Source organism: Erpetoichthys calabaricus, chromosome 11 (assembly GCF_900747795.2).
Source record: "Erpetoichthys calabaricus chromosome 11, fErpCal1.3, whole genome shotgun sequence".
Lineage (NCBI taxonomy): Eukaryota > Metazoa > Chordata > Cladistia > Polypteriformes > Polypteridae > Erpetoichthys > Erpetoichthys calabaricus.
In genome coordinates this window covers 265,811-409,989 of record NC_041404.2, presented here as the reverse complement: position 1 = coordinate 409,989, position 144,179 = coordinate 265,811, and the positions used below count along the sequence as shown (strand labels likewise).

Below are 144,179 nucleotides of genomic sequence, written 5' to 3'. Positions count from 1 at the left end.
CACTCCGTGAGCCACTAAGGAGGGGTGTATCAGGAATAGGCTATAAAACACAGATGCCCATACACCCCCCAAACCTTCCAGCCCTTTTGGCCTTGTGAATGAACCCTTTGAGAAGGAAGGATGTTAAGAACTCCCAGGATTATTGAAGAAAAGCTGTGCTTTGCTGTAGAGCTTCGGGTTCCACTTGCCAGGAACACATTGATTAGGAAGATGAACAGTTTAAAGAAAAGCTCTGCATGCCGACAGCAGGGATTGAACTGAACTCAGCTGACTGAAAGAGCAGCACCTACAGTACCGGATGCACCACTGGTTGGCACAGCTACGAACGTCAGTCTGTGTTTAATTGGGCTTTTCCACAGGCTTCAAGCTAGAGGAAGTTAAGCACGGAGGAACAGAATTTCACAGTTGGATGGGGTGCTCGATTACAATACACATAAAGCCCATGTTATTTTTGACCCGCAAGAAATATTGGTGCAAGCACATCCACAAAACATTGCAGAAAAAGAAGGTTGCTCTAAGCAAAGCAACACCATGGCTTTGCACCGAAACACAACTGCTGGCAAAACTGCAGCCAGATAGACTAGAAAAAAGTGATCAATGCTTTTTTCAATAGCTGCAGTAAAAGAAATAAGGAACAAAGAAGGTATTAATTTCCTTTACACCACACATAACTCTCATTTCAAATTGAAAAAAAAAGATATCCTATATCCCGAGTAGCGACTTTACTATTTTTCATGAAGACATTCTGAAGAAGAATTAGAAAAATGAAAAAGGCACATAACAAAACATCCATCCATTATCCAACCCGCTATATCCTAACTACAGGGTCATGGGGGTCTGCTGGAGCCAATCCCATCCAACACAGAGCGCAAGGCAGGAAACAAACTCCAGGCAGGGCGCCAGCCCACTGCAGTAACAAAACATTCAAAAGGAATAAGAATACCATTGTTGGAATTCACAGAAAACACAAACCCATTTAAACAACAAAGTACGTTTACTGTCCGTGCAATCAGGAGCGATATTAGCTGTTTTGTGGGAGGGATGCTGCATGTGTTCTTGAGCCCCCGTTCCTGCATGCTTTTAAAAACAAAACATTTGTACATTTTTTTCTTTGTATATACTGTAGTTTCTGTTGAGGAAAATTCAAACATAAAGACATGCTATATATATGTAGACATTTTTAACATGTAATTTAAGAACATGGTCTTGATATTGACTGGTGCACGTCTAGTGCTTTCTCTCAGTGATTCTGGGATTGGCTCAGACTCCCCATGACCCTGCATTGAGTTACATTTTTAAGAATGTCATTTTATATTTTATAATAATTCATTTCCTACCTAATCAACAACAATGTAGCAGCTCTTTTAAATATTCCAGTGACTACCTATAAACTGAGGGCACGTAACTCAAAATTACAAAGTTGAGGATATATAATATCTGTTGTGTGTAACCATAACATGATCAATGAAAAATGATTGATGATGTTAGGCCATATTTAATGAGAAAAGTGAATGTGAATGAGAAATGCTTGTCTCCTCCTATAGGACTATCAGACAAGCAACAAGTGAAGCCCGGCATAGGGTTGTGGGACTGGAAGCTTTCTCCTTTGAATGCACAATGCAAGTTTATATCTTCTCTGTGTTTTTTTTGTTGGCAAATATTTAATAGATAAATGGAGAATGCAATAAAATTACCAATGAAGGCTGTCTATGTTATTTAAATAACAAGAAAAATGCAACACGCCAATGAATCACAGATATTCGATTTAATCTGTGTTTCCCACTGACAGTTTCCAAGAAAAAGCACCAAGATAATGTGGATGAATGGTTTTTAAATGTCTGCATTTAGAAGAAAATAAAAATTCAAAGTGTTTTCAATCAGAATAATACTGAGTTTGCATTTAATGAAATATCCTTTCCGAGAAAGCTGAAGGTGGTGTAATTTGGGAGCTGGTAAATTGTGTAATGCAATTTCATCATCTGCTTGAGACATATAGCATTTAAATCCAACCAGCTCAAACCTGAACAGATTGCTTGTTCCCTTTCTTTTCAGTCAATGTTAAAATGTTAGTTGACCGAATAATGGAGTACATCACAAAAAGAGGTGCTCACATTACTCACTGACATTAAATAAATTAACAATAAGTTATGCTTTTTTTCTGCCTGGCCTGTTGCCAGTCATTGTCAGCTAACAGTTTGACCTTCCACCATTTCTCACATTTTGTCTGCAGTGCTTGTTTATATCAGAGCGTTTTACAGACTGCAAATTTCAGCTCTATCATTTCTTGGTGAATTGAGTAAATTAAAAACCTATTATAACTCTTATTCAGAAGTGAAGCTGAACCTGATCTGGCCATCTTGATTCTTTGAAAAATAAATTGAGAGGGCAGTTTTTGAAATTACATTAACATAAATTGTATTTATCGTCTACTGAGAGGCCGCCAGTGTTTTATTAATAGTGACATAGATGTTTAATTTTGTGGAACTTAACATTTATAACCCATTCAAATGTTCACATCTTTGCTAAACTCCTGAGGATGATAGTGTGAAAAAAAATTCATCTTAAGGGACTAAGAGAATATTTCATGAGAGTGGCTTGTATAACAAAGCTTTTGGAAGTAAATTTGTTAACCCTCATTACAGTGAATATTTGTTGTAATTAATTAATTAGTGTTTATCTAACATACCGTATCATGCAAATAACCATTGTGAAAGATGCCCGGAACACAGACAGAGATGGACTCAGAATGTCCCAAAACACACACGTTTTTATTTACAGTTTTTCCTGCACACAGCACAGTGCACCAAACAGTCCAAACTTACAGTCCATTTCTTCCTTTCCTTTGCCGACTCCACTCCTCTCGTGCAAGCCCTGTCCTCTGCCACTGGACTCCAGCTCCTTGAATGGAGTGAGGCGGCCCCTTTTATAATGCACCCGGATGTGATCCAGGTGCACCCTGATGATTTTCCTGTTGTACTTCCTGGTGTAGAGGAAGTGCTGCAGTCCAAGGCTCCGGGATCGTCCAAGAGCCCCCTGGCAGTGCCACGGCCCCCAACAGGACTGAGCTTCCAAGCTCCAGTCCCGTGGCCCCGATGCAAACCAGGGGGGCTGCCCTCTCGTGTCCCGGGGAAGGTATTGCCTTTCTCCTGGTCCTTCCGCTCTCCAGGCAGATCAAGGTCCCCGGTTGCCTGTCACACCATGCAGTATATACCTGTACAAGTTAACGTCTTTCTTTTTTATTTCACATCATTGCCTCTCAAAGTATTCAGAAACAATGAGAAGGGTAGCATTAAGCACACTGGTAAAAAGGACACTTTAACATTATGTTAAATGATTTAAAACATGCTGTAGTTCATTTTATCAATATACAGGTCCAATTCCATTGGACTTAAATAATAATTCTTTACAATAGGAATTTCATTATAATGGAATTTTAACATAGCACAGCCTTTTGGCACGTACAGTTATCAAAGCTGACTGCAGAATACTGAACTAATGGAAATGTCTATTTTCTTCTTGCTAGCACCAATGGCAGTGAGAAGTTCCAACTTGTTCTGAAAATTGCTTTAGTCACATAAACGACACTTAAACTGATCTCACTGAGTCTCCTATTCAATTATTCAGCAAGCTAAACACCGTCAGAACCACAGGGTGATGTTGAGAATGTTTAATCACATGACATACTGTAGTGTGTAACTGTAAATAAAAATACATACAAAAACTAATGAGTACTAGTATAAACATCAGGTAAATACAGTAGCATTTTAAATACAGCATGCTTCTATCACTAAGAGGTCAACTTACATATTACAAATATAACATTGGCTTTAACATTTCTTTGACTAAAGGTTACTCAAATAAAAAGCAACCATCTGTTCACAGGTTATAAATTAATCAAAACAGGTTTTGTGGTATGTGCTTAGGTAAATAAAGTAATTGTAATGAAGATGACTGGAACAAATGTATACAATACAAAAAACGTCCTGTAAAATTGAGCAAAATTATTAAAACTTAATATAAACAATTTGCAATTGAAGATGATTTTCCACACTAGAACACTCCCCCACCACAATAGAAAAACTAAATACCCCAAAATAAATATTGTGTAGCACTATCGATCGATATGACGGACCAAGGGTGTATAACAGTCAGTCAGTCATTCTCCAACCCGCTATATCCTAACACAGGGTCACGTGGGTCTGCTGGAGCCAATCCCAGCCAACACGGGGTGCAAGGCAGGAACAAATCCCGGGCAGGCCGCCAGCCCACCGCAGGGTGTATAACATGTGACAATAAATCTAAAGTAAACTGATTACAAAACACTTTTTATCGGTGCATAGTCTTGCTTTTTTGAGGAAAACAACACTGTTGTCTACCTACATATTATAGTTAAATTTGCAATATAATCAACAATTAACCTGAAGAGATTTCTGAAGTTTAAAAAAAAAAAAGAAGAAATCAAAAAAATTAAAAGACGCAAATTAACCAATGGGGCCAAGCCACAATTGAACTGAATGAAGTGGAGCTTCTTCTATAGCTGATGGTAATGTTGCTTTTCAGGTTGTGATAAGATGACAACAGGACAGTACTTTTGAGTGAGTAAAAGTAATTAGTAACTTTTTCTTTTTGTTGGTAGGCATTTATTTAACCCCACTGTATAATGAGACAGTGCTAATTTTAAGCTTTCATGCTAATGGAGAGTCAAGATTTTTAGCAGTTTTTAGCTCTGAATAATTCAGCTGTAAAATCATCTTTATATCATTACCAAATCCCCTAATTTGGTGATGTCTTTTAATTCGGAGTTCTGTGGCAGTCACCTTCAAGGACTGTATGTAACATAAACATTCAACAGTAAACAGCTCAAGTGAGCTAATATTAGCCCCTTTTATGAAAAAAAAATGAAATATTGTATCCTACAGGAAAGTACAGGTCACATAGTACTTCTGATATAACCATTAACCAATGGCATTGTCATTGAGCCCCTCTGACTTAGAAAATTTCTCAGGCAAAACTACTGTTAAATAAAAATGCCACAACACAGGTTCACATGTCATTTTGTGGTGGACTACATAAAATGATGGAAAAATTGCACACACATAATGCAGCTGGCCAGTTGGCACTTCCATTTCTTGTTGTATAATTGAATTAAATTCACTGTATTATATTTTCATGGTGAATAATAATGTTTGTTTTAACTTCAGCAAGTGATCACACAGTAAGAAAAAAATCTAGATGCAATGAGAGTCTCTAATCATATCATGGCACCCTAAATTATAATTACATCAAATTGTGAGGTGCCTAGTGATTCCTACCACTACCTAATACTTTATCATTGTCAGAGCACACAGAAGTAGTTTCCTCTGGACTCACAATAGGTTTTTGAAAGAGTAAAAAGGAATTCTCATTTACCACACTACATTGATTTAAGTTGATCCCAAAATCAATAGGCTTGGATTCAATTGCTGCATTTTGATCCCCAAGCCTCAATTCATACAAAAAAACAACTCAGAATCTAACTCTAAGATGAAATGGTTCGAGACCATGTTGTGCTTTCTGATCATTTTGCTAGTCATTTCTATTGGTCTGTTTTTATTGTATACGCTTGTTGAATTCAGAAGCACAAATTAGGATTTAGGAATAATTGAGACCGATATGTATTCTGAGCAGATAGCATCTTAATTCTGCATTGTTGCCTGGTTTGATCTTTAAAGCAAGTCAAGAGTTCTCTTTCTTCATTGAGGTTCCTCACATTTTATCTTAAGCATATGCTGTTTTGTGATGAGATTTGATTAGAAAAGATAAACTTTATTAATCCCATGGGGAAATTCCGATACATACAGCAACAGAAAGATAAAAAAAACAAGGATACAGACTCACAGGACAGATAATACAGCCAATCAATAAATCAATAAGTTAATAAATCTCTCTATTATAAAAAAAAATCTTGAAAGGCTTGGATTCGTGATTTTCTTGGAGACACTTTAACATCCTGTGAGACAAGGCAGCTGCTGTACAGGCTTTAAAATGATCAACGCATAGTGCGACAAGCAGAGCACACAGCTCAGCAGCAGCAAGCCAGCAGCTGATCCGACCGCATCTCCTTAGCATGCGTTCAGCCCCCCCCCCTTAACAACATGAGCGTATTGCGTGCCACTGAGGGGGTTGGGGGGGGCGGGTGGTGTTGTTGGCAAGTGAAGCTCATCAGGTGGAAGCATTGAATTTCCTCTGAGCAGAAAAGACTCTCACAGGCGCTTCTTAGCACACCATGGTGGAATGAGCCTGTGTCTAAAAGAGTTCCAAGAGAATGCCTCCTGGAGGGGTTGGAGGGTATTTTTCATAATGGCATCCAATTCTGCCACCATCCTCTTTTCCAGGGCTCACCCTGTAATGGTGCTGGCTTTCCTGATAAGTTTATTCAGGTTTTGTGCTTCTTTTGAGCTCAAGTTGCTTCCCCTGGAGACCGCAGCATAGAACGCCACACTGGCTACTATGGACTGGTAGAACATTTCAAGCAGTTTGCAGCAGACATCATGTCTGCCTCCTGAATGATGCCTGGTCTCAAAGACTTCTTAGCAGGCTGGATGTCCACCACCAGATCTTTTGTCTTGCTGATTTTCAGTTTCAGGTTGTTCTCCCTGCACCACAAGACAAAGTCCTCTGACTCATCTACATTATTAATGCAGCCTATGATGGACAAGTCATCTGAAACATTTTATAGGTGGCAAGCTCTGGTATTGTGGAGGGTAAACAGGAAGGGAGACAGGACATTTCCCTGAGGTGATCCAGTATTATACACAACCATTTTTGACACACAGTCCATGAGCCTCACAAACTGCTGTCTGTTGGTCAGGAAATACAATTAGTCACAAGCCAGACATTATTTTTTTTCCACTGCGTTTATTCCAATAATTAATGTAATCACTCATTATGCTTTCCTCTCTTGGTTTCTGTTTGGCATGTGGAGCTCACAGTGATGAAAATGTGTTGACCAGGACCATAGGTTCTATCATAGTATCTAACACTTTTCAGACATTTTGATTCAATTTATGTATTTATTCTTTTTTTTGCTTGCGGGCTGTTTAAATTTGGCCAACAGGAGATAAAGTTCTTGCTATGACTTTATGTTTCCTGAGATTTAAGGTGCTCAGGTGGCAACAGAATAACATTGACCATATGTGTTATTACTAGAACAGAGAGGAAGATGTCTTAGGCAGTGACTGGACTAAGTAGGAAAAGAAAAGCAGTAGCACAAGAGAAACAAAAATAGGGAAAATAAGGGCAGGCTGAAGATGAGTGAAGAGAAGAGAAGCCAAAGGCTGGATTGGCATGAAATCGGGAAGCAGAGTACTGTGTTAGTTGTTTTTACATTGTTTATTAGATTTTGGCATCACTTTTGCTGCCCTATTATGCAGTCCTTCTACAGTGACATGGTAAATGTGGGAGCTGGCAGGCACTCCTATCAATCATAAATCTGCTGCAATATGCTGGCATAGAGATATTAATTGATTTAAGCAGCACAATCCAAACCTCAGAGAAAATTATTATATTGTTTAAAGCAAAAAAAGCTATAAATAAACATCCTATTAACCTTCTTTCTTAAAGTCTTCATTCTTTTGGTGTGGAAAAGGTTGTAGTACCCGCAATTTAACGGATTCTAAAGACACTGTTTAACAAACACTGAGAGAAAAAGATACCTAACATTTTTCTGATAGCTTTCAGCATAAATCAAGGGCACACCATGTGGACATTTGTGATATTGCTGTGATTCTACATTCCAAAAGTAGTATTTAACACAGATTTAAGGTCTGCTGTCTTACCAGATGAAATTATAATTTTTGTATGAACTTACCTTCTTCTATTAAAAACGTGATATTGCAAACTGTTTTTTTTTTTTTGAAAAGGAATAAAAAGTCTAATTAGGCTAAACAGTAAGAGATCGCAAAAGGGCCTGGAGAATTGTTTAGTGGTTCCTTATCTAATTTATTTCTGTAACTCTTCTGTTTGCTGGCATGAATAACCGGTAATAGCAATTTAAAGTAGAAGTTTCATTGTATTATATTGTTTTTCAGGAGCTTATTTTGTGACATTCCATCACTCAGCTTTAGAATGTAAGTGTGAAAAGGGGATTTTAACGCTAAATTGTGTTACTTCTTTGATAAGATTTAAAAAAGACAGAAACACAGAATTATACAAAAATACCAGCTGACTGAGTTTGTATAATACGAGGGATGTTCAAAAAGTTTCTGCACTTTTCATTGGAAACGGTGAAGGCGGGAAGGAGTAGTAATTGGGCATTAAAAAGTTGGTACGACGCTGGGAAAATTGCATCATAAAAGAAAGTGACTATGTAGAAAAGTGATGTATTTGTTTTTGAAATTCTTAATAAATAGAGTTTAAAAAAGTGTTGAAACCTTTTGAACGCCCTCCATATCTAATCAATTATGGTGCAGAAATGTGTATTTGCTCAAACTGTGGATCAGTATTACAACAGATTATTAACTTTTGCTTCTTCACTGTGATTATATTTAGAATTAATATTTTAACATGGTGGTTTGCTTTAATGAAATTTATCTTAAAGGGTCCTGGATTTTATAATGGCTGCTGTCTTCACTTGATTGGAGTGTTGTGCATGCTTCCTGCTTAGCTTCTTGTTCAAAGAGCCTTTACGTTTACCAGTTTCTACATTTGATAATACGAATGACAACACAGGAACAGAGATAAGTGCTCCTACAGCAACCCTCTACAGCCTATTGATGCAATGGAGGCTAGAATATGTAAAATAGTTTGTTTATTGACTAGAATAAGCACAAGGGGGGGATGAACACAGGGAGAATACAGAACTAATAAATAAAGTACAAAATAACAAGCTTGTAGGGTCTCTAGGACTGCCTTCTGAAGTGTTAACTTCAGGTGTTGTGGTAGAATGGATTTTCCATTTTCCTACCTAAAAGCAGCACAAAACACCCCTTCTATCCACTTTTATCCCCTTCTGTCTCTCTGGCTGTCTTCTTCACCGTTGTCCATGGCATTAAGCCCTTTCCTTAACTCACCTTTTGATGACATTGCAAGTCATGAGATTTCGGCCTCATGATCCAAAACAACAGGTTGAGCCACAACCAAAATGGCCACTACATCAAGATCATGACACCAAAATGGTGACATGAAGTGAAACAGAAATAACAATAAAGTTTTGTAACAAACTGAGAGAATATTTGGAGGAAATGAAGTCTCAAAATATGGGATCCATATTTTATTATTTCTGCTTTTGATATTGAGAGATTTTTAAAGCATCTAGTATATACAAAATCATTTTAAATTGTACTTCAAATTTCTGCATCATTATAATTTTACCTTTTTGTTGCTGAAAGTTCAATAGTGGTATGTGGAGCAGATAATCCTTTCTAGTGGCTTTCTGAACTTTTGACCCACAATAGGCAGTTTAAAAAAATGGTTTGATGCGCTGTGATGTGATATCTTGCAGTTACGATGGAACTGAATGGGAAAAAATGTAAATGCTGTTTCACCTTTTTAAGATTTATTTTATTAGAAAAATAGAGTATATGCACAGTAGAGGGTGTATAGTGTCTTTTCTGATAATCTAACATAATCCACAATCACAGACAAATATTTTTAGCCAAGGCTGTGCATGTAACAATGTCCCTGAAGTTACATCCAAACTAACCATGAAATTTAAAAACACAGAAATAGTGGTGGGCACTTATTAATATCCAATATTAAAATGTAACAAATGCTGTCCCATAAACTGACCCTACTTCCATTTTGATCTGCTGTCCATCAAATGTCTGTGCATGTCACTGCCTTGAGTATGTGTGAAAAAAATCTCCTAGTGTCGGCCATTGCTGGATACCTAAATTACTATAGAAGACTAAGATGCCTATTTTGAAACATATCTTTATGTGATACAATTGAAGTCACTTGACCATATATGTGTATGAATGAACATGTAGGGGAGTGAACGAAACAGATAAACATAACCCCACTGTTGCCTAGCTTAGTCAGGAACAGCTGAGCCCCAGGCAGTTTCCAAGTACAATTACCTAGCAGCCTCTGGGATCAGCAATCATTTGATGCTATTGAAAGAAGTGACTTACACATCAGTATTCCAGCTCCGCTAGATCTACAGTGGAATTTAAAATAGAACATCTGTCCCACTCATTCTTTCTCCAGTTTGAAGGAGGGTCTCCTGCAGAAAAGAAATGACTGCCTTAAGATTATTGACATGAGTAAGCACTTTATTTCATTTACTTAGCATTCCCAGGTGAACTTCAATGAAGAATAGATATTTTCTGCCATACAATTTGAGGCTTTGTAAGTACCTTTTTATGTAATTAGGAAAAGGAATGGTAAAAAATATTATGTTATCAAAGCCAGTGTTCTTCAAAGTAGGAATGATGAAATGAAAGAAAAAAAATTAGTATTAAATTAAAATAATGATGAATTCACACACCTCATACTACTTTCCTGCCACCACGGAGAAGATGGAGAAAAAAATAAAATAAGTCAATTTATTATAATTAACTTTCCCTAGAATTCTAATTCAGATCTTCTCATTTATAACATGTTCATCATTATGTCACAGGTCACGAAGCATCACAGGTCACGAAACATCTAGGATCACAGTGAGCAAATGTGCAAAACTGTGTCATGGAAACTAGAAACACAAAATGGTAGCATTTTCAAAATGCTCCCATAGGCTCATCTGATCAACACTGGGCACAAGGCAGGATTTAGCTCTGAATGCTGTGCCAGTCCATTACAGTGCATAGGCACCCACATTCAAATACACTGAACAAAACAAGCTGTCGCAGGTGGCTGGGTGCGGCCCGCAATCAGCCACCTATTTAAGGAGCCGCCGCCCTGCAATCAAGGCTGGAGTCGGGTAGGAGGTGGACAAGGCCGGTGCAGAGGGGGCGAGGAGAGGCCCTGTGTGGAGAGGAAGAGAAGGCTGAAGGGGCCAGGATTGTGAAGAGACTGTGGGGGGATTTGGTGTGGTGCACTTAAGGACTTTGTATATAGTAGGGAAGTGTAAAATAAACGTGTGGTGATGGACTGGAACGTGTCTGCCTGTCTGTGTCTGGGGAGCACCCTTTCACAGTGGCGTAGTCGGCAGGATGCTGCACCTGGTTCAAGGTGCGGACCTGCATATCCGAAAATGTTTGTGAAAGGCCCGGCACAGCAGACAACCTCACCCACGTGCCGCAGGGGCGGCGTGCACCCAACCCCGCAGGGAAACACGGTATCACAGACTAGTGGAGGTCCGTGCTTGGACTTTGTGTTTCAGGGGCAGCTCACCGACGCTGTGGCCAAGAAGGAGGCTGCCGAGAAGGAGAGGTTGCAGCTGGGGAAGCCGCAGCAGCAGTGGAGCTGCCTGGAGAGTCGCTCTCCGGTGAGAGAGGGGAGCGAGATGGCCGGCCAGAAGTCCCTCCTCGTAACAGGCACGGGATTGGATAGAGTGTACTGTCCTCTTGCCAGCGATTGGTCGGAGGCGAGAGCAGTGAATGTCCGTCCCGTGCTCCAAAGAAACCCGAGTGGGCCGCAGGGAAGGGCCCATAGAGAGCAGTCGGTAAGCGGAACTACTGGCAAGGTAAGCCCACCGCCGGCTGCTTCTCTCTCCTTGGCAGTGATTTTGCAGGAGCTGAAAAAACAGCTGCGCCTTGTGCTGTTGCCGCCGGCTGAGCGATGTGCCCTCTGGGCGGAGATGCTGGAGTCAGGAGGGATGGCAGTGGCGTCGGATCGAGAGCCGCAGGCAAGAGAGGATCGGCGCGCTGCAGGAGCTCCTGGACGGAGAGGCACAGCGGGGAAGGTAAGGGAGACCGACCCCATGAAGCTCCGGACGCCAGCGGGGCTGGGTCTGCCCTCTTACAATGGGCAGATCCGAACCGTCGCGGCGTCCCAAAGTAAACGGAGGAAGCAGCTTGGGGAAGCCAGTTCCTCCGATATGGGAGGACGTGCTGCGGAGTGCGCACGTACTTCAAAGGGCCGTCCTCTGCAGATGCAGAGGAGAAACCCGCAGCTGGAGAGGTGGAAACGGAGCGTGATCCCACTGGTGGTCCCGTGGCGGGGAGCACGGACTTCTCGGGCTGGGAGGCTGAAAAAGAGAGCATCGGGGTGCCGATCGGAGCGGAGAGTGTTGGCCCAACTGAGAAGATGAGCCGAGGGGCTGCGTCAGGGCAACGTCCCCGCCCCTTGTTTTTCTGTTTTCTTTGGAGGATCGGGCCCTAGGCTACAGTGTGTCGGCTTGCCGCCGAGGGGTTCTCGTCCTCGCGGAACGGTCCGCTGGTCCCTGGAGGTCTCAGCTAGCGTGGGAGTCATGTCGCAGGTGGCTGGGTGCGGCCCGCAATCAGCCACCTATTTAAGGAGCCACCGCCCTGCAATCAAGGCTGGAGTCGGGTAGGAGGTGGACAAGGCCGGTGCAGAGGGGGCGAGGAGAGGCCCTGTGTGGAGAGGAAGAGAAGGCTGAAGGAGCCAGGATTGTGAAGAGACTGTGGGGGGGATTTGGTGTGGTGCACTTAAGGACTTTGTATATAGTAGGGAAGTGTAAAATAAACGTGTGGTGATGGACTGGAACGTGTCTGCCTGTCTGTGTCCGGGGAGCACCCTTTCACAAAGCATAACAGGTAAATTCCACATAGATAGTCAATTAGATGTTAATCAAGTCTGAATTCCTTTGGTTGACAGACAGAAGCACTAAACACTATGCCACTGCATAACCTCATTTTAAGACATTATTTTTTAAGATATAACACAGATATATGGATTTCTGAATAAAGGGTGCACTCTACGCAACACCTGTTACTTTTTTGTTCATGCAATACTACTTGTTTCATGAACGCATTCATACAAATACATATGCAAAATAACAATGCATTTTGGGGAGAAAAAACAATACAGTAACATCTCCGTTAATGAGGTAGATGTGTTCTGGTATTTTAGCTCATTATAGGACACTTTGATATCCTAGTTACTAATTTAACTTAGAAGGAATATGGATATAATTTGTAACCATCCCAGCTGGACAGGGTAGGGTGATTTGTGCAGTTGTCCTATGGCTCATTCTCTCTGCTGTCTCCTTACTCGACTGCCCTACAATGTCACTTCTGGGCATGGCCACTGACAACATCCTCCATGCAGCTTCATGGGATTTGTTCACAGCCTAGACATTCACATCACTGTTTCCACCTCGCACTTCAGTTAGGTGCAGATGCATCACCATCTACCTCACTTTCCCTAAATCTGTGAGTTGATCAAAGCCATGATACTTAAGAAGCCTCTGTAGTGGCCATAAACCCAGACTATTTGGCTTTAGCAGCAGAGAGGCATTGGAGAAATGTTTAGAGATAAGTACCCCTTATCTGTGCCCTCTCATCCACACTCTGCACAGGCTCTTTTCAGGACTGGGTGCTGACCTCAATGATTCTGCTACGTGAATTATTATTCCACTTGTACCCTCTTTACTATCTGCATTTTAGTTTCTAAAGATGTTACTTTCCATTTTTAAATGTGCAAATTATATTTAATACTTAATAAAATAATAATAATTCTTAGTATTAAAATAATAAAAAAATCAGTATTCATGAAATAACTAAGAACTCACATACAATATATACAGTCTACAGCACAACATTATCAATGATAGACAACAACTAGCACAGTGCTCTAGCAGGCTGCTTCTTGAATTTGCTGATGCTCCTCAGAATTTTTTTAGCAGAGTTCCTTACAATGGAGCTTCATTCTCAGGGGATTTGTTAACCAAGGTATTACTGCATTTGCACATTACACAACTGAATGAATTATTATCTTTCTGAAACAAAGTACATCACATGAAACATAGCCACGTCTGTGAAATCATTTAAAAAAATGAACTATGAATTAATTTGAAAATTTTGTAAAATTAATAATTTTTTAAGCAGAACATAGTAAGTCTGGATAGTTTAACTTTTTCAGTGAGGGTATAAAAGTATATCTAGAAAGGCAGTAAATGTCAGAAAATTATTGCACACATTTCAATACACAGACAACTTTACATGGAGTACATGTAATCATTTAACGCTTTGATCATCAGCATCCAACTTCACATTGAGACAGAGACACTTTCACGTCCCGTGAGACGGTCAAGTCACGTCATACTTACAACCTCTGTAAGCAAGTCCCGTGATACACATGCAGAGCAGGTTAGAGATAATGAAAGTAAGAAAATTCAAAAGTCTCAAAAAAAGGAGAGTAAAGATCAAATTACCGCAAACCAACGGAAAATATTACTTGGTGAAAAAACAGAACAGCGAAAAGAGATAGAAAAGTGTTTGAGGATGTCCTGAGGGAGAAGAGAGATGAAATGAAGATCACGTGGTACGGCAGCAGCAACAATCCAGCAGCTGATCGAGCAAAGAGGAGGTAAAAAAAAAACTGTGCTTTTAAGAGGGGTTTCAGAGGAGTGGCCGCGTCTCCTTGGGGTCGTTCAGCCACCCCCTTCACAACGGCGCGTAGCGGTGGCAGGGGGGGAAGGGGTTGGCGAGCAAAGCGAGCAGGGGCACGAAGCCCCCTAGTTTTTACAAAATGTTAAAAGAAATGGAAATTGATGAGCTGCTTTGGGATGAATGGACTGTCCTTGACTAAAAGGAGGTTTCTTGTGTTTTATGTGATTATTTTATCATCCTTTTGCAAGATGTTACAGGATTATTTTGTGAAGCTTATTGTGACCTCAATAGAAAATGGTCAATTTTAAAGGAGGAAAACTCCAGAAAATAAGTAATAATTTTATGAGGCAAATCAATAAACAGCTTGGGGTCAGATAAAAAATGTACATGTTAGAGGAAAGCAAATAAAATACATTATAAAATTTTGTAAAATTTAAATAATAACTTGAAAAAAATAATGATATGGAAATAATCATCAAGGTTTTAAAACATGTTTGTGACAGAACATCACTATTTCAGACTAAATTTTCTGGCAAAACACAAGAAAAAATCAAGACTTAATTATTTACTTTCATCATTTAGTTTTTATTGCTAATAATGGACAAACAGACATGTTAGAGACAAATTCCATGGAAAAGGCATTTTTATGCAACCTTACATACTTAATAAATAAAATCATCAATTGTACCCTAATGGTAAAGCGGCCTTCTTACAACAATGATTTTTTTAGGGTGACAGCTGCTTAATTAGTTCATTAGTTCATGTCAGACAAAATGTAGATCACTTCATATTGACCTGAGAGAAATGCAAGTGCATTGATTCTAAGACGTCCTTTGGTTTTATGTTAAAAGACTGCTCTCTTTATCTCACCATTGTTTGTGTTTTTGTGAAAAATGTATCAAACTGTTTGTCCGCTTTGTCTCAAAGCTCAATTTTTCCCCAATAGCCAAAAATACAATAGAATTATTTTTTAAGTAAACAATCTTGTTCATTCTTCTGTATTTAAAGTATTTAACTTCTGAATGATTGAGTTTAAAGTAGGAGAAATTGACAGGATCAGAGACTAACTATACTTTTAACCTTTTTGTCTTTCACTTATTTTAGATGTTAATTTTTTTGACCTCATGACCCCAAACTGGACAAAAGGGTTTGAAAAATGTTAGATAGATGGGCTACTTCATTGAGTACTGTTTAAAACTGGAGTTATTGTTTACATATTGTTCATAATACTTACAATTTATAGATATTAGAAAAGAAATAAGTTGAATGCCTGATTTAATTAGAGCACATATACTAGACAAAAACCGGTATTCTTTCCACAAGGTAAATTTCTTTTCATAGTTCCTCCCTGCATAAGACTACATTTATGAACAAGCTGGTTTAGTGTAAAATCCATTCCAATGAAATACTTTCTGAACACGGAGAACTCTGGACATGTGGAACAGGTTTGCAAATTGTGTATTTAAAATTATAATCTGGGTAACTTCAAATCCAGATTATTTTAAATTTAAGCAAATGGGCTGAGCTACAGGCATATTTTAAAATAAACAGTAATATCCATAATAGGGTATTGAACTGCCAATTGTCAGAACTGTTCCAACACCCCTTGGCATAATTTCTTCTTCAAGTGTCTAGAATTCTATTGAAGAAGGTGACTCAACTTGTTAGAACATTCATCATTTGCTGTTTTGATGATGGTTTCAAAAAAGGCTTTTAGATGTTCATCCAGAATCTCCTGCAAATCATTCAGTTTAGATATTTTGACTGGGGAGGCCATGATACTGAATAAGGTCTATTTTATAGGCATGTTCTTCAGATCCTTCAGTATTAATGATGAGTGAAATGATTTGCATAACTTGAATTAGCGATGAAAGACTTTTGCTTTATACAAAAATTGGAAAATCAGAAAAATTCATGCCATTGAAACAGGAAAATGAAATTTATTCCCTGTCTAGAAGCATTTTACTGTGCTAATTCTGCATGTATCTGCCAATCATTTAACATTTAAATAAAGTTTTATAGTGAAATAAAATCATCAGAATCATTTCCTGTCATATGTAGGTACGTTGTTAGTCATAAAATGTGTGTTGTGGTTGTTCAGGTAGTACAATGCCCAATTTTCCAATATAATGATTGTGTTTCATTAACACTAGAATTACCAAAGCCTACGAAAAAACTAGTAAACCCGGCCCACCTTAAATCCGTTCGCACCTCTCCATTGAGCCTCTTTTGTGTTGTAAATCTGTTGACCAACACAAGCAGCAAGCAGCCTGCTATACCATCCCTCCCACTGCCACAGAAAGGCCAAGAAGTTCTCCCAGTTCCAGCCCTGATTATCAGGGAGTGAGGTAGTACCTAGAGCTGTATATAGTTAAAAAATATATCATTATTTGGAACACATGCATATCATGTGTGTTCTGTATCTACAAAGATCTATGTAAGTGTAGGATGACAGGAAAGGCAAGAAGTGTTGAACACATACCTAAAAGACAAACTTTTTTCATGTTATATTATGTATAATGTGTGAAGACTGAAGTCCAAATATCAAATAAGCACTTTCACAAAAGGTACAAATATAACAGAACAAGCGCGCTTTTATTCAAGACTATAACCGAAGAAAAAGAAATTGAGTTAGTGTGGTACATTGTCGTGACTTCTTTGGTAGTACAGTTATAGGAACTGCTGTCTCCTATTCAAAAGGTCGCGGGTTCAAGCCTTCCCGCGTTGGAAAATAAATGTTTGGAGTAATGAGCTGCTCTTATTGTTACTATTATACAATAAAAACATAATTTGATTTGAGTCTGTAACAGACGGTGTAAATGTCAAAAAGAGAACAGAAGTCCTCCCCACAAGAACTGTCCACTCACATATAAGAACAATGCAGCTGCACCAGGTGTAAAGGTGAAAGATGGCTCCGTTTGGATGCAGGAAGAGGTCTGGCATTTCTTGTGGGGAGGACTTCTGTTCTCTTTCTCTGATGTAGAAACCTCATCCTCATCTGAGTTCACCTCTGTTATAGCACGTCTTTATTTGAAAACAGCAGTGTCAGATCGGGGTGAGTGTGCATGCGACTGAGAGAATAAAACTGAATAAAAAAAAAAACGCTAACCTTTACAAGCACCATACATTTACACCAGCTGTTACAGACTCAAATCAAATGTATGTTTTTATTGAATAATAGCAACAATAAGAGCAGCTCACTATTCAAAATGTTTATTTTGGGACACGGGACGGCTCGAACCTGATACTTTTTGAACAGGAGCTAGAAGTTCTTATCGCTGTACTACCAAAGAAGTCATGACAACAAGCCACACTAACCCGATTTCTTTTTCATTGGTTATAGTCTTGAATAAAAGCACATTTGTTCTGTTATATTTGTACCTTTTGTGCAAAGTGTTTATTTGATATTTGGACTTCAGTCTTCACACATTATACACTTCATGTCTACATTTTGTCGTTAGTACTAAAACATGTCTTTTAGATATGTGTTCAACATTTCTTGCATTTCCAGTCATCCTACACTTACGTAGATCTTTGTTGACACAGAACACACATGAAGTGCATGTGTTCCAAATAATACATTTTTTAGGCTATACAGCTCTAGGTACTACCTCACTCCCTGATAAACAAGCCTTGAGCTGGTAGAGATTTTTGCCATTTCTGTGGCAGTGGGAGGATGGGATAGCAGGCTGCTTGGGCTTATCGATACATTTACAACATAAAAGATGCTGACGGAAAGGTGCAAAGGGATTTAAGGTGGGCCGGATTTACAGGGTTTTTCGTAGGCTTTGGTAATTCTAGTGTTAAGGCGTATTCTTTATTTGGCTCAACAAGGAACATTTCAAGTTATTTCTTGAAATTGTTTTGTTTTTGAAGAAGTTTGTTTTGTTTAATATCTTATTTTATTATGTTTAGGAAACCATTGTCAAGACACAATGGATGGTTGTTATGGGCATGTCTTCTGACTCTACGTACCATGACAATAGTTATAAAACATTTGATAAGCTGGATGTGACAGCATCCAAGCTTGCAGATATTTACAAGCCTACTTGTTGGTGTGTGCTTTCTTTTTAATTTACCTCTTGCTTAAAGAACATTGTGCTTAGATACTTTAACAATAACTTTCAATTGCTGTTTTGGGTTTATAGGTACTGAACTTTGGCATACATTTGACTTTGTTTCTTGTGGTTATTTGCCTTAAAAATCTGCCTTGGTTTTTGAGAGGCATATTTTGGAAGGCATATCAGTCTTATTTCTTACTAGCTATATTACCCAGCTTTCGCCCAGGAAATTTCCTAAGGCAATGGGCATCAGTTGTAGTGTCAACAATTAATCAGGTTTATCAGATGTACTATCTAACTACTTAAGTGTTTTCTGTATGTGATGTTTGTAAGTTTTGTTACCACAGGCTAATATGATTAGCATGCAGTGTGTAGTAGCTACTTGGAGTAGACCCCCTCTAGCTTTGGTGTAAGAGCAGTATTGTCACAGAAGGGTTCTGAACTGATGATATTTACAAGGGCTTTTGCTTTTCCAGGAAGTTTTCTTTTGTGGACCAGAATTATAATGTAATTATAATGTGAATGTACATTGTTAGCCATCAAATTGGCTCTTAAAGAATGGAGACACTGGCTGGAGGGTGCTCAGTTTCCATGTATGATTTTTTCCTGACAATAAAAATCTCTGTTATCTGCAGTAAGCTAAATGCTTTATTGTTTGTTGAACACAATGAGCATTAAATTTTTCAGCAAATTTAATTTTGTGATCTCTTATTGACCAGAAAGCAACAATGAGAAAACTGAAGCTCTATCTTGAAAATATTGCCCAGGTGAACTTATAGAAATACCCAAAACAATTGTATCACTGGAACCGCTGCTTCTGCTATATCCATTAACCCATGTGAATTAATTTAACAAATTTCCCCATCTACAGCATCATCCCTCTGTAATTATTTGTACCGGTAGAATTATGTTCAGATGTGTTAATTTGGGGTCATTAAACATACTCTGGAACTTCCACAGAGATATTACTGGCGGTCTAATATGTATCACATAGATAGATAGATAGATAGATAGATAGATAGATAGATAGATAGATAGATAGATAGATAGATAGATAGATAGATAGATAGATAGATAGATAGATAGATAGATAGATAGATAGATAGATAGATAGATAGATAGATAGATAGATAGATACTTTATTAATCCCAAGGGGAAATTCACATACTCCAGCAGCAGCATACTGATAAAGAAAATATTAAATTAAAGAGTGATAACATTGCAGGTATACAGACAGTAACTTTGTATAATGTTAATGTTTACCCCCCCCCCCTCCCCCCGGGTGGAATTGAAGAGTCGCATAGTGTGGGGGAGGAACGATCTCCTCAGTCTGTCAGTGGAGCAGTAAAGTGACTGCAGTCTGTTGCTGAAGCTGCTCCTCTGTCTGGAGATGATACTGTTTAGTGGATGTAGTGGATTCTCCATGATTGACAGGAGCCTGCTGAGCTCCCCTGTCGCTCTGCCACAGATGTCAAACTGTCTAGCTCCATGCCTATAATAGAGCCTGCCTTCCTCACCAGTTTGTCCAGGCGTGAGGCGTCCTTCTTCTTTATGCTGCCTCCCCAGCACACCACCGCATAGAAGAAGCCGGCTATATTTCCTTAGAAGACTAGCATCCTTCAACATCTGCAATAAGATGCTGCAGATGTTCTATCAGACGGTTGTGGCGAGCGCCCTCTTCTACGCGATGGTGTGCTGGGGAGGCAGCATTAAGAAGAAGGACGCCTCACGCCTGGACAAACTAGTGAGGAAGGCAGGCTCTATTGTAGACATGGAGCTGGACAGTTTGACATCTGTGGTGGAGCGACAAGCGCTCAGCAGGCTCCTATTAATTATGAAGAATCCACTGCATCCACTAAACAGTATCATCTCCAGACAGAGGAGCAGTTTCAGCAACAGACTGCTCTCACTGTCCTGCTCCACTGACAGACTGAGGAGATCGTTCCTCCCCCAAACTATGCAATTCATCAATTCCACCCCTTTAGTAAACGTTAACATTAAACAAAGTTATTGTCTATTTTTACCTGCATTTTTATTACTCTTTAATTTAATATTGTTTTTTGTATCAGTCTGCTGCTGCTGGAGTATGTGAATTTCCCCTTGGGATTAATAAAGTATCTATCTATCTATCTAAGATGGCACTTGCCACAACCGTCTGGTAGAACATCTGCAGCATCTTATGGCAGATGTTGAAGGACGCCAGCCTTCTAAGGAAGTATAGTCGGCTCTGTCCTTTCTTACACAGAGCATCAGTATTGGCAGTCCAGTCCAATTTATCATCCAGCTGCACTCCCAGGTATTTATAGGTCTGCACCCTCTGCACACAGTCACCTCTGATGATCTCGGGGTCAATGAGGGGCCTGGGCCTCCTAAAATCCACCACCAGCTCCTTGGTTTTGCTGGTGTTCAGTTGTAGGTGGTTTGAGTCGCACCATTTAACAAAGTCCTTGATTAGGTTCCTGTACTCCTCCTCCTGCCCACTTCTGATGCAGCCCACAATAGCAGTGTCGTCAGTGAACTTTTGCACATGGCAGGACTCCGAGTTGTATTGGAAGTCCGATGTATATAGGCTGAACAGGACCGGAGAAAGTACAGTCCCCTGCGGTGCTCCTGTGTTGCTGACCTAAATGTCAGACCTGCAGTTCCCGAGACACACATACTGAGGTCTGTCTGTAAGATAGTCCACGATCCATGCTACCAGGTATGAATCTACTCCCATCTCCGTCAGCTTAACCGTAAGGAGCAGAGGTTGGATAGTGTTGAAGGCACTAGAGAAGTCTAGAAACATAATTCTTACAGCACCACTGCCTCTGTCCAAGTGGGAGAGGGATCAGTGTAGCATATAGATGATGGCATCCTCCCCTCCCACCTTCTCCTGGTATGCGAACTGCAGAGGGTTGAGGGCGTGGCGGAACTGTGGCCTCAGGTGGTGAAGCAGCAGCCTCTCCATGGTCTTTATCACATGTGACGTCAGAGCGACAGGCCGGAAGTCATTCAGCTCACCTGGACGTGATACCTAAATTAGACAAAAACATTGTCAGAAGCTACATACTGGCATGTGAGGTGGGTAGGAGATACACAGTAAATCTAATTCAGGAATTCAGATTAGATTGTTACATCCCATTGCCCCCACAAACAGACCATGAGTAGCAATAACCATGGATTTTGTTACTAATCTACCCTATTAGAACACTTTACCATTTACTTTAATAATAGTAGATCGATTCTCTAAAAGAGAGAGAATAATTTTTTGACCCATCTTAGATGGGTAGCAGAGCTAGTCAACATATAACTGCAATCATAAATGACACCAAAATCTGCTGCTACCATATCCCCATCCTACTCACCAGCCCCATGCTGTATCTTTAAGTTTATAGGGCCTCTCTACATACTGCCTTTCTTACATCACTGTTTCCTTCCTTACCAGCTATCATCACCTTCTAATCTTCTTTTCTCTTCATTCTTAATAGACCCAAATGTAGCTGGCCATAAGCAACACTAGTTGAGGGAGGTATACACCCATGTTTTCTAACATTTATCCCTGAGCCTTGCATCGGTATCCTCGGGTATCTCAATCTCTCTCTCGCTGTATGAGTACCCTCAGTGTTCCTGCCATGCCTCTTCTCAGTATCTTCAAGTGTCTCAACCCCTGTTGCCCTACTTATACCCTCAGTACTCCTCATATGCTTTTTCTTGGTATCCTAGTGTTACAACCTCTATTACCTGGCACTTGTTCAGTCGATCGCCTTCTGGAAAAGCCTACATCTTAGACTTTGTCATTTCAAGGTGCTTTGCTCAGCTCTTGTCTTTAATGACTACCACAAATGGTGGATGGGCCCCCATTACCCACTGTTAAAGCATCATTAGTATACCTCCCATTTTTGATGGTGACTTAGGTTGTGGCTGTTTATTATTTAGTGACCTAGTGTTGCTAAGTATATAATTATTTGCTTTTTAGTCATCAAAATGCTCTGATTTAACTTTTTGTAAAAAAAAAAAAATTGTCACAATTTGGAATTGAGCTTCACGCCCCTAAAGTATTGTGTCATCATCCGTACCACTGAGGCATTAAAGTCAAAATGACCAATCAGATTGCTTGGAGGGACCAGACACACATACAATAATATTTTATTGCATATAAGATACTTGACTCTGGTATGTAAACCAACTTAGAATTTTAAGGTAGTGACCACTCTTGAGATGTTTGATAGTTATAACTCTTTAAGTTTTGCCCCCTTGTTTTGGTCCTACCAGCGGCGTGTAAATTCTAGCCTTTCACTGCCATAGCTGTGTTTAGACATTTCAGACATTTTTTTTACTTTACTTTACCTCTGAGGAACACAATGAAACCATTGAGTGCAATACAATTATATGTACCTGTCTTAGCTACAGTATTTATGTGTTTAAGTTTATTGTAATAAGTTTTATTTGTGAAAGCTAACATTACAAAACCACTAGTACTATCCATATCAAACTAAAACTCCAGGTTCTGTCCTTTGTACTGAGAGTGAATGAATTTATTTGTTTCTGATTCTTGCCTACCAGTGGAACAGATGCTTGCTAGACATTTCTGTAAAAAAACAAAAATGAAATCTGAAAGTAAATGTAAATAACTGTCACATTATATATACTGTACTTCTATTGTTCTATAAAACATAGGTGAACCTCTTTTTTGTATGTGCAAGCAGAAACTATTAGCACCACTATTTTGTGTGACTAATATTGTCACAGGATAAATTACAGTGAGCCAATAAGAATATTAATAAAATAATGAATTAGTAAAGACAAGGTATATTTTATTATAAAACTCTTTGTTGTTCTGATACCTGTTATAAAACTACAATGGCTGATTTCATCACTGGAATTAATGTTCAGCTTCATGTGGAAGCATTAGATTTATGGCCTTTACAAGTAGGGCTGCATGGCTTTATTAAATGGCCACTACAGTCACCAGCTGCCTTGTCATTGGATTCAGGAGCTGAAATCCGTTTTAGTTACCCTTTTCACCCTCAATGGTTTAATAGAGAGCGCTTTCTTTAAAAGCTAGCTGTGAGCCACCATGCTATTAGCAAAAAGGGCTCCACCATGGGATTTTTACATTTTTTACAGAGTCGACACAACTGAAAAATAATTTTCGATTTTCTAGGAGTGAAAAAGGGCATGTTTGCTTTCTTTTATTATTTTGCCCACGTACTGTGCAAGTGTTACTCTTGCAAATACATTTTTCCCACCTATTCAGGCACCTTTTAAGGAATTTGATCACACTAAAAATTAACAAGGTAATCAAGTATCTTTAATTTGATCAAAAGGTTGAAAGCATAGGATGTAATTAAAACAACTGATGTTAATAAAAAATATTGTGAGCCTGGGAGGAGATTTTTTAAAACTTTTGAGCTAACCTGATCGCTTGGACTGGTAAGTATAATGCTTTTATTTTAATATACCTGTATACACTCAATTAGTTTGCTAAAGTGGAATTTACAATCTCTTGTATAGAGATTTCAGAATATAGCACAATGGAAATCATAGGTAAAGCTAGTATGGTGGCAACGTAGGCAGCACTGCTGACTCACAACTCCAAGAGAATGGGGTCAAATCTTGGCTTGGTCACTGTGTGGCTACCTGGGCTTGCTTCCCACATGTCAAAATTAGTGGTGGCTTTAAATTGGCTCAAGTTAAATGTGCATGCTTTTTAATAAGATGCCACCTAATCTGGAGTGATTTATACTGTATATCTTGTGCCCAATTTTACCAGCATGGGTGCTGGCCCACATGATGCAGACCAAGACTTATTGTATGCACATACTGTAAAAGGGCACATGGTCAACTTCTTCTCCATTCAAGGGCAAACAGAAATTGTGTTAAAGGTTTGTGTCATATCCAAATCCTTCATTGTAAATACCTTAGTCAGACCCAAAATTGTGCAACTTGCCAGATGTTCCCATGCTTGACACTTTCCATTTATTTTCTTCACCCAGTTTTTCAAATACAAAGTCAAAGGAAGAATTTTGAACCAGCTTACAATTTCCTCAGATACACAATGGATGATAATTAGGGTTGTGGCTCTCTCTGCATCTAAAGAGGTCCTCAAAATGTCGTTTTGGTGTTCAACACACCACATCAGTATCTCAAGTCTTCAGTCACCTTCATGTATGAAGTCTTGTACTGTTGAACGGATACATCAGTACAACTGCAAGATGTTTCACAAACAAAAGGGCACAGTTTGATCTGTCAAACTCCTTTGGTTAGCCAATAGCTAGGTTGTGGTAATATCCCAAGTATAGACAGCAGTGGAATTCAATCAATATTCAATAGTCACAGTGGATAACTTGATTCTGAATTATTATTCTTTCATTTACAATATACAGTATTGTGGAAAAGTCTTGTGCATCATAGATGCCTTAGATGTTATCACAAAAACCAGACACAACAGCCATAAAAAAGGTTTGGGGCAGCCACCCGTATAATATTCCCTGGCTGCAAAAAGGTAAATTTATAGCACTGATGTACTCAGAACGGAGTCCAAAACAGAACAGATGTGGTTAGCAGAATATGGCGGCTTTAAAGGCCAGAAAGGGAAGTGAAGTCATTAAGGGCAGAAGCGGAATTGTCCTGTTCCATCGGCTCTACACTGGAAGTGACGTCATCAGGGCCAGGCTTAATTTCCCAAGAACGGTCTGCAGGAAAAGCAAGATAAAAGGTCAGTGAACTCCGTCACCTCCTGGTCTGGCGTGGAATTACTCTCTTTTTAGACCCTTTAGCTGCCTCCCATGCGCACATGTGTCACAATATTTATGTTTTGTCTTCTTCATTAGTGTACAAGTAGAAAAGAACAAACTTCAGATTTCCAATCATTATTTTCCGAAGATTTAAATGTTATAAAATGTTTTTGTATTTCATTAAAGAAAGTAACACTTAAGCCATACACCACAATTCATATAATAACTTGGTTACTTTGTGTTTATACGGTCTTGTGCATGTTTAACAAAAGATAGCAAACGGTCGCTAATCATCAATGACATAATAAGATGATCAATTCCTTCTACTTTACTTCCAGTTTCAGTTATTCAGTTTGGTTCCCCACATTTAAAGGTGATGGTGTCAAAGGTGAAAGTTTAACTTTCCTCTCATTAATTCTTACATCCTTGGCAAGAGGGAGAATAGCAACAAGTTAAGTCATCTTGCATCAACAAGGTCTCCCACAAATAGACATTTCCAAGCAGACAGGAGTTTTGAAATGCACAGTCCAGGCTCTTCTGAAGAAGCACGAGGAAATAGGCAAGTTTGAGGACCAGAAATTTAGCACTGAGTGCTGGAAAACAAATGCAGCTGATTAGTGATACAACAAACTGACACCCCTTAGAAATTGGGAGAAGTCCTGCATTGCTCTCAGTGCTGAACTTACAGAAACTGTTAGAACCTAAGTACATCTCTTTACAGTCCAGAGATATCTAATCAGAAGTGGTCTTCATGGAAAAGGTTCTGCTAAAAAGCCATTCCTTCAAGTTGGAAACAAAGCCAAAACACAAAAAAAAAAACACAGACTGGGATGCTGAATGATTGCTGCCTATGCTTTGGATTGATGTGTCAAAAGTTTAAATTTTTGTCTCAAACAAGATGCAATTTACTCAAAGAAAAGCTGGAGAGCACAACATTGATGAGTGTCTGCAATCACTACCAGTGCACGACAGAGGTTACCTTGAGGTTTGGGGTTGCATTTCTTCAAATAGAGCTGGTGATCATGTCAGAATTAATGAAATTATTGATACTGAGAAGTACAAGCAGATTGTTATCCATCAAGCAATACAATCAGGAAGGAGCCTGATCGGTTCTAACTTCATTCTGTAATGACTCCAAACACACAGCCAAGGTTGTAAAGAACTATCTTCAGCAAAAAGAAGAAAAAGGAGCTCCACAACAGATGGTGTGGTCTCCACAGAGCTCTGATCTCAGCATTATCAAGGCCACCTGGAGAAACAAGTGAGACAGCCTAAGTGTGCAGAAGAACTGAGGCAAGTTCTCCAAGATGCTTACAACTCATGTTCTTAAAAAAATGCAATTGAACAAGGAAAGGCATGAGAGGTAAGCAGTTTGACGTGAGATTCTCCTGTTTGGTATTCTTGCTATTTTGATCATTGTCACTGCATCATCCAGGTCTTATAATTTATCACTTTTCAGCAGAAGGGAAGGAAATGAACCCTGGCCAAGCCGAAGAAAAACAGAGTTATGGCATTCAGGGCATTTACAGGTTTACTCATACTTAGCTGTCCTCCTCTGCTATTATCTGCACTTGAATATCCAAGTGGGTTAGTTCAAATATTAATTGGGATTTGCTTTTGCATACGTACAGTATTTACATCTTTTTAATTGTTTATTGTCTTCATGGTGTTGTACACAGTATTCAGTTAAGGGGTGGAGTGTTTGGGAAGGTATTCTGCAGCTAGGCGCTTGTAATTATCACTGAAAAGTTGTCTTGCGTTTCTCTATGTAATACAAATTGCTTTGATTAAGTGACACTATGACTGGATTTGTTTGTGTGTGGGTCAAAGTAAGGGATATGGGCTGTATGACCTAAACATAAATAAAGTGTTTGACTTAATAAGTCGATTGCACAATCTGTACTGTGAGCTGGGGGCTTGTTACACATATTTATGGAGATTCCAGTCTTAATTCTATTGATCAAAGCAAAATCATAAAAAGCACCTCTGTTAGTTAGTTAGTAGAAAAATTACTCAACTAGTCCTAATTCTCTTTCTGATTTCCTTTTAGAGTTTAATTTTGCCCTTTTCATATTTTGATGATCAATGCTTTGCTTTTGACCTTTCTTGTTTTAATGGTTTGCTTTGTTGAGGTCTGCAAATATTCTTAATCATCTCCCATTCAAAAACCTCACAATAATTCAGGGCTGCCACATCTCATGCTTAACATGTATATATTATTGTTAAGCTCATCTATAATTGAGGTGGCCTTGGTTGCAATTTCAATTGTTTTGGCTTTATTGTTGGCTGTCAACACAAAAAATATGACTTCACTCTCTCAGTTTCCTTTCTGTGTGGCAGAGTTCTGAAGGTCATGCTCAGACTTTTTATTTTCTACACTTCGCCATCACCTTAAAGAAATGCAGTCTGATTCCAGATATGATGCTGTACTTTTCAATTCAATCTAGGGATTTTGATTTCGATACAAATAAATCTTCCTTGTATGCAAAGAGTATTTAAAACAGTACTAATGTTAATAACTGATCCAGCATACTCTCCAGATGTCTCTCAATATATTCAGTTGATTCGAAGCAGCCTGCTAATTTTGGCATGATATCCTTAGTCCAAGGTAGTGGCTTTTGTTTAAAAACAGAATGCGGAAGAACAGAATCATCTTCATACTTACCGAAGTGATAACATACCAAGGAGCACCACACACTTTGGATTAATTGTAGAAGTGTAGCATGCTATTTCCTGTGGTTGTATTGAACGCACTTTTGTAGAAATTACAACAGTTGAGGTCTATCACTAGGGACAAGGGACCCACAGGATGCATGTTTTCAACTTTACAGTGGAGCACAGTAGTTAAAAACAATGAGTCAGACTGCACAAATAAGTCACTTAACCTGCTTGTGGTGCAGTAAGAAACAAGTGCTTTGTAACTGTGAACGTGTAAAGTGCTCTTTTATAATGATCACAAATGGGAAGGCAGTATGTACTTCAAAATAAACATTTTTGTTGAACATTGTAGCTGTGTATACACCACCATTATAATGACAGAGGCAAATTCCTATAACTGATATTTAACCAAAAGCAGCTAACTGGAAATTTAGGTTTAGAACAGGCTTTTCAGTTTGTGCAACAAAGACTGTAGATCATATATTGTAAACCTTGTTATTATTAGCTGTGTGAATCATTATTATAATAATATAAATATTTAAATAAATATTAAATATTTAGTTTTAGTAAATTTTGTGTGAAGCACATGACAGAATTCATAAAGATGATGCATTCATGTGCTTTGGGACAGACAGGAAATATGAGTTTCTATTGTGAATTCCTGCTACAATAAGGCTAAGGCTTGTTTAAAGTTCAAAGTGTCCTGTGTCACACATGTTCGAATAGGAGGAAGCTGAGTGGACCAAAAGATGGTAATTCCATGCCAGGCCAGGGGGTGGCGGGGTGCGCCAAATTTTCTTCTGTTTCCTCTGCAGACCAGATACGGAAAAAACTGCCTAATTTCTCTTCAAAGATGTCACTTCCGGTTCTGGCGCCTCGAAAGATGTCACTTTTGGTTCCATTGCCATCTTGAAACATCACTTCCGGGACCTGGTCTATAAAGACACCATTTTGCCTTGACAAATCAGTTCAGACTGAGAACTCGAACTGTGCACTTCAGTGCGACAACTAAAACCTTTTGCTGCCAGGTACAATATATGGGTGGCTGCCCCAAACCTTTCCGTGTGTCTGAGGCGGATTTATTTTACACTTGATATGTAGAGAGGGAAAAAATGTAAGTTCCACTAATCAAAGTGAATTAAAACAAATATTCCTTATATTTAAAGATTTACTTACAAGAATTTAAAAATATAACAAGAAAAACCGAGGCAGAAACAAAAATGAGCAAAAATAGGTTTAGACTAAAATGCAAACATATAAGAAAACAAATCCCATAAATCACAAGCCAGAAAACAGTGCCTTTAAATGAGAGCAGGGGATAAAATCCAGAAGCCAAAATAAAGAAGCACTGATGAAACTGTTGATCCCTTTTTTGCTTTGGTTTAAATACTGCTGGGGCCGATACTCCAGCTACCAAATTAGGTGGCCCTGCCTCTTGAGGTACCACAAACAGTAGGCAGGGCAGTTAACAAAAACCCCTATGCATATTCTTAAGTAGTGTTGATTGATGAAGTTCACCATTGCATGATTTCACAGTGAATATGCTGTGTTCACCAGTGTACTTGTTTGGTAAAGAATGTTCCAGAAATTTGCAATGTCGCCAGCTTAGATGAACATTTTTCCCAACACCCCACTAGGTTTTGCAAGGTCAGACTGATATAACAGAGCAGTAGAAGCCATGCACAGAACTTTTACACATGCATACTGTAAGATTGTTGATCAATCTGTGAGTTCACAACCTGATCAGGGCAGATTTGCACCCCACATGAGTTAAAGCATAATAAAACTTGCAGTGTTTTAATTTGAGAAATACATTAGGTAACTATAATGAAAATATTATGAGTACTGCCATTGGATATATATCACTGGCTGCACAGGACAACATGGGTAATTATGCATGCATAATTAGCCATGTGCCACAGCTATGAGTCATAACAAACCTTAAAAGCAGTCCTCTTCTTCCCCCACCTTGAGTCAGAAAACACAGGAGACTCTGTGAAATAATAATAATAATCATAATAATTAAAGATTCATTACTGTTTACAAGGCATTCCATTTTATTAATGGAAGACAAAAGTGCAAATATCTGCACAGATAGACCAGAAACAAAAAGACATTGCAGCTACTCCTGCAATATACAGCTGGGAAAATAAGTATTGAACGTGTCAACATTTTTCTCAGTAAATACAGGGCGAGTCAAAATTATGTTAACATTTGAATGGCGGAAACAATTTATTCACAAAACATACTTCATATGTGCAAGGTGATTTACAGGAATGTCTAAACCTGATCGCCATCATGTTCAACACATGTACCATATGTGGCACATAAATTGTCCACAAAAATTGTATATACAGTAAGTATATACATAGCAGTACCATTAGTGTTAACAAAATTTTGAGTCACCCTGTATATTTCTAATGGGGCTATTGACATGAAATTTTCACCAGTAACTACCCAAGTAGCCCACACATACCAAGAAATCAAAACAAATAAGTCCATAAATTATGTTACGTGTAATAAAGTGTAATAACAGGGAATAAGTTTGAACACGCTTACTGAAATGTAATATTTAGTTAATATTAATGTTAATATTTAGTAGAAAAGCTTTTGTTGGTAATGACAGCTTCAAGATGCTTCCTGTATGGAGAAACTAGTCGCATGCATTGCTCAGGTGTGATTTTGGCCCATTCTTCCACACAAACTGTCTTGAAATCTTATTGGTTCTGGAGGTGTCTTCTATGAACTCTGATTTTCAGTTCTTCATAGATTTTCAATTGGATTCAAGTTGGGTGATTGACTGGGCCATTCTAGCAGCTTTATTTTCTTTCTCTGAAACCAATTGAGGGTTTCCTTGGTTGTGTGTTTGGGATCATTGTCTTGCTAAAATGTGCATCCTCATTTCATTTTTAGCATCCTGGTACTGTAGATGGCAGCAGATTCTTATCAAGAATGTCCTGGTACATTTCTCCATTCATCCTTCCTTTAATTATATGAAGTCTGCCAGTATTTTGGGGTGATGTGCAGTGTCATTTCTCCTCCAAACATGGTGTGTGCAATGACATCCATAGAGTTCAATTTTGGTCTCATCTGACCAGACTATACTCTCCCATTATTTCATTGGCTTGTCCAATTGTTGTGCAGCAAACTTTAAATGAGCTTCAACATGCCTTTTCTTCAGCCGTGGAGTCTTGCGTGGTGAGTGTGCATAGAGGCCATGGCGATTGAGTACATTACTTACTGTTGTCTTTGAGACAAATGTACCTGCTAATTCCAGGTCTTTCTGAAGCTCTCCGCGAGTAGTCTTTGGCTCTTGGACAACTCTGATTATTATTCTTTTGACTCCTCTGTCAGGAATCTTGCAAGGAGCACCTGGTCGTGGCCGGTTTATGGTGAAATGATGTTCTTTCCACTTCTGAATTATGGCACAACAGTGCTCACTGGAACATTCAGAAGTTTAGAAATGAGTCTGTAAACAATGCCATCAGTATGTTTTGCAACAATAAGGCTGCGAAGGTCTTGAGAGAGCTCTTTGCTTTTACCCATCATGAGATGCTTCTTGTGTGACACCTTGGTAATGACAAACCTTTTTATAGGCCATCAATTAGAATTAAACCAACTGATAATTTGTACTGATGGGCGACAGGATTGCTTTCTAAATACTGTCAGATTTCAGCTGGTTTCTTGGCTTTCCATGCCTTTTTGCACCTCATTTTCCATCACTTATTCAATACTTTTTCCCTGTGTCATTCCACTATATTACACAACTTAATTTATGGACTTTTTTGTTTTTGATTTCTTTGTATGTGTGGACTGAGTTGTTACTGACATCTAGTGAAAATTTCATGTCAATAGCCCCATTACAAATATACAGTGCATCCGGAAAGTATTCACAGCGCATCACTTTTTCCACATTTTGTTATGTTACAGCCTTATTCCAAAATGGATTAAATTCATTTTTTTCCTCAGAATTCTACACATAACACCCCATAATGACAACGTGAAAAAAGTTTACTTGAGGTTCTTGCAAATTCATTAAAAATAAAAAAAAACTGAGAAATCAAATGTACATAAGTATTCACAGCCTTTGCTCAATACTTTGTCGATGCACCTTTGGCAGCAATTCCAGCCTCAAGTCTTTTTTGAATATGATGCCACAAGCTTGGCACACCTATCCTTGGCCAGTTTCGCCCATTCCTCTTTGCAGCACTTCTCAAGCTACATCAGGTTGGATGGGAAGCGTCGGTGCACAGCCATTTTAAGATCTCTCCAGAAATGTTCAATCGGATACAAGTCTGGGCTCTGACTGGGCCACTCAAAGACATTCACAGAGTTGTCCTGAAGCCTTTGATATCTTGGCTGTGTGCTTAGGGTCGTTGTCCTGCTGAGAGATGAACCATCGCCCCAGTCTGAGGTCAAGAGCGCTCTGGAGCAAGTTTTCATCCAGGATGTCTCTGTACATTGCTGCAGTCATCTTTCCCTTTATCCTGACTAGTCTCCCAGTCCCTGCCGCTGAAAAACATCCCCACAGCATGATGCGGCCACCACCATGCTTCACTGTAGGGATGGTATTGGCCTGGTGATGAGCGGTGCCAGGTTTCCTCCAAACGTGACACCTGGCATTCACACCAAAGAGTTCAATCTTTGTCTCATCAGACCAGAGAATTTTCTTTCTCATGGTCTGGGAGTCCTTCAGGTGCCTTTTGGCAAACTCCAGGCGGGCTGCCATGTGCCTTTTACTAAGGAGTGGCTTCCGTCTGGCCACTCTACCATACAGGCCTGATTGGTGGATTGCTGCAGAGATGGTTGTCCTTCTGGAAGGTTCTCCTCTCTCCACAGAGGACCTCTGGAGCTCTGACAGAGTGACCATTGGGTTCTTGGTCACCTCCCTGACTAAGGCCCTTCTCCCCCAAACACTCAGTTTAGATGGCCGGCCAGCTCTAGGAACAGTCCTGGTGGTTTCGAACTTCTTCCACTTACAGATGATGGAGACCACTCTGCTCATTGGGACCTTCACAGCAGCAGAAATTTTTCTGTAACCTTCCCCAGATTTGTGCCTTGAGACAATTCCTTTGACTTCATGCTTGGTTTGTGCTCTGACATGAACTGTCAACTGTATAGACAGGTGTGTGCCTTTCCAAATCATGTCCAATCAACTGAATTTACCACAGGTGGACTCCAATTAAGCTGCAGAAACATCTCAAGGATGATCAGGGGAAACAGGATGCACCTGAGCTCAATTTTGAGCTTCATGGCAAAGGCTGTGAATACTTATGTAAATGTGCTTTCTCAATTTTTTTATTTTTAATAAATTTGCAAAAATCTCAAGTAAACTTTTTTCACGTTGTCATTATGGGGTGTTGTGTGAAGAATTCTGAGGAAAAAAATAAATTTAATCCATTTTGGAATAAGGCTGTAACATAACAAAATGTGGAAAAAGTGATGCGCTGTGAATACTTTCCGGATGCACTGTATTTACTGAGAAAAACGTCACGTTCAACACGCTGTATACTGTACAAATATATGTGTGTGTGTATATATATTGTGAGAGCTAGCCCGAACACCATCAGAGAGACACCAGCACTACTAAAAAACACACATTTATTTAACACAATGTCCCCAACACAGTCCCGCACAGCACACAGTGCTCCCGCACCACTTACCCCAAATCACAGGCCTTCTAACATCTGCGGGCCGCTTTTCTTCTTCACGCTGGAGCTTCGTCCTCCTCCAGCACCCGACTCTCGCTTCCCGACTGTGGGAAGGCGGCCCCTTTTATAATCACCCAGATGTGCTCCAGGTGCTCGCTGATGTCATTCCAGCGGCACTTCCTGGTGTGGCAGAAGTGCCACATGAGCACCCGGAAGCACTCCGGGTGTCCCTGGAAGGTTCTCCATCCACCTTCCCAGGTGTGGCGGAAGTGCAGATCTCCCGGGCTCTATGAGGCTCGGGGCACGCTGTGGCGGTGGCCACGGGCCCCAATGGGTTTGAGCCTCCATGCTCCATCCCTATGGTCCCCACACTATCCAGGCGGTTGCCCCCTCGTGGCCCAGGGGACATATAGACTGCCTCCCGGTCCTTCCAGGCTGGGTCTGACCCCCAGCCTCCTGCCACAATATACACACACACATACATGCACACATATGTATACATACACACATAGAGGGGTGGGCAAAAGTATGTTTACAGTTGTTCATATGGAAAAAGACATGCAGGTTAAGATTGCTACATTCAACCACACTTTAATAGTAAGACAACAACAAATAACACAAATAAATACATTAATAAATAACAGTACAACAATAAACTCTTCTTTACATACTCACATATACCAGAATGTGATGAAGCCAGGGAAAATGGACTCGGGTGGAGCTTCCCCAAGACGTCTGAGGTAGCAGCAGAGTGTACCTGAATAGTTTAAATATGTTGTGCCTACTATAGTTCATCTCTCACTCATGCTTGTACAAATGTCTGGAGAGAACAAACCTTCAAGAGACAAAGTGCTTCTCTATAAATAAATACCCAATGTGGGTCCACAGAAACAGAATTATATTTCTGTTTTGCGTTAATTGCTGAAAGTGGCATACAAATGCCATGTACTGAAAAAGTGTCACATAATTACAAAACAAAAAAAAGAAAATGCAAAGCAAGCAGACAGAAATTTTTTAGATATCACAATGATTTGGAGCATGTCCACAATTCACAGTAGTCTATACCCATCCTCTAAAACATTCCCAACACGTCCAACTTATGCTAATCAATTATGTGTCCAAGCTATCCATTAATGTATATCAATATATAAACCAACAGAGAAACTAAATTTATTATCACTCCAAGCTTCAGTCTATTGCCCATATTTAACAAGAGTTTCAGAGTAGAAAAATAGTCTTAACCTACTCAAAAATCTCAGGTGATGCAAATTATTAATGACATTCTATCAATTTTCCCAATTTAGTAAACTACTCCATAATTTCACCAGGATTTATAAGATCTCTTCAGCTGTCCTCACTCAATAGGAGCTGCTAGATGATTGAGGCCAGGGAAAATATTTTGAATACATGAGACAACTATGAACTCTTTTTAAGATATTGATTTGAGAGATGGAATAATATCTGTAATAAACTTGGTTGTCGTGTGATCTCTCCACCCACAAGAAGCAGACAGCCACTGTGAAGACGAAATTAAAATATTGGTAATGTTTCTTTTTTGGCGACACAGAAAAGGCAGGATTGCAATAGTGACGATTTGGGTGTCACAACCAACCAGTTCTCAAATTGTGCACTCAGCATTACACACCCTTATAATGTGCAAGGCAATAATGCACATTTACACAAATTTTCCATGCACTTCATGCGAGGTAATGTTAAAGCATGCTTCTTTCATGTAAACTTGGTTTTTCATAGAATTGTTGACAGCACGCACAAAAACACTATTGCCCCACGTGTGGATGAGCAAGTACAGTATATGTGAATTACAAGCAACACCACACAGGTGGCCATGGATGTATACTATATTGTAACAACTGCCAAGACAGAAAGACCAAGTCACACACCATACCGCAGTAAAGCCAGTCAATGGACACATTTTAAAATTATGATCCACAGTCTTATGTTCAGAAGAATCAAGTTCCAGGTGTTACAACCACCGCAAATACCTTGTCAAGTAACAGACTAGGCATGGGTATTCTGATGCTGTTTGTAAAGTCTGTTCACTCCCCCAATGTTCTAGATCATCTTGCAGTCATGTGCTGTGTCATTATTCACCCAGCCCCCCCAGCGATCCCCCCCCCCCCCCCAAAAAAAATCTTCTAAAACACTTCATTTATCCATAGAGTTGGGAGTCTCCTCATGTTTTCCTGGGCTTGTTAAGTGTAACGAGAATGTTCTAGGGGATTGCGGAATGCAGAGCTTAGCATAGTTGTGACATTTTGCTGCCTATCACCCATCCAGTCCTGCCTACCTTCAGGGTATTATGCGGACTATCACAGTATTTGTTGTAAACAGTCAACAATGGTGTGCAGATTATACCACCTTCTGTTTACCTTCTCCTACTACTTTGATCATTTTAATTACATCTTTGTGATGATACCTTAGCATTAGTATCAGAAAACTAGCAAAACATCATGATGTCCAAGGAAACTTGAGGTGCTATAAAAATTATTAATTCTCAAACATAAAACTGCTACAGCTCACTGAGAGGTGGGTGGTCTAGGACACTATATTCTTTGCTACTTCTCATGTCCTACTCTGGGTTCAGACAAACACTTATCCCAGTCAGACATTTAGTGAAGTTTAAAGGAGCAATTCTAAAACGCTCGAGAAAGACAGGCACATGTCTCCTGTTAGAAGCCATACATCTCCAAAGAACCACCTGACACTGTTGAGATGATCAACCTTAAAGTGCTGGCAGGAATACTTTGGAAATGCATATGCAATGTACATTTTTATGTGCTGAACCGGTGTGTTTTGCAGGAAAATTAATAGTTTAAAAACTAGATCCAAGTGCTCACCAGTAAGATTATCCAGTATAGGTAATGAATATCAGACTTTGACACATACAAACAAAATGCACAGGAAGATTGGTATTTTAATAATACTCCAATGAGAGGAAGGCATCCTGACCATTTCTAGCCAACTACAGGACCTCTCATAGGTTTGGAACCATAGGGGAAACAAAAGGTTTCCCAAACTCCCATCTTTCTTCTTGGCAGCCTCAAGATGTCCACATAACAAAAGAACAAGCCCGGATAACTTTTCCCAGAGGATTTCCAATAACGGGTTCTTTTAGGATACTTTAGTGACTTGGTATCACAAATCTAACAGCTTTATAAAGCTATTCAAAATAGACACATTTGAAGATCTTTAACTTTACAATTTGAGGTGGTTAGGCCCATCACTGTTATCCCAGATTAGAGGTTTACAAAATTACCTACGTACACTATAAGCAAGTTTGGAAGTGGCCTTCACAGTCTTCATGCTTAAAACACCGTTATCCATGTTGGACATATAAAATAGTACATGCATGCCAAGACAACCCAAGTATACTTCTGAGCTGGCATAATTCTGCACAGAAAAGTGGCAACAACTCCTAAAGCAAGAAAACAATGAGTCATGTGTAGAAGTGGGTTTTGTTCAGGTTTGTACATCAAAGCTTTATATTAACATGCATAAACAATAACATTCTCCTGACAATTAGTAAAATGCAACTTGATCAGGTGTGGCCAAATAACTGCATGGAGAAAAATGTAATTGTAACATGGTTTCACTGGTGCATTACGTTGTTTAAGATTGTTAATATACTAGATCTAAATTCGGTTAGAAAATTAAACCAATGCTCCTATTCTTACTGCAAGGAATGATAACAGGAATTTGTACAGGGAACTACCTTGAATAACTGGAGCAAATACAAATATATCTATTATGCAAGTTCAAGCCTGATACACAGGATATGATTAACAAGATAAATTTTGTTATTTAGAAGAAAACATGCATGGTTCTTTACATATAAAATTTACAAATGTTTACGTCTCAGCTTTATAAGCAGAGATTGTTCTACTTACTTTAAAGCTAACACACAAAAACTGTATTGGTTACTGAACCTGGTTTTATGTAGAAATGTTTGAGCTGTGCAGTTTTACACTAACATTGCAAAGTTTGAATGTTTGTGGTAAAAGAAGGTTGATCACAAGTACAGACAGTTAATACCACAGCAGACGTTGTGTGTAAAATTTGGATATTGACGCTAAACAATTTCTGCTACTGCCATAAATGTGTTTTAAACATTTCTAAGTTTTAATAAAGAAATGATCATACATAGACAAAATAAAAGTGAGCTCCTTGATCTTGCCTTTGGGCAGCACAGATTATGTGCCAACCATACCCAGTAGCATAAAAGTTATCAACTGACAAAAACAGAAAAACCAGTTGCATTCTTTTGTACCAACTTAAAGCTAAGATCAGAACAAGATCTTTGTCAGACGCTTAAAATAAATACATTTAATCTTAATACTGATAAAGCAAATCTACACTTTATTTGTACAACTTTGCCAAGATTGGAATGGAGATAAATAGAAGGCACAACGATCTGTTTTTACAATATTAAAAAAAAATAAAAAATAAAAGCAAAGAACACATCTCCCCTAGTAAACCTCAGTACAGTCAGGACATGTTTGTTTTTCTCCCCCCCCCCCCTCAAAATAAATCCAGAATAAAATTTAGCTTGTATACAACTTTAAATACATGATTTTCTTTTAATTTTTTTTTACATTAAAACTCTTGTTGTGCAGTGCAGAACCAACCATTAAAGTTCCAATGGAGTTGAGGGTTGGGTGTATTACAGGAATTGGAAGAATCACTTCTTGCGCCTTCACACCTCAGATTGGAATACCATGATTAGACCCAGGGTCCGATCCAAAAAGGCGTTTATTAGTACAGTGGCTCCTCAAAAGTAAACAATTTAGAAAGTTACATTTTTTTCAGTATGCACAAAAAAAAAAGGAAAAAAAAAAACAAAAAAAAAACCACAAACACGTTCCTTTAAGAAACAGGGAGAGAATGTTAAAACCAGTCTTGATTTTTCAAGTAGCACTTAGTTACACAAAAAAAAAAAAAAAAAAAAATTCCAAACTTGACAAAAAAGGGGGAAAAAAGAAAAAACAACAATTAGGAGACATGGAAAGTGAAATCAATTTCAAAACCAAGTCCAGAATAAACAGGGAGATCACATTCCAAAACCCCAAAGCTGAAATGGGGAGAAAAATTAAGGGGTGTGGGGGATTAACACAAGTACTGGAAGCCAGCATGTGGGCAATTTGAGGCCTGCAAAACTGGTCATAACAGCTTATTGGCGAGAGCCCATGAAACGGTTCTCACTGGCTCCGGTGCCTCGTCCTGAACCAAAACTGGGCTTCTGCGACATTCCACCTCTAGGAGGTGGACCTCGAACACCACCCAATCTGTCACGAGGGCCTCCAGGTCCTCTAGGACGAATATCCCTGCGATCTCCTTCACGCGCAGCACGGGTCTTCTTTTCTTCCACGTTTAGACGCACATCACCTCTGAACTTGATTGGCTATGAATAAAAGCCATAAGTGAATACACCAAAATTAAATAAAACCACCACACATACAAAATGTTTGAAAAATTAAACATCTTTGAAATAATGTTAAACAGTGACTTATTCATGAATATATACAATACCAAAAAAAGATTTAAAGAATGCTATCAATATTCTATCAATAATAAAACAGAGTCAGATGAAAATTTCATATCTAATAAACTCCAATTTTCCTTAAGGTTTTTAAGTAAAAAGCCTTAAATGACTTTTCCAAACGTAATTTAGACTACCAAAGGTTGGGAATGAGACCTAGCCCATTGCCACTTCATTGCCATACATACACATACACACCCATTCTCTGAATTCACCCAACAAGCAAATCAATGGCTAGAAAACTGGAAGCTCTGCACATGCACGGATATGAACCCATGACTCTGCAACTGTGAGGGAGTAGTAGTAAGCACTGAGAACTGTTCTTCATAAAATTCAGCAGTTATTAAACCATAATATAAAGGACAAATGACTGCTCCTCTCCCAGAACTAGCACTACCTGTCTCTGACAGATGACTGGGGGGAAAAAGTCTTTGTCTTCAAGTCTTTATGTTCCTCTCCTTGGGAAGCAGGAGGAACTCATAAGCAAATTTTCTCTTACAACTTAAGAAAACAAATTTTGAATGCATGTGCTTGCATGGTTGGTGTTTCTGAGAAGAGACTTTTGTAAGTCTGAAAGAACTTCTTTGGATAAAATGGACAGTGAATTACCTAACCTCCATTCTTACACCCAAGGTCAAGTGGAGGCCTTGATCTGCTAGGATAAAGGCTCCAATATTACTAAATGTGCAGGCTTGTTTCTACTAATAGTTTTGTGGAAGCAAGGTATCTCGCCAGAGATTTCAACTGATCTTTTAATTGTCTCTCTATTATATATAAAAAAAAAAAAAGTCTTGGGATGAGGCGAGACATTTTCATAGAGATAATTTCACTTCCTGCAAGACGAGCCATTGTGCCAAGAGATGAATTGAAAATGTAATTGAAAATCTAACAGGTCCAAGTGGGGGCGGAAATAAAAGACAAACAGTAGAAGAAGAAAAAAGTGAAGACAAAGTAGAACGTTGCAAAGAAGTTCAAAAACATTAGCGCGATACACACGCAGAGCAGGTTAGAGATTGTGAAAAGTACTAAAATTCGAAAGTGTCAAAAAAAAAAAACGATAGTAAAGATTGAATTAGTGCTAACAAACAAATTATTACTAGGTGTAATAACGGAACAGCGAAGAGAGATAGAATATATGGACATGGGTGATATGACAGAGCTATTACAAGAAACCACAATTCGGTCAGGTTTATATTTATGATCACGGAGAAGCAAACATAGAATCAAAAGAGTTAAATGATCAGACGTAATAGAAATTCTACAGCCAATAATGGATACAAATCCATACATCCAGAATTATCACAATTCACACGAAATTTATCTGAAAAACATGGACAAAGAAGAAGTTTTCTTGCATTTCTATATGAATCCAAAAGATCACGCTCACATATATAAATAAACCAACATGTGACGAATTGTCAGCGATAATAGTTTCGAAAGACGGAGATATCAGAGTGGATATTCATGTTTATCCAAAAGCACAGCATAATTCTTTGTAAGCGGCAGATCCAGGAAATGATTAGTGAGTAGGGCCCGCACGAGGGTTGGCGAGCGAAGTGAGCAGGGGCAGTACTTAACTCAGTATTTTACAGAAGCCCCTCTGGGAACAAATACAGATTTGAGTCTTTGTGGGACTCCTCAGGCTAGATTTACCATGATTTGGGAGGTGTATTCCATTCTTTCTGGCAGATCTTTTAAAACATCACAACAAGCATCTGTAAACTGCCATCTTCAGGTCTCTCAGATGTACTACGACATTCAAGTCGGGGCTTTGGCTGGGCCAGTCAAGGAAAGCCATGGATTTTTCCTTAAGCCACTACATAGTTATCTATGCTTGGGGTCACTGTCGCTCTAAAAGGTGAACTGTCAATGAAGAGATATTCTGTGAAAACGTGGAAGAAAACTTGTTCAAGGACCTTTCAGTATTTGGCCGTATTCATACTTCCCTCAGACCAGTCTGTTTGCCCATGCTGCTGATACTACCATCACCATGATTAACTTTAAAGATGGCATTAGGCAGGTGATGAGCAATGCTTGGGCCTCTCTAGACCTAGATCATGGAGGTCTGCTCAAACACCTACAATTTTCTCTTATCTGACCAGAGAATCTTATGAATATGGGAATTTGACCTCTGTGCCACCTCATATTTATATCCCCAGTGACACAGGAAATCATAGATTTTTGCTTGAAAGTTACTACACTCTGATCAACTTTATATATAAAAAAAAAAAAAGATAGATGGAAAAAATGCTTAATACTTTGTACAAAATAACTGGTTGCCAATAACTGATTTTATTATAAAATAATATCTTGACGAGGGATCTTTTTTTCCCTCTCATAAATACTTATGGTTGGATTTCTCTCATTTTTTCAGTACGAGATTAAGGTAATTCACCAAAAGGTACACTTTCAGAACCCTTTTCACTCATCTTTCCCAGGGTGCCAATAATTGTGGAGGGGAATGTATATACAAGTGTTTGAGTTGACTGGATATAGTTTAGAAGGGCAATTTGTCATAGGTAGAATCAAGTTCTAAACACAAAGATAATCAAACAGGATGCAACTAATCACTTGGAGTGCCATAGCAAAAAGGTCTGAATACTTTCTTTCAATTAGACATTACACTTATGATTTTCAGCAAAATTGCAAACTTTGTGCTTTCACTTTTGGTCAAAAATGGCAAATATATCCATTAAAAATTAAATTTCCAACACAATAGAGTGTGCAGAAAGCAATGGAGTCTGAACACTTTATGAACTGTAATCCATCATGTTTAACTCAAAATTAAAATTCCATGAAAAAAAAAAAATGTATCAAGATAAAAAGTGCAAATTTCAAAAGACATCTGTCAACTCTCTTCGTAATAAATTGGAGTTTCATTTGGCAAAGTTTAAAAGTAACTTAGTTTTCAAAAGTATTGCTGGTGACACTGTACCTTTTTATTTTAGGATTTTAATATATGAAATGTAACACTGCATTGCTGAAGGAAACAATTGTAACATTTTTACATAAGCTATACATCTTACAGCCAAATATGTTCTTCTAGATAACATACCTTATTATTTAGAATTTTCTGCACAGGCTCAGGATCGTCAAATACCACAAAACCAAAATTTGGCAATTTGCCACCACTATTGATTCGTAGTTCTACCACATTACCGAAGCCTGCAAAATAAAACATTTCAAAAATTGTAGGAGTAGAAAAGGCTACTAAAATCTAAAACATCAGCTCTTTCACATGACAGAACACTAACAATAGTCTAGAAATATAAATAAATTTGTTACATGTGAAAATATTTGACAAAGTTCAAACTGAAGGCATATGGCTATAAATTAGTCTCAAGCAACACTAATGAAGAGGTTCTACATAAACTGAATAAGAACCTGGCGATGGAAAATATAATGAGACAACTGAAATACTTTGTACTATTCATGTCTTTCTGTATGTTCAATGTACAATATATTACATTACAGAAGGAAAGAACATCTCAGATCAATAATAAAAGAATGAACAGAAGTTAACAGAACAACTGACAAGCACAGCTACAGATATGCCATGTTATTTGCCAACATCAGTCTCTGAGAAGGCAACAACAGAGAGCCCTTTTATATTTCATTAAACTCTTTTTTTTTTTAAATTTTGATATACCTTTTTAATCCTCAATGGGGAAATTATTTGCAGCTACTTTATAACTTCTAAGGGAGTAAAATTTGCATTCCCTGTTGGGTTTATATCAGTAGAGTGACTTGGCCAGCAAGTTGCTTTGGATAAAAGTCTGCTAAGCAAATAAATGTGTGTGTATATATATTTATTTTTTACTTTCCTTTCTGATGAATTCCTTGGTTAGGCAGACAGTATGTTTTGTTCCATTATCATGCTATATATTATGGACATCTGACTAATGAACTTGGAGACATGTTTGCATTTGAGAAGACAATGTGCTTCTGTAAACTTCTAAACTTATCATGATTATTACCATTTACATCATGAATAAAGACCAATGTTGCATCCTCCATGCTTTACAGATGTGTGGTTAGGATCACTGTATTCCCTCTCTTTCTACACACATTTCCCTTTCCATATCTTATAAATGTTAATCTTTACTAATTCTGTACATAAACATTTGGCAAGAACCTTTTGGCTCATCTTTGTACTTCTTTGCAAATTCCAATCTGGCCTTTTTGTTCATGACGCCTATGAGAGGTGTGCATCTTATATACCGACACCTTCACCACTGCACCCTGTAAATAGTAATTTTCTTTGAATGTTATTTTTGTGTTTTTCGTCACAGCTCTAACAATACTCCTGTCATAAGCAGCTATACAGACTTTTGGGACGACCTGCTCATTTGCAAATTGCTTACATGTCCCACTGGTTTTTGTCCCCCCACCCCCCAATATATCCCATGCTGTTGATTTGGGAATGTCCAATTGTTCACTAAAGGCTCCGATTAGTATTTTCTTTAATTTTTGAGTTTCATTTGGTTTTGCACCTTTTAGTCTTTGGAGTTTGCATTTGTGGTTCTTTTGTTGACATCAAACCCTATACCTTGGAGCTCTCTAGTGTGTTATAATTAAGGGAACAGCATCTCAACAATTATAATAACATCTATTAGAACAGAAAACAATTCTTCATTTTAAATCTGATGCTGCTATGAACCTGATGTGAACATGTTCATTAACAATATCACCATGGTCATTTTGTCAGGCTTATTAAATGTTTCTAGGGATTCAAACTACTACAATGGAAAAAGACTGCATAGAAATCTAGGTTAAGAATCAAGTCATACTGACTTTCAAAGAACTCCTTCAGCTCTGCTTTGTCCACATCATGAGGCAGGTTCCCAACAAACAGCTGATGACTGTCTGGATATCTCACGACCCTGCGAACTTCAGCATCACCCTGTTCACCTTCACGAGCTAATTTTCAAATGGATGGGGAAGAGGGGTTGGTTGGAGAACAGAACAACTTGATTAGTCAAAGGTATCACATAAAATGGAAATTAAGTCTACTGCAACAGAAAGTTATTTAACTCTTGAAACTGCTATGAACCTGACGTAAAGAGGGTTATTGTAGACCTGTGTTAGCAATTTTTTCAGAGACCTGTTTTTGTTTAATGCCTCCTGCAAGTAGTGTTCACTGGAGCTTGAGGAGACAATTATTTCCGAAAATTTGAGGCAAATTGTACAGCTGTCAGAAGTCCAATGAATGATGACTGTACCTCCAGAACAACTTCCACATTGCTATGGAGAGACTGTACTAATTTAATTCAGAAAATCACTCCTGCTTTAAATTAAACCAGGGCACAAAGGGTTATGTGGCAAAACACTACTACTACTACTACTACTACTACTGGAGAATACTATAGACCAGGCATGCGCAACCTTTCCGCTATTGACGGCCGCACTACAGACTTTTTACTTTAATAACGGCTGCACTACAGACTTTTTACTTTAATAACCGCCGCCAGTAAGTCCAAGTAAACTTAATAATGTTTTATGATTTATGTAAAAATTTACAGATTACACATTAAAACAGAGTATGATATATCTGACAATATTCAATTTACTGGTCTACATATGTAAAAAAATGTCTACAAAACGTCATATAGGACAAAAAACCTTTACAGCAATTGTTTCAGGAAGTTTGGAAAACATCGCCATTAATGGCTTCCTTGCTCTTGCATGTTTGCAGACAGACTTGCAAAGTCAGGGGACTCGCTGGAGACCATTAGCCGTATTCCAGACTCTAGATTGCTGTCTACCAATCGGGTTCGGTACTTGTTTTTCAGATATTTCATTCTGGAAAACGCTGCTTCGCACAAATAAGTGCTTCCGAAAAGAACGAGAATGTTCCTGGCCAGTTCTCGTAGTTGTGGGTATTCTACTGCTGATTTCCACGTATCCAGCAGGTCGCTTTCTTCCGTAAACTTTTTCACAAGAGTCCCTAGGCCTCGATGAATATATAAAGGGCAACATTTTGGTCAACATACCGACCCGGCTAAGGAAGGTTCTGCGGTGTTTGAGATTCTACACTTGCAGGAGTCTAGAGACCCCAGAATCCAAATCGGCTTTCGGCGTCACCATACCGACCCGGCCGACAAAGATTCCGCGGCGTTGAGACCCCTTACTCGCTGGAGTCCAGAGACCCTACACCTGCACGGCCGCCATTACGTACACTTTAATATACACGTCCACGGCCGCCAAAGTCCTTGCCCACGGCCGCAGGTTGCGCACAGCTGCTATAGACCATGTATAAAAATCATTGACATTTCTCCTTGATGTAACTGAAATGCAACGTGCAATTTAATCCCATCTGAATTGATTTGTTATTTTAAATTGTGGAGCAGAGGGTTAAAATCAAGGAAAACTGTTCTTGTCATAAACATTAGGATGACACTGTATCTACAGCGTTCCTGTAGCATTTCAAAACTATTGATCTTCTCATTCACCTGTTCCCTGAATTGATCCATTTCTCTCAGGTGAATCTACATCCAATCTATTAGCTTTCAGTATTCATTAGGGTGCTCAAAAGTCACCAGATAAGCACAATACAGCTGTACCATGTACCATTTAAAAAGAATGGTGACAAAGTAAGGGAGCTACTGCACCAGTATGTATAGGTAAAACATCTGAAGTACAGTTATGGATTCACATGAACAACATTGTATAGTGATGTATAATATTATTAGTGTAACCTGTATACATTTGCTATGGCTAAAGGACAAAAAGAAAACAAATGCAAAATGTATATTTGAAGCAACTGTATCTTATCCAAAATGTAAGTACACTTAATTCATAAAACTTTTTACAGATTTATTTTTGAGAGATAAACTAAGGATTTTGAGCAAGTTACGGACTTTTGCAGGTAATCCAGTGTGTGGTGTGGTTTGTACAAATTGTTTCAAGAAACCTAAACAAGCCTCCTTACTTGTTTTGCAAATGTTAAGATTTGAAAGGTTTAAGAAATGTACCAAAGTGACAGAGAAAAAATTATTAACTCTTGACACTGACAAACTGGTGAGAAAACCCAGATGTAGTAGTAGTATTGTGTCTTGTTTATCCGAATACTACACCACATATTCAGATCGCCCTGCTATTGGTATAATCTCCCAGAAGGGTACTGGTAATATAATACTAACATGAAAATAAAAATGGCACTGACAAATTTAACAGTAAAATTAAACAAATCCTACTTGAAATTTCACTGCCAAAAAAAAAAAAAAAATTGCATTATTTTCTAAACAAATACTCCATATTTCTGCATTATTTGAATGTTAATTTAGTAATAATTTATGAGGTCATAAAGTATTCAATTGAATTAAATCTATTTTTGTCTCCAGTAAAAAAGATAATGTACCCTCAATGCGTTTTACCTGGACGAGGGCCTCTGTGTATTGGAGCTCCTGGTCGCTGCTCTCTTACCCTCTGATCTCTCTGAGGTCTTTGTGTAGTTACTTGCGTTTCAGGCTTAGGCTCCACTCTGGGCTAAGAAAATATTGAAAATACCTGTTATACAAGACTTTTCAAAAGATATAAAACTTAACTACCAACGCTACATTTGTCCTGTGTGTCACCTGTGTTGGACTAGCACCATTTGAAAGACTGGCGTTCTCACCTTATGCCCAACATGGCTGTGATAGGTATAGGCTTTCCTCAAACCTGAGCTACATAAGCAGGATAAAAATATGTGGAAAAAGACTATAAACTTCAATGTAGAAAGACCACCATGAAAGTCAAACTTCATATGAATGTCAAGACAAAACATGCTTAGATTTTGTTTCATTACTTAACAGATACCCATGATGTGCAGGTTCTTTCATGCAAACATGTTATTTTTAGGAGCCTTCTACTTTTTTCGTCATCATAATAATACTAATAATGTAAACTTAACTATAATTGTTATCGAGATGAAAGGAGCATTGTTACTATAAGCTAAGTCCCTGAAATTATTATTTTTTTTTTTACCTGCACTGTTGGTGCTTTGACAACATGTGGTGGAATTCCAGAAACCGGTGCTACACCACTTGGAGGGAGATTCTTGCTAGTCACAGAGGCCCAAGATGACTGCTGCAAAAAATAAAACAACAAAAAAAACCATTCTTAAATCCACAGAGATTGATGGGCCCCCCTAATCTTGACTGTTTTTCCTCTAGGTAACTTACATATTACAATACATTCTCTACTTTTTTATGGAAGGATCAGGTTTAGAAGACAGACAGATAGATAATCAGACACACATCTATAATAGGTGTTCTTGGTCAAAGCCCTACATAGCTTAGCTGAAATGAAATTAGCTTTTTGAACACCTTTCTATCACTTCATTTAACCTCTTTAATTATCCTCAGGACCAAAAGCACACTGCACTCCTTAAATTAAAATTTCACAGAGTAGCCAGGAACTAGGGGTCTGCAATATTGGAAAAAAAAAATTCTCTCAATATTGTCTGGGATTTTGATGGCAACGATAATTAGACGATATTTTGCATCCTTTAAAACATTTTTTATGGAAGTTTTATTGCTCTAGCTTGGCCTAGATAGGATATTAATTGTAGCCTACTAATGAGGTTAAAGGAAACAGTTGAGGAAAACAGATCTTATTTTACTTTAGTTTTAAGTAAATAAATAACACAAAAACATTAAAATCACCAGTCAAAGTATTACTTAGATCAAACAGTGCAAGTATGAGTAAAACAAGAGCAACAAAACTATTATCATGAGACACCCTCAATCTAAACCAGATATGAATCCAAACGGAATAAAATACTAATCATAACTGAAATACAGGCCATGAAATTGTGGATAAACAAACTGCTCTGGCATAAGGTGAATGGTGCAGCATATAAAGCAGGAACAAAAATCTAACATACTTTATTACTGTATAAAAATCCAAAGTTCTGTCAAACACTTCACAGGAAAGAAAACTATAAAAAATTGATATTTAAAAAAAAAAAAAAAAAAAAAATTAAATGAACTTCAACTTCTCTCCACTATTACACAAAGATATCAGAAAAAATAATTGTAAAATTCTACTGAGGAAACTTCGGTTTGTGACAATTCACTAGTCTGTCCACAGCATATGGCTTCAGACTACCAAGGTTACTTATTTACTCTGGTGCTGAAAGCCCTCTCAGAAGGGCTGCACGGGCATTTTTCTTTTGCAAGTTTCCCCAATTTGGTGAAAATGTACATCTTGTGTTTTTCCACCACTCAAGTGGATTTACATTACTGTGCACCTCACCTCAGGTATCATCAAATAGTTCCTAATCTCATTTTCAATAGCAGTGTGCTTTGGAATCGAGGAGTCAACAGTTCTTACCGCTGTACTACCAAATAAGTAGCGACAATAAGCCACACTACCCTAATTTCTTTTTCCTTCGGTTATAGTCTTGAATAAAAGTGTACTTGTTCTGTTATATTTGTACCTTTTGTTAAAGTGTTTATTTGATATTTGGACTTCAGTCTTCACACATTATATACTTCATGTCAAAATGTCGTCGTTAGTTTTAAAACATGATAAGTTTGTCTTTTAGGTATGTGTTCAAAATTTCTTGCATTTCCTGTCATCCTACACTTACACAGGTCTTTGTAGACACAGAACACACATGAAATGCATGTGTTCCAAATAATATATTTTTTAGGCTATACTGCTCTATTTACTACCTCACTCCCTGATAAACAAGGCTTGAGCTGGGAGAGGTTTTTGCTGTTTCTGAGGTGGTGGGAGGATGGGATAGCAGACTGCTTGGGCTTATCAACACATTTACAAAACAGATGCTGAATGGAGAGGTGCGAATGGATTTAAGGGGGGCTGGGTTTACGAGTTTTTTCCATTGGATTTGGTAATTCTAGTGTTAAACCTTCTGAGCATAAGATTATAGATCTAAGAAATTGTTGCACCAAGGGCAAGCTGGAGATTTGGTATGCCCAGGTAATAATTCAGCTTCGGGGGGTACACAAATCACTTTAAACTTGGCATACAAGACTGGGCAGTATTAATTTTGCAAATGTGATTAATCTCCATCATTTGCAGTCCTACAGTCATGGCCGAAATTATCGGCACCCCTGGAATTTCTCCCAGAAAATTATTGCAATTACAAATGTTTTTGTATATATGTTTATTTCCTTTATGTGCATTGGAACAACACAAAAAAACAAAAAAAGCCAAATCTGACATGTCACACAGAACTCCAAAAATGGGCCGGACAAAATTATTGGCACCCTTTCAAAATTGTGGGTAAATCGTTTTATATCAAGCATATGATGCTCGTTTGAACTCACCTGTGGCAAGAAACAGGTGCTGGCAATATAGCAATCACACCTGAAGCCAGTTAAAATGGAGAAAAGTTGACTCAACCTTTCTGTTATGTGTCTGAGTGTGCCACACTAAGCATGGAGAACAGAAAGAAGAGCAGAGAATTGTCTGAGGACTTGAGAACAAAAATTGTGGAAAAATATCAACAATCTCAAGGCTACAAGTCCATCTCCAGAGATCTTCATGTTCCTTGTCCACTGTGCGCAACATAATCAAGAAGTTCACAACACATGGCACTGTAGCTAATCTCCCTGGACGTGGATGGAAGAGAAAAATTGATAAAAGACTGCAACGAAGGATAGTCCGAATGGTGGATAAACAACCCCAATCAACTTCAAAACATATTCAAGCTGTTCTGCAGACACAGGGTGCAACAGTGTCGGCTCGAACTATCCGTCAACATCTGAACGAAATGAAACGCTATGGCAGGAGAGCCAGGAGGACCCCGCTGCTGACACAGAAACATAAAAAAGCCAGACTGGAGTTTGCCAAAATGTACTCGAGGCAGTCAAAATCCTTCTGGGTGAACGTCTTGTGGACAGATGAGACCAAGGTAGAGCTTTTTGGTAAAGCTCATCATTCTGTTTACAGAAAACAGAATGAGGCCTACGAAGAAAAGAACACAGTACCTACAGTCAAACATGGTGGAGGTTCTAAGATGTTTTGGGGACGTTTTGCTGCCTCTGGCACTGGATGTCTCGACTGTGTGCCATCATGAAATCTGAAGACTACCAAAAGATATTGGAGTGCAATGTAGGGCCCAGTGTCAGAAAGCTGGGTCTGCGTCAGAGGTCATGAGAGTTCCAGCAGGACAATGACCCCAAACATACCTCTAAAAGCACTCAGAAATGGTTGAAGACAAAGCGCTGGAGAGTTCTAAAGTGGCCAGCAATGAGTCCGGATCTAAATCCGATTGAACACTTATGGAGAGATCTCAAAATTGCTGTTGGGAGAAGGCGCCCTTCAAATCTGAGAAACCTTGAGCAATTTGCAAAAGAAGAGTGGTCAGAAATTCCAGTTGAGAGGTGTAACAAGCTTGTTGATGGTTATAGGAAGCGCTTGATTTCAGTTATTTTTTCCAAAGGGCGTGCAACCAAATATTAAGTAGAGGGTGCCAATAATTTTGTCCAGCTTGGTTTTTGAGTTTTGTGTGAAATGTCGTCAGATTTGGCTTTTTTTTCTCTGTTTTTTTGCGTTTTCTTTTTTTTTCTTTTCTTCTTTATTTCGCCTTATACAATTTCTTGTATTAGGAATTTGTTAGTTTTCACATACCCCTTGGGGTCAGAGCACAGGGTCAGCCATTGTACAGCGCCCCTGGAGCAATTGAAGGTTAAGGGCCTTGCTCAAGGGCCCAGCAGAGTAGGATCTCTTTTGGCAGTGACGGGGATTCGAACCGGCAACCTTCTGCATACCAGCGCAGATCCTTAGCCTCAGAGCCACCACTCAAGGAAATAAACGTGTATACCAAAACATTTGTAATTGCAACAATTTTCTGGGAGAAATGGTGCATTTTCAAGGAAAATTCCAGGGGTGCTGATAATTTCGGCCATGACTGTATGTGTACTGTTCAAGGTTTAAATTAACTGCCAACGATGATCACCACCACCTTTGTGATGCTCTTAAAGCCAGAGATTCTACATGCAACTGAATAAATGTAAAGCAAGTGAGAAAGCGGGGCCATTTTCAGGAGATACCACAGAATTTATATAGAATTTCAATAGCTAGAATTTTACCCAAATCTTGAAATTACCAAGCTGGAATAGGATAAAAAAACACCCCACTATAGGAAATGTGTGATAAATCCTTCCATTAAAATTTTGTTTATAACAGATGCATACATCCAAAAAGTCCATTATAAATTTGCATAGGTCAAAGCACTTCTCTTTTAAGTTAATTTACTATTTTGTGCTTTACACAAAGCATGCAAAAATAAAAGCATAGTTTACTGAATTAAAAACCCACACATAACATTAATTAGCCCCAGAGTGATGACTACTCTAAGTGGACATGCTAAGTATTGTTATTACAATTCCATACCCTTGAATCCTCTTGTACAACAGGTGCAGGATCTGCTGGTGTTGGAGAAGGACTTTTCTCCACTTGCTCTTCTACTCCAACATCTTCCTCAGGGCAGGTTTCAGATTTAAGTTCTTCTGTAGGCAGCTCAGGCTCAGGTTCAGGCTCGGGCTCAGGCTCAGGGGAAACCGTTTGCTCTTCCAACTGCTCTTCCAGTTCATTACTAAAATATAATGAAAATACCAGTCAGCTACCTAACATTTTGAATTATTTTGTAATTATAACAAACCAAGGTTGTTATGAAAACAATTGAATGTGAAGTTGAATGAACCTAGTTGTTTGCTCATAGTAAGCATTTGTATCTTCTGGGACCACTTCAGGAGACTGTTGCCTTTCTTCTGGCTCTTCAACCTCTTCTTCAGACTCTGTATATATATTTAAAAAAAAATAAAAATAAAAAAATGAGAACACCTTAAATTGCCATACATATTGTTATTAACAGACCATCATCATAAAAATACTGCCGCTACTTACCCTCAGGAGGTTCTGTGTCTGAATCCCCAAATACTTCATCTTGGTAACGGAAAATGTCATTGTGCACATAGAACTTGTTTGGAATTGTACCCTAAAAATGGCAACAGTAACATGACATATTTCAGTTAACATATGACCTTTTCAATTTATTCCACTACAATACACAACAGAAATTAAGTGATCCCCACCCCTGCTTGCACCAAGTATTTGCATTAAGTCAATTAAAACCATAAAATAAATGGATACATTATTTATATTTTATTATTTATGCACACTGTTGCACATTTGCTTCAATATTTTTCTCTTCAAGGTAGTAAAATGGGGCAGTTAAATGTTCCCACTAACGTTAATTTTGGTTTCTGCCATGTACTGAGGGGGATACGGTTTTGGGATTAAATTGGAGTATGTCCATGACACTTTCTTAACGCAAATGTTCATCTAAAAAAGGCTGGTGCAAGTGTTAAAGTCAAAGTAAATTTAAGTTTTTTTTGTTTTTTTTTTTGCCAAAAGACTACCTTACTGGGCAAATACAATGTCACTAGTCTAACATTTTTGACAGTCACAATACACAGAAATTGTAAAAAAGCGACGTTCATTTTCTGTGAATAATTCTCCTATAATGTGAAATCTTACCTCTGGTGCCAATACAAATGTTTGCATGAATCTTCGCATAGGCTGCATGTTGTTAGATAGCTCCCCCATCACTTGAACCACAACACCATCATTTAAAGTAGCATGAGCATCAACATGGCGAATCTTCGTATGGCAATCCCGGAAGCTCAAGGACATAACTTTTTTATGAATTTCCTGAAATACAAATTATAAAAGAGTATTTACAAAAGACAACCAACAATCACTATTACCAGTAGGCTATAAGGAAGCAATGTGTTAATTAGCAACACTAAATTTGGCCTTACTGATGTGTTTGCTCTGCAGTGAACTAAAACTCAATGTGTTGCTGGGACATGAAAACCTCAACCAAGTAAGCAGGTTTGAAAATGGATGGACAAAAATTAAACTAGTCATTATTTCATTTAAGTAGCTCAGAAAGGAGTCATTTTACATCTCCCAAGCTAAATATAGTTCCACAAATGATCACTAAGAGTCGCCTTGCCTATACATTGACAATGGACTTCATGTCTTTCGTATTTACCAAATTTGCATCTACTTTTTCCGCCCTGAATACTTTATAATTTTTTATTAGGGCTGATCTAAAGTTGTCTTGGCAGAAACAGACTGGTAATTATTGTATTTTCTGTGAGTGCAGTGCAACTGGACATGGGGGGAAAAAAAAAAAAAAAAAGCAAAATGTTAAAATTCAGTTTAGGTAATTACACAAACATACAGGGCCAACTCTGCCTTGCAGGAATTTAAAACTAGGACCTCGTCATAGTAAAGGCTAAATACAAACTGTACATTCAAAGACATTTTTATAAAACCTGAAAAATTCACTTATGTCCATCAGCGTGTAAAATTAAAATGACTTAACTTCTAGTATTAGACCCAAGCGTCACTCTAGCAGTAAAAACAGTGCTAAAAGCATTAGTTACGAGTGTCACTCGGGAAACTGTATAGACTTGTCTTGCATAAGACCCGAGGTTTACTCTGGCTGTAAAATTACCAACAGTGTTAGTGTCAAGCATGTCTTGTGTAAGCATCAGGCCTGAGCGTTACCTGTGTAATAGTGTAGACGCTTCTTAGCCTCATGATGGCGTCTTGTAAGAAACGCCTTTCATCAGTAGTGATGACAAAGTGAATCCGTCTTCAGGCAGTGAAATTGAAACACTCTGAAACCGAAAGTGATTCTGGGAATCTGAAAGTGCCACTCGTGTCACTTGCAGAGTGCTGTTCATATTATTTCTATTACTGTACTTTGTACATTTGTGACTTTGTACTTTTTACAGTTAAAGGGCAAGTTTTAATAAAAATGTTACTTTTCAAGCCAATACCTCAATTACCAAAATCCTCACAAACAAATCCACACCGAGATGTGAGATCTGTAGTCCTAGAGTTTCCTCCATTTGCCACTGTGCAGAATACTTTCTTATAATAAACAAAAAAACACCACACACATCGCAGCCAAGTCTACTTTAAAACACAAAATGCAAAACCTGAGGGCTAATTAAAACAGTCTTAACGTTGAAAATACAAAAATTATAAAACAGTATTAACGAAGAAAATACACAAATTTTACTTTAAATTACGAATGGATCCTAATGTCATTAGGTGCATAAAAAAAATGTATGTGGTGACAAGAGGGTGTAAACTCCTGTCCACTCATCAAGAAAAAGGCATACTTAACACTAGAATTACCAGAGCCTACGAAAAAACTCGTAAATCTGTCCCACCTTAAATCGGGTCTTAAATCCGTTTGCACCTCTCCGCTAGAGTCCTTTGTCATCTAAATGTGCTGATAAACAAAAGCTACTAGCAGCCAGCTATTCCATCCCCCCACCGACTTAGAACGAATTTCTCCTAGCTCATGCCTTGCCTTGATTTGATTATCTGGGATTGAAGTGGAGTTTTAGAGTGGAAATAATATAGTGTTATTTGGAATACACGCATTTCATGTGTGCTCCGTTCCGTTCAGTAGTCTGTGCAAACACATTTTTAAAACAGAAACGTTTTTCATATTCTAATAGTAAATGACAAAATGTAGGCATAAACTATAACACGTATGAAGCCTTTAGTCCATATATCAAAGAAACACTTTCACAAAAGGTACAAATAAGAGAACACGTGCGCTGTTATTCAAAAATATAACTGCACAAAAAAAAAAAGCCGTGTTACCATGCCACATTGACACTCTTACTGCAACCGCCGCGGTGGCATAATGGTATCAGCTCCTGACTGGGAATCAGAGGGTGGCGAGTTCGATCCCGCATGGCTCCACTTTGAGAAGTGAACTGCTCTTATTCTTACAATTTTAGAATAACAACATAAATTTGATTTCAGTCTGTAACAGCCGGTGTAACTTATGATACTGGTAAAGGTTAGCTTTTTTTTTTTTTTAAATTCACTTTTCATTCTCGCAGTCGCATTCAGAATCAATCCATACAACCCCATCTGACATAAAGACGCGCTATAGGTCTGCAGTGTACCACAATGCATACTACCGCGCCCCCCCCCCCCCAAAAGGGTTCTGACACACAAACGCTGGCGAAGCTGCCTTCTTCGTATCTCACCGTCACTTGAAATCAGCAGTTCTTAGCATTGCACCACGCAAGCTGTCGTATCAACCACCAACTGTAACTTGCTTTCTTTATTCTTCGGTTATACTCTTGAATAAAAATGCACTTTTATTTATGTGAAAACAGCTGTGTCAGATGGGGTTGTATGGATTGATTCTGAATGCGACTGTGAGAATGAAAAGTGAATTAAAAAAAAAAAAAAAAAAAGCTAACCTTTACCAGTATCATAAGTTACACCGGCTGTTACAGACTGAAATCAAATTTATGTTGTTATTCTAAAATTGTAAGAATAAGAGCAGTTCACTTCTCGAAGTGGAGCCGTGCGGGATCGAACTCACCACCCTCTGATTCCCAGTCAGGAGCTGATACCATTACGCCACCGCAGCGGTTGCAGTAAGAGTGTCAATGTGGCATGGTAACGCGGCTTTTTTTTTTTTGTGTAGTTATATTTTTGAATAACAGCGCACGTGTTCTCTTATTTGTATCTTTTGTGAAAGTGTTTCTTTGATATATGGACTTCAGGCTTCATACGTTATATAGTTTATGCCTACATTTTGTCATTTACTATTAGAATATGAAAAACGTTTCTGTTTTAAAAATGTGTTTGCACAGACTACTGAACGGAATGGAACACACATGAAATGCGTGTATTCCAAATAACACTATATTATTTCCACTCTAAAACTCCACTTCAATCCCAGATAATCAAATCAAGGCAAGGCATGAGCTAGGAGAAATTCGTTCTAAGTCGGTGGGGGGATGGAATAGCTGGCTGCTAGTAGCTTTTGTTTATCAGCACATTTAGATGACAAAGGACTCTAGCGGAGAGGTGCAAACGGATTTAAGACGCGATTTAAGGTGGGACGGATTTACGAGTTTTTTCGTAGGCTCTGGTAATTCTAGTGTTAAATGCAGTGTAGCTTTGGATACTAGCGCACATGCTCATCTATCTTCTATTGAGCATTTCATCTTTCTTTGGGAAAGGGTGTGAAGATGCAGATAAATGAAGATGAATGTGACAAAGTAAATTGCATCAGGCTACTACTGAGAGAAATTGTGTAAAGCACTACATGAAACATTTATCCATAAAGAATTTTGTACGGAGCGCATTTGTACCTACCACTAGTGTAGCTTCAAAAATAATCAAATAAAATATAACAAAAGCAAAAATCAATAGTACTGGAGTAACAAGGATTTTATTGCATTGTCTCCCACATCTGAAGAAAGAAACCAGGTTTAGTACATCACAGTCAAGTACTACTTCTACATTTTACTCTGTTAGAGGGAAATCTCTTTTCCATAGTAATAGTGACAATAATTCTTAGAAATAAACTGGTACAACAGAATATTCCAAGTATAACATATAGTCATTTAAAAGTGCACAATTTATTTCAGACAACTAAACCAATTTACTAATTAAATAAAAAAGGATGGGGTAAAGTACAATTCAGGTACTACCAAGCCAGATATTTTTTAAAAATGCTGCAATCTGTGGGTAAACAGGATGTTGCCAAGCTTGCAGAAACTTTCCAAAGCAAATTTTGTAATTGAAGCAAAACTCAGCCGACCACTGCAAACAACCATAGCTGTAATACATTCTCTAAGCAACTATGCTGTAATCTGCTCTAACCATATTCTTTTACATACACTGCCTTTAAATCACTGGTTGCAAAATACCCGTAACAGATTCCATAGGAGAATATGCATCCAAGGCTTGCAAAGAGGAAAAACCGACCTCTTGCAGTTGAGCCTTGATGCATCATGTTGACCATTGTTCTCTTCCTATTAGCTGAGCACATACTGGAGCATCAGTTACTATCAAAGAAGTGCTTTTTATATGGTCCACATTTTCTGCGTTGTTGGCAGGTTGCACTTGTGCCAACTTCACAACAACTTAAAGTGTTACCTCAAGTTTTCCAAATATTTTGGAAACATTGGATGCCAGAAATGGTAGATATCATGTGGCTTTTACAGCACAACATAGTGCATTCACTGGCACAATGCAAAGCAATTGCAACATCATATTTTTTTTGTTTGTTCCACTTTGTTCTTATCATGGAGCTGATAGGAATCAAGTTTGCTGTAAATGGGAATGCATGCGTTCCAATTAAACACACACCTACTGTGGATGTTTTATACAAATAGAAAGGCATACCAGTTCTGGCCGAGGGTGTTGCAACAAACAGATATTCCAGAATTGCAAACCAATTCCATCTCTTACATTGGCTTCTGCACTAGGTAAAGCACAGCAAACCAGTTTATTAAAATATTTACAACAACAATTTACTTTTGTACAAGAGATGCCACAAGTAACAGTTTTCAAAAACAATTCTTATGAGACTGACACCACTTGTTTTGGCATTTTAATTACAAAGGCTTCAAAATTGTTGGGCACCATTATTAAGTGGAAAATAAATCACCTCAACGAAAAGGTTTAGGGAACAGTACTTTTGCAGATAGTAAGGTAATACTGAACAAAAATTACTTTTGGGTAGGTTTTCATTAAAATATAAAGCTTTAATTTCAAAACAGATTTAACCTTTTGCTGTTGCGGCTGGTGAAAAAAAAATTGGGGCAAAGGAGCAGTATTTAAACTGAAGCAGCACTTAGCTATTATATAGTGCCTTTCCCATCGATCTATCCAGTCATTAGCACTACGATGAGGACCACGAGAGCAAGTTCAATGCACATCTTGACCTGTCCAGCACCAGACCCATTGGACAAATCCAGGCTAAATGCATTATACCTTTTCCAACAAGCTGCCAAATATGATGCCAGCTTTCCCATTTCTACTGTGTTCCAAAACTTCAGTCTATGACATTCACAGTCCCCTTATTCTTCTCATAACTTGCCCTATAGATGTGGAAAGGAACAGGTGCACCTGCCACCCAAATTTTATACTACACCCGTGTCTAAACTGCCCAATCCTCTACCAACTTGTTCAGTTCCCCATTCTCCCAAAGCCCACACCATAATGTCTGCAACCCACCTCCATAGTGTGTCCTATAACACATCCGCAGCACAAGTCCAATCCAAACTTTATTCTGCCTCTGCTAATAGAGTGCCCAGTCCTTAACCATTTCCACTGTATTCCCTAAATCCACATCATACAATCACGATCCTCCAATTTTTCTCAAATCTTGCACCCCAGTTTATCATCTGCCACACCCATGGAATCATTTCTAATCTAATTCTATTCTAAAATTGCGGCTGGTCTATCCCAGCACTGTGCAAGTTTGCCAGGCTTATCTCACCTGGACACAAATTCACACTGTAGGATGCACAGACTCCCACATCTTGAAACACCTTGTGCCCCAACCTGTCTTGTACTACATCCACAGGAAATGCCCAACCTAAATTAACAACCAGGATACCTGTACTTCCTTGAACATATATTTTGCCTTCCTTTCCTTAAGACCTGAAAATTTCCCAACTACTTTCTGATTAGATTCAGTCATTTACCTAAAACTGCAAAAAAAATACTAATGTCAATATCAACATTTCCCATCATTTTTCTTGTAGTGGCACACTTTTGTAACCTAATATTGCACTAACCTCAAACACATTACGTCTCATACATGTGCTCGGAGGGGTGGGACTACCAGGGATGACAGTTTAAAAAAGGGGGCAGCCGATATTAGCACTCAGACATGGCACTTTGTGAACACTTTAAAGCCATTTCAAAAGTGTCTTGTCCTTTTGCCTGACCCTCTCTGCCTCAGTGGCAACTCGTATGCCCACTATCCACTAGTGATGCAAGGCTCACTGGAAAACACACATCCACGAAGGATAAGACTATAGCAGGTGGGGGACAGGTCTGAAGTGTTCCAAGTACCAAGGCTGCAACATGGCGATCACGGAACAGTTTTTATGCCAGCTTCTCCAGGTAGACCTCACCATGTCTCAAACTCCTGCAGAGCTTGTCCCTCTTAGATTTAGACCTAAGTGCACTATTATTTCCCCAGCACACCTGGGTAGCTCTCACAGCATACTGCTGTGCCACAGCACACTGGTTGAAAAAAAAAAAAAAACACTGCTGTAGATGACTGTTGCTACTTTAATGCTGCTTGCATTTTCAGAAAGGTCTCGTACCCACATTGCTGTCCACAGCGTTTCAAACAGCAAACTGGGATAGCATAATTAGGAATTAATTAAACCACATCCAGTTTGTCATAACAAGAGTAGAAAAAGTCAGTGTGCAAGCTTTAACTTGATCTCTTGCCTGTCACTGAATTCTCAAGTCAGGTCAGTCTGGTCCAAGCTCCTTTATCTTTTTTATCTTCAAGTGAACAATTTATGTATTTCATTACTAATGTAACTGAATTTTCTTTGATTTCTGAAGTTCCACTTGAAGCTGTTAATGGCAGGTGTTAAATGTGAACCACTGACGAGACCTTAGTGCGTCAATGACTGTATAATCACATTAGATTTAAAAAAAAAAAAAAAACTCCAACAACAACCACACACACACAATATTTGCTACCAAGAAATGTGGAAGTGTCCAATTAAAGGGCTGCCACAGGTCACCTGCTTGCCAAAACATCAAAGACTTACATATACTCATTTGGTCTGCTCTCTAGAACCTAAGTTACCCAAACTATTTTATAACATTTCAGTAACTATTTACTGCTCTGTTGCTGATCTTTCTGATGATAAAATAGGTCAATAGCAACTAACAAGAAGAATTCATAATTGCAGAATTAAGGTATTTGAGGGTTCCTCTAGAGTGCCTTTTTCTCTTGCATGATTTAGCTCAAACACTAATCAGCACATTGTCATCTCATAACAGGCTTAAGTTTCAACTTTCGCATTTTTCAGTCCAGCTGTTTTAGCTCGTTTAGACTATCATCAAGAAACTGTGACACACACACACACATTCCCTATTATCAAGAGATCGAGGTTTTCAGTATCAGGGACCCTAAAACGCTGAGATCCATTGAAAACTGGAGATCGAAATTTGACAAATCTACAGCTTTCGCTCCTCCTCCATAGACGATAGGTTATGGTGGGGAGGGCACAAAAAACTGTCAAAACCCTGGACGAAATGAATAGACATAGTAATAAACAGCTGTTAGAAATACCTCATAGAAGTAAAGAATGATTCTAATGTTTTTTTTGTAAATTACAAGCCTTTCATTTATAGAGGTTTGAGAATCTTAAAATATTAACTCACCGCCTGACCAAACACTGCTTCAGCAGGCTTCCCATTCTCCAGTCCTCCATGAACATAGGAAGAATTTTTTCCATAAAACCTAAAAGCATTGAGAAGTGAAAATATTAATTGATTCAGAATAAATGATTGTGTTAATTATTATCATTGTTGTCTATACTTTCAAATTTTCATCTTAAACAATTGTACAATAAAGGGAAAGAAGGCACAGTGCCCAAGTAACTAGTTCCTTTACCTTTATGGCAGGTGAAATGGAGCCTAGCCATCTCATCTTTAAGACTCACTTTGTTAATATTTGTATAATACATTAAAACAAAAACACACCACATTACAGTAATCCCTCGCTATATCGCGCTTCGACTTTCGTGGCTTCACTCTATCGTGGATTTTATATGTAAGCATATTTAAATATATATCGCCGATTTTTGCGGACAATGGGTTTTTTAATTTCTGGTACATGCTTCCTCAGTTGGTTTGCCCAGTTGATTTCATACAAGGGACGCTATTGGCAGATGGCTGAGAAGCTACCCAACCAGAGCACGCATTATGCATAAAATAAAACACCTCAAATATATTGTCAGCACGTTGGCTGTTCGTACCCCTAGAGGATACGGCCGCTCCTCAAAAAACACTGAAAGATTACCTTCACATTGCTGTCTTCCTTGCTGGGCTTACATATGACTGCTTTGTCAAGCGATATGCTTCCCGCACTGTGCTTCGCATACTTAAAAGATCAAAACAGCACGTATTGATTTTTGATTGTTTGCTTTTCTTTCTCTTTCTCTCTCTTGCTCCGACATTCTCTGCTCCTGACGGAGGGGGTGTGAGCAGGGGGGCTGTTCGCACCCCTAGACGATACGGATGCTCGTCTAAAAATGCTGAAAGATTACCTTCACGTTGCTCCCTTCTGTGCAGCTGAATTGTCAAGCAACATGCTTCCTGCACGGTGCTTCGCATACTTAAATGCTCGAAGGGCACGTATTGATTTTTGATTGTTTGTTTTTCTCCGTCAGGAGCAGAGAATGTCAGAGAGACAGAGGGGGTGTGGGCAGAGGGGCTGTTTGCACACTGGCCTAGAGGATACGGACGCTCCTCTCAAAAATGCTGAAAGACTACCTTTATATTGCTCCCTTCCTTGCAGCTGCTTTATCCGGCGGTGCTTCGCATACTTTAAAGCCAAACAGCCCTATTGATTTTTGTTTGCTTTTTTTTCTCTCTCTCTCTCTGACATTCTCTGCTCCGGACGCGCACTCCTTTGAAGTGGAAGATATGTTTGCATTCTTTTAATTGTGAGACGGAACTGTCATCTCTGTCTTGTCATGGAGCACAGTTTAAACTTTTGAAAGAGAGACAAATGTTTGTTTGCAGTGTTTGAATAAAGTTCCTGTCTCTCTACAACCTCCTGTGTTTCTGTGCAAATCTGTGACCCAAGCATGAAAATATAAAAAAAACCATATAAACATATGGTTTCTACTTTGCAGATTTTCACCTTTCGCAGGGGGTTCTGGAATGCAACCCCCGCGATTGAGGAGGGATTACTGTATCTCCTTTCTAACTCCCCAAAAAATTTTTGGTCTTTCCACTGTCGCTCATATAATAGACAATATAGACCTGATCTGCACGCAGAAATTGAATCAATACAGTCCAAAAAAGGTGCTTTCCGTCCACATTTGCTGTAAAGCTTGATTTAACCTTTTTTGTACCAGCTACTTCAAATGTCCTCATGTATGTATGTTAAAGCACTATGCATTTTGGGCAATATTTTCATTATTTCTCATTTCACAGAAAAAAAGTTTCAAACTTGTCATAAAATGACAATAATCACAAATTTATAACAAATGCTATGTCACAAAGTTTTTGCAATTTATACAGTAAAATTAACAACATATGCTGACCTGATATTTAGATACTTCCCAAGTTTGAAGATGCAGTATCAAAGAATTGTAAAAGGCAGAAGAACTGAACACAACAAACTGAGTAGCTGACATGTGGTCTTTGCTGAAGGATTGCTAAGAATGTCAGTTCCCCATCCCAGCAGCTGTACCTCACGACTGCATCGCTGTGAGGTGTACTGCACTGGATTCTCTCTCTCGCGCTCTCTCTCGATTACCTCGTGAGGAGCTTACATTCAGTAAAATATGGTCGAAAGTGTTCACAAAGTCAATATTGTATAGGGTGGTCTACTTCTAACTATGCAACTTGCAATGCAATAATTGCATACTTAGATCTGGACCACCCTGTACATGACTGTTTAACAGTTAGACATTAGTTCTATATATATCTGCATGAAAACTAGTTTGATGTTTTAGAAATTAAAATGTTGCATGATGAAAATTAGAATTCAGTTAAGGAAAAATTAGGTTTTTATGTGCTTGTTCACGTCAGCAGAATTAATAAAGACCCACATGCAGCCCTCTTGGCTAGCCAATCCTTACTCGTGTTTTCTAGGGTCCCCCAGTAGCAAGCGAAATACAGTAATACACCCTACATCCTCTTCTAATCATGTGCAATTTCACTTTATCAATCCTCTGCCTTTCCCTGTAAACGTGTGTGTATATGCAACTGCACTGGCTGCTCATTCACCACTCAGGAAAATTATGTGGTCAACTTTCAAACAGTCTCTTCTTTATCTATGTGCATACTTTTGAGATAGCAACCTCTGAAGCACAGCACTGTGCTCTGGAATAATATAGTAGGTTTGGACATGTGCCTTGGTGTAGTGCTGGTTCTAGCCTGGTAAAGCCCACCGATTTGTAGGCCTCTCCTCATGTTCTCCTTCGCTAGACAGCTAAAAAAAGCAATAAGCAAGTAACTTACTTCACCTACAACCAATTACTCAAACGTGATAAGCTGTAAATAATTCTACTACACATTTTCCTTTAAATCGTCTGCAGATCCGGCTTATCCCATAGAGATCATTTACTTTCTATTGCTTTCAAAAGTTTTCATATTTGTTGTACGACAGTTATCAAGTTCTTTCCGTGAAAAGCTGGGACAGACATTGAGCACTTAAAACTTGTAGTCTGTCGAACACAAAGTCACACTGCAGTCACATTGTGTATATTGTCCAGAAGCGGGTCTTACTGCATAGAGAAGATACCTGGTGTGTCACTTTCTGACACGACAGACACTTGCACACAGTATACATCAAAGACAAGCACAAAGTCCCATCTCGTGAGTTCTTGATATTTTTAAGTTTATAATTTAAAAACTGAGTAAGAATCTGAAAATCTAACAACATCACATTAAAGTTTGATAAATTCTGAAAAGAATGATACCAAAACACATACAGTGCATCCGGAAAGTATTCACAGTGCATCACTTTTTCCACATTTTGTTGTTACAGCCTTATTCCAAAATGGATTAAATTCATTTTTTTCCTCAGAATTCTACACACAACACCCCATAATGACAACGTGAAAAAAGTTTACTTGAGGTTTTTGCAAATTTATTAAAAAAAAAAAAACAGAGAAATCACATGTACATAAGTATTCACAGCCTTTGCGCAATAGTTTGTCGATGCACCTTTGGCAACAATTACAGCCTCAAGTCTTTTTGAATATGATGCCACAAGCTTGGCACACCTATCCTTGGCCAGTTCCGCCCATTCCTCTTTGCAGCACCTCTCAAGCTCCATCAGGTTGGATGGGAAGCGTCGGTGCACAGCCATTTTAAGATCTCTCCAGAGATGTTCAATCGGATTCAAGTCTGGGCTCTGGCTGGGCCACTCAAGGACATTCAGAGTTGTCCTGATGCCACTCCTTTGATATCTTGGCTGTGTGCTTAGGGTTGTTGTCCTGCTGAAAGATAACTGTCGCCCCAGTCTGAGGTCAACAGCGGTCTGGAGCAGGTTTTCATCCAGGATGTCTCTGTACATTGCTGCAGTCATCTTTCCCTTTATCCTGACTAGTCTCCCAGTCCCTGCCACTGAAAAACATCCCCACAGCATGATGCGGCCACCACCATGCTTCACTGTAGGGATGGTATTGGCCTGGTGATGAGCGGTGCCTGGATTCCTCCAAACGTGATGCCTGGCATTCACACCAAAGAGTTCAATCTTTGTCTCATCAGACCAGAGAATTTTCTCTCTCATGGTCTGGGAGTCCTTCAGGTGCCTTTTGGCAAACTCCAGGCAGGCTGCCATGTGCCTTTTACTAAGGTGTGGCTTCCGTCTGGCCACTCTACCATACAGGCCTGATTGGTGGATTGCTGCAGAGATGGTTATCAGTCTGGAAGGTTCTCCTCTCTCCACAGAGGATCTCTGGAGCTCTGACAGAGTGACCATCGGGTTCTTGGTCACCTCCCTGACTAAGGCCCTTCTCCCCTGATCGCTCAGTTTAGATGGCCGGCCAGCTCTAGGAAGAGTCCTGGTGGTTTCAAAATTCTTCCACTTACGGATGATGGAGGCCACTGTGCTCATTGGGACCTTCAAAGCAGCAGAAATTTTTCTGTAACCTTCCCTAGATTTGTGCCTCGAGACACTCCTGTCTCGGAGGTCTACAGACAATTCCTTTCACTTCATGCTTGGTTTGTGCTCTGACATGAACTGTCAACTGTGGGACCTTATATAGCCAGGTGTGTGCCTTTCCAAATCATGTCCAATCAACTGAATTTACCACAGGTGGACTCCAATTAAGCTGCATAAACATCTCAAGGATGATCAGGGGAAACAGGATGCACCTGAGCTCAATTTTGAAAAGGCTGTGAATACTTATGTATATGTGCTTTCTCAATTTTTTTATTTTTAATAAATTTGCAAAAACGTCAAGTAAACTTTTTTCACGTTGTCATTATGGGGTGTTGTGTGTAGAATTCTGAGGAAAAAAATGAATTTAATCCATTTTGGAATAAGGCTGTAACATAACAAAATGTGGAAAAGAGTGATGCGCTGTATGTAGGTTTTAAAATGAGCTCGATTTAAAGCGTGACAAAAAACATCAGAGCTGCACTTTTAGGCTTAAGATTTTATATATTATACTGTACATAGATATATATATATATATAGTAAATATAGATGGACATAGATATCTACATATATCTAGATAGATAGATATGTCTATCTATATCGTGAGAGAGAGAGAAAGGAAAAGATTAAATCCTTACTTCCAACTTGTTCCTACAGGTTCACAGTCTTCAAGCATAAAGAACAATGTTCCTTCTGCTGAAGCTTTTATAAATTTCATTGTTTCCATCATCCCCATATTCCTGGATTTTGGTCTTCCTATTTAAACATTTTGCACTCCTTTTATAGTGTCTGGGCTCTTTAAAAGTTGGTTGGCTTATTTAAAGCAAGTTAGTAAAAGTTAAGCATTCATATTACTGTATTAAAAGAATTAAGTAGAAAAAGCCTGGATGACACCCCAGCTTACTACATGACACACCAAAACTAGTGATGCTCAAATCGATCTGGATTACAAAAAGGAGTATTGGTATAGGTCAGGGGTGGCAAATTCCAGGCCTAGAGTACCGCAGTGGCTACTGGTTTTCATTCTAACCCTTTTCCTAATCAGTGACCATTTTTCACTGCTAAGTAACACTTCCCTCCTCCCATCACTTTTATAGCCCTGTTAGAAGAGTTTAGCCCTCTGAATGGAGACTGGGCAAGATCACTGATTACAACCACAAGAAGGCAAACACTCAATAAAACTGCATAAAAAAAATTCAAGTGACAATGACATAGCAAAAAGGCATGACAAACCAGTGTTTGTGTGTCAGCTTTTATCCCTCCAGATCAGAGAATTTCCAGTTTCACTGTCTCAAAACACCACTCACATCTACAGTTATTCCCAGTTTCAAATAAAAACTAACAGCGTCAGATCTGTGGTGGGAGGGTTTTTTATTGTGATAAAGAAAAACTTTTACAAGTACTATAAATTTTTTTTTTTTTCTTTTATAAATTCTTAACCAAGGATCATTTATCGTCACTCCAAAGTCCATGTGTAGAAACGAAATTTAATAATCCGGTCCTGGTAATTAAGCAGTGCCCATGGTAACCCAATTTTAAAAACAGAACACACTAAAGAGTAGGCCCTTATCCCCATAGACTGTGATAAAAGGTATCACAGAACGATAAACAGAACAAAGTATCATTAATATGTAAATACAGCAAGATAACTATGGCTAAAATCTATATATATAATTCACTAAGCCGCCGACAAGATAGATAGATAGATAGATACTTTATTAATCCCAATGGGAAATTCGACAAGTAGACACCCATGGAAAGCACGCAAGATATCCAATGGTCTTAGAGTTGGTGGGCGTGGCTACGACGACAACTCGCAAAGCCACGCCCACCAACTTGGACGCAGCAACTCACAGAACGGGGCGTCATTCGTGTTCGTCTCTGCTACACTCCACATGCACCTCTGAAGAAGTACGTTTGTCGCGGATGTGAATCGCTGTATGCGGCGTGTAGAAGAGTTTGCGAGGGGTATCCCATGGTCTTACAGTTGGTGGGTGGGTCTGTGTTAGTTGATCTTGCAAGGTTCAGTCTCTCCCTGTGCAACACACACACACAGAGGCAGGGCCAGAGAGAGACAGAGACAGAGACAGAGAGAGAGGGGGCTGGACTCATAAGGTAGGAAGGCAGTTAAAGAATGCACTGGGCTTGATTTTGTTTTCACTTCTGTTTACAGCGATCGGTTCGTAGTGTGCATTTTTGAAATGTTACTTTTCTTGGTGGTTTATTAAAAATTACGGATTTTTTCAAATGTTCATTTTTTGTTGCTATAGCGCAAACTATTGCAGTGTTAGTTTTCTCTGTTGTTCAAGGTTTCCTCAGTGTTACTTAATGTTTTTACATCCATCCATTTTCCAACCTGCTGAATCCGAACACAGGGTCACAGGGGTCTGCTGGAGCCAATCCCAGCCAACACAGGGCACAAGGCAGGAACCAATCCCGGGCAGGGTGCCAACCCATCGCAGGACCCACACACACACCAAGCACACACAAGGGCCAATTTAGACTCACCAATCCACCTAACCTGCATGTCTTTGGACTGTGGGAGGAAACCCACGCAGACATGGGGAGAACATGCAAACGAACCCAGGTCCCCCAACTGCGAGGCAGCAGCGCTACCCACTGCGCCACCATGCCGCCCATGTTTTTACATTTAGTTTACTATTACGCAGTGCATTCTATGGTTTAATTAACTATATTTATGCTTAAAAACTTACAAAAATATATATTTACATACAGTTCGTATGGTCTGGAACGGATTAATTGTATTTCCATACAATCCTATGGGAGAAATTGCTTCGGTTCACAACCAAATCGGTTTATGACCAGTTTTTTGGATCGAATTATGGTCGTGGACCGAGGTTCCACTGCATTCTTTTCAGTTATGACACACGACCGCGTCCACCATCGCAAACTGTTTTACACGCCATGGTCTTAGAGTTGGTGGGCAGGTCTCTGTTAGTTGCTCTTGCGAGCGCGCACATGACCAGGCAGTGTGTTTGCTTCGAGAGCAAGTGTGGACGTGACAGCACCATCTAAGAAGAATCATATTTGTCGCAGATGTGAATCGCTGTATGCAGCGTGTAAAACAGTTTGCGAGGGGTATCCCATGGTCTCAGCAGTGTCTATGCTTCAATGTGAATCGTTGTATGCAGCTTGTAAAACGCTGTATTGTATGTTGCCCTCTCCAGAGTAACATCTTTTCATTCACCTACAGTCGTATCCTCAAAACCAACCCCATTTGGACAACTGTGTCTTTCAGGAAGTGTTCACCCATCAATACATAATTATGCGGCGTATGCTACACCGCGGGTTGGCTAGTAAATACTATTGCAGCATGCCCTGTAATTAACTGCCAGTAAAAAAAGTTAGTAGCAATAATTTAGTATGCGAGACTACTGAAATAAAGTTCAAAGTACAAATCACACAGAGTGTACAGTCAGATTTAGAGATGTTAGCTTCCAAGAAGCAGCTGTTCCTCAAACTAGTAGTGCTAGCCCATAAGCTGTGCAATATCCTGCCCCATGGGTGGTGGGCAAACAGTTCAGGTGCAGGATGAGCAACATCTTCCAAAATGGGGTAGGCTTCACTTTTGCATTTTTTTTCTGGTGTAAATATCCTTGATAAAAAAAAAAATAGTAGTAGTAATATAAAACGTTTACCAGATTTCTTGGATTTTAGCATCCCTAAACAGTACAATGCAATACTACCCAAGGCTTCATTTTAACTGTCACGAACCAGGAAGTACAAATGTGTAACGTTACCTCCAGTGAGCACTTTTTTCTTCAAAGTAATTTGTTAGAAAAAAAAAAAAAAAAAAAACCCAAAACACACACCAAAAGAATTTCTAAAAGAAAGAACCAAAAGATTCTCCCCAAATAAACTGTCAGGGAATTGTTTAGCAGTGTACTCCCTAGCGTCTTTTAGCCGGGCGCTCCACCCAGCTAATTTAGTTGAGCGCCCGGCTGTCATCTCGCATGACATTGTGAAATGACAGCCGCATATCTACAGGCACAAGCAGATCTAATGATCTGCAGAGATGGCAAGGGACAAGTGGGTGGGTGGGCACATATTGCTAAAGCTAATAGTGGGGGATGAGGCAAAGCGGAGTTCACAAGCAAAGAGTATGGGGAGGTGGGGTTCGAGATGGGGGTGTACATGGTAATAGCGGGGGCGGAGCAGCTTAATATAGTGGCAAGGAGTATGGAGAGGTGGGCGGGTGAGAGGGGGCTGTACATGCCAATAGCGGAAGTTCACAAAAAAAAAAAAAAAAAAGTCTAGTGGAACCAGATATCAGAAAAAAGGCGTCAGAAAGTGATGTCTCTGTTCTCAGCGTCAGTGCAGTCTGTACAGTGCTGCTAAGTGTACAGCAGCTCTCTTGTTCAGTACATAGCAAACCAATACATATATACAGTTGTTTAAGCATTAGGTGTGTTCTGTGTGCAAAAATCCTTGTAGCACTCACTGTGGTTCCTGTTTAAAGTGACCCCATCTGCTGTTCTTATATTTGCTCATATTTGGACCTGCGTCCATATTGCAAAAAGTGTGCAGAAACCCTTGCAGCACACACAGTGTCCTGAGCAAAAGGTTTGTCACTGAATTACTGAGGGTTTTGTACGGAAGCGTATTAGGGCCACGGTGAAGAAAAAAAATATGGACAAAGTGAAGAAAAGAAAAAAAAAAAAAAAAAAAAACCTGTCGAGAATAATGTCGACATGCTGCTACATAACTTATGACAGAGTTTGAGAAAATCTAGTAAATGAAATATTCATTTTAAGATGAAGTTTAGTTTATGATCTTCTACTTTAATGACAAACTACAAGAATAAAGTCTACATGTCGACTTTAATCTTGAGATAAACGGCGAGAATAAAGCAGAAATGTCGAGATTAAAGTGAAAATGTTGAGAATGCGTACCTGCCGTAGTGCAAGTGTGAATTGAATATCCAACAGGCTCTCACTTTCCCACTCAAAAGTCTTATTCATAAGTACTTTTAATTTTTTTTTCCCCCCAAACGTTTTACCAACATGAGCAAAAAAAAAAGTGTTCAGAAAACAACAGTGCTCAGTTATTTTAGAAAAGAGACATCACAAACTAATTAAGGTGTGGCGCCAACTCCTGATGTAGCAATTTCAGACAGAAAAGACATTGCAGAGGCTGGTCCATCAGGGGAAATCTCTTGAGCACACACTCTGCCAATTGATAAATCTAAGCACCGCTTGTCAGGCATAAACAAACAATAGTTTAAAGATTTTAATTGGATAATGGTCAAAGAAAATGGTATGTGGTGCTCATTGTGCATGAAATATTCAAACACCCCCCAAGGAGGGGTTACCTTGGGTAAACGTGCCATGCACAAGAATTCGAAAAGAAAGCTTGCTGAACCATGAAAAAAGTAAAACGCACATCGAGTCTTCTGCTGACCTTTTAGGAAAGCATGTACTAGAGCAAACTGGAATCGGTCAAACTTAAAGATCTCTATCTGTGTTAAATAACTTAGAGATGCCTTTGTGGGAGCTTTAAGATCCATGCATTAATTGGCAAAAAAATGAGTTACCACATACAACATTGTTTGAAAAGCTGTTGGAAAACTGCTAATCTGGTTGGACTAGGGTCAAATGAAGCTGCTGTTATGATTGGGAAACAGAAAGGTGTGGCAAAACTACTTAAAGATAAAACATCTCATGTATAACGCCGTGCGTAGAACTCACACTATAACATGGCATAAGCACAAAAGCGGGATTGTGCGTACGCACAGAAAACTCCAGATGCTGGAATCTGTGCGCACGGAAACTTTCATGTTCTTCCACTACATAAATCCCGATCAGCGTGAAAAGTAACGCACGTGCACGCGCCTTCTGTCCCGCCCCAACTCCTCCCAGAATTACGCCTCTTTGAATATGCAAATCGATATAAATAGCCTTCTGTGAAAAGACAATGGGAAAAGCACAGGGGAAAATATAAGAATTTCAGCGAATACCAAATGGAGGCAAAGGAAAAACGTACTATTTGTTGGTTTAAACCAGGGGTGTGCAAAGTCATTCCTGGAGGGCCGCAGTGGCCACGGGTTTTTATTCCAACCCAGTTGTTTAATTAGAAAACAATCCTTGCCAATAATTACATTTCATGGCTTGTTAGTGCTTTAACTCTGCTATGTCAAGTCATTCTCAAATCCTAGATTTTTTTTTCCATTCTAAAGATATCCAAATATTTTGAAGTGTAAAACGGATGGGTAATTCTCAATCCTTGACTTTTTTGTCTTCTCTTTCCTTCCAAGTATTTAATTAAACCAAATAGTGCATGATAAATACACACAGGCGTAAAGGGTAACAAGCAAAATGGATAACTGCTGGTTTCTTTTGTCATTTGCATCTTATTGCTAATAAGGAGCAATTAAAAACCAAGAATGCAGCTGTTTAAGACTTAAATAAGCAATAAGGGTTCAAAATCTTAACGAGGGAGATAACTAAAAGGAAGCAGAAGTGTTTCTAGGGCAATTAGTGCTTCTTATTAAGCAATTGGGTTGGAACAAAAGCCTGCAGCCACTGCGGCCCTCCAGGAATGACTTTGCACATCCCTGGTTTAAACAGTGGTATAATCAACAAAATGAAGTTGATCAAGTGAAGAAGCTCAAGTTCACAAAGTCGCACAGTGCCCAAAATAAAAAAGAAATCACATATCAAAGTCGCCGTGAAAAGGCGAGTCGTAGCCCACCATCTGAGTGTCATATGAAAGCTTATTAGGGTACAGACAAAACAAAATAGGCACACAGTGGGTAAAAAAGCACGAAATGTCAACTTTAATCTCAAACTTTACACTTTAATCACACAGTTTATTTTGTCATTAAAGTAGATCATCATAAACTTCATCTTAAAATCGTTTAATTTACTAGTTTCTAAAATCCCATTGTAACTAAAGTAGCACATTAAATGCTTTGTTCTGTATTTGATCTTCTATGTGCTCTGTGTGTGAATCACTACCTGCTTCTTAAACGGGCTTTTTCTCCGACAGGACACATAATCCATTACATTCATGATATTACAGCTCTCTGAATAATTAAAATACTGAGATGTATACGTGAAATCTTTTTCATGATGACAGGAGTTAAAGCGTGTTATTAAACATGGGAACACGGTGGCGCAGTGCTTGTTCATGTCTCACGCAAGAGGCTTGCTGCGCCATGCGCGACCTTCGATGAAATAATTTATTGTAGCAGTACTGTCTCTTTCAAACATACTAACCTCCAATTCCTGTCCTTACTTTTCTTTCTCCAAATACCCAATCGCCACACAATCAGCTCTGTAATAGACGTGAATCCATTTGTAAGCTTAGAACGCCAATTCTTCAAAACTTTTAAGGAACATTGAAATATCTTCGTAGTACATGTTTAATTATTCTATCCGTCTATCATTCCAGTGTCGCGTCAGCACAATCAAGAATACAACGCAATGCAGGAACAATCCATGAACTAGCTAGCGCTGCGGCACCGTGTCCTCACATGTTTAATTATTAACAATACAGATTATTTAAATGAAGTTAAAGTTGTATCTGTATAATATAATCAACATATTTTGCTGCATTTCATCTTAAAAATGATATCGTCATCATATGTAAATACGCGCTTTATAAAGTGGCGCAGGTTGAGCGATATTATAACTGTAGTGCAAGTTTACAGTGAGGTGATTGTACTTATAAGTCCAAACAGTTCTACAAAGAGCACTTGATGGACTGATTGAGTGCGTTTATAGTTCTTGGGATGAAACTTTTTCTAAACCGCTAAGTCCGTACATGGAAGTCTGGGAAACGTTTTGCCGTGGCTAAGCGTCAGCGTCTGCTTCATGCTGTATACCGATAATTCTCTTTCCGATCAGCTGCTGCTGTGATTCCCCACTCAGATACAGTGATATAAATACTCCAAGTGGTACAGTGAGAGTGATATGGAAAAAGATGATCTGCTGTGGCAACCCTTAACGGGAGTAGCTGAAAGAAGAAGATGCAGGGAGAGTAACAACACTAAAGCAGTTATGGTATTTGGAATAATATGGCTATTCCCTGGACCATTATATTGCTGCAGGTTAATTACAATCAGATGCATTACACTAATAAACAATATGCAGTTAGTTTCAGTGTATTTATAAAGCCGCGTCAGGAATGTGGGTCTAAGAAAGAAAGGGTGACCACGCAGGAACAGTAGCACTGCTTTGACGCTGGGTGCCGCCAGTCTGCAAAACCGAGCGGAGAAATTGCGTACACCAGGGCATGAGTTACCGTGGAAATGTATGTGGCTTTACGCCAAGTTTAGGTTTTATACATCGCGATTTGAGCGTGGAAATGTTCATACGCAACATTTCTGTGCGTACGCACCGTTTATACATGAGGCCCCTGGACTCTTTGTCAACTGCCACCGTTTAAACCGCCGACTGGCCCTTGCAAGTGCCCAAGCAGTAGCTGCTGTACCTTAGTTAACAAAACTGAACGACATCTTAAGGCAGCTATTCTATTTCTTCCAAAATTCTTCATTTAGGATGGCTGGTTTAATGGAAATTCAAAATATTCTGAACATTCCCCAGATTGAGCTGAAAATGGCCAGTGACACTAGATGGCTGTCTCATGACTTTGCAGTACAGTCACTACGACAATGTATGATGAGTGATCTCCATGGAGGGCCCAGATCCTGGGGACCTTGATTATGAGAAAGCTGCATTCAACTGGGCCTCTAGGAAGAAAAGAAGATTAAATATTTAACTGAAGACACCTTCTGCATATGCAAGTCGGCTTTGAAGAATATTTTAAAATTTTTCTTCATTAGGTTTCCCATACTTTTTTTCATTGTTTTCATTTCCCGACAGCGACAATACTTGTGCTGTGCCTCTTCGTTTATGTCATAAAAATTGTTATTTAAAATTTCTGTTAGGGTTGCAGGATCCTGAATTGGATACTTCTTAAATTTAATAAAAATATTCTGGCACAAGTGTCAAACCTTAAAAAAGGAAGTCATATTGAGCTTTGGAAAATAATTAACTAATAAAAATAGTGCACATTTAAATTTTCCCCGTCTCGCCCGGCTACTTTTTCATGCCACCCGGCTGGAAAAAATTTCTGGGGAGAACACTGGTTTAGTTTAAAATATATTTTCACCGACAATGGCAAAGCACCACAATGACCCATTGTCTATCACGGTTAACACCACTGCAGCGAATCATTTTTGAGACTTCAAACATCAAGCATACTTGTTCCTATGAAAGTTATTTCAGCCAGCACAAGCTCGTCTGGGCTTAATTTTAACCGTTTTAAAATATCATGAATGGAGTATTTTAAAGCAAAAACGCATGAATTTAATGTACTCTACTAATACATGTAATTACACTGACATTTTTAAATAATGTTTGTGTAACAGCAAGTCTAACAAAATTGAGGTCTTTTAAAAGTAAATCAACAAAAACTAAAAATGCCCCAACTTTTCAAATAAAATCTCCAAGTTATACCACGCATATATTTTCTAACTAAGATTGTACTGTATAATATATTACATATAAAAATAAGCAGGTATTAAAATATTTTTTGACACAAGGGGTTCAATTAAAGTTTAAAAACCAACTGATAAATTACCGAAATTCTCAACATTTTATATACATGTTAAATATGTATATACTTTTCAATAATTAAAAAAAAGCTATTCAAGACAAGTAGGATTCAAACTCCAACTGAACCATTAGACACAAAATATTCAGGACACCCTTTTACAACAACTTAGTAAAAGTGATTTTAGTAAGACCTTTGAATTTTTCCCAGTATCAAACTTATTTGCAGAGATTTAGTATTTGTGTTCCTGAAGCTTTACATAATAAACCCACTTGACTAAATACAGTGGTGTGAAAAACTATTTGCCCCCTTCCTGATTTCTTATTCTTTTGCATGTTTGTCACACAAAATGTTTCTGATCATCAAACACATTTAACCATTAGTCAAATATAACACAAGTAAACACAAAATGCAGTTTTTAAATGATGTTTTTTATTATTTAGGGAGAAAAAAAATCCAAACCTACATGGCCCTGTGTGAAAAAGTAATTGCCCCCTTGTTAAAAAATAACCTAACTGTGGTGTATCACATCTGAGTTCAATTTCCGTAGCCACCCCCAGGCCTGATTACTGCCACACCTGTTTCAATCAAGAAATCACTTAAATAGGAGCTGCCTGACACAGAGAAGTAGACCAAAAGCACCTCAAAAGCTAGACATCATGCCAAGATCCAAAGAAATTCAGGAACAAATGAGAACAGAAGTAATTGAGATCTATCAGTCTGGTAAAGGTTATAAAGCCATTTCTAAAGCTTTGGGACTCCAGCGAACCACAGTGAGAGCCATTATCCACAAATGGCAAAAACATGGAACAGTGGTGAACCTTCCCAGGAGTGGCCGGCCAACCAAAATTACCCCAAGAGCGCAGAGACGACTCATCCGAGAGGTCACAAAAGACCCCAGGACAACGTCTAAAGAACTGCAGGCCTCACTTGCCTCAATTAAGGTCAGTGTTCACGACTCCACCATAAGAAAGAGACTGGGCAAAAACGGCCCGCATGGCAGATTTCCAAGACGCAAACCACTGTTAAGCAAAAAGAACATTAGGGCTCGTCTCAATTTTGCTAAGAAACATCTCAATGATTGCCAAGACTTTTGGGAAAATACCTTGTGGACTGATGAGACAAAAGTTGAACTTTTTGGAAGGCAAATGTCCCGTTACATCTGGCGTAAAAGGAACACAGCATTTCAGAAAAAGAACATCATACCAACAGTAAAATATGGTGGTGGTAGTGTGATGGTCTGGGGTTGTTTTGCTGCTTCAGGACCTGGAAGGCTTGCTGTGATAGATGGAACCATGAATTCTACTGTCTACCAAAAAATCCTGAAGGAGAATGTCCGGCCATCTGTTCGTCAACTCAAGCTGAAGCGATCTTGGGTGCTGCAACAGGACAATGACCCAAAACACACCAGCAAATCCACCTCTGAATGGCTGAAGAAAAACAAAATGAAGACTTTGGAGTGGCCTAGTCAAAGTCCTGACCTGAATCCAATTGAGATGCTATGGCATGACCTTAAAAAGGCGGTTCATGCTAGAAAACCCTCAAATAAAGCTGAATTACAACAATTTTGCAAAGATGAGTGGGCCAAAATTCCTCCAGAGCGCTGTAAAAGACTCATTGCAAGTTATCGCAAACGCTTGATTGCAGTTATTGCTGCGAAGGGTGGCCCAACCAGTTATTAGGTTCAGGGGGCAATTACTTTTTCACACAGGGCCATGTAGGTTTGGATTTTTTTTTCTCCCTAAATAATAAAAACCACCATTTACAAACTGCATTTTGTGTTTACTTGTGTTATATTTGACTAATGGTTAAATGTGTTTGATGATCAGAAACATTTTGTGTGACAAACATGCAAAAGAATAAGAAATCAGGAAGGGGGCAAATAGTTTTTCACACCACTGTATATTTGGAGGGGGGGGGGGGGGGGGGGCAACCAACTCTTTACAATCCATCGCAGAAATGCTGTAAATTCCAACTTTTCTTAGTATGACACATTAGGTAATCACACATTAGCTATTTTGCATACAATTTCTTTTATCCAATCATCCAAAGTAAGTCACGTAACAGGCACGGCATTAACATAGTTTCCCCCCCCCTACCCCCCAATTAGGACATAAGACTGGTCATGCTCTGGAGTAAATGTGGCACGAAGTATTTTTGAGTTACATATTGTCTGGTGCAAATGCAGCTGCAGAAGTGGCAGCTGTAACTACTGGCAAACTTGATATAAACTGGAGATCACACATACAGCATCTGCTACGTACACATGATTCACCCCATACTGTAACACTACCTTTTCCATTTGTGTACTGTATCTACACAGTGTAAAACCAAGCACCAGGTTGTTAAATGTGTGACACCAAGTACCAGGGCATTGTCCTTACACCCCATTTTTCTCCAACCAAGCCAATTGCCATTTATTTTAAAAATCACATTCCACTGCATGCATGTCTTCAACCGCTGTATCCAACTATGAGTCCATCTCAAGATTTTGTCTCATGCTCATAGCTACTCACATTTCACATGCATTTCATGTGTGTTCCTTGTCTACAATGATCGGTGGACAGGAAATGAGAAACAAGAAATGTTGAACAAATACCTAAAATAGAAACTTTTTTCATATTATAGTACTAATGACAAAATTTTGACATGGGAGTGTATAATGTGTGAAGACTGAAGTCGAAATATCAAACTAACACTTTCATATAAAAGGTACATGTGTAACAAAACAAGTTTTATTCAAGAATATAACCAAACAAAAATAAATCTGGTTAGGGTACCACACAGATAGGATATCTTGAGTGGTGCAACATTAAGAACTGCTGACTTATAACCAAGAGGTACCGTGCAGCATTAAGAACTGCTGACTTATAACCAAGAGGTACCGGGATCAAATCCTTGAGAATTACCATTTTGAGCAGAAGCTGCTCTTATTGTTACTATTGTACTGTTTGGATGCAGCAACAGGTCAGGCGTCATTCTGCCAGTCAGTCTGCCCCACGTGTGTCCTTCAAAGAAACAGCAGGGCTTACAGAGCTTGGCAAGGTATTGTGCAAAGTCCCATTTGTGATTTATGTTTTGTGATGGTCTTTGTATAGAAACATCTATATGTTACTTATATAAAAGTCAGATTGAATGTTATTTACCTTGATTTATTTACTTACTTTCCTACAGTGTAAAGTGACAAGTAGACTGCAGAGCTTCCTCTGTTTGATCGATATGGGCATGCTGACAAAGTACATGTGTACTGAAGTGACATTAGCTGCAGGTGGATGCTCCCTTCACACCCTACACAACTGTGTTTAATCTTATTCAGGAACAGATCCCGGTCACTCCATGGAAGAAAGACTTTCCGAGACTAATGTCATAAAACTTTTCTGGACAAAGGCAGAACCGTAATAGTTGTGTGGAGCTTCCACCTGCAAATGTGGTTTGATTTCCTACCACCTGACTGGTCTGCCTCAGTTTTATTTTGAAATTGTATTAGAGCTTTGAAGAACTCAAACATTATACATTTGAGTACTCTGTTACCATTAAAAAGGCTGGGGGAGGCAGGGTATGGGGTGTTTAACCAGTGGGGGCTGGGTGGTCTCATGGCTTCGGAACCCCTGCAGATTTAGTTTTCTCCAGCTCTCTGGAGGTTTTTTTTTTTTTGTGTTTGTTTTTTCTGTACTCCCTGGCCATCAACTTTATTTTACTCTTTGTACTTAGTATTGCCTACTCTTATATTTTTCTTTCTTCATCTTGTTTAAAGCACTTTGAGCTACATCATTTGTATGAAAACATGCTACATAAACAAATGTTGTTTTGGAAAACATGACACTGGCACTTGGCTTGAAATTCATCTCTTACTTACTACTACTGCAGATCTTTTTAAATTCAGAGGATGAAGGTTGGGGCAATTTCTTTAGAATCCCCCCCCCACCCCCCCTCACATTTTAAAAAGGACAATCTACCTATAATTGTTCATTCTTTTTCAACCGTTTACACCAGTTCTGCAGAAGATCCAAAAATGTTAATTAGAGGCACTAATTTTGCTAAGAAATAGTTGACCACATCAGTGATTTCCTTCTACCTCATAGCCACATGATCATAGGGACTGCTTCTTAGATGGTGGTGGGGTAGAAGTTAACTATTGTACTACTGTACTAACAATTGTTTAACTTGTGCTTCTTGAACATTACCATGGCTTTAGTTTTGTATTTTACACAATCTCCTCTGCATACAGCCATATTTTTGTGCTATAATGTCCAATGGACATTTTTAGCAAAGTTAGCAGAATTAAGCTTATTTTAATCTTCTGTCAACCTAGGCAGGCTCACTATGCTGTTGGTAATCCTGTTGTGCAAAATTGTATGGAAGTGAGCTGGGATACATTTCCACGGTCACCTTTTAAAAAAAACAAAAACACAACTGTGGTGACTGTACACCACTTACATAAGCTTACTGAGGAATATTCATCCTACATCAAGAATTGTTACACTACATTACATTTTACTTCATACTATTAGACCCCAAAAGGGAAACCTTTTTGTAATTTTTATTTAAAACTTTACCTGTGTAGGAAGTCTGGTGCCTGATTCAAAAGGGTGTAATACTGTCTGACGAATTCCCGCCCGACTAGCAGGGCACTTGGCTTCTCCATCACCATTTCTTTGGTCAGCACGTAAGGACTTAAAGGGAGAAAAATAAATGCAATTATTGTAGGAGATACTCATTCCAACATTCCAAAAATATAGATCGGTTTAATTTTACTATATTATATACCCATCCATCTTAAAACACGACAAACACTTTCACAAAGTACCTCCTTCACTTTCCATAACCCACAATGAAAAAGCAATTTTTTTGAAAGTTTGCAAATTAAAAAAAAAAAAAAAAAACCCACACACACCACGAAAACTCTCATTCATACAAGTATTCAGACTCAATTCAGTGACAGCAATTACAGATTTTAAATGTTCATATCTCTTAAGACTATGCAAGCTTTAGATGGATTTGTGAAGTTCACCCAATTCTTCCTGGGAGGTGTCTATTAATTTCCAAATACAAAGCAAGCCAAGGTGTTCAGGAGTACACCATCAAAAGGAACTTGGAAACTCTGGCAGGAACTGGTTTGGCAGACCCAAAGTAATGAGAGAATTTGAAAAGGAGTTTGATTGTAAACAACTTGTGACATAGGTGCCTCACAGGACAACATCGTCAGGCATACCTGAACATTATCCATATGGCCAATTCAGGGATGCACCAATTTGGGAATTCTGGACTGATGCCAATGTTGAAAAATGTCTATGTACTTTCCTGCAAATTACAAAACACATTTTTTGTAGTAACCTCTGAAAGTTTACAACTTTCTGTTGAACTATTTCCATTTATTTACTGGACTTGAACTGCTTAAATTTCAACAAAACCTGGAAAAATGGGGAGGTTTTAAAACTTTACCAGTACTGTATACACAGTTTTTTTTTTTTTTTAATTCTCCAATAAAACAACCCAAATTGAAAAAACACATCTCCCTTTTATTGTATAAAAAATAGGCACAAATTCAATACCACTTTAGAGGCTAAATCGTATCAGTTGAAGAGAAAATCCTGGCCCATTGCAAAACAGGGGCACATCACAGCAAATGAAATTTCAAAAAGAGAACCCCCATTATTAGCAGATGTAAAGTAACTGTACCTGGTAAGGCAGAACCACACAACAAAGTTTAAAGCTATTCTGTCATGTACCAATGACTAAGTGAATCTAAACAAAGGATGTCTGCACAGGACAGCACTGTTGCTAAATTAGTTAAGTTGGGCTAGAGAAGGGGGGGGGGGGGGGGGGGGGAAGAAGAGATTCAACTTAAAAACTTTAGGACTTCCTTTTCAGACAAGTTTATTTTCTTAGAAATATTGTAAACTTAAAAAAAACAATTAGGAATCTGTTGCCAAAACAGATACAAATTTTCCAGCCAGTCTGCTAAAGTAATGTTTTCAGCCAACACTAAGGGCTCGTTTATACTTCACGCTCAGAACACGTACGCATCATGGCTGCCACGCGTTCATTTGACACATCCTCTGAGCAGGTCTTCAGAAATAAACGTGACGCATGAGTGAGTTGCAGTACCAGCAAAAAGTTGGGGGGCACATTGTGATAAAAGTTGGAATGTGACGTCAGTCTGTTTACTATCTACATTTGACAGAAAGCCTCTATGCGGATCCTACGGGAACTATTTGCGCGCTTCGATGTGGTGAAGCAAAATGCCAACAATACAGATGCATTCGTGGTGCTTTTATATTCAAGCGTCGCCATATTCCCGATCGTAATGACACGATACATTTTAATAGTCTCACACACCATTTTTTTGTTTTTGCAACTTCATAACAGCAACATAATGTACAGCGCTGTACTTGAGCCACAGAGAAAAAAATTAAGGACATGGTGAAAACGTGTATTTTGTGATTAAAATGGAAATTTCAGCTTTAATCTCGAAAAGTCCACTTTAACCTTGTAGTTGACTTCCTCATTAAAGCAGACCGTTGTAAACATCATCCCAGTTTTTAATCGATACGAGCTTCTTGGACTTCCTCCTGACCTGACAGCAGCGGTAAGCAGCAATAGATCACCACACAGAACACATTAAAGATTTATACTTGCTATCACTTTCATGATGAAATGCATTAAAGTATGAATGGTACAATGTTACATTTTACAGATCTTTAATTTCGTTTAAATAATGAATACCGTTAATAATTACACACATGGGGGTGACATGTTGCAGGAGTGCTAGCACTGCTGTCTCGTAGGGTCACGTCGCTGGTATTCCTTGCTTGGAGTTTACATGTTTTCCTGCTGGGTTTCCACACTGTGCTCCGGTTTTCCTTCCAAAGATATGCAGATTTGGGGAATTGGTGCTGCTAAAATGACTCCAGTGTATGTGTGTGCTTATATTCACCTTGCACAAGCTGAGGCCCCATCCAGGGATTGTTTCTGCCTCGTGCCCAATGCTTGCTAGAATGGACACATCCCTGGATTGATGGATTTAATCATTGAACATCCTTTTCAGAGATATTGCGGTAAAGTGTCATCAGAATTTAATGGATGTTCCAGGCAATTCACAACACAGAGAAGCTGAACCTGTTCTCACTGCGATAATATCTCGCACTGCCACCTGCTGGATTCCTCCAGATTTACATAAAGTACACGTGCAAGTATAAACTGTAAAACGCTTGCGCAGCAGGAGATTCTGCTGTAGCATGCGTCACGTGAAGTATAAACTCAGCCTAACATTGCTCGCTACCTAAATTAGTCAATCACTGAATGTTGGTTAATGGATGAGTTAAGCGTTTGTTTTTTTGCAATACATGCAATATTTTCACTGTAGCAAAGTTTCCCCATGTGCATAAACAAAATACTACTACTTTTAAGGCATTTTATCACCATATACTTTATTTCATTTCAGTCTAACTTGCATTGTACAATGGTTGGTAAGCTGGCCTATTTAATACTTGTAGGTAAAGAGGTGTGCAGTTAGGTTTCTATTATTCAAGCAGCCATCTATCAATACATGCATGCACTTTCCAAGCCAGGTACCAAAGTAAAAAAAAAAAAAAATGTTGATACAATTATCTAGGTGGAATCGGGAATTTGATGTGGTCAATTTTAAAACAGTGTACTTCACTAGCAAAAGTTTAGATTAAATATAAGCACCCCCCGCCCTTTAAATAAATGAATGATGTTTTATATAAATAAATGAATGATGTTTTATATAAAACAAACACTTCAATGCAAATGGTACCCTATAACTAAGAATGTGCTTTGGTTTTGTGAAATACCCTTTTTACAAAACATAAAAGAAACAATTGTACTTGATCATATAGAGTCTAAACATAAGCACTTAAAAGATGCAAAAAACAGGAAGAGGTTTCCTGCAATGTAACAAAAAAGGATGTAAAAAAAGAAAAAAAATCAGTATGATCAGTTAAGTGAGTAAATGGACAAATTATTCATTACCCATGAGCACGGCAAACAATGCAAGGCCCCACACATCATTTAAAACAAATTAAAACTAGAATAGTTATTATAAACAAATTCAATTGAACTTGGTTTTTAAAACAAAAAAAGTGTGTATGTAACAGTAGTAAGACCACCACTGAAAATATAACTAAAAACAGCATACACTCATGGAGTTATGGCTTGAATATAAAACAAACAACCACAACACACACTAAAATGAAAACCCACCACAGCTTATGCAATTTAGGTGTCAATACTGGTAAATAACATATGAGTTAACTAATAGTTAAAACAAAATCAGGCATATGTGCAACATAACAGGCACCATATTTATCAAGTGTCTCAGAGTTAGGAAAATGATCCTAGTTTGCTCAAAAATCTAAGAAGGGGTTTCATGGCATGGCAAAGCTGGAATATGATCAGGAACAACAGAGTTTCAGCAGCTGCTACTAGCTTTCTATGGTCATAATAGCAGGAAGGTGGTCTTTCTGAAAGCATGACTGTGGACCACTCATCCATCCATCAATTTTCCTAAACAGGGTCACGAGAAACATGGGAGTCTATCCCAGCAAGCTTAGGGCACAATACAGGAACAATCCTAGGAGATTCACTGTTAAACATACCCAACTTCTGACTTTACTTTCATTCAGCTTGTGCGCCTCTTTCCATCTTGGTTCTTGTTACAGTATTATTCTTGAGGTTGTAGCAAATTGGAAACAACTATATACAGCCGACAATACCACACTATCTTACGTTTTCATTCTACTACTTGTTACCATTAATAATAAAATATAACCTTAATGCTAATATCACCAAACACATGCAACTCTGCACCCTTAATTGTGAATTGGAAGTCGTGACATCATTTGTTCCCAAACGTGAAACACTTAGATCCTACTCTGACTTTTAGGGCAATTCCCAAAAGTAATTCTGGAACACTTGATAAATACAGGCCCAAGACCATAATGTCTTAAAACAGATTTTTCCAAGGAAATATTTTAATAACTGTATGGAATATGACTGACTGAGAAGTTTCAAACCGAGTTCAGTGAAATAACAACATGCCATGCAGAAAAAAAGGGTGGGGGACGAAAAACTTGGTAGTCCCTTTGACTCTGTGGGATACTCCATGCTCCCACTCCTGTTTGGAAGCCTCTTGAAACAGACACTGTCGATAGTCATGAAAGGGTTGAGCTTGGCAGATGAGAACAAAACACACACAAAACAAAGGGGGGGGATGCATAAGGTCCTCAGTGGTTTTATTAAAAACGGGCAAAACAGTGTCCCAAAGTGCAGTGCAACAAAATGTGCAATAAATAAATAAATGCCCATGTGGAGGTTAAAATCAATCAATTAAATAATCCAATTAAAACAAGGTTAAAACACAGCAGGAAACTGTCCCTAAAAAAACCATGAGCCCTGGTGTAGTCCTTTAAAGCAGACACCTTCTTAGTTTATCCCTATACGCCCTCTTGCAGCTAAGGAGGCGCCTATCCAGCTGTTCAGCCCACCTTCATCACTGCTCCTAGGCTTGGGCCACTATACCAAAGCCTCAGACTCCCATTTCTCTGAGCCTCTCACTTCCCTACAGCAATGCTGCCTCTCGTCGGCGAGTCCCTGAGCAGCTCTTCAGCTACTCCTGCTCTCAGGTCACTCAGCTGGAGTGGGCCATCAGCCAACCGGCACCGTTCACCATGCTCCCTAGAGGGATTTCCTGCCGGCCGTCTGCTTGCACTGGCTCGCTCTCCAGTTCTTGCCTTTCTGCTCTCCTTTCTTTAACCTCCTTGTGTTTCTCTTTTCTTTCATCTCTTTTTTTGTTCTCCCTCTCCAACACTCACATTTTCCATTTAAAACAAGGGGCATGGCACAAATGTGGCAATCAGCAGCTCCCCGCGCCAATTTGGGGTCACATGCGATCCTGCACCTGTGTACTAAGTGCAGGGAAGTCTGTTCCCACATCATACACAGAAACAGCTCTCGCCACACTACCACATCCACCCAATGCCCCAAATGCATCAATTAAAATTTTTTAAGAAGACTAGGGGGCTCCACCCCCGGGTTTGGTTTACCAGATATACAATTTAAAGAGATTATTTTCATGGGAATTGTTACATATGCATTATTTTCACTTTTACTTTAAAACTTTTGTAAAAACAATACTGTACTTGTCCTTTATTTCCAGCCCCGGGGCGTGGTTAAATCTCTTTCTCGCAGGACGTATAACGCTGCTTGCGTTGTGAAGGGGAGGTGGCTGAACGCACGCTAAGGAGAAGGCTGGCTTGCTGGTGCTGGCAAGCTGCGTATTCTGCTTGTCGCACTGTGTGTCAATTATAGTGCATCCAGAAAGTATTCACAGCGCATCACTTTTTCCACAGTTTGTTATGTAACAGCATTATTCCAAAATGGATTAAATTCATTTTTTTCCTCAGAATTCTACACACAACACCCCATAATGACAACATGAAAAAAGTTTACTTGAGGTTTTTGCAAATTTATTAAAAATAAAAAAATTGAGAAAGTTCATGTACATAAGTATTCACAGCCTTTGCCATGAAGCTCAAAATTTAGCTCAGGTGTATCCTGTATCCCCTGATCATCCTTGAGATGTTTCTGCAGCTTAATTGGAGTCCACCTGTGGTAAATTCAGTTGATTGGACATGATTTGGAAAGGCACACACCTGTCTATATAAGGTCCCACAGTTGACAGTTCATGTCAGAGCACAAACCAAGCATGAAGTCAAAGGAATTGTCTGTAGACCTCCGAGACAGGATTGTCTCGAGGCACAAATCTGAGGAAGGTTACAGAAATATTTCTGCCGCATTGAAGGTCGCAATGAGCACAGTGGCCTCCATCATCTATAAGTGGAAGAAGTTCGAAACCACCAGGACTCGGAGCTGGCCGGCCATCTAAACTGAGCGATCGGGGAGAAGGGACTTAGTCAGGGAGGTGACCAAGAACCCGATGGTCACTCTGTCAGAGCTCCAGAGGTCCTCTGTGGAGAGAGGAGAACCTTCCAGAAGGACAACCATCTCTGCAGCAATCCACCAATCAGGCCTGTATGGTAAAGTGGCCAGACGGAAGCCACTCCTTAGTAAAAAAAAAGGCACATGGCAGCCCGCCTGGAGTTTGCCAAAAGGCACCTGAAGGACTCTCAGACCATGAGAAAGAAAATTCTCTGGTCTGACGAGACAAAGATTGAACTCTTTGGTGTGAATGCCAGGTGTCACATTTGGGGGAAACCAGGCACCGCTCATCACCAGGCCAATACCATCCCTACAGTGAAGCATGGTGGTGTCAGCATCATGCTGTGGGGATGTTTTTCAGTGGCAGGAACTGGGAGACTAGTCAGGATAAAGGGAAAGATGACTGCAGCAATGTACAGAGACATTCTGGATGAAAACCTGCTCCAGAGCGCTCTTGACCTCAGACTGGGGGGGGGGCGACGGTTCATCTTCCAGCAGGACAACGACCCTAAGCAAACAGCCAAGATATCAAAGGAGTAGCATCAGGACAACTCTGTGAATGTCCTTGAGTGGCCTAGCCAGAGCTCAGACTTGAATCCAATTGAACATCTCTGGAGAGATCTTAAAATGGCTGTGCACCGACGCTTCCAATCCAACCTGATGGAGCTTGAGAGGTGCTGCAAAGAGGAATGGGCGAAACTGGCCAAGGATAGGTGTGCCAAGCTTGTGGCATCATATTCAAAAAGACTTGAGGCTGTAATTGCTGCCAAAGGTGCATCGACAAAGTATTGAGCAAAGGCTGGGAATACTTATGTACATGTGATTTCTCAGTTTTTTTATTTTTAATAAATTTGCAAAAACCTCAAGTAAACTTTTTTCATGTTGTCATTATGGGGTGTTGTGTGTAGAATTCTGAGGAAAAATATGAATTTAATCCATTTTGGAATAAGGCTGTAACATAACAAAATGTGGAAAAAGTGATGCGCTGTGAATACTTTCCGGATGCACTGTATTTAAAAGCTTGTACAGCAGCTGTCCTTTTGCCACTTCGTGTCTCTGCCGCTCGCATTGTGAAGTGGTGGGTGGATGGGTACTTAATGCAAGCTAAGGAGAAGCGGTCATCTTCTTGTCGCTTGTTGTTGTTGTTTTAAGAGCTGGGAGCACATGAAGCGTGTCTGCCAAAAGCATTCCAACAACTGCTAGCTTAGATGTCCGTGAACTTGTTTTAAATGTTGTCTCACTGCCTTGTCTCACACAACGTTAGAAGTGTCTCTTGCAGGACGTCAAATTGTCTTCTGAGAAGATCACGTCTCATCTCCCTTCCAAGGTTTTTTTTATAATAGAGAGATGCCAAAGAGCCGCGGGCCTCACTTTACCACAGTTCCACTTTACTTCAATATACTTTTCTTGCAAAAGGGTACTACTGGCAACATACAGAGCTGGACAAACTGGGCCAGGCTACCTTATCCACAACAACAATCTCAAGATACTGCTGGGGAATTAGATTAGCTACCATGCTAGTTGAGAAATGCAATTCATGAAATATGGTGCCATTTACACCCCCAGAAGACACAAACGGAACTTTTTAACTACATGCCCAAGTGACATAAAACAGTCTCTTCACAATACAGTGAAGCAGCAGATCTGAAATACAGAAGTAGGCAAGAAAAGAACTCTCCTTGTCCAGAAAACTGAGCCCCAAAATCATACGCAGAACCTGATTTCAAGCTGTCTTTTTTTAACTTCATGCTGAGAGCTTTCAGTCTCCATTGCATGCTGCAGTCAACTTTTAATGGTGATTTCAAGTGCACACTCTAGTGTCAGGTTCACACGGTCACATTTTATTCTTAAAATTCATTCCGTCAAAAACCCCCTAACAGCAGCTGCCTTGCGTTTACTTTATCACGTTTACTAAGGATCATAAGTGAGAATGGGGACCAGGAGTGGAACCAACAGAAAAATCAAAAACTTCATTCAAAAGTATTAACTACCGGCTTCACTACCACAGAGGGGCACAGGATTCACAAACCGTCACTGCACTGCTTTACCTATCAATTTCATGGCTGCACCCACATCTACTAGTAAATAAGCTTGAAAGACAAACTTTCATTATGGCTAGCCATTGACCCCTTAACAGCAGACAATCACCATCCCAAACCCCCTGGCCCATTTGCAGCAAACATGCATTTTTTTGCTAATATATTTATGTTACTACAAGCCTCTCACCTTTACTCACGGGTCAAGAGTCCCACTATTAAGGTCCAGAATTATAGGAATGTACCTTTCTTATTTACTGTGAATGAAGCCTTTCCTGGAAGCAACGGTCAGTAGTATTTTAGCAAAAAAATGCATGCTTTTTGCAAATGGAGCAAAAGACTGGAAAACAGACATATGTATTGAGACTAGAGATGCATGATCTATCGGAAACTGTACTATTGGCCGATGTTCATTAAAAATGACAACATCGAAATCGGTCAGATGTGTACATTTCAACCAATACTGCCAACCGAAATAATTCAGGCTTATCAACATTGTCAGTTCACTAAAAAATTAAATGTTGGTTTCATTGTTCAGTGAGGTGGACATTATGATGCAAAAAAACCATGCATGCAAGCACAGCCCCTTGCGCTCATAAAAAATAAATAAATAAAAAAAGGGGGGGTTTCCTAGTTTTACTGACAGGAGCACTACACGTGTTTACTCATTGGGCAGATATCGTTAGTAAAGCAACATGTCAGCTGTGTGGTCATACTTTTCCGTGAAAAATGAAGACAACATAGTTGCTATCTGCTCTGCCTACAAAAATGAGAATGCGCAGGGACTTTAAATTTGTGATATTGAAAGATTTAATTCTAATTACCCATCTGAAGAACCACTATAACGAATTATACATGGAACTAGTGCTGGGCGGTATACCGGTTCATACCGAAAACCGTTTTTTATTTTTTTTATGATATGGATTTTTCTTATACCGCAGCACCGGTTTAAATTGCCTAAACGACGTTCGGAACATGGCGCAGCGGGAAACTGTTCAAGTGGGGACCTTTTTCACTGCTACATCGCTAAACACAGATTTGTTGCACTAGGGCTCTTTTTCACTGCTACACCATCAAATAGTGGGCGGTAGCATAGGTATGCCGCGCGGTGAAAATGGACAGAGCCGAAAAAAATGAGTCACGTCTGTCGCCTGGAGATGCTTTAGTTTTAAAAGGTCAGATGTGTAAATACTGTTTCTATACTACTGGATAATACTGCAAGCCAAGTTGTACTTGTTTTATTTGTTTTCAATACAGTGTAATGTACCTGGGCACTGTGTAATATTGTGACGACATGTTGACTTTATTCTCGTACTTTGTCAATTTACTAGATTTTCTCAAACCCCATCATAAGTTATATAGCACATTAAATGCTTTGTGTTAAGTGTTCCCCGAGCTCCTTAAACTGACTTCTTCTGCACAAAGAGGAGGCACCGGCAGCGATCGCTGCACAGAATCCATTCACATTATATTCATGCTCTCTGAACATTTAGAATGCCAAGATAAATACTTGATATAAATAAATACTTGATATAAATTCTAAATTTTCAGAGAGCAGGAATATCATACAGTGAATGGATTCTGTATGGTGATCGCTGTCTCGTCTTAGTGCGGAAGAAGTCAGTTTAAGAAGCGTAGTGATTAACAACTGGGTCGGGGACACAACACAAAGCATTTAATGTGCTACATTAACTTATGACGGGGTTTGAGAAAATCTAGTAACTTAAACAATGATTTTAGGATGAAGTTTAGTTTACGACATTCTACTTTAATTATAAAGTAAACTATGAGAATAGAGTGGAAATGTCGACTTTAATCTCGACATAAACGGCGAGAATAAAGTGGAAGTGTCGACACTATTCTCGACGTATAGTTTTTTTTTTTCCTTCCGTGTCCGTATTTTTTTTCTTCACCGTGGCCCTAATACGATTCCGTAGGGCTATACCACAAATACAATTATAAATGCAAGTTGCAGTTGTATTATTTATGTATATAGCTTAGCTCGAAGCAAGGTCCATATTAAAGCAGTTTGCCTAAATGATAGTTCAATTGGTAAAGATGTCATCACCAAGATTGCACTTGTTTTATTTTATTTTAATTTGGTGAATACTGTGTAATGCACCTGGGCTTTTGAAGCCTTGAAGTAATAGTGCAACTATCAGTAATAAATAATAACAATAAAATAAATAATTGTATTATTACTGATAGTTGCACTATTACTTCATAAATAATAACAATAAAATAAATAATTGTATTATGAAGTAATAGTGCAACTATCAGTAATAATACAATTATTTATTTTATTGTTATTATTTATTAGTTTAAATATTATGCAGTTTAATGATGGTAAAGTTGTTTAAAAAGTCACTTTAACGTGTCAGTGGACAGAGATTGTTAACATTAACAGAAAGTGTAGTTGTTTTACAAAAAATATTTATTTATTCCTTTTCTAAGACATGTTCAGTGCAATACAACTTTTGACAAGCACTTCTGGATATTTTCCTAAGTCTAAATACCTCTTTGGATGGTTGAAAATATGTTGTCAAAATTATAATTTAAGTTTTTGCAAAATTTGTTAAATAAAAAGGTTCTATATTTTGACTGCATCTGTCATGCAATGCGATTTCCTTCTCTTCATTAGTGCCACCCCCTTGAAAAGTATCACTTTATGGGGCAATGCAAACCTGTATTAATACTTGTGTGCACATTAAAATGTTTTTTTTGTACAATGTACAATGCTCTTGACAGTGGAATAGATTATTCTTAGCCAGTAATTGCAGTGGAAAATGTGTTTAACATCCACTCATGCATGGGAAAAAAATACCGTCAAATACCGTGAAACCGGGATAATTTAGAAAAATACCATGATATAGAATTTTGGTCATACTGCCCACCCCTACATGGAACTTTAGCAACTAATGCTACTAAAATGAAAGTTAAATCAGATGCTAGCGGTAGTTTCATACAGCAAACCCTTCAGCATGTGAAGACATTTCCTCATTACAGCACCAGAGCTAAAGGCATAACTACTAACCAACCTTTTTCCCTAGATGAGGACGAGGGATTTCGCCAGCTACATCATCATTCAGAACCTCGGTACATTCTTCTAAGCCGGGGATACTTTGCAGATGTCTCACTGCCTGCATTATATGATGTGATTGTTTCTTAAAAGCTCGTGAATATGTGTAGCAATGTCACCAGCATTAGCTTCACTACAGATATGTGGAGCTCAGACGTCAGTCCCATGAGTCTAATGGCACACTGGACTGACAAAAATGTTGAGGCAAAAAGTTCTCATTATGCAACTTTCATTGCACAAGCTTTCGATTCCATGTTAACGAAGTGAAACATTTCAAAAAGTAATGTGCAAGTTGTGCTTTGTGACAACGCTCGCAATATGGCAATGCTATGGAAGAAAGTGGCATTAAAAGTTCAAACTGCAAGGCTCACACTTTGTAGCTTTCTGTAAATGAAGGCTTATTGAGTCAGAGAAGCATCCAAGACTGTTTTGCCATTGGGATGCGAATAGTTACTCATTTTAAGCATGTGGCTGAGAGAAACACAAACAGACCTTGGTACCCTAGCAAGAATGCTTCAGCAGGATGTGCCGACATAAGCGCGCATTCATTTATAACTGCGGATTTGATTCTGTCTGTTGAATTACAAAAGTCTGCCTAGCAAGTGTGACAAGACAGATTCTGCAGTTCAGATGGCGAAAATCACACTTTTGGAGACTGTCAAAAAACGCTTCAGTGGTGCATTCTCCGAACCACTATACTATCAATCTACTGTCTTTGATCCATGGCACAAAGATCAATTTTGTGACCGAGATACCAAAAAACAAGCACAAGAAGCACTTGAGAAAACTGGTCAAGAAGTCAGCTGGTGAAGGAAATGCAAAAAGCAACAGCAAATCACAAGAGAAAAAGATTTACACTCTCAGATGTTGCTGCTTCATTGCTGGAGATGTATGAAAAAAATTCTTGAAGAAAATTTGTATGCGGCTGCAAAACCACATTCAACTGCCGCCGAGTTAAAATAACAGAATCATAAAATTATTAACAATTTTCATACTAATTAGGATGATCAGACGTCCAGAATTTAAAAAAAAAATGTTACAGATTTAATAAAAAAAAAGGCCATACACTGCAGCTTCCTAATATCCAATCCGTAGCCTCGTGCATTTTCCGGAAACTCACAGTCGGCACGATAGTGCACGAGTGTGGGGCAGACTGCTCCGCAAACATTAGCTGAGAAAATAGGTCAAGGTTTTTAAACTTTATTTGCCAGATTGTCAACAAAACTTATTTCAGTGGCGCAGTTTGGGGGTTTTTCCCATTTTAGTCGAGTCGCTGTGGAAAAATATTGGAAGAATTTAATTTAGTGGGTACTTAACAAAGAGGAACACGTTCGCCCGCATGCCAGAATGCAGCGTCAAGTTTTGTACCTTGTGAAAGATGCGTCTCTTGTGTATAAAAAAACCTTCAACCTGAGCCTGGAACAGGGGAGAGTCCCGAGGCTTTGGAAAACATCTTGTATCACCCCAGTCCCAAAGGTATCACATCCTAGTGAGCTGAATGACTTCCGGCCTGTCGCTCTGAAATCGCATGTGATGAAGACCATGGAGCGGCTGCTGCTTAACCACCCGAGGCCACAGGTCTGTCACGCCCTCGACCCTCTGCAGTTCGCATACCAGGAGAAGGTGGGAGCGGAGGATGCCATCATCTACATGCTACACCGATCCCTCCCCTACTTGGACAGAGACAGCGGTGCTGTAAGAATTATGTTTCTGGACTTCTCTAGCGCCTTCAACACCATCCAACTTCTGCTCCTTAGGGACAAGCTGACAGAGATGGGAGTAGATTCATACCTGAAAGTCCACGATCCATGCTATCTTAAAGACAGACCTCAGTATGTGCGCCTCGGGAACTGCAGTTCTGACATTGTGGTCAGCAACACAGGAGCGCCGCAGGAGACTGTACTTTCTCCGGTCCTGTTCAGCCTATATACATCGGACTTCCAATACAACTTGGAGTCCTGCCATGTGCAAAAGTTCACTGACGACACTGCTATCGTGGGCTGCATCAGGAGTGGGCAGGAGGAGGAGTATAGGAACCTAATCAAAGACTTTGTTAAATGGTGCGACTCAAACCATCTACACCTAAACACCAGCAAAACCAAGGAGCTGGTGGTGGATTTTAGGAGGACCAGGCCCCTCCTGGACCCCGTGATCATCAGAGGTGACTGTGTGCAGACCTATAAATACCTGGGAGTGCAGCTGGATGATAAATTGGACTGGACTGCCAATATTGATGCTCTGTGTAAGAAAGGACGGAGCCGACTATACTTCCTTAGAAGGCTGGTGTCCTTCAACATCTGCAATAAGATGCTGCAGATGTTCTATCAGACGGTTGTGGCGAGCGCCCTCTTCTACGCAGTGGTGTGCTGGGGAGACAGCATAAAGAAGAGGGACACCTCACGCCTGGACAAACTGGTGAGAAAGGCAGGCTCTATTGTAGGCATGGAGCTGGACAGTTTGACATCCGTGGCAGAGCGACGGGCGCTGAGCAGGCTCCTGTCAATCATGGAGAGTCCACTGCATCCACTAAACAGTATCATCTCCAGACAGAGGAGAGCTTCAGTGACAGACTGCTGTCACTTTCCTGCTCCACTGACAGACTGAGGAGATCGTTCCTCCCCCACACTATGCGACTCTTCAATACCACCCTTGGGGGTAAACGTTAACATTATTCAAAGTTATTATCTGTCTATACCTGCATTGTTATCACTCTTTAATTTAATATTTTCTTTATCAGTATGCTGCTGCTGGAGTATGTGAATTTCCGCTTGGGATTAATAAAGTATCTATCTAAACTGTTAAAGATTTTAAGGCAAGATCTACTCCAGTTTTAATGTAAGCATTACTTTAAAACAATCACCCTAAAATATACAGCAGTCTCTCAATATTTCAAGGCATACCTGTGTTAGAAAGTGTTTCATTGTGGAACAGCTTGTGCTGCATCTCTTAAAAGTGCATCACACTTTATAGAATTCCCATTATATGACACAAATTTATACGTGAAGCTTTCAAAGTCACAAGTTTTTATTAATGGCGGTGGTTGGTACAGGCGGTTGTCCCGTTTTTCTTTACCACATATCTGGTCAATCTAATAATTTATTACAATACAGGTAAACTTTTTTTTTCAGCTGAATAACTATCAGAGCAAGCCCTCTATTTCCAGAAATAACTGCACCCTCCAGTATTGGAAAAGCAATGCACGAGTTCAAACAGGTGCCATTAATACAGGTAACAAGTGGAGGACAGAGGAGCCTCTTACAGAAGAAGTTACAGGTCTGTGAGAGCCAGAAATCTTGCTTGTTTGTAGGTGACCAAATACTTATTTTCCACCATAATTTGTAAATAAATTCTTTAAAATCAGACAATGTGATTTTCTGGATTTTTTTCATTTTGTCTCTCATAGTTGAGGTATACCTATGATGAAAATTACAGGCCTCTCTCATCTTTTTAAGTGGGAGAACTTGCACAATTGGTGGCTGACTAAATACTTTTTTGCCCCACCGTAAGTAAAGAATTCCCTCCTACTACCCAAATGGACATTTTTGAAAATTGGTTGCCATTATGCAGCATGGGCTGCCATTAGGATCTATTATGACATTTTTTTCCTGTTGCATGAAAATATTTTTTTTCAGTCATCAATACAAGTTACATGGGGTAAATAACAAAAACACAACATTTTTTTAGATGGAGCACTCCTTTAATGTCAAGCGTGCAAAAAATGAGCCCCTTTCACAAGATAATACTGCACATGGTGATTACCTGGACTGGGTAGACTTCCCTACTCTAATGTAGCACATCATGAGAGAAATCTTCAGCAGACATGGCAAAATAAGCTCCCAGGTCAATCAAATACCATAGACATTTGTTAAAGTGGCCAAGAGGTACACCTCAATGAAATTTCAACTTGCAAAGTGGAAACTGACAGGTATTTGCTCTTTTTCTGAATAGCCTTTCAAGATCCAAATTGGCTATCTATAGACTTTACAGATCTACTGGGAGACTTCAATAATTACTTGGGGAATACCAGGGTATTGCTGCATCCAGGAGTTGAATGTGGAGTGGAAGTGACTACAGTGTCAAGTAGGAGAGGTTTAAGGCTCATTAACATCCGATTGATCATGATGTAAAGTGAATAGGAAATCTCTTGTCTTTGTGCAAGCTGTCCGACGCGCAGGACCAAACTGCTGGCTTGAAATCTTAACCCAGGGTTTGCCAGTGCAAAGAGTACAGTATGCTAAAACAAAAACACATTTGTGTTTTTTTGTCTTTATTCTTGTATGATCTACTTATTCACATGTAAAAAGTAGAATGACGAACCTGATGTTTTGGCCACATGGCAGCTCAGGCTGATGGAGCAAATTGTTCAAGTAATTCAAACACTCTTCCTCTACAATAAGAAGCATGAACTGCATTTAAACTGTCAGCTTATGAATCTGAAGAACTGTATAAGTGTATTGCATCTTCAAGCCGAAAACCAAAGCAGTAGTTTAACAGGGATGTTGCTTGCTCACATGTATCAGGACAACTTGATACTCCAATAAAATGACGTATTAGAGACAGATGATACTTAATGAGCAAGTGAGCTGAGCCAAACAGCAAGCAATAAGAATAGGAAGGTAAAGGTCACACCATTCCTTTTAGGTGAGATCGATTAAAAATGCTGAGTTTGAAATGAAGAATAGAAAGCGAGAAGGTAGAATGAAGAGAAACAGAAGGCATGAAAAGAAAACTAAAAGTTGAGAGTGTGGAATGAGGAAAATGTGACATCTTGAAGGCGACATTAAAAATGCAGAATGTGAAGTCAAGAATTCACATTAAAAATCCAGAATATGAAATGAAAACTGATGGACAAACCCAGTGCAGTCTTGAATGGCAGGTGGCTGCAATCCCTGTGCGCAAGGCAGCTGCTCTTAGGGGGTTTTGATGGCATGAATTTAAGAATAAAATGTGAGTATGTGAACCTGACACTAGAGCGTGCACTTGAAATCTCCATTAAAAGTTTACTGCAGCATGCAATGGAGATTGAAAACTCTCAGCATGAAGTTAGGCTAGCTGTTCTTTGTCTAGGACTGTGTTTTGAGAACATGGCTAAACTCTTCTTACAGTCTATCCTGTCACTTCTGTTTAAATTGTATATTTTCAACCTATTATATGTAGCATAAGCTGTAAAAACTTCAGAGTACGCATGACAAACTTGTATTTTGACAACTTCATGTGTGACAATCTTATTTTGAAAACTTTATGCTACCCATCAAGTATGTCCCCTCTTACTTGACATTTGGCTCCTGTTTGCAGAGGTACATACTTGGACCTACCTTGAAAAAAATAGAAGGAACATCACGCCTAGTTTGAATCACAGTTTTGAATTCTTGTGAAATTTTTGTGCTAGCCATTTATTGCTGATAACAACAACTATGTTCAAACAATGCTCTTCATAGAGTACTTTCAGCCAAAATTTGTGTCATGTTGAAAGCTGTATACTCTGCACATCCAGGTAAAGAAAGGGATATGGAACAGATAAAGAAAATGTCCAACAATCACCACTTAAAGCAGACACCACTGGCTGAACAAACCTGCAAGACTAAAATGGGAAGCAGTTCTTCTGCATGTAACCTTGACTGAATCCCATTCGATACCTTGGTAGTGGAGGGACCTACAGCCTTGGCCAAAAACTGTTTGGCACCTGATTTGGGACCCACAGCTGGGCACCCATGGTATGGTAAGCTGTTTTAAAAGAAATTGACCACCTTTGCAAAATAGGAGGATCTCCAAACTGGACTAGAAGGAACAAGTTGTTTAAAAAAAAAAAAAAAAAAAAAAAAAAAAAACCCTATCTGCAGCTGTACAGGCCTAAGCAAAGAACTGTGTGTGGAAAAAGTGTACGGCCTTCAAGGAGTTCTAGCAATCGATGGGACAACTTAAACTGAGGAGGTCAAGAGGTGGAAGGAAATTGACATACTGGTTGAGACTTGGTCCATTTCCATATAAAAAATCACTGCATGGATTAAAAAGGCTTTACAGTGGCAAAGCAAGAGAGACAGATGGGACCTGACCATACATGGGGGTAAAAAAAGCAATGTATTCTGGCATATGCATTTAATCTTCAACAAAGAAACTAAGGACAGTGCAAAGACTCAGAAACTGGGGTGGTTTTCTCTCCACCCAATTATAACATTTACGTTATATTTATTACCTTAGTAGATGCTTTTTTCTTCCAAAGCAGTTTACAAAAGAGATTCTCATAATTGAGTAACAAAACTTTGGGAACTGATTGTGAGCAAAGTGCTTATAGAACAAGATTATAAAATTGAAAAGTATAAAAAGAAGGTGTACTCCAGTTACTTTAGGACAACCCACCTCCACATCCATGACATGGCCTATGGTGCTGTCTCCAACAGAGAACCCTTGATCCTGGAGGAACAATGCACTACCAAAACAGAACATCAAACAGTGGTATTAACTACAGTGGTGTGAAAAACTATTTGCCCCCTTCCTGATTTCTTATTCTTTTGCATGTTTGTCACACAAAATGTTTCTGATCATCAAACACATTTAACCATTAGTCAAATATAACACAAGTAAACACAAAATGCAGTTTTTAAATGATGGTGTTTATTATTTAGGGAGAAAAAAAATCCAAACCTACATGGCCCTGTGTGAAAAAGTAATTGCCCCCTTGTTAAAAAATAACCTAACTGTGGTGTATCACACCTGAGTTCAATTCCCGTAGCCACCCCCAGGCCTGATTACTGGCACACCTGTTTCAATCAAGAAATCACTTAAATAGGAGCTGCCTGACACAGAGAAGTAGACCAAAAGCACCTCAAAAGCTAGACATCATGTCAAGATCCAAAGAAATTCAGGAACAAATGAGAACAGAAGTAATTGAGATCTATCAGTCTGGTAAAGGTTATAAAGCCATTTCTAAAGCTTTGGGACTCCAGCGAACCACAGTGAGAGCCATTATCCACAAATGGCAAAAACATGGAACAGTGGTGAACCTTCCCAGGAGTGGCCGGCCGACCAAAATTACCCCAAGAGCACAGAGACGACTCATCCGAGAGGTCACAAAAGACCCCAGGACAACGTCTAAAGAACTGCAGGCCTCACTTGCCTCAATTAAGGTCAGTGTTCACGACTCCACCATAAGAAAGAGACTGGGCAAAAACGGCCTGCATGGCAGATTTCCAAGACGCAAACCACTGTTAAGCAAAAAGAACATTAGGGCTCGTCTCAATTTTGCTAAGAAACATCTCAATGATTGCCAAGACTTTTGGGAAAATACCTTGTGGACTGATGAGACAAAAGTTGAACTTTTTGGAAGGCAAATGTCCCGTTACATCTGGCGTAAAAGGAACACAGCATTTCAGAAAAAGAACATCATACCAACAGTAAAATATGGTGGTGGTAGTGTGATGGTCTGGGGTTGTTTTGCTGCTTCAGGACCTGGAAGACTTGCTGTGATAGATGGAACCATGAATTCTACTGTCTACCAAAAAATCCTGAAGGAGAATGTCCGGCCATCTGTTCATCAACTCAAGCTGAAGCGATCTTGGGTGCTGCAACAGGACAATGACCCAAAACACACCAGCAAATCCACCTCTGAATGGCTGAAGAAAAACAAAATGAAGACTTTGGAGTGGCCTAGTCAAAGTCCTGACCTGAATCCAATTGAGATGCTATGGCATGACCTTAAAAAGGCGGTTCATGCTAGAAAACCCTCAAATAAAGCTGAATTACAACAATTTTGCAAAGATGAGTGGGCCAAAATTCCTCCAGAGCGCTGTAAAAGACTCATTGCAAGTTATCGCAAACGCTTGATTGCAGTTATTGCTGCTAAGGGTGGCCCAACCAGTTATTAGGTTCAGGGGGCAATTACTTTTTCACACAGGGCCATGTAGGTTTGGATTTTTTTTCTCCCTAAATAATAAAAACCATTATTTAAAAACTGCATTTTGTGTTTACTTGTGTTATATTTGACTAATGGTTAAATGTGTTTGATGATCAGAAACATTTTGTGTGACAAACATGCAAAAGAATAAGAAATCAGGAAGGGGGCAAATAGTTTTTCACACCACTGTATTTGTTCTTCAGATATGAGGAGTCAAGGGGCTGGCAATTCTGTCTACAGGTTGCTTCTGGACTTTATAAAAAATGCTATTGCCTACATAACCCATCGTACCATCAAAAAAATCCCAAATTCACCTATGGAGTTAGCTTTCACAGTTCACTATTTTTACTTTTGAGTTTATAGACTACAGAGCCATTGGCTGGTCAGCTTTCCCAGTTGAAAGGCACAGTGCAGCTGAAACATAGCAAGCTCGGCTATTCAATGAAAATCCAAGCAAGCTGCTCTGCTAGTTATGTGCAAAATAAATAATGGGATCTTAAATATCACTATTTTGCCTACTAACATCTAAAAGTAATAGAGCAATGCCTGGGCAAATTCAACATTTTTGGGGGTTACGTTCCTAGAGCACCAGCGAATTATGAAAAACCGCGAATTTTGGATGTGGTTAAAAAAATGCCTAGTTTTATAGTATCTCGCAGATAAGTCGAGTGTATTGTTTAAGCCGAAAATTACGAAACTTGTTATGACCTGCATATAAGTCGAGGGCAAAACTTGACAACTGGCTCCAGCAGACCCCCGTGACCCTGTGTTCAGATTTAGTGGGTGGGAAAATGGATGGATGGATGGATAAAACTTGACAGCTATCAGAGATAGAGGGCGACAATCAGCTGTTAATGGTGACAAAACTCACTGTCACGTCACAGGCATTCCCTCTGTGCTTGGAGAAATGCTAGATTCGTTGACTGCAACTAATCCTTGCGTGTGCATGAGTTGCGAAATGTAAACAAAGGCAAGATGCCGTTGATATGTCACAAGGGAGCGAAGCGAGTGCAGAAAAGAAAGCACTCGGCAGACGATGTTTTGCACATTATCGCTGAGTCGGACTCTGATTTTTCAGAATTAGATATTATTGACAGTGATCAATAAAATCGGACACCAGCCGATGCCGCGCCAGCTGATCGGCTGCCAGCTGAAAGCATTTGCACAGCCGATGCAGCTACAGCAAAGTTCGCATGGGAGGAATACCCAGACATTGATCCGTGGGAGCCGAACTGGCTACAGGACTTCACAAGACAGCATGGCTTGCTGTTGGACACAACAGATCACCCACTGCTGGACTACTTCAGGCTGCTCTCTCCTGATGCTGCTTTTCAGCAACTGTCAGACGAGACAAACAGGTAGGCAGAGAAATTTTTTTGAATCGCGGGCTGTGCTTGCATCGCATTGATAGTGTGCGTTGCCTTGGTTCTTTTGATTCCACATCTGGTTGCACGTGACAGCTAATGGTATGTTTGTTATCCAAAACCTGCAAAAGCTAATGCTCAAATTCAAGTTTTTCACAGTTTAAAGAATTATTTAATGAAATTAGAAAAAAACTAGCTAATTAGCAATAGTATTGCTGGCTTATAATTATTTCAAAGACCATGGGAAACGGCAGATGACCGGTGACTGAACACCGTGAAGCGCTGAGTGTACAATGTCATTACCCAAATTCTATGAACAATTGTGTTTCCCTGCGGATAAGTCGATTCTGTTTTTTTGAATGAATTTTAAGGCATAAATTTTTCGACTTATACGCGAGTATCTACAGTAAATCCTAAATATGCCCCCAAAACACTAATTTAATTTCAAACTCAGCTTAACACATTACCTAAAAAAAGAATGTAAAGGTAAACCTGTATACTGTACTGCTAGGTCTCCCGCAGTGCTAGAATGTAAAATACCGACATTACCGCTATATGTACTGTAATTCATGCAAGCATGTTTTCATTGCCAGAAGCCTTAGAAGGTGCAGAGTGTTTCGGTGGGATCTTGGGGCTTTAACCCTTAAACTGCCACATACTTGGGGGTTAATGCATCCCTGGACACCAAATACTTTTTTGTTGCACTTAAGTACACGTCACAATTCACAAGGAAAAAATGAAATTTTAATAGAACACATGCAAAGAGCATCACAATTACTGCAACACTGATCATTTTACACACTGCTAATGAACTGCAAAAACTATTTAAAAAAAACTACTGGAACAATATGTACAAGATGCAACTGATGCCATGGATGAAATTAAGTAAATCACTGAGCCAACTGTGCTTGAAGTGGCAGCACGCAAGCACACAGAGGTAAATGCTGACGCTGGCAGGCTAGTCTAGTGCAGCGGCTCAATCCCAGAGACAGTGAGGCTGCAGGGTGTCACGCTTGGGTCACAGAATTGCAGAGAAACACAGGAGATTGTTGAGAAAGGAACTTTATTCAAACACTTCAAACAAACATGTCTCTTTCAGAAGTAAAACGAGCTCAGTATGCAGTTAGTTCTTGATTAAAGACTAGACAAACATCATAGGAGAGCACAACGGGAGTGGGACCCCCAACAAGAGCAGTGGATGTCTGGGGGAGGAGAGAGAAACAAAGCAACCAACCAAAATGGCCAGGTGCTGTTCAGGCTTATAAGTATGCATAGCATCACGCGAGAAGCACATCATGCAACAGAGCAGCTGCAAGTAAGCCCAGCAAGTAAGGGAGCAATGTGAAAGTAATCTCTCAGCGTTTTTTAAGAGGGGTTTTTTGAGGAATGTCCGTGTCTTCTAGGGGTGTGTTCAGCCCACCCACTCACAAGGGGCAGGTAGTGGGAATGAGCTGGCTCTACGGCACTGACTGATCAGCTCCTGCATGCTTGCAAATGGCACTGGGAAATGACTATAGCTGGTTGTGGCGGTTTAAGGGTTAAGAGAAACAAAATGGAAAACACAAGAACACTCAGCTAGAGATGCATCACAGTCAATCAGCAGCAAGGAGAAATGAATAACGTTGTAGCGGTCCGGTGCTGCCAAGATTCACACCATCGAGAAGACGGTAATTTATTTTTATGGGGGAAGATTCCAGGGATGCACCCAGCCTTGGCCCGATCCACACACACTCAGAGACAAAAACAAAGCAAACCGGCAATCAAACAGCAAATAAAGAATAATGAAAACAAATGAAAACAACGATACCACCCCTGTTCCCCTTACAGCGATTACACATTAAATGCAACAAAGCACCAACAAAACATAGTAAATCATGCAAAACGGCAACGGATGAAATGTAATGATGAAAATAGATAGTCCAGAGATCCGCACGTTGAATGGGAATGTAAAGATAGTCCTACCGCTAGATCCTGAAATGGTGAAGATGGGTGGACGGGTTCAGGAGCGCTTCTTTCTTTGCAGGATGGCCATGAATCCACTTACAGTTCTCATGTACACAGACAGACAATCCAGATGCCAAACACGAAACGATCCAGGACAAAACGAATATGTACAGTTAACCCAACAGAAGGCAGGCAGAGAGACAGGAACTTGAAACACAAAATTACAAAAACTTTTTTTTTTTGCTTTTGGTCACCTGCCCTTTTTTAAAAGCTGCGCTGACATCCTTTGACCCCAATAGCCCCAGCACCCTCGGCAGAAGACCAATCAGAGCCACAGCAGGGACTGCCGAGAGTTGCAGTTTCAAATTCTATTGGCTACTTTCACTATCCCAAGCTGCAAGCTGCATCTCCTCTACAGTTGCTTCCTGTTCTCTCTACAGTACAGTATTGCCACAAAAAAAGCCATAAAAATTGCGGAGGATATTTGTGGTTTCTGCTAACAATTAAGATAGGTTCTAAGGAAAAATCCGCAGATGACCGAGGCCGCAAACTCTGAACCGCAACTTTATGGGGGTTTACTGTAAATGCAAATGCTAAAATACAGACATATTGGGAACATGCACAGATACAGCATGTTGCCGCACCCACCACACAACAATAAAACCTCAGTAGTTCACCTTCATTCAATGTAAAAAAAAAAAAAAAAAAAAAATTAAAAAAAATGATACTGTTGCTGTTTTCAGGCAAGCAGATAGCACACTGTCACATTTACCCAGCTACACAGTATTTTGTTGGGAAAGGACATGCAATAGCAAGATTTTAAAAAAAGTGTAAAAGAACTTTGTCTAGGCATGCATCTTCTAAGCTGTTTCGTAAGCATATACAGCAGACACCTTCAAGTAAAATAGCTTTAAAAAAACAAAAAAGTAATTTGACGAGTATTACAACATGTCAATGCTTTACAGTTTGTCTACTTTTTTTGAAGACTATTAAAAAAAGTTAGAAAAAGAAAAAAAAAAAAACATTTGGATGCATAGAATTTTGCATACTTCTAATAACTTAAGAAAAAGATGATCGCTTTCTTAAATACACCACAATATTCTCTCATACAATGCAATCAAGAAACACCTGCTCTACAGCAAACCTTGAACAAACTGTGTTCCCAACACTACAGGTGACCCTAAACATAGTATAAATTTTGGAAGTCAGCAGATAGGTTAATCAAGATCAATACAGTACAGAGCCCTTCAAATGTCTAAGCACAGGTCAAAAATTGCAACATCGAGGAGTGCAATTTGAAGTGCAATTTGAGGTCATGTTTCCAATCACTTGAACGTAGTGGGTAGTTTATTGAACATTTTACATAATTTGCAAAGCTTTCCATTAGCTAAAAAAAAGGTGGAAATCTACTTCAGCCTGAAATACAGTATTTTTATAGGACCATGGTAGCATCATGTCACTGGGCGGAGAAGTAGTAGTCAGGCAGTATGCTTTTGTAGTGAATGAACTGCACCATAAACACCAAGAATACCAGTTCAGTTCAAACCTGAACCTGTGCAGTTCATATAATTTGCCAATGCTCAAACAAGAGAAAAATGCTTACAAATATTTGTAAGTGGCCATGGGTAAGATGTCAGCTAAAAAAAAATTTTACTCTTCAAAGTTACAATTTTAAAATGCTCATCAGAATGTATTCAGTAATGTAACAGTTTCAAAATATAGGAAGAGTGCTTTTTTTCAGGCACACGCCAAAATCCACTTAATTTCAGAAATTACTTTGTGAAGAGGCCAGTGTTTTTAAATGTTTAATTTTCACTGCATTCCAATTTTTGTTCAAACTGCTACTGCTGATCTTTTCATTCACATCAACAAAAAAAAATACACTGGTAGCTACCATATTCAAAGTAAAATTACTATAGAAACAGTAAACGAGAACCTATCTGCATTTCAAGCTGAAAATACAGTATTACAAGGAGCAAAATGCTTAACTTTCTTTTAAAATTACAGTACAATTCAAGGGGGGGGGGGGTTGCACTCATTAAAACACTACATCTGGAAAATCTAAAAAACTGAAATTTGTACAGCCTGGCAATGAAAACTACAACTGTAGGACGTTAATTTTTATACTACATTGAAATCAGATTAAAACTCCTGAACATGTAAGTCAGCTACACATTTTTTATAACAAAACGTTAACTTGCTAACCATTTTCTTTTTATGTATTTTTTCCACTTTTAGTATCAAAAGTATAAAAGGTATCTATTTAGGCAATGGGCATAAAGCAGGAATATACCTTGATGGAGAGGGAAAAAAAAAGTACTTCATAGCATATGAGCCACAGCAGGCCAATATAGGATTACACATGTTTAACCAGGCCAAACACTCGTCAGGTCGCTGCAAGCAGTCACTTCTAACATGCAATGTGTGACATCGAGCTTTAGATTAACCCTGAAGCAAGCAAACTCCACATGCCAGGTTCAACCATGACCATCTGGTTTCACAATAAAATGTTTTTACTGAGACCTCACTGTCCTTCTGGTGTCCACATATAATGCTAATATATGCCGGAACTTGCCGCCACAACACCAATGAAAAAAAAACAAAACAACTTTTTTATATGTAATAAAGTATACTCATCAGGTACGTGCTATGTGTAACCAGTATATGTAAACTTCAGATGCTTCCATTTCACAAATCTTAACAGCAAAAAATAGGACTGCATCTGAAAACATGCTATACAACGATGGGGCTGTATTTTACGATTAAAAATATGGATCACCGCTAACAGCGGGGATAGGAATTGAGCAAATAAGAGATAACCAGCATTTTTCAATATCTGGTTAGTAAGCAAACAAGTTAAGCATCTACAGATAGTTCCGCATTTCACGGAAAAAATGCAAGGGGCGCACAGACAGGTACTAACAAAGGGCACATGGTGGGGGTCGGTGTAAGACATGCGCCCCCCTACCCCAAATTCCCATGTGCTTCGGAGAGCAATTATTAAGACTTAAAATTTAGACCAACAGGTTAATCTGTCTAAAAAAAAGGCCAGGTTAATTGGGGGGAAAAAAAACACAAATCTCTTCCTCGTGAGAAAGCTAAGATGGTGGTGATACGAATAAGGAGGAAGGGGGGTGGTGGCGGTTGGGGTTTGGGTTGCTGGAGTCCATCACGAACCAAAATGGAATGCGCTTATATGGTATCGGTTAGACAGCAATACAACAGTCACTCTCAAACCTTTCCGAAATGGAAGCAGGTCATGAACTGTGCAAAGACAACACATGGGTGGGGGAAAATACTAGATATGTGGTTGTTGTAGCTTTAACCGAGTAATACGCTAAAATATTACGTCCAATATTAACAATAATGTACACTGGACGGAAAAATATAGCTTGATTGATGGTATGGGAAAAATGTCAACTAAAAGAATTACCGTCTGATGAAATATCAGGCGTACGAAGAGTGAAAAGGCATACCACTTTAAACACAGTACATACAGGTAAAGCCACAATAAATCATAAGAAATAACTAATAATGTACAAATATTAAATATTTCCTCACGTTTAATACACTATGTAACTGCGCCATTTCTTCTCCTTAACGTTAAGGCTTCAACAACACAAAAAGGAAACAGTAAATAGATACAATTAAATTATTATTAATTGATTTATCTTACCTGTAAATCAAACCTATCGTCTAAACAAATTAAAGTGTTAATTTAATTAAAGGGATATGCCAATGAGCACAGGCCAGCGTTACGTCCTATCCAGCAGTTACACAGCGTGCTCTAACCGGCAGCTTCATATACCGAAGAGACAACCTATTTTCTTACTCTTCCAAGCGCCAATGAGGGATCGGAAGTCCGCGAAAATCGGCCAACCACTGAAACAGACTCTAATCCGCTGCAATGTGATGCACCAATGAATCGCCTTTTTGTATCCTGTGCAAAAAATGACACGATATCCTCCAATCTATACTCTTAAATTATGAGAGTGGGCGTGACTTTAGCCGATATAGGCTCCTGTGCAAGATCGTAGCTTACAACTATCCGAGTGACGACAGGATACCATATTTGAAGAGCAGTTTTCTCTATCCAATTAAAAATGTCATTGCTTACGAAAGCTCCAAGTTGATTGGAGCATCAAGGTCAAAAAGAGACTTTTTTTCTTTCTTCTTTTCAAGTTTGTTTGATTTTGTACTGGAAACCCCTGCAAAAGAGTCTGTGTAACCCCAACGGACAAGGCTGGTTTTGTGCCCGGTTTTCTTGACCTATGGGATTGTAGTTTTATAAAGATTGACAGCAAGTGTTCTTCTATTTTTGTACTGGAAAGAAACTTTACAAGTTCGGCATCTGTTTTTTTGTTTGAAATGTTCTTCAATTTGGTTACCGGAGAGCTTTTTCAAAATTTTATAAACTGTATATTTTTACAGTATTGTATCTTATTCAAAATTGAAATAGGGTTTCAGCTTAATAATACATTATGATGGGTAATTACGCACGTATATTGATTGTTGAACATGGTACGTGCAGGCTAGTTTAAAATAAAACTTCCAAGGTATAATTATTTCTTTAATTTCGAGAAAAAAATTGCCTTTATGGGTTGCATACCTACAAATAGCAAGGCATTAACTGGAAACTAATTTAAAATCATGAGCTTTAAGTTTTGCCGAATCCACATTAAATAGATACTTTATTAATTGTGAATTTCCCCCTGGGATTAATAAAGTATCTATCTATCTATCTATCTATCTATCTATCTATCTATCTATCTATCTAATCCCAAGGGGAAATTCACATACTCCAGCAGCAGCATACTGATACAAAAACAATATTAAATTAAAGAGTAATAAAAATGCAGGTAAAAAAAGACAGTAACTTTGAATAATGTTAACGTTTACCACCCCGGGTGGAATCGAAGAGTCGCATAGTTTGGGGGAGGAACGATCTCCTCAGTCTGTCAGTGGAGTTGGACAGTGACAACAGCAGTCTGTCGCTGAAGCTGCTTTTCTGTCTGGAGATGACACTGTTTAGTGGATGCAGTGGATTCTCCATAATTGATAAGAGCCTTATTGTATTAAGCTTGCATATTAATTTTTAATACTCGGGTGTCACTTTTTCCATGCCTTGACCTGTTTTTTCCATCTCAGAATTACTTCAAAATTAGCATACTACTCCACATTTAGTTTAAAACAAGGCAGCAAAGATTAAAACTAGGTACATAACATGACAATATAAATCCATTTCAAATTTAAACTATATTAAACATATAGAAACACAAGCAGTTGTTCTGATATTAAGATGATGTCCTAATTTTACATTTTAGAGAAATTTTATACATCAGGTTACATGGAGGCCCAATTCAGATTATCTCAAATTCATGCATCAGAATTTATTCCACTACATAAGCAAGCTCAAGGACACCATTTAAAAATAAGATCTGTTAATCTGGTAAAAATCATTAAGACATATACTTCACATGGATATCCTAACCAATCAAGCAAGATCAATTGAAAGGCTGGCTTCCTGTCATTTACATCCCAACTTATACTTTTCTGTTGAATAAAGGCTCCAAGATCCAATTATACCTTCAAAGGGCTCCAAAGAGCCAATCTGAAATCATTTAGGATTTTGCCCAATAGTTGAAGTACTCTGTTGCGTACGGTGCATGGTGAACTAACAACGTCTCTGATAAAACACAGCATAACTAAAGACAAAAACCCACTATCACGTGTTACAGGCAAGAATGATGATGTGGTATGTTCAGTGAACGTCATGAAATAAATGTTTGCTTGCACAAAGTAAATTGATCTATGCCCAATACAGGTCCACAACATGTGGAAGGCATTGTTCTTCCATACTTAGTTAATGTGAACATTTTAGAATATATTATTCACAGAATACAGTACCTGTGTTTATGTTTTTAGGCTCAAAAACCTGAGCATCTTTAAGTCCAGCCAAATTTTTAGGAGGTTAGAAAAATTAAATATAGCAATGCATGATAAACAGACATATACTTAATTAGTTAATATTTTTATCCTCACCTTGCTCCTGCCTTGCTCTTAGATTCAAGACTGGGATGATCAAAGGGCTATAAAACAATTTTTTGTAGTTCTAAGACTGCTCCAAATTTAATGGGAATCTCTGTTTTTTAAATGTATTATATTACTGTATTTTCCAAAGTGTAGCTGAAGAGTTTTGGTGTAGTATTTTATTTATTTAAGACAACGTTGATAGTTTTATTTTAAGTTATATATCTTCATTTAATTTTATGTATCATTTTTTGAGACATTTGAGAATTCCCTCATTGTTTGGGTGTGATAAATGTAAATGTCAAATAATTCAATAATTCTGGCCACTTAAGAGTTTTTACAGAGTTGTAGTTTCAGTTATCAGATTGTGTAATCATCCAGTTTGTTCTTGCACTGCCCCTCATTTTTAGAAATACAGTTTCCTGAAAATGTATGTAAAGAAGAAAACCATTTCCAGCACCAGTATAAACATTGTAAACACAATATGAGTCTGTAGAAAAAAAATGTATTTGCTGGAATTTTTATTTTTTAGAAACCTTGCTCCAAAAGCCCGTTACCATTTTCAGTAGGCATGAAACAAAATAACTTGTGCAAAGAAAAAGGTAAAAAAAAATTACATCAGAAGTTTATTATTAGTTGTATGTTTTTATATTCTTTCTCTTAATTATGACAATGGATGACTAAGCCTTGTTCTAAAGACATTCACTGAATATGTTGAACCAATGACTATAGGCATGTCACCTTGAGAACTTTCATAATGATAGTATCCGAGTGAATCATAGCCAGCTTTCTGTCCAACATGTACTTGGATACAGAGGATGCAGTCCCGGGGGGTATTTTTCGTACGTGGATTACTCGCTTAGCCGGATGTAATTGTTGACGATTTGGCCTGATCCTGGATCTGTCGGTTTTTTGAAACTCTTGCTGGAAGTGTTGTCATAGCAACACATCCAAATCCGCAAACCTGCTCAGAGCAGGTTTGTTCTGCGTAAACAGGGATTAGTTTACACACGTGATCAGTGACGGTGCGTGGAAGTCATCCAGTCATGGCTTCGCCGTTCATGAATGAGCGACCAATTGATATTGGTGCGCAAATTATACGAAGAGATTTTCATATAGAGAGAGTTTTGCGCGATCGGCAAGATCCTTTATTGCTCCCGGAGGAAATTCTGTACGAAAGATACCACTTTAGCCGAGGGGGAATATTGTACCTCAAAGATTTATTAGCTCTGTATATTCGAAGTCAAACTCGGCGAAGTCGGGCTCTCACAACCACACAGACAGTATGCATTGCTTTGAGGTTTCTTGCAAGGGGCACTTTTTTATATACTGTAGGCGATGCAGAACATCTATTGAAAAGTGCAGTTTGCCAGGCAATTCGTGAAGTCTGTTTGGCTCTGAAACATTTCCTTCGGGTTTTCATTGTGTTTCCTGGACACCTGCGTGTGCAGACAATAAAAGAGGTGTATCATGCCATTGCAGGTAGGTAATACACAGGCAAAAACACCCACAGTTCCATAAAGAATCCCACAATCAGCCTAACATACTCATTACCAAGGATTTCCAAATGTGATTGGGGCACATGGGACTGATCAGAGTGGAGTTTGATCAAACATTATTTGGAAAATTTACCTCTCCTCCTGATGAATAATCAGACACAGTGTCTTCATCAAATATTTGACCTTCGTCAATATCTCGTTGGTCAGACACAGGTTCAAGGGATATGACATTCCCTGCAACTGACCCAACAAAAAAGAGGGCTATATGGAACATACCTATGGCACACATTGAGGACAAATATATGCAATGACCATCCTTTACCTGAAATGAAGTGACCACTGCATCCTGCCACATGGTGCTGAGGAGGAGCTTCCCCCTGGAATGCCCTCAGAAACAGGGCGATGGGCATTTTGCTGGAGAGCCAACTCTTCTGCAGCGGTTAGGTCTGGACCGCGTGGACCTCCACCTGTTTTTTGCTTGTCTGCCTCCTTATTAGCTTTAAAATTAATGTTTTTTTTTTATATTATATATGATTCTTTATGTCAACAATTCTTTAAATAGTTATATACCAATATTTACCAGTGTGAAGTATATTCTTGTACTTCACTTTAACCTGTTCCCATGTTCTTGTGCTCACATTTGATCTGGAATTATGACATATTAAATAATAATTAATCTGACACATAGGAAATGAAACACTGCTTTCAGTAAGTACAATGCACACTACTTAGCGTTTAATTTGTCGGCCACTTTTTGCCAGCCGTCTTTTCTGGTTTGGGCTGCTTTTGCAGTGTTACCCCTTGTGCATAGTAAATCTTGAAATTCTTCATGTCCTTCGAATAAAAGGGCTTGCTCCGCTTGCGTGAGAAAAAAAAATGTGTCCGTTCTTTCGTCATTTTGTTACAGCCTATCAAAGACTCGCTGATCATGTTTTCTAGACTCAATATACAGTAATCCCTCCTCCATCGCGGGGGTTGCGTTCCAGAGCCACCCGCGAAATAAGAAAATCCGCGAAGTAGAAACCATATGTTTATATGGTTATTTTTATATTGTCATACTTGGGTCACAGATTTGCGCAGAAACACAGGAGGTTGTAGAGAGACACGAACGTTATTCAAACACTGCAAACAAACATTTGTCTCTTTTTCAAAAATTTAAACTGTGCTCCATGACAAGACAGAGATGACAGTTCCGTCTCACAATTAAAAGAATGCAAACATATCTTCCTCTTCAAAGGAGTGCGTGTCAGGAGCAGTGACTGTCACAGAGATAGAGAGAAAAGCAAACAAATCAATAGGGCTGTTTGGCTTAAGTATGCGAAGCACCGCGGCATAAAGCTGTTGAAGGTGGCAGCTCACACCCCCTCCGTCAGGAGCAGACAAAGAGAGAGAGAGAGAGAGATAGAGAGAGACAGAGTTTGTTTATCAGCACAAATCAATACGTGCCCTTCAAGCTTTTAAGTATGCGAAGCACCATGCAGCATGTCGTTTCAGGAAGCAGCTGCACAAAAGAAAGCAACGTGAAGATAATCTTTCAGCATTTATAGACGAGCGTCCGTATCGTCTAGGTGTGCGAACAGCCCCCCTGCTCAATCCCCCTACGTCAGGATCAGAGAAAGTCAGCGCAAGAGAAAGAGAAAAGTAAGCTGGGTAGCTTCTCAGCCATCTGCCAATAGCGTCCCTTGTATGAAATCAACTGGGCAAACCAACTGAGGAAGCATGTACCAGAAATTAAAAGACCCATTGTCCGCAGAAACCCACGAAGCAGCGAAAAATCCGCGATATATATTTAAATATGCTTACATATAAAATCCGCGATGGAGTGAAGCCGCGAAAGGCGAAGCGCGATATAGCGAGGGATTACTGTATATGGGCTTTTCAGTCAGCGCGGGCGCGCACATTCATCTCGGATGATTAGATCCAGCTAAACTAATCTACTACACGGCTGCGTTTGAAAAACCGACTTATCTGGATGAGTTTCACCGGCATTAACTCATCCAAGATGAGACATCTGATCTCGGATGATTTAAGAGACGTACGGAAAATACCCCCCTGGGCTAATCAACTGAACTGATGTTTCCCAAGTTCTGTGTTTAGGAAACAATATAGATATTAGAAACCTAAGTTTGCTAAAAAAAAAATATTAAAATGTACCAAGCAGTTATATAGGAATAATGTATTTTTTTTCTTTTTAACAGTATTTTCATATTGATTTTCATTCTACTTTTCTAGGTCTTCTAATTGTTTAGTTAATCCATTATTTACTAATTAGTGGGTCTGACTCTAAAATAGTTGTAGCCTTTGATTATTCAGTGTTGTTTGCTTGTGTGTTTGCTCTGCTCATTTTTAATCGTCATTATTAGATAGATAGATAGATAGATAGATAGATAGATAGATAGATAGATAGATAGATAGATAGATAGATAGATAGATACTTTATTAATCCCAAGGGGAAATTCACATACTCCAGCAGCAGCATGCTGATAAAGAACAATATTAAATTAAAGAGTGATAACGATGCAGGTATACAGACAGACAACAACTTTGTATTAGTTTAATGTTTACCCCCCCCCCCCTCCCCCCCGGGTGGAATTGAAGAGTCGCAGAGTGTGGGGGAGAAACGATCTCCTCAGTCTGTCAGTGGAGCAGGACATTGACAGCAGTCTGTTGCTGAAGCTGCTCCTCTGTCTAGAGATGATAGATACAACAAAGGGGGAAAACTGCACAGAGAAAGGGCAAAGTATAATGAAATCAACAAAAGAGAGTTAAGCATTTAAATCTATAGCAAAAGCAGAAATATTTCTACATGTCTTATAAATGTATAATAAAAGAGAAAAAAAATACTAGCTAATTAAATGAGATCAGTGCTATCAGGTGTTGTCACTGATTAGGAATCTGGTTGGAACAAAAACCTGCAGCCACAGGGGGTCCCCACGACCGAGTTTGGGAAACACTGGTATAAACTATGATACTGAACAATCTTTGTTTTCAGATCTTTTGAGAGTTGCTTTGAGGATCCCATGCTGTCACTCTTCAGAGGAGAGTCAAAGGGAAGCACAACTTGCAATTGACCACCTTAAATACCTTTTCTCATGATTGGACACACCTATGAAGTTCAAGGCTTAACAAGCTCATCTAACCAATTTGGTGTTGCAAGTAATCAGTATCGAGCAGTTACATGCATTCAAATCAGCAAAATTACAAGGGTACCCACATTTTTGCACAGCCAGTTTTTCACATTTGATTTAATTACATACAACTAAATACAGCTTCCCTAAAAATCTTTGTTCGGAAAACATCCCAGTACTCAGATGTTCCTAGGAAATGAAAGACATACCACTGTTATCTTTTTTCTTGAAATTAGAGTAAATTATTATGCAGGCTGAAAGGGGTTCCCAAACTTTTTCATATGACTGTATGACTTGCACCACCATAATGTGCTGCATTATAAGGGCACAAATGTATTGGGGAGGCATATGGGTTGGGTAGATAATTGTTTAAACTAGAGAACTAGAGACAAGGAGTTTAGGACAGACCAGGTTTGTATAATGATATAAAGGGAAGGATGTACTATTCATGCAACTATAAAACATAATTTCATTATCAAAACACAAACATAAATTAATAGTACATTAAAATGGATTGCCTTAATGCTAGGATATCAAAACTAAAACAAGTGAGTTGGAGTTATATTAGGTACACATATTTACAATGTCATAGAAATAACAGAAACTTAGCTACATCATTAGTTAGGAAAAACAGGCAAAATTGAAAAGGTGAGGGAGTAACCATCTATGAAAAAGAGAAGGTGGATGTTTGTCAGTGTCAAATGCTTGATAAGTCACATCTTAGTGAGGATATCTGGTATCAACTAGAAATGATCATTGATAGAAGCTTGATATTTGGAGTTTGTTATGTATGCCACAGTGCAGACAGTAGTTTCAATATTATTTTTAATAATATTAAAAAGTAAGCTCAGATGGCATATTTTAGTCATGGTAGACTTGAGTTACCAAAATATTAAGTTGGCTAGCCTTACAAATAAAAGAGCACAAGATTCATAGCTTTTAGATATAATCAATATTCTCTTTTCTACCAACGTATGTTAATTAAGTGACTTCTAAAACAAATGGATAGCACATTTCATGATTTAGGTGTGTCATCTTAAAGTGTGAAATGTTAAAGAATTGTTACTTTTGCAATTAATTATTTTATGTTTTCACTTTTGACATTAAAGAATCTTTTTCTTTTGAACAGTGTCAAAATGGCAAATTAAACCCACTGTGATTCAATGTTGTGTAGCAGTAAAATATGAAAACTTCCAAAGGGGTCAATTGTATTTCATAGGCGCTGTGTAAAAAATATCTAACTCCACTTTTAAATATAGCGCTTATAAGAGCATAAAGGTGCATAAGTGAAAAAGGATATTAGAAATGGTAATAGGCGATTAGACAGAAATATCACAGAAAAGGCAAGATTCTCTTAGTATTTTAGTAGTAAGGGAACAGTCAAGGAGAAAGTGAAGTGTATTAGAAAAAATATACTGACAGAGAAATGGGGAACATTGTAAAAGTTTTAATGTGTGAAGGACTCGAAATCCTTTCAACAGTTGCTTAAACTACCAAGCATGTACTCAATGATTTCGAAACTGTAAAAAGAAGTGCTGTTTAGATTGAAAACACTGAACTCAAACAAATATCTCGGACTGGAATAACATTAGTAACTTTATACTAATAAGTTGATGAAAATGCATCATGGATAAATTAATGGAGGCATTTATTAAGAAAAACATCATAGGTCACATTGCAAGAACAGATGTGTTCATCAGTATTTCTATGAGAAAAGCAGAGAAACTCTGGTGTAGCAATGGCAAGCACATAACACCCATCCCTTTTAACTTAACCTGACATTCTGCCTTCCCTTTCAGTCTTCCTCTCTGTCCAAATGCTCAGTTTAATTTGTGTGTGTGTTATATTGTTGTATATTGATATTATATATATTGATGTAATTTTCCAGGCTTTCTTTTAGTATTTAATTTAATATTTTACTCTGGTTTATTGTCTTTTATTCTATTTAATGCCTTTCAGTACATTTGCTATTTCTTTTTTAATATACAGTACATAAATGATCAATACAGTAGTGGGGCGGAGTGGTGGCTCTGAGGCTAAGGATCTGCGCTGGTATCCAGAAGGTTGCCGGTTCGAATCCCCATCACTGCCAAAAGAGATCCTACTCTGCTGGGCCCTTGAGCAAGACCCTTAACCTGTAATTGCTCCAGGGGCGCTGTACAATTGCTGACCCTGCGCTCTGACCCCAAGGGGTATGCGAAAACTAACAAATTCCTAATACAAGAAATTGTATAAGGCGAAATAAAGAACAAAAAACAAAAAAAAAACAAAAAAACATGAGCTGGTTACATTTGGAGGTGATACTCAAGTAGACTGAATAGTGACTAATGTAGAATTAGCTTATTCAGTGCAGCTGGGCCTGGATAGAATACTGTACTTACTTTCGCAGATTTGAAATGTGTTGTAAAAAAATGTAAATTATTGAATGTAGAAAAAAAATTTAGATTTAAATACAAAACTTAAGGTTCAAAACTTAAAACTACAACTTCTGAGAAGGGCTTTGGACTTGTATTCTACTCTCCACTTTCTTCACCACCATAGGCCTGCTTACCAACAATTGGTGAAGGGTTCTATCTGCTGGGTCAGTGCTGCAGGACAATAATCTCATCCTTAATGCCAGCAAACCAAGGAGTTGGAATAGATTTCAAAAAGCAGACCACACTTCCATCTACACTGGAGGGGATTGATAGAGTGAACAGCTTTAAATTTCCTGGAGTGACTATCACAAATGAATTGAAGGGGCATAACACATTTCAGTTCTTGTCAAAAAGTTTTACCAGTCATCTACGTTTTTAGATTACTGAGGATGGCTCACATTTTTCCATCTGTTCTCACAAATTTCTACAGGTGCACAGTGGAATCCATTCTCACTGGCTGCATCACATTATGGTGTGGTGCCTACTTGGCTGAAGATCATAAAGCAGTGCAAAACATGGTGAAGACAGCACAAAACATTACTGGCATCAAACTGCCTTTTCTTCAGGACACATGTAACACTCACTGCCTTGGAAAGGCAAGCAATATTATTTAAGACTTATGCCATCCCATATTGCTGTTTTCTCCCTTCTTCCTTCTGGCAAACTGTACAGAGCCACTGGTATCACACCAGTAGATTTAGGGATGGTTTCTACTCATAAATTGTAAAGTTGCTGAATATTCAGTTATTAAAACAAAAAGTGTAACATTACAAAGTATATACTGTATATAATATTTGCATATATCTATTGTATGTATTGTATATAGTTGTATATACATATATACTAGGGGGCTTTGTCCCCTGCTCGCTTTGCTCGCCAACCCCCGGCCTGCGCTAGCCTCTTTGTGGTTCTGCTACTCGCATATGGGGATGTGGATGTACAATTTAAACAAAGTGTTGTTTTCATGGGAATTGTTACATATGCATAATAGAACTATTTTACATTACAGCGAGTAATTAACCATATTAAAAAATAGTAAAATGTAATAATTTGAAAGTAAATTATGTTTCATGTTGGCGTAGAGTTATTCGTTGTGTAATACAATTTCATTCTGTTTGGCTTTGAAAGTAACACGCAAATACTTTTTAAACTTACACTTTTACTGTAATACTTCAGTAAAAACAATTTTTGAATTAAATTTTCGTCAATATCACATTGAATTTTGATTCTGTGTTTGGAATTTTCATCGTGGTGGCGCAATGTGGCTCTGACCTTTGTTAATTGGTTTTGCAAAAGCTATTCTAACAGGAAACTGTTAAATGTTTTAATACGAATGGCATATCAAGATCTCCTTTGTTGTCTAATGTTATTAGGAAGATCTACTACATTACCTTTCTTGGATACATCCTTCTTTCTACAGTATTTCGTGCGGAGGAAGACCGGACGGTGTTGTAGATATTCCTCGGGATATTGTAAGTTGATGTGTTCTTCTTCCGCACGATGTCCACCAACTGTTACAGCATAGTATATTGATACACATTTAACCAATTTACCATGTAAATGATCAACATTTTGCACGTAAAATTGTTTGACTTCATCGTTTCTTGGTGCTAGAATTGCCCGTGTACTCGTTTTTTCTGTTGATAACCCTTTGTGATGAAATTATTCAATAAGATTTGGACATAATATGTCTTCTTTAATTGTGAACTTAAAGTGAGGAAAACATTAAAATTTATAAGAGCTGAGACAGCAGGAACTGTGTCTGTCAAAAGCATTCACACGAATGAGAGGTGAAAGTGTTTGAATATGGTTGAGAGGAGGGTGTGACTTTAAAAAAATCTTATGGCCAAAGCCACACTTGGACCACTAGATCTGGTGACACTAGCCTAGATTAAGTTGGTCAGAAATGCTAACTACTGTATACTTTTTCTGCCAGCTATTCTGAGGAGACATGCAGGTATGAATTTGTTAGTACCATGTACATATGACAATAAACTTGTTTGAACTTCTACATCCAGATAGTGTAAAGAAGTGATTAAGAAGGTGTGGTGGAGGTGGATGACATGGATTGACAGGCACCCTTCCCTAGATGGATGATATTCCCTTACTCACCTGGGTGGATGGGCATCCTGGCAGAGATGGTTGGTCTTCCCTTTTCTGGTTGTAATTCCAGTTCATCTATGTCATCCATCATAGAAGACTAATGGAATGTAAAGTTTTTGAAGTACAAATCAAAGGAAGTCAGATTTAGTGGTGTGCTTTTAGCAATTTTTGTCTCAACATCCAAAAAAGACACAGCAGCAGTAGATAAGATTGACTACACTGATTCCAATATTACAAGGTATGAGATATGAAGAAAGACAGAAAAAACTGAATGTTTTTAGTTTAAACAAATGGACATTGTCGTTGTTACGTGATTGAAATGTTTAAAATTACAAAGGGAATTAGTATACTAATACTCTAAAATAAGTTCTTTAACAAGAACATAGTGTAACAGATTGTCAGCTCAGCTGTCAGCTGTTTAACTGTAAACCTCCTTATCGTTATGTTTACCACCAGAAGAAGTAGTCAAAAACATTGAATTTTTTTCAAAATGAAAAAATGTTATTATCTGTAACAGAAACATGTCAATACCAACATGTCAACATAAAAACAATAGGAAAGGTATGGCTAATGTCCACTGCTGTACTGATGAAGATTTAGTACATATCCCTTGTGTGATACGTTTTGAAAGAGTCACAAACACACAGCTCTTGTGACATTAGAAGCATGTTTCTTTGTGCACTTTTCTTATGTTTTTTCTGTTGCTTACACATGAAAGGGTAGACTGACAGTGCCTGATCTGCACAATCAATGCTGCCCATTGGGGTATTGTAGGCTGCCACAGCACAAGGCTTAGTGACTTCCATATTTCCCCTGAGAGAATATTGACAGTTGCTGCATTGTGAACAGTGCTTAGGAGGCCAATGTTTTTCTTCTCCTTTCTCTTGGTCACAACTATTTTGCCTGCTTGCCACAATGAAGCTTCACATGACCGTTTTTAATGGGAATGTCATGATAGTTCAGTCATACCGTGTCGTATGCATCATTTACACTATCTGCATCAACATCTGATGATCAATTCACATTGTCATCACTATTGCTTGATTCAACTTATGGTTCAGTTTCACTTTGTTCTAACACTGGATTTACATCTATTTATTCATACACCATTGTGTGTTTAGGTTGAAAGCTCTGACCCACTCATGATATTGATGAGTTACTTTAGATTGGCAAAATGTATAAAAATATCCATAATTTGTTTGCAGCATGTTATTTAATCCTTTAGATGGCAGCAGAAAGCTATGTTGAATGTTATTTGAACTTAACATTGTACATTGAACTGTAAAAGCTTAACAGGAGAAATGAATGGGGCAAATAAATTTTACTCAGAATTCTAAGCCCGAGAGATATTGGGTGCTAATGCCAAGGAGGTTAAATTGTAGTACAATGTTTTACTGTAGTAATGTGAACAGTGCATTGTATTCGCAATGTAGCAAAACATTTTTGTACTATATTGACCTCATCAAGTCTCTTAATATTTTTTTGGGGGGGTAAAAGAATAGGGAACCAACAAGGTCTGCAAATAAATCTGCCACTGGATAAGTAGTATGTTTTCTTTCAGTAAATTGTTAAAATTAGATCTGAGTCAAATTGTGCGCTGTTCTGGATTTCTACTGTATACCCAATGCTGCTAAGATTGGCCCTGTCCACCTGAAAACAAAAAATGTACTAAGTTGGCTTAAGATTGTTATTGTTTTTAAAAAGACACTGACACCTTTGCTCAAAAAATGAGTTAACATAAAAGACAACTAGAATTAGATGACAAAATGATTAGATGGTGACTTTGTTACATGTTTGTTATTATACAGTATACTGCAAATAAAACAGTTTCTCTTAAGAGTAATAAAGTGAAAGCTGATCTTCAAATTAGAAAGCTTCATTGTATTTGCTTTATTAAGAAAATGTACAAATAAATAAAACAAGACCATCCAGTTTTATAAGTAAATTTGATTAGCTAATTGTTAAATTGTCCCATGGCAGCATATCTGTTTCCTGTCCTGTATATATGACTATATTACAGATTCTTAAAATCGCTTGTGGTGAAAAACATTTCCTAGTTTCTAGTCTTGAAGCTTAATTTTTTAATGATGTTCTTGAGCATAAGTTCTTGTGAGTAAAGTGTAAGTAATATATTAACTTACTTTTGTCAGTCACTGAGAATTAAAAAATAAGGGCTGTACTCACTCTTGAAGTTCAGCCTCTACATTCCCATTTTCCATTCCTGACAGCTGTAGGTTCAGTGACTTTTCATATTAGTACTGTTTTTTATCCTGTTAGTCAACATACAGTACATCATGGTTTCACACAGCCAGCCATGCATAAACACACATGAACATGCATATACATTCTTAGCTTTTGGAATGGGTATATGGGAATTGTAGAAAATGAGTATGTGAGAAGAATTCATTTATTGATGTTAATTGATCAGTTAATTAATAATCAGTGTTGCCTTTAACAATGCTAGCAATTAATTAAAAATATTAGATGCTCACTCAGAGACACCAAATTAATGTAACGTGTTGTGAGGATTTTAACTTCTGCCCACCCAAAGATCTATGATTCACCTTCCAGGCAGGCCACCAAAAATATGAAGAGATCTGTACAATTTAAGAAGAAGGTGCATTAATCAGCAAAAGTCTACATTAAGTAACTTTCAGTTTTTCTGCTGTAGTCCAGACCTGGGGCCTCATGTATAACGCCGTGCGTAGAACTCACACTATAACATGGCGTAAGCACAAAAGCGGGATTGTGCGTACGCACAGAAAAATCCAGATGCAGGAATCTGTGCGCACGCATACTTTCACGTTCTTCCACTACATAAATCCCGATCGGCGTGAAAAGTAACGCAAGTGCACGCGCCTTCTGTCCCGCCCCAACTCCTCCCAGAATTACGCCTCTTTCAATATGCAAATCAATATAAATAGCCTTCTGTGAAAAGACAATGGGAAAAGCACGGGGGAAATATAAGAAATTCAGCGAATACCAAGTGGAGGAAAAGGAAAAACGTACTATTTGTTGGTTTACGCAGTGGTATAATCAACAAAAGAAAGTTGATCGAGTGACAGAGTGTCGGAGAAACTCGAAGGCTCAACTTCACAAACTCGCACAGTGCCCGAAATAAAAAAGAAATCACATATCAAAGTCGCCGTGAAAAGGCGAGTCGTAGCCCACCGTCTGAGTGTCATATGAAAGCTTATCAGGGTACAGAAAAAACAAAATAGGCACACAGTGGGAGAAAAGCACAAAATGTCAGCTTTAATCTCGAAATTTCACGTAATTTATTTTGCCATTAAAGTAGAACATCATAAACTTCATCTTAACATCGTTTATTTTACTAGTTTCTCAAGTAGCACGTTAAATGCTTTGTTCTGTATTTGATCTTCTATGTGCTCTATGTATGTGAATCACTACGTGCTTCCGTTCTTTCTCATTCTCCGACACAGAATCCATTACATTTGTGATATTACAGCTCTCTGAATAATTAAAATACTGACATGTATACGTGATATCATTGTCATGATGATAGGAATGAAAGCATGTTATTAAACATGGGAACACGGTGGCGCAGTGATTGTGCATATCTCACGCAAGAGGCTTGCTGCGCCATGTGCGACCTTCGATGAAATAATTTATTACAGAAGTACTGTCTCTTTCAAACGTACTAACCTCCAATTCCTGTCCTTACTTTTCTTTCTCCAAATGACCAATCGCCACACAATCAGCTCTGTAATAGACGTTAAGCCATCTGTAAGCTTAGAACACCGATTCTTCAGAACTTTTAAGGAACATCGAAATATCTTCGTAGTAAATGTTTAATTATTCTATCCGTCTATCTTTCCAGTGTCGCGTCAGCGCAAGAATACAACGCAATGCAGGAACAATCCCTGAGCTAGCTAGCGCTGCAGCACCGTGTCCTCACATGTTTAATTATTAACAATACAGATTATTTAAATGAAGTTAAAGTTTTAGCTGTATAATATAATCAACATATTTTGCTGCATTTCATCTTAAAAATGAATTCCGTCATCATATGTAAATACGCGCTTTATAAAGTGGCGCAGGTTGTGCAATATTATAACTGTAGTGCAAGTTTACAGTGAGGTGATTGTACTTATAAGTAAACAGTTATATAAGGAGCAGTTGATGGACTGATTGAGTGCGTTTAGAGTTCTTGGGATGAAACCTTTTCTAAACCGCGAAGTCCGTACTGGGAAGTCTCTATAAAGCGTTTTGCCATGGCTGAGTCAGCGTCTGCTTCATGCTGTATACCGATATTTCAGCTGCTGCTGTGATTCCCCACTCAGATACAGTGATATAAATACTCCGAGTGGTGCAGTGAGAGTAATATGGAAAAAGATGATCTGCTGTGGCAACCCTTAACGGGAGCAGCTGAAAGAAGAAGAAGATGCAGTGAGAGTTACAACGCTAAAGCAGTTATGGTATTTGGAATACTATGGCTATTCCCTGGACCATTATATTGCTGCAGGTTAATTACAATCAGATGCATTACACTAATAAACAATATGCAGTTAGTTTCAGTGTATTTATAAAGCCGCGTCAGGAATGTGGATCTAAGAAAGAAAGGGTGACCACGCAGGAACAGTAGCACTGCTTTGACGCTGGGTGCCGCCAGTCTGCAAAACCGAGCAGAGAAATTGCGTACGCCAAGGTATGAGTTACCGTGGAAATGTGCGTGGCTTTACGCCAAGTTTAGGTTTTATACATCGCGATTTGAGCGTGGAAAGGTTCGTACGCAACATTTCTGTGCGTACGCACCGTTTATACATGAGGCCCCTGGTGATTGACTATTTTTCAACAAATACCCAAAACACTCAATCTGCAATAAACCAAATAATACATTTTATTCATAACAAAAGGATAATGGAATATGTATTTATGCAAGTATATACAGGTATGTAGAAATATATATGTATAAAAGTTGTGGACACTAGATGGCACTGTTGCTCCTAAAACACTACACGACAGACACAGGGCATGAGTTAAAAGCAGTCAGTCAGTCAGTCATTGTCCAACCCGCTACATCCTAACACAGGATCACGGGGGTCTGCTGGAGCCAATCCCAGCCAGCACAGGGCGCAAGGCAGGATCAAATCCCTGGGCAGGGCGCCAGCCCACCGCAGGGCACACACACACACCAAGCACAAACTAGGGACAATTTAGGATCGCCAATGCACCTAACCTGCATGTCTTTGGACCGTGGGAGGAAACCAGAGCACCCGGAGGAAACCCACGCAGACACGGGGAGAACATGCAAACTCCACGCAGGGAGGACCCGGGAAGCGAATCCAGGTCTCCTTACTGCGAGGCACAAAGATCTTATTTTATTAAGAGAAACTCTTTCTAATCATTTCCCACCACCACTGCCACAAGTAAATACGTTGTACAACACTTCTTCTTCTTTCTTTGCCTCTTTCTCCTCTGCTCCTCCCAGCAAGCTTTGTCAACCTACCACTGACTTTGGCTCCTCTCTGTGAGGTCGGTCCAGTCCTTATATATTGACCAACCCGGAAGTATCATGCCATATGTCTCTTCCACAGCACCCCCGGTGTCACCCAAGGTACCCAACAGGGCTAAGATATCGAACTCCAAGTCCCATGGTGTCCTGTGGGAATCCGGGACACCACTTTATACCAGGGGAGCTGCCATCTAGCGTTTTGGGGGAGGCAATGTGTCCTAAAGCAGCCGCCTACCCCCATCTATTCATCTTTTGGGCATCCCAGCCGGGTTGTGCTTCTGGCCGTCTCTTACCAGATGTATATAAAAATTGGACAATAACAAATAACAAAAAACATAACATTACAATAACTTAATTGAACTTGTTCTCTACTATGGAAAAGGCATATAAATTAATTCTGATCTTACAATTTATGTGCTCAAGATGGTTAAGTTCCTTAGCTTGTTCTAAAGTTTCTAGTGCCCGCACCGTGAAGGTGACATTGATTTGCCTACATCTAGTTTGCACTGGTTTAACCCCCCCAAAATGCAGTTTGTGTGTGTAAGAAGATGCTCTGAACCTCCTACTGGATTTAAAGAGAGAAACCTATATACCATAATATTATTATCTGATTTTATTCTAACTATTAACTTACATTTAATAGTTCTCAGAATCAAAGCAGGTCTACTTATAATTTGGTTTAGGCAAAGCTTTGTTCCTTTCCTGATCAGCTTTCTCCAGCTCACATGGAAAGATCTTCAGCCTGCTTTTCTTTCTTTGTTCAGGAGCTCTTCTCCTTCTTCTCCTTCTGTCAGGTTCAAATTCATGTTTTATGTTTCTTTTGTTCATTTTTGATGCCAGTCACTGCCAGGAACTGCCCTCTGCCTTATAAATCCGGAGGGTCTCTCACAGTTCCTGGCAATTTATTTAAAAAATGCCAGGGAGTGGTGAGTTTATTTATGTTTACTGTGAATTCTGTTAATTATTTTGATCCGTAAGATTTTGAATTTCTGCTTTGCTTTTGAACTTGCCTTTGAAATCTCTTTTGGGACTTGTTTGATTTGTATTACCTTTGTGTTTCAGGCAATTCAGTTTTGCCTTTGTGCTTCATGGAGCTTCATTTTAATTGGAATACTTTTTATGAAGAATAAATCTTTTATTTTATAAAGATTCAGTGCTTGTCCTTATTACTAACCGAGTTTGAGAGTGATATCCCCCTCTAGTGGGTCATATTGGAAGTGCTTTGGAACTCATTAGTGCTTGGGACTCCTGGTTGTAGGCAAGGCAATACTGCAGTTTCGAGATTTTACACACAGTATCCTCTTTTGGCTAGCATAAAGTCTGTTGAGTAATTGGTGATCAGTCAATCCTTGTCTTTATCAAGAGAAACTCGTTTACTTTTCCATATATTCTGTTTCTCTTGCTTATGCATTTGCTATTCCTTAGCAAGGTTTGGACTCGTGACACCCTTGTCTAACTCCAATACAGATACATTTTCCACTCTTCCAGCACCAGGTTACTATTTGGAGTAAATGGGATAGCTCCAGCCTTTGTTATAGTAACATCCTAGGCAATAAGGTTCTTGCTATAGAGAGCAGAAGTTACGGCCAGGGTAAGAGCAGTGAGTGTGTAGAGAAAGAGCCTCGATCTGGGGCTGGGAACGTTTTTTAAAGAAAGGAGTAGGATTTTCTATTGGTCTCTTGGGTGCACAATCAGTTCAGCTTTCTTGGTTGACAATTGATAAGACTGTCTGGCAGTTTGCTTCTTAGCAAAAGTCTTGTGTACGAAAGTATAGCAAAATGTGTAATGCCAGTCTGTCCTACAACAGAAAAAAATAAGCAAACCACAACAGATACCTTAACAAATACCATCATTTATGATGGCTAGTATTTTATTTAATACATGTTGTATAACAACAACAACAACATTTATTTATATAGCACATTTTCATACAAACAATGTAGTTCAAAGTGCTTTACATGATGAAGAAAGAGACAAAAGACAAAATAAATAAGAATTAAAATTAGGGAAAACTTATTTCACGGTCACAGTATAGTACTGTACCTAAGCTACAGTGCATCCGGAAAGTATTCACAGCGCATCACATTTTCCACATTTTGTTATGTTACAGCTTTATTCCAAAATGGATTAAATTCATTTTTTTCCTCAGAATTCTACACACAACACCCCATAATGACAACGTGAAAAAAGTTTACTTGAGGTTTTTGCAAATTTATTAAAAATAAAAAACTGAGAAATCACATGTACATAAGTATTCACAGCCTTTGCCATGAAGCTCAAAATTGAGCTCAGGTGCCTCCTGTTTCCCCTGATCATCCTTGAGATGTTTCTGCAGCTTAATTGGAGTCCACCTGTGGTAAATTCAGTTGATTGGACATGATTTGGAAAGGCACACACCTGTCTATATAAGGTCCCACAGTTGACAGTTCCTGTCAGAGCACAAACCAAGCATGAAGTCAAAGGAATTGTCTGTAGACCTCTGAGACAGGATTGTCTCAAGGCACAAATCTGGGGAAGGTTACAGAAAAATTTCTGCTGCTTTGAAGGTCCCAATGAGCACAGTGGCCTCCATCATCCGTAAGTGGAAGAAGTTCAAAACCACCAGGACTCTTCCTAGAGCTGGCTGGCCATCTAAACTGAGCGATCGAGGGAGAAGGGCCTTAGTCAGGGAGGTGACCAAGAGCTCCAGAGGTCCTCTGTGGAGAGAGGAGAACCTTCTAGAAGGACAACCATCTCTGCAGCAATCCAACAATCAGGCCTGTATGGTGGAGTGGCCAGACAGAAGCCACTCCTTAGTAAAAGGCACATGGCAGCCCGCCTGGAGTTTGCCAATTCTCTGGTCTGATAAGACAAAGATTGAACTCTTTGGTGCAAATGCCAGGCGTCACGTTTGGAGGAAACAAGGCACCACTCATCACCAGGCCAATACCATCCCTACAGTGAAGCATGGAGGTGGCAGCATCATGTGGTGGGGATGTTTTTCAGCGGCAGGGACTGGGAGACTAGTCAGGATAAAGGGAAATATGACTGCAGCAATGTACAGAGACATCCTGGATGAAAACCTGCTCCAGAGCGCTCTTGACCTCAGACTGGGGCGATGGTTCATCTTTCAGCAGGATGACGACCCTAAGCACACAGCAAGATATCAAAGGAGTGGCTTCAGGACAACTCTGTGAATGTCCTTGAGTGGCCCAGCCAGAGCCCAGACTTGAATCCAATTGAACATCTCTGGAGAGATCTTAAAATGGCTGTGCACCGACGCTTCCCATCCAACCTGATGGAGCTTGAGAGGTGCTGCAAAGAGCAATGGGTGAAACTGGCCAAGGATACAGTAGGTGTGCCAAGCTTGTGGCATCATATTCAAAAAGACTTGAGGCTGTAATTGCTGCCAAAGGTGCATCGACAAAGTATTGAGCAAAGGCTGTGAATACTTATGTACATGTGATTTCTCAGTTTTTTTATTTTTAATAAATTTGCAAAAACCTCAAGTAAACGTTTTTCACATTGTCATTATGGGGTGTTGTGTGTAGAATTCTGAGGAAAAAAATGAATTTAATCCATTTTGGAATAAGGCTGTAACATAACAAAATGTGGGAAAAGTGATGTGCTGTGAATACTTTCCGGATGCACTGTATATACAATATGTAAAAAATTCTGCTGGTAACAGAAAATCAGTAAACAATACTTAATTAGGAACATTTGTCCATCCATCCATCCATTATCCAACCCGCTATATCCTAACTACAGGGTCACTGGGGTCTGCTGGAGCCAATCCCAGCCAACACAGGGCACAAGGCAGGAAACAAACCCCGGGCAGGGCGCCAGCCCACCACAGAGGAACATTCATATTTATTAAATTATTTATTTATTTTTTTATTACCAAAAACCAGAACATTACCATGACATACCACTCAATCAAACAAATAATAAGAACAGATAAAACCATTTACTTTCAACTGAACACAAAGAAGAAAAAAAAAGCAAAACAAAACAAAATTCAACCCCAACTAAGAGAAAGAGAAAAAGAAGAAAGACACATGCAACTATAATTACCATCCTGTAGATCTTCCCTTTCACTCTTGCTGATAACCGTCTGTCACAAATTACTCCTGACACTCTTCTCCACCCATTCCACCCTGCCTGCACTCTCTTCCACAATCCCCATTACTCTGTACAGTTGATCCTAAGTATTTAAACTCATCCACCTTCACCTACTCTAGTCCCTGCATCCTCACCATTCCTCTGACCTCCCTCTCTTTCACACACATGTATTCTGACTTGTTTCTACTGACCTTCATTCCTCTCCTCTCTAGAGCATATCTCCACCTTCTCAACCTGCTCTCTATTCTCACTACAGATCATAATGTCATCAGCAAATATCATAGTCCAAGGGGACTCCTGTCTAATCTCATCTGTCAACCTGTCCATCACCATTGCAAATAAGAAAGGGCTCAGAGCCGATCCCTGATGTAATCCCACCTCCAACTTGAATGCATCTGTCACTCCTACCACAGACCTCACCACTGTTACCTTTCCCTCGTACATATCCTGTACAACTCTTGCATACTTCTCTGCCACTCCCAACTTCCTTATACAATACTACAACTCCTCTTGAGGCACAGTGTCTTATGCTTTCTCCAGGTCCACAAAGACACAATGCAACTCCTTCTGCCCTTCTCTATACTTCTCCATACTTCTCCATCAACACCCTCCTTTCTCATCCATCACACACCCAACTTGCAGGGCTTATGCACTGACAACATTCATCATCATGCCTCCAATTTCCAGCTTCATAATCATTACTCTATCTGACACTCTTTTCACTTCCAAAACACTCTTGACATACTGTTCCTTCAAAATAACCCCTACCTCATTTCTCCTCCCATCCACACCATGATAGAATGATTTGAATCCACCTTGAATCCACTTGGCCTCACTCCCCTTGCGTTTAGTCTCTTGCACGCACAATATATCAACCTTCCTTCTCTCCATCATATCGGCTAACTCTCTCCTCTTACCAGTCATACTGCCAACATTCAAAGTTCCTACCCTCTGTTCCACTTTCTTTACCTTCCTCCTCTCCTCTTTCCTGCGGACACGTCTCCCCCCTCTTCTTCTCCTTCTTCAGCCAACAGTAGCCCAATTTCCACCAGCACCCTGTTGGCTAACAGTACTGATCGTTGTTAACCTGGGGCTTGACCGATCCAGTATGGAAATCTGTATTGTTGTCTGCATGTTGATCTGGCAAAATTTTACACCGGATGCCTTTTCTGACATAACCCTCGCCATTTATCCGGGCTTGGGACTGGCATGAAGAAACACACTGGTTTGTGCATCCCCTGTGGTTGGGTTAGAATTAAATTTTTTTCTAATCTGAGATAATACAGAATGTTGCTTACCCACTGAGTTAGAGATGCTGGGTTGGGATTCTCATGTCTGCATTCTAATAGTGTAATTTATAGGCTGTTAGAATCAATTCATCTCGATGTACTTTAATGTCTTCCGGGATTACACCAAATAATAAAATAAAGAGTGAACTGTGATATCAGCAATTAAAAACACATAGGTCTTAATGAAGGTATTGTCTATGTAGAAAAAAACCTGTTGTAAGATACTGAATAGTCATCCCGAAAGGAAGAAAAAAAAGTAAAATACAGGTGAAATAAAGTAATGTAATGCATATTTATTAATTTAAATTACAAAATTACAAACAACTGTATATTAATTGTTATGACCATTCAGAAATAACTGTTTATAGGTTATTTTCTTTACGGATTGATTGGTATTAGTAAGTGTGAGTGACTTTAAACTCAAAAATGTTGTTCTTTGTTCTTTTATTACCATTTCCTCAGCAATAACAGCTCATCATACATTCAAATATTGAAAATTGGTTTGTGGCACTTCTATCTGTTCTATTGCACATTGCCTTTTTCATTTTCAGAGTATTCTTTTTATCATGGCTGTCCACGGCATACTACTGATTGTTATGACAACTGGCAGAAGCAGAAAAGCGAGCAAAAAACATATCCTTACCTCAAGAAAAGAGTATCAAGAATCTGTGATAAAATATATCCAGTTTATCTTTGTTGTCACAAGCATGCCTCAGAAATTCAAAAGGCATGTTTTCTTAAATCAAAACCTTTGTTAAGTTTTAAGGCTTTTCTTCACATTTGGGCCCCAGTGTACCCACTATAAAACACAAGAACAGAGTAGGTATCATTTAAAATTTTAAAAATATGCTTAATTTTTGAATGCAATTTAATGTGGCCAACTAGTATATACCATGGTTGTGAAGAAATAACTTTGACTTGAAAAATTCTGAACTTATCCTTTAAGTAAGTATGGAGATTTTGTTTTCCATAAAGAGAGCCTAATAAATAATTGTCCTTGGTTACAGGCTGCTATATGGAGGAATTAAATTAAAACATATTGACTTTTAATTTCCATATTTCAAGATGTTTTTTTTACCTCTAAGACACTGGACAAAGAAATTTTGTGGTTAATTTCAGTTTCCTTTAGCAGTACACTTCAAGTTCTTTCCTACTGATTCAGTTGTTCTTTCCATGATAGGTACAGCTCTGTTACGCTTTGGCAAGTATTATACAAGTATATAAATGCTTAACATTTTAAATTCAGCTTTGTTTCGGTCATCTCCTAACTCGTCTTCCTGCTCACTTTCATTAATGGCTGGTTGTGTTGCTTTTCACAAATCTTGGAAGCTGATTTAGTATTCCTATTATTTACTTAACATAAGCACTAAGACAAAACACTGTGTGTTGACCTTAAACAGAAATCAGAAGTCTTGCATGGAAAAAGAACACACAGACTACAGAATGATGAATTCAAACTCAGAATTGAAGTGCAATGCAGCCTATAGTTAAACTGATCATTAAACCACTTTGTGAACCTTGTTTTAGAAAATCAAGTGATTGGAATTCTTGACTTTATAATTCACTCTTTGGGACCTTTTTTAATGTACTGTCAAAATTTCATAAAAGAAACATACATCAGACAGTTTAGACATGTACAAGGGTTGTTTGAATTGTTTTTAAACTATACCATCCATTTTATATCTAAAGATTCTTTGAGGTTAGGATTCTCTTCTGTTTCAAAGTACTTTTTCTTCACACTCTATACACATCTTGCACTGCTGTAAAAATTCTCAATGACTTGTAGAGACAGATTCTTTAGTATCAGCTTCAGATAAAATGTCTTTCCTTTATGTATATGAAATGCTTCTGTCATCTTAATACTGTTGTCCTGCCAAGTGCCTTTGTTCCTTATACATTACTTGATTTCAAATACACCAAGCTTTTCACAGAATTTAGTCACACGTTTATCGCAGTTGAGTAATCCTCATTTGCTGCCACCGTCACAGAATATAGTTACTGGTTTGTGACAACACAATGACTAAACAGAAACTGGCAAGCAGTTTGAAGGCCATGAATTTGTCTCCTCTACCAGCCTTTGGCTTTGGCACAAATGAGAGAAATGCATGATAGTTTGTGTCCAAACACTTTGTAATGTATTTATCACTGTATTTCATCTCCTTGTTATCAATAGTATCTGCTTAAGACTGCACAGCAAAATGACCTGTGTTAAATTAGCAATTAAAAGCGTATATATTGAAACATTGTGAAAATACATGGGTTGCTTAAACATTGTAAGAAGTAATCTAACCCTAATGATTTTACTGAGTACAAGTAGGAAATATGCAAGGGGAGGAATAGTATATACTGCAGAATTGTGTGTTATCAGGTTGGTAATGAATAATCATTATTGAAATGGAGAGTTTTCATTTTTGTACACTTTTTATTCATATAAAAAATTGTCTAATTTTTAGTCTAATAATTTCTTTGTCCTGGTTATATTATTGTATTTATCATTAAATACTAATATACAGTGTTTATATCTGGAATATATATTCTGTTAATTGACTTTTCACTTCCTATTCCATTTTTTCCCAGTGTTATGAGACAAAGAACATATTGTGGAAGTAATGGGCAGAAAGCTGTAGGTAGCAACATAATAGATGTTGATCAAGCATCCAGCCACATGGGCCAAGTAAATAAACCATGCTTTGGACTATGAGAGGCATGCAAAGGTGTTGAATTAACATTGTCAGAAAATGCAAATTCCATGTGATATGCCCCTGCCATTAATCAGACTGGTGCCCAAGCAATATGAGCCATCAATATCAAAATGTCTAAATTATTTTGTCTCAAATTAAGATCATTAAGAGTGTGATCCAAAGCAACTCTTTGAAAAAAAAAAATCTGTTTCAGTCATTCGTGCTATAATGATAGCCATCATATGGAATTTAAATGTTCTGACAATATTAATATTAACATTAAGGGAGCCCAATCAGAAACAATCAAAGTGCCTTTCAAATATTGTCCCACTTTTGTAGTTTTACAGATGTTTTTATTTTGGCCGCTATCACAGAACTGCAATATGGACAGATACTAAAGATCTTTTGTCCCCAGAGCCATTAGACTCCTTAATTATTCCTAAACAGGGTCGAAATTGGTTGAGTTCAGGGCCTGATGCTCTTTCTCTGCTCAAAAGTTATATTAGCCATATTGGCTATGCACTACATCTGATATTTCACTACTTGGTCACTACTGTATGTAACTCAGCATTTCCCAACTTTGGGGTCACAACTCCAAGTGGGGGTCACCTGATATGCTAATGGGGTTGCAAGGAAATATTACACAACATTAAACAATGTATTGAATAGGAAGTGAATGTCAATATTTCAAATAGCTGGGGGGTTGTGAAAAAGCTCAGATTTCAAAATGAGGATCACAAACCTAAAAATCTTGGGAATCTCTGGTATAACCTTTTTACATAATGTGTCGCTTTAAACATGTTATTCTATCAGCATAAGCCATGTCAATTAATTACACTTTTACTTTAATATTATGTCACTTTAGTATCTGTCACTTGCCAGTGCAATGGGAATTGTGCCACATGTCACTTTGGTAGTAATGTTGTTTGCTCAATTCCATTGCACTGGATTGTTGTATGCACCATCTACATTACCTGTATTGGACTGTAAGATTACATCCCCAGTGTACTTATTTAATGTTATTTGTATAGTGTGTACTTAAATGTTTGTAAATAACTTGGTATAAGCGTTGGCTACTTGTACTTAAATTCCCCTTATCTATCTATCTATCTATCTATCTATCTATCTATCTATCTATCTATCTATCTATCTATCTATCTATCTATCTATCTATCTATCTATCTATCTATCTATCTATCTATCTATCTATCTATCTATCTATCTACAGTGCATCTGGAAAGTATTCACAGCGCATCACTTTTTCCACATTTTGTTATGTTACAGCTTTATTCCAAAATGGATTAAATTCATTTTTTTTCCTCAGAATTCTACACACAACACCCCATAATGACAACGTGAAAAAAAGTTTACTTGAGGTTTTTGCAAATTTATTAAAAATAAAAAAACTTGAGAAAGCACATGTACATAAGTATTCACGGCCTTTGCCGTGAATCTTGAAATTGAGCTCAGGTGCATCCTGTTTCCCCTGATCATCCTTGAGATGTTTCTGCAGCTTCATTGAAGTCCACCTGTGGTAAATTCAGTTGACTGGACATGATTTGGAAAGGCACACACCTGTCTATATAAGGTCCCACAGTTGACAGTTCATGTCAGAGCACAAACCAAGCATGAAGTCAAAGGAATTGTCTGTAGACCTCCGAGACAGGATTGTCTCGAGGCACATATCTGAGGAAGGTTACAGAAAAATTTCTGCTGCTTTGAAGGTCCCAATGAGCACAGTGGCCTCCATCATCCGTAAGTGGAAGAAGTTCGAAACCACCAGGACTCTTCCTAGAGCTGGCCGGCCATCTAAACTGAGCGATCGGGGGAAGAAGGGCCTTAGTCAGGGAGGTGACCAAGAACCCGATGGTCACCCTGTCAGAGCTCCAGAGGTCCTCTGTGGAGAGAGGAGAACCTTCCAGAAGGACAACCATCTCTGCAGCAATCCACCAATCAGGCCTGTTGGTAGAGTGGCCAGACGGAAGCCACTCCTTAGTAAAAGGCACATGGCAGCCCGCATGGAGTTTGCCAAAAGGCACCTGAAGGACTCTCAGACCATGAGAAAGAAAATTGTCTGGTCTGATGAGACAAAGATTGAACTCTTTGGTGTGAATGCCAGTAATCATGTTTGGAGGAAACCTGGCACCATCCCTACAGTGAAGCATGGTGGTGGCAGCATCATGCTGTGGGGATGTTTTTCAGCAGCAGGAACTGGGAGACTAGTCAGGATAAAGAGAAAGATGACTGCAGCAATGTACAGAGACATCCTAGATGAAAACCTGCTCCAGAGCGCTCTTGACCTCAGACTGGGGCAACGGTTCATCTTTCAGCAGGACAATGACCCTAAGCACACAGCCAAGATATCAAAGGAGTGGCTTCAGGACAACTCTGTGAATGTCCTTGAGTGGCCCAGCCAGAGCCCAGACTTGAATCCGATTGAACATCTCTGGAGAGATCTTAAAATGGCTGTGCACTGTCGCTTCCCATCCAACCTGATGGAGCTTGAGAGGTGCTGCAAAGAGGAATGGGCGAAACTGGCCAAGGATAGCTGTGCCAAGCTTGTGGCATCATATTCAACAAGACTTGAGGCTGTATTTGCTGCCAAAGGGGCATCGACAAAGTATTGAGCAAAGGTGGTGAATACTTATGTACATGTGATTTCTCAGTTTTTTATTTTTAATAAATTTCAAAAACCTCAAGTAAACTTTTTTCATGTTGTCATTATGGGGTGTTGTATGCAGAATTCTGAGGAAAAAAATGAATTAAATCCATTTTGGAATAAGGCTGTAACATAACAAAATGTGGAAAAAGTGATGCGCTGTGAATACTTTCTGGATGCACTATCATCTATCTATCTATCTATCTATCTATCTATCTATCTATCTATCTATCTATCTATCTATCTATCTATCTATCTATCTATCTATCTATCTATCTATCTATCATGGGGGATACTGAAGGATTTAAACTAGGGATTTATTTTAAGGGGAAACTGTTGAAAGTCATAATCCTTTGTAAAACCGTGGACTAGAATTTCCTTTTCTTCACAACAGATAGCACTGTCCAGAGCCATTTGTTGGCTCATAATTTGGCTCATGAAGATTCCCACAATACAACTTAAAAAGTTATACTTTAATGTTTAGTCAGGATGGGCTTTCTGAAAGATCAGAATCAACTTTGTTGAATTTTGCCTAAGAATACTGGCAGTATACAATCTAAAAATAAAAGTTCCATAGAAATTCCTCTAAGCGATGCCATAGGGCAACCATTTTTGGTTTCCAATAGATGCATTCACATTTAGGTTCCAGAAAGAATCTTCATTTATTTAGATCAGTAACTGGCTCCATACAGTAAATAACCATGAACAGATAGTATCAGATTTGTGAAATATGTATGGGTTGTGATTTTTAAGGGACTCTTGCTGCATACAACACAGGCAAAGTTCTGGTTTTCTTATACTGTTACTGTCACGCTAGGTAGCCCATTATACATTAAAGATTTCATCTTTTTTTGACATTTTCTAAGCACAAAAAACTAACTTCATATGCAAAGAACCTGTCCCAGAATAAAATACTACTTTGTCAAGCAAGTGCCATTGAAAAAACATTATTTTTAAGAGTGTAGATTATAGATACTTTAGTTGGAATCCTGTCAGAGTTTACCTGTAAGGTCTTTTAAAGTATATATATTTAGTAAAATAAATGAAGCAAGAATAAATGATTTGCTACTTGCTATTGAAGTTCAGATATAAAGGCTGAAAATAAAGAGAGATTTTGAGGTTATACTTAGGGAACTACTTGAATCCAGCTAAATTGGCTCTTTGGGTTTAAAACAAGATAGGAGCTGTTTTTCAAATTAAAAAGATATAAAAAGATGGATAATGATCTTATGTTAATCAAGAAAAGAGAGTTATAAGGTGTTGCTGTAGTAGCCAACTCAAAATATGTGTTGAAAGATACTGTATATTCCTAGTGAAGCAAGTTTAGATACAACAATTTGATTAAATTTAATTTTGTATAGCTCTCTTCACTAAGTACACTCTCATAATGCTCATAATACTGTAACAAGTTTGCAGGAAAATATTAATTGAAACTTTTACACAACTAGGGGGCTTTGCCCCCTGCTTGCTTCGCTTTCCTACCCCCTCGCGTTGTGAAGAGTTGGGCTGAACACACACTAAGGAGATGTGGTCGGGTCAGCTGCTGGCTTGCTGCTGCCGTGCTGAGTGATCTGCATGTCATGCAGCGCTTCGAGCATTTAAATGCCTGTACTGTATAGCAGCTGTCCTTTTGTCTCACTGCCTTGTCTTGCAGGATTTTAAAGTGTCTCTGAGAAAATCACGTCTCGTCTCCTTCCAAGCCTTCCAAGGTTTTTTTTTATAATAGAGAGAAAAGATTTATCCTTCACAATAATAATTATAATTGCAGTGGCGTGCAGTGGGGGGTACAGAGGGCGCAATGGACCAGGACATCCATATCTGGGGGGTATCCAATCCAAAGAGTGTTGCTCTCTAGGATAGCCCTTTTTTCGAAAATATTTTTAATTTAATATGAACAAGTTTAAATTATTATATAATTCTCAGTGAAGCACTCAGTAGCGTAGCGTGGGTGTCAGCTGCCCAGGGCGGCGGAAAATTCCGCTGCCTCCTTATTTAGGTATGGTTCAAATTTTTACAAGATATTATTATTATTTATTGTGAAATTTTGCCGCCCCCTAAAAGTGCCACCCGGGGCGGGCCGCCCCTGCCGCCCCCACTACGCTATGCCACTGGAAGCACTATAACTTCTAAGCGCTAGAAGTGCTTGCATTGGGCCTGACTGGGCCCTGCACAGCGAAAGAGGCCTTCCCTTGAAAACATTATGAAAACTATGTTTATTTCACATGGAAAAGCATGAGTCAAACAACCTTGAAAAGGGGTTCAGCACGAGAGAGATGCTCCGCTCTCTCTCCCTCCTTCAGTCCTGTATGCGCAGTGAACGTGCTAAGGGCCATTTGTCCAACCTTGGTGCAGTGAAGTGTTTTTCTGAGACTGAGTTTACCTCATTATTTCATCTCTCATGTTCTTTTTCTAGCTAGTCCAGTAAGATAAGTTGGGAGAATACTGTATGTAGTCTGTGTAGCCAGAGTACATCTGGGTTATGTTATAATTGTTGTATGTACAGGAATTTTGTCTGGGTTCTTGACCTTTCACATGCGAGCTTTATAAGCACAGTAAAGTCAGGCATTGATATAAATGTTGATGACTTTACAGTAAAATATTTGACTATTTTTAATTATGGCTACAAACAAAGAATTATTACTAAAAAAATTCTACAATAATTCTAGCATAAATTCTTTCATAAGGGCGCCAAAACCCTTGTGCTGGCCCTGCATAGATTATTTTCTGTACTGAAGCAGCTACATTAGATTTTAAATAGAAGCTACAGCTACATTAATCAATTTATTTATTTATTTTTTATTTTCACCAGGGAAGACTACATTAATTAAACTCCTATCAATGACGGGCTGAAAGGGCTAGTTTAGTAATAATTTAACTGTAAATTATCGTATTTAATTCCAGACTATGACTTGTCGAAAGAGAGGGAAAGTTCTATTCAATAATATTCGACTGTACTCCTTCCTGACATTAGCCACAATTTGCATTGCGTACAGATTACTGCTTACCATCGCATTTTTAAATGCAAGTTGTGAAAGATCATTTTCAAATTTCAAATGAATAAAAACTCATCTGAGATCTTCCATATCACAAGAGCATCTGACCAACCTGGCTTTAATCAGCATTGAAAAAGAATTCCTCACAGATGATGTTAAAAATTAAGTAGTACAATTGTTTTCAGAGAGGATAACTAATTTGGGGAAACAAACTTAAATGAATATTTCATTTGAATAAAGTGTTTATTTCTTATTTAATATGCCTTTCTTTATCATATTTATATGCATTCTTTACCATTCACTTTGACAGCACCTCACCTTAGGGGGCATACAAACAAGGAGTTTGCCCCAGGCATCTTCTAGCCTCTGCATGCCACTGTCTAATTGTCGAGCACAAAAGCAAAATGGAATTACCCAAGACACAAGGCAATCCAAAGTAAGCAAGTTCCAATACAAAATATCAAAGTCAAAAAGATCTAGAAATCCAATTAATCACAAAAAATAAGTACAAGTACATACACCAACTCTCTGGCACATTCGAGATGAGCCATAAGGAATTGTGGAAATCCCTCCAGATTTAGGAGGTGGACAACAGTTCCTGGAGGTGGTTGCCAGGTGGCCACACACTACACACAAAACACATGGCGCATAACACAGGCAGCTTAATGACAAGATTAAAAACAAAGAACAATGCACATATTCAACAAAAGCAACATTAACATTAATAAATGGCACATAAATTAACAAAAAAGACATGAAATGAGACTAGGAACACTGGCTGAAACATGACGTGCCCTCCTGAGTAAGCTTGTGTTGAGAAGTTTAATAGGGCAAGAATTCTTTCATATTTAAATTTATCCATGGATTCCTGATCTCCCAAGTATTTCTAGTGTCTTTTCTATGGAAGGGAGAATAACTTGGAAATAAAGCATTTGGCACCAAGTCCAACAATAGGATACCAAGAAGATAAACAGAATGGAGACAGGTTTCTAACAGTTCTAATACTTATCTTTTATATACTTATATACAGAAATACATTAAGCACAGCTAATCAGTAACTGTAATCATTGTATGCTAGGCCAAAGTAGGGATTTGGATTTGAAAGCTAAGGCCAAATGGTTGTCAAGTTCAAGATTTAGTGACATACCTGTAAATTACTGAAAGGAATCGAGAGGGAATCCCTACAATTGCTATAGTACATGTATTAGCTTTTGATGGATAACTGCTCAAGATAGTTTATGTTATATATGTCAAATATTTAAAGACAGGAGTGTATATCTTGAATATTTTGAGATGTCATACATGACAGAAGTCTGTTTGCAGAGGGAAACAAAGATGTGTGAAATGAAAAGGTGAGCATGACTATGAATAATATAAGGAGGACACTTTTTGACTGATTGTGATTTTGGAGATGTTTATACTACAACTTTCATGAAATGGATCGATAGCAAGAAAGCACAAGAGGCAGAAAATATTAAAATAATCTGCAGTTAAGAAAACTTTAAAAGTGATTCTCAGTTTCACCCACAGTAACTTTCCCTGTGTTCTTTACTAAAAATGATGCAAATAATATTTTGCAAATGGAAACAATATAAAAAATTATAAAAATGAAAAGAAATACATCTGTGTATTTTGTAGGCAACACACTCCTTGAAACATTTTTACTATCAACCCATACCTGTCACAATTAAACATACACCAAAACAGGATGATAAGGAGAGGAACATCACAGAAATATATCATATACTGTACTTAGTAGCTTAATTTTTACCACTAATATAACTGCTTGAAACAAACAACTGAAGAAGGCAGTATATAATCAGAGAAATAACATCTAATGAAATCAGGACCATGGCTGATAATAGAAGGCTAACACAGAAATCCTCTAACAACTCACCATTCTGGTTCAGATCCAACAGGAGGTTCCTCCCAATCATGCCCTCCAGGTATCTCAGTCATTCCCGATGTGAGTGTTGAAGTCACCTAGTAAGACTACAAAGTCAATGGGTGGCATCCTTTCAAGCACCTCACCCACCATCTCTAAGAAAGCTGAATACTCCAAATGGCTGTTTGATGCATAAACAAACAACAGCAAGAGTTTTCCTCTCTACGATTCATTGAAACATGCTGAGGCAATTGGAAAAAAAAATTCCAATTGCACACCCCTCAGCCAGGGGCTTGTGAGTATCCCTACATACACCCGATGTCTTTCATATGTCAGAACTCCTGATGAGTAGAGAGACCACCCTTGATCAAGAAATTTGGTTCCAGAACTCATGCTATGTGTGGAAGTCATACAAACTAAATCTAGCTGGTACTTTTGCACATCCTGCACCATTATTGCCTCCTTCCCCATGACAGAAGTAATGCTCCAAATATAAGGAACCTAACATTTCCAAAGAAAATCAGGCAAACATGCAGAGAAAACAGAGAAATTACATATAGTGATTAAAAGAATATGAACCCAGTTATCAATGCAAACCACTGTGCTATCTCCGACTCCAAAACATTGTGAATGCCAAATTGCACTTCTCACTTTTAAAAAGACTGCCATTTAGATATACAGATTGTTGAGCTTTATAAGCAAACAATAAATAAAAGTGATAAAATGTGGTGTTCTTCCTTAAAATTAATAGTTCATTTAATATATATTGTACCTAGTATCAGTAGTAACAAATTACTAAAACACAAGCTAAAAATACAAGCATATGACATCTGAAGAGGTGGGCTATTGTGCAAATCTTGTGGGCAAAATGTTTCATCCAAACAATAAATCTTCATTTTATATTGCACATTTCTTAGTGAGCGTCATTGCAAAGGACTTTTAAAAAGCTGCCAGGAACAATGTAGCCTGAAAGGGAAGCATTTGTTTCATTTTTAGAGAATAACTGGAATTGTAGAGCGGTCAATGCTAGTTTACATACTGTAAAAAGTATGTTGCAAGTTTTTTTTTTTACAAATGTTAGCTGATATAGTATGGAATAATCAGGCCATCAAATCAAATTTATATTAAACAGTTATATATGTATTTTAGGATATAATAATATTCTTATAATAATGTCTTCTTATTTTTATTATTAATGTTTCCAAACTCATAGTCATTTGGAATCACCAATTTACATATCCAGAGGAAAATCAACACAGATTTGAAAAAATTGTACAAACACCACATAAACAATTGTGGCATTTGAGCCCAGAATTCTGGATCTGCGAGGCAGCAGCATCTTTTTTAAAACAAATTAAAGACTGTATTATTATTATTATTATTATTTCATTCTGGGTCTATAAAGCATTCTAGTTATTTTTTTCCCACATTCAACTGTGTTCTTTGAGTTTAACAACAACATATACATAATGATTAAAGATATGTTACATATATATATATATATATATATATATATATATATATATATATATATATATATATATATAGTATATATATATATATATATATATAGTATATATATATATATATGTATATATATATATATATATATATATATATATATATATATACATATACATATACATATATACATATATATATATATATATACAGTAAAAAGTTTTAGGCAGGTGTGAAAAAATGCTGTAAACAAAGAATGCTTTCAGAAATATAAATAATGATTGTTTATTGTTATCAATTTACAAAATGCAAAGTGAGCGAACAAAAGAAAAATCTAAATCAAATCAATATTTGGTGTTACTACCTTTTGCCTTCAAACCAGCATCAATTCTTATAGGTACACTTGCACAAAGTCAGGGATTTTGTAGGATTATAATCAGGTGTATGATCAACCAGTTATACCAAACAGGTGCTAATGGTCATCAATGTCACACGTAGGTTGAAACACAGTCATTAACTGAAACAGAAACAGCTGTGTAGGAGGCTTAAAGCTGGGTGAGGAACAGCCAAACTCTGCTACCAAGGTGAGATTGTGGAAGACAGTTTCATGTCATGGCAAGATTGAGCACAGCAACAAGACACAAGGTAGTTCTACTGCATCAGCAAGGTCTTTCCCAGGCAAAGATTTCACAGCAGACTGGGGTTTCAAAATGTGCTGTTCAAGCTCTTTTGAAGAAGCACAAAGAAACGGGCAACGTTGAGGATTGTAGACGCAGTGGTCGGCCAAGGAAACGTAGTGCAGCAGATGAAAGACACATCAAGCTTATTACCCTTCGAAATCGGAAGACGTCCAGCAGTGCCATCAGCTCAGAACTGGCAGAAACCATGTGGACCCAGGTACACCCATCTACTGTCTGGAGAAGTCTGGCCAGAAGTGATCTTCATGGAAGAGTTGCAGCAAAAAAGCCATACCTCCAATGTGGAAACAAGGCCAAGCGACTCAAGTATGCACGAAAACATAGGAACTGGGGTGCAGAAAAATGGCAGCAGGTGCTCTGGACTGATGAGTCAAAATTTGAAATATTTGGCTGTAGCAGGGGCGGCACGGTGGCGCAGTGGGTAGCGCTGCTGCCTCGCAGTTGGGAGATCTGGGGACCTGGGTTCGATACCCGGGTCCTCCCTGCGTGGAGCTTGCATGTTCTCCCCGTGTCTGCGTGGGTTTCCTCCGGGGGCTCCGGTTTCCTCCCACAGACATGCAGGTTAGGTGGATTGGCGATTCTACATTGGCCCTAGTGTGTGCTTGGTGTGTTTGTGTGTGTCCTGCGGTGGGTTGGCACCCTGCCCAGGATTGTTTCCTGCCTTGTGCCCTGTGTTGGCTGGGATTGGCTCCAGCAGACCCCCGTGACCCTGTGTTCGGATTCAGCGGGTTGGAAAAGGGATGGATGGATGGATGGCTGTAGCAAAAGGCAGTTTGTTGTCGAAGGGCTGAAGAGCGGTACAATAAAAAATTTATTCTGCCTCAGGACATCAACCCCAAACATACAGCCAAAGTCATTAAGAACTATCTTCAGCGTAAAGAAGAACAAGAAGTCCTGGAAGTGATGGTATGGCCCCCACAGAGCCCTGATCTCAACATCATCGAGTGTGTCTGGGATTACATAAAGAGACAGAAGGATGTGAGGAAGCCTACATCCACAGAAGATCTATGGTTAGTTCTCCAAGATGTTTGGAACAACCTACCAGCTGAGTTCCTTCAAAAACTGTGTGCAAGTGTACCTAGAAGAATTGATGCTGTTTTTTAAGGCAAAGGGTGGTCACACCAAATATTGATTTGATTTAGATTTCTGTTTTGTTCATTCACTGCATTTTGTTGATTGATGAAAATAAATGATTAACACTTCCATTTTTGAAAGCATTCTTTGTTTACTGCATTTTTTTCACACCTGCCTAAAACTTTTGCACAGTACTGTATATGGAAGAGAAGGTCTGTGATATGGTTTGAATATTTGCAGCTGGAGATCCACAAAGGGAGAAAATGAATCACGTATCATAAAATAGTTTTTATTCCTGAGCTTTCAGCCCCTACCAGGGGCCTTCATCAGAGGATAATGCTTAGACTTACAAGAATCATATGCAATATATAGCAAAAGTTACATGTGGGGTGTATGTCAGTGTGAACGGGGATGGGGGGGGGGGGGTTATTGGTTGTAAAGATTTTATTTATTATGAGCATGTTCTTCTTAAGTTTGCATATGCTGGGTTTATGTCCAAATGTCTGTTGATGGCATTCTCACTTGATAGCCAAGATTCAGCCAGCTCTCTGGCACTTTTGGTACTGGCCTTAAATCTTACTTGTACATTGTCCCAGTTAAATGTATGTCAGTGATCGTGAGTCCTTTCTTCTGATGGCGTTGATCGCAATGTACTGATTGCAATGTATCATGTATTTGTGTTGCGATTCGTTTTGAAGTTTGTCCTATGTATACCACTGGGCAAGAACTGCATGGAATGCTATAAACTGCGTTTCATGTTTCTGCTGTCAATTTCTTGTTTTTAGCATTAAAGAGGACCGTGCACAGATTGTTCGTGGGTTTGTGTGCTATTCTGACACCTGACTTGGCCAGGATGCGTGCTGCACCTTCAGACACCTTGTGGTGATAAGGGAGTGAGTGCCAGGTGGGGTGGGGGTTCTGATTCAAGTCGATTGTTTGTTGAGTTTTTTGGCGTCTTCTGTGTAAGCTCCGATTAATGAATGTTTTTTGAGTATCTGTTTGAAGTGAAAAGACGGAAGAGATAGCGTCTTTCATTCATTTTCGTCTCCTTCGTATTACAATGGATATGGACTCTGGTACTCACTTCCTTATCACCACAACTGATAGTGCAGTGTTTTCTGTTTTGTGTTGCAAAATAAATTACACTATATTCAAAACCTCTACTACCTTTAAGTTTATACATGGAACATTTTAATGAATCTAGTAAGTGCTATTTATAAAGAACTGAATTTGAATAATCCTTTAACATACAGTATAATAATAAAAACGTTTTAAAATTTTCCATAAAGCAGAGAAAAATCAATGAACACTTTTGTCCACTAGAGGGAACCCCAGTCCAACTTATCATTGAGGTGTTCAAACAAGACCCTCAATATTTCCTAATTCATAAAACTTGGAAGTCTTGTCTTATATACAGTAATACATTTTGTTTTGAAATATCTCAAAAAGCACTGAATAATAGAATTAGAAAAAGCTTTTAAAAATGACAAAGAAAAATGTGAAGTCATAGTTTGACATCTTTATACCCAAATGAGTATAATATATGTATTAATGGAATGTCACTCAAGAACAAATGTAAATTCATATAAACCTCTCTCTGTTGTACATTTACTTGCACTTTACTACTTAAATAGTGTTCTCTTTCTTTCTTTCTTTCTTTCTTTCTTTCTTTCTTTCTTTCTTTCTTTCTTTCTTTCTTTCTTTCTTTCTTTCTTTACTTACCCTAACTTGAACTGCAATTTAAGGGTGAAATGTCTCAAACTGTATGGTCAGTTTGCAAATATGAATATGAATCATACCAGATTTACTCTTGTTTGACATGTGGCTTCTGTACTTGTTACTGATAACTTTGACCTGTGAAAATCCCCTCTCATGAATAGCATTGCATAATTGCAGCATAACAGACAACAGTAATATATTCTAAATATTGGAGTAGGATTCTGGATTGCTAGTATTAATATTATTTACCAGACCATACACAAGTTGGCCACGTATTTTCCGCTCTGGTTGAAGGGTATACATTACTTCAAATCACATGCTGTCTCAACAGATAGGCTGGTCTCATACTTCTGAATTATTTCATTTAGAATATTATTTTGAAAAATCTTAACATTTTGGTTCTCCTTATTATTATTGTGATTATTGATTATTGTGGTAACTTAAAATCACTTTTTCTATATCACTTCCAGGATGTATTTTACCTCTGTCTATTTGTATTTTTCATTGCTTATTTTGTAGTCATGTCGATAGTAAAATGGACAGCCTTCTGCATCTTAAACACTCTTTGACAAAGCATTTTGTGACATAATCCCACTCTCTGCTCTTAGGTCTACATTAATACTAAGAACAGATTTTGAAACACTTCTCAAGCAATCTAAAACTGTCATTCTGCTCCTGATACCATTCCAGGTCACTCCTAAACCTGACATCTCCTATGTACTGCTGTTTTATGCTAAAAATGTTTAGCATCTACTGCAGCAGGCAAAAGCATTTCTTTCTCATTAATGACAATGTAAAATAAGTACCATATTTCTTATTTTCCTTTTTTTATTATAATGGATTTAATTTTAAAGAGCCTTTTCAATATCAGTAGTGCTTCCTCAGTTCACACATAGTCTAACATGCAATGTGAGTCTTAGCCATTTTCAAACAATTCATTTGCTAAACTGAAGAAACAGATTTAAATCATCCATGCAATAACACAGATAGCAAGCTACTATTCACATGTGAATTAGAATAACTTATCAAGATTTGCACTGTATTATAGTCGTTATAATTATTTGCACTGCAATAAAGTTTAGATACCTCTTTATTTATTGCCCTATTATTTATTTTATTATTTACTGAACCTTTATTATTTATAGCTCTGTAAAACTATATTACAATAAGTAGATTTAGAAAATGAATGAGCAAACATGTAAATGACTAGTCAGTGTAGTGTCAGAGGATTTTTCACGTAGTTTATTGTGTTTTATGTATAAACCTGATGCTTTAAGTGTATTTACTTGTATTATTTAAGGATAGAACTCTTGAAAACTCAAGAAAAAATAAGGGCGCAA

General features: G+C 38.7%; 1 protein-coding gene across 2 annotated transcripts; it reads right to left on the bottom strand.

Annotated features, from left to right (window-relative positions):
* Positions 1 to 38,056: 38,056 nt before the first annotated feature.
* g3bp1 (GTPase activating protein (SH3 domain) binding protein 1) lies at positions 38,057 to 105,458 on the bottom strand. Of its 2 annotated transcripts, none has more exons than XM_028812630.2 (12): positions 105,303 to 105,458; positions 78,907 to 79,023; positions 60,310 to 60,388; positions 52,579 to 52,752; positions 51,946 to 52,036; positions 51,743 to 51,836; positions 51,433 to 51,634; positions 47,050 to 47,148; positions 46,458 to 46,569; positions 43,876 to 44,001; positions 42,137 to 42,246; positions 38,057 to 38,943 (listed from the first exon to the last, which is right to left on the bottom strand). In XM_028812630.2, exons 2-12 carry the CDS (start codon positions 78,999 to 79,001, stop codon positions 38,713 to 38,715), a joined length of 1,413 nt encoding a protein of 470 aa, XP_028668463.1. In that variant the 5' UTR covers positions 79,002 to 79,023; positions 105,303 to 105,458; the 3' UTR covers positions 38,057 to 38,712. The 2 variants fall into 2 exon arrangements, with proteins under 2 accessions (XP_028668463.1, XP_028668462.1); XM_028812629.2 differs by having other exon boundaries at positions 47,050 to 47,151; positions 105,303 to 105,457.
* Between the last annotated feature and the right edge of the window lie 38,721 nt (positions 105,459 to 144,179).

What these genes read in the sequence shown, in the direction of transcription:
- g3bp1 (XM_028812629.2), bottom strand. Translation starts at nt 79,001, where the DNA reads ATGGTGATGGAGAAGCCAAGTGCCCTGCTAGTCGGGCGGGAATTCGTC. An exon ending in AGACACAGAACCTCCTGAGG is followed by an intron (nt 51,837 to 51,945) that starts GTAAGTAGCGGC and finishes ATATATATACAG; the next exon opens with AGTCTGAAGAAGAGGTTGAA. An exon ending in TCAAAGCACCAACAGTGCAG is followed by an intron (nt 46,570 to 47,049) that starts GTAAAAAAAAAA and finishes ATATTTTCTTAG; the next exon opens with CCCAGAGTGGAGCCTAAGCC.